Here is a 121866-nt window from a genome sequence, read left to right on the forward strand (position 1 = left end):
CCTTGCCGTGTGTATTGTCTAAGATCCTGGTCTGGTTGTATGAGCTTTAGAGTGGCCATTTGGATTTGCATCACCCCAAAAGGACGACACTCTTTTGCATAGCATTCCATATGCTAGTTTAAATTACAATTGCAAAATTAGGAATACTGTCGATATTTGAAACAGAATTATGGTGCCGTCTTATCCATGGTAGGAATATCATGGCCAGCTGACTAGCATGCTTATTGAGTCTGCTACCTCAGTGCTGCTCCCTTTAGGTGGACAACTTCAGGGCCTCTGATTTTTCTCCTTATCATTAGTTTTAAACCAGACTTATACCGGAGAGCCCCTCAAACAGAAGATACCTTCACAAGGGAGTTTGACAGCCTCCAAAGTGAGGACTGTCCTCCCTAAAAGAGGTCATATGGCTACACCAGATTGGCTTACATACACACTTCCTAGCTACTCACAAAACTCTTCCCTGGACCTATAAGAAACCCTGCAGCAGGCCTGTATTAAGTGTTGAGAGTTTGGTTTGTACTTAAACTCGTGTGAATTCCAGTACAATGCGCAGCAAGAAGTGCCAGCCGGTTCAGGCAGAATTAGCTAGAAGTTCCCTTTTGTACCCGCCCCTCACCAAACACTAGCACTCAAGAAATAACACTCAGGAGGCCTTATTTTGTGTAAAAGAAAGAAAACTATACAGTGGGGTCTTGACTTGAGAACTTAATCCGTATTGGAAGGCGGTTCTCAAGTCAAAAAGTTCTCAGGTCAAATCTGCATTTCCCATAGGAATGCATTGAAAACCATTTGATCCGTATCTGTTCTTTTCCGTCCATAGCAACTAATAGGAAGCTGCTATTCTGCCTTCGACCACTAGAGGGGGATATTTTGTTTCTGTTTTTCTTAGGTCAAGAAAGGTTCAGGGAAGGCAGGGAAAAGACAGTCCAGGCAGTACCAGGCAGTCCGAAGACTGTCTCCCAATCCACTCTCTAAACGCTGGGAGGAGTGAGGAAGCAGACAGGCACCCTTTTCACTGGCCAACAGTTAACTGAAAGTTCAAATTTTGCACTTTCCCTGCCTCCCACGTGGGTTTTTTTTCAGTTCTTATCTCAAATCTAAGTACTTAAGTCAAGTCAATATTTTCCTATGAGAGCGGTTCTTAAGTCAAAATGTTCTTAACTCAAGCCGTTCTTAAGTCAAGACCCCACTGTATTCTACTCACGAAGATAAGCATTTAGAAGGTTTCAGGTAGATACAGGAATAAAAATAGCAAATACAATGTTCTTCTGTTCTGGCCCCACGTGGCTGGAGGGATTTCCAGGCTCAGTGGGCCGGCATGGAGTTCTTACATCTTTCCAGGTGAAAGAGCGTGTGCAAGAATGGTGACCAACAATGGTGGTTCAAACACCTCATGGCCAGGAGGGCCGGCAACAGGGGTGGAGCCTCCCTACCCGGGAACAACAAACTCCCACTAATTGGTCAGCATGCAAACAAACAAGCAAACAAGTTAGTTTGTGTTGCAGGCCCTTCCCCTTTGAAATTTACATCTAGATTGCTTGACCATCCAACATTAAGAGCCCTGTGGAGACGTTGTTTGTATCTATAGTTCATAAATCTGTCAAATCATTACACACCTGTATGGTGCTTAAATAGGCAAGCAGTGTGTAATCTACACATTGGTACTGAAAAGCGTCATCTGGACATTTGTGCACATTAAATGGCTGTCCAGGACACACACCACTTGGGCTCTGCATTTTTCTGGTCCAATGGCAACCTTAAGCTATAGGAACAGGGTGTGACTGGGGTTGTGTTATTTCCTAGACCGTTGGAAGATGCTTGCTTATGTCAGTACTGTCTCTGACTGCCCTGGGTCAATCTGTGCCCATTCACTTGAATCATTATAGAGTGAATTAGATGCTTTTTTTTCAAGGGTGCACATTCAATGGCTAGGTAGTTTTGTATCACACATTCTTCACCCTGGAAAAGGTTAGAGGTGTCATTTTCAGAAAGTAATCCAGGGACATGGGTGTCTGTGGGGTGCATGTGGAGTTCACTTTCACATCCTGAATTTATTATGTATTTTTAGTGTCTAGAGACTGGTTGAAATCCTGCTGCTTAGTGTTGTAAGCTACAAGTGGAGTAGACCCATTGAATCAGTAGGGATTTGATGAGTCAACTCCTTCGTAAGTTCCATTGATCCAATGGGCTAGTGTAAATTGTCTTACTATGTTAAGCAACAGGATTTTAGCCATTGTGTTCTAGTGGTACTACATGCTAGCATACCACTTCAAAGTGTTGCCTTACTCTCTCCACTAGAGAAATTCCTAAGGATATTCCTTGTCGGAAGACCCTCCCTCCGCACCTCCCCATGTATTGCAGTTCACAGAGAATACCTAGCTTTCTAATTAATTCAAGGTCCAGTCACATGCGAAGCAAAATACCTACAGTAGGACTACAGTATCTGTGGGGCACCAATTCCAAGCACCCCACCACATGGATGCTGAAAAAATGTGAAAGTATCAAACGCTGTACATTATGTGGTCTATGACTCCTACTAGTGGTCAGTTCTCCTAATTTCACCCTGGAAACATGTATTTATACATATTTCTGGGGTGTTTAGTACCGTGTTTCCCTAAAAATAAGACAGGTCTTACATTAATTTTTGATCCAAAAAACCCATTAGGGCTTATTTTCAGGGGATGTTTTATTTTCTTCCTGTAAAACCATATACATTTATTCAAATACAGTCATATATTCTTCTGGTTGCTGCACAGTGGTGAAGGGCAGGGTTTCACTTAACTGGGGCTTATTTTTGGGGGGTAGGGCTTATATTACAAGCATCCTGAAAAATTATACTAGGGTTTATTTTAAAGTTAGGTCTTATTTTCGGGAAAATGGTATTTTCAGGCAGTGGATAAGTTAATCAGTGGATACTGATCCTGCAGATGGGGGTGGGTGGGGTCCTACTCTATTTCCTTTTCTTAGGACATGATCCTTCCAAATATGCAAATCTTTCAGTGCTGGGTACCTGAGAAATGAAACATGCAAACGAAGCCATTCTGTCTCCCAGTTAAACCAGTTACAAAGCAAAAGGAAACTAATTTGCCAAATGCACATGGAAGCAAACTCCTGTTAGAAAAAACAGTCTTTTGGTCCCTTAGAAGCACATGGTGGGACTGACATCTTGTTAATTGAGATTTTCAGCTGCTCTACTGTTAAGATAAGTAGTTAAAACAGCTTGTGGGAGAAATATATGCTAAAGACCTGAAGTCCTTTACATTCAAGAGAATAACAATGCTATTCTTACTACTGTATAAATGACAAAAAGAGTTAACTGCAAAAACCGCTCTATAGAAGTGATCATGGGTACCTGCAGGAATTTTTCCAAGCGAGGGAGCTGTGATTTTGATTTGTTGCATGTAGTACACACTACTAAAACACATCTGTGTGTTTTCTGCGTTTGTGTGTGTACAGAAAAATGCACTGCATAGGCATTGCTGCTTAGTATGACATTCCATGACATCTAGTGGCAGAAAATCCTGAAGATGTTACATCTAAAATGCAGTACAGTGTTACATTCAAGCTTTAGAAAAGAGGTTTTGTAAACAAAAATTATTTGTAGTGAGTGGAGTGGTTTTTTTTTAAGAACCCTGAGAATAAAGGTGGAATGCAACAGATGTACAAACACAGTACAAACACAGCACTATATACTGCACATTTTCTGTCATCACCGTCCTTATTACATGCCAGCTTTACCAGTAGTTCCCAACCTTGGGCCTCCCAGAAATCCTGGCCAACAGAAGTGGTGATGAAGGCTTCGTGGAGTTATAGTCCAAGAACATATGGAGGCCCAAGGTTGGAGATCACTGGAATAGACTTAAGCACTTCAACTAGCCAGGACAATATGAGACCAGGAGTCCTAATTATCAAGAGTGACTGTAAGTGTATGTACAACACAAAGCTATATAGTTTGATGTAACTTGTACTGGATTGGAAACCTGTGGTATGAAATACGTTGGATGTGGTGGCACTGTGGGTTAAACCGCAGAAGCCTCTGTGCTGCAAGATCAGAAGACCAGCAGTCATAAGATCGAATCCACGCAACGGAGTGAGCTCCTGTTGCTTCTCCCAGCTCCTGCCAACCTAGCAGTTCGAAAGTAAATGTGAGTAGATAAGTAGGTACCATCATGGTGGGAAGGAAACGGTGTTCTGTGTCTAGTCGTGCTGGTCACGTGACCACGGAAACTGTCTTCGGACAAAATGCCAGCTCTACGGCTTGGAAATGGGGATGAGCACTGCCCCCTAGAGTCAGACATGACTGGACTAAATGTCAAGGGGAACCTTTACCTTATCCCATGCCACCATCTATTTACAAACCTAGGGTTCTAAGAGCAGCTTATCTCATCAAGAGATGACACGTTGACTTAATCAGAGGAGGTGTTTGTGCCTCTCAGGACTTCATAGTTTTGTGGGGGTGGAGGGGTGGGGGTGGGCAGGATCTTGCTCAGCTGGATGAGGGAGGGAAGAGGGCACTTCGGTATCTGAGGGCACACTGTTTGCTTCCTTTTGCTGCATTGTATCATGCTGCTTCAGGATCATTCTTATATACCATATAACTCTTAAGGCCCTGGTGGCTTTCTGTCTACATCAGCACTCAAAGAACAGAAGCTCCCTGGAGTTCTGTTTGGTCCCAAATGGCAAATTAGCACATCCCTTTAGCTGCTTTGCCACTATCCTATGGAATCCTGGCATTTGTAGTTTGGGGGTAGGGACTTAGAAAGAAGGCTGACAGGAAGAAAAAAAAGATTCACATGAAATATGGTGCTGGAAGAGATTTCTGTGGCTATTCTAATCAAGAATAAAGATAAACGAGTGGGTCGTGGAGCAAATCAAGCCTGAACTATGTGTGATGGGGGCAAAATAATGAAATTAAGGTTGTCCCACTTTAGGCACATCATGAGAATGCAAGATTTTCTGGAAAAGACAACGATGCAAGGGACAGTTGAAGGCAGCAGGAACAGAGGAAGACAAAATACAAGATGGCTTGACTCCCTGAGGGAACCCCAAGCTTCAGTTTACAAGAGCTGAGCAGGGCTGTAGAAGACAGGACATTTTGGAGATGGCTCATCCAACAGGGTTGCTGTAAGTCTGAGGTGACTTAATGGCAAATAACAACAACTCAGAAATCTCTGTTGGAAAGCTCTAGTGCTATAATTCAGTGGACTGCACTTCAATTCTCTGCCATAGAATTCTGCCTGAAAAAAAAAGGATAACATTGCACTTCTTCCTTCATTCCATATACAGAAATGACTTATGCTGGATTCTTGATACTAAATGTTACTTCATCAAAGGCCATGTCCTCCATTGTACTGGAAGGCAGCAGTCTGTAGACCGCTTTAGAGTATGCAGGATAGATTGTAGAGCACACACAGATGTACGCCACCCTCTGAAAGGGAAATGGGCAGAGGTCTCAGGATAAATGAACTTGGGGTGTGTGTGGCTGCTGCTGTTCCTTCCACTTCCAGAGTCCCAGCTGCCTGAGGCAGTGGTCTCACTTTGCCTCATGGTAGGGCCTGGCCTTTGATTAGAATTTATTGTAATAAAATTTAAAACATTCATACCAAGGAGCAAACCCAGTTAATCAGTCTCAACTCCACATAAACATACACAGGATTGGACTATTTGTTACACATAAAAACCATCTACCATACTGGGGAGAGACAGAGACATCTTTATCTGCAAGTACGTAGGTCTGCTGGTAGCTATTCCTCTTACCAAAAAAGGAAGAAGAAACTGATTTCAAAGCAAGAAGGAGGAAGGAAACATAAGACTGGCAATCTACAAGTAGATCTAGATGAGAAAACATTCGGGCTACCTGTCTCTCTGCTTTAGATATGGACCACTTGTTCCACGTGTTTGTTCTCTGTGTTGACAAAAATCAGATGCCTCACTGCCTCAGACACCCAGGCCCTGAGACACGCACATTTTTTTTTTGCTTTCAAAAAACTTATATTCTAAATCTCACATTAATTTAAGTTGAAATTGAGTTTGATTCGTCTGTTGGTGTAAAACATCAGACATGCTTAGCCCTTCAGCAGGACTTGCTCGCAGAACAAAAGTGACAGCTTCTCGTTTCCATGTGCAAACAACAGGCCGTAAATTGTATTTGTCAGTCACAACCAGCGTTCATGTTATTGTTGCTTCCACAATTCTTTTGTGCCTCCCCGAGTTGGTTTGGGGACATCCTCCTCCCCTCCACTGCAGCCCTCTCTTTCCCCCCATTTTCCCTCCCCTTGTTCCCCAAGACAACTGGGCAAATTTAGATTCAGGACTGTGCGCTGGGGAAGAGTGTCATTTAATTTGTGCGCTCTGCTCTGATTGAATGACATTCTTTATTGTGACCATGCCGAGATGGATCGTCTCTCAGGGCTTCACAGTCTTTTATCCTCTGGAGTTCAGAGGTTACATCAAAAACTGCCTGCCTGCTGCCTGAGGTGACCTCTGAACCACAGAGGCCAAGAGGTCATGAGGCCACTGAAGAAGGCGAACGCACCGAGGGTGTCATTCCCATTGTTCTCAAAGGAGAGAAGAGTTTAAGGCCGGATCACATGATTCTGCCTAGGTGGAATAAAGGGGATAATATATGGAAGAAAATGGTGCCCACAAGAACACTGCAATTAAGAACCGTTTGTGAACCTTGGGCTCCATCTCACACATCTCATGTGTCTCAGGAAGCATACTTTTTTAGTGAAGGTGTAGCAAATGTTCTGCATGCCACACACACCCAGGCTCTATAATAACTGACTACACAATATTTTAATTTTTGTGAATATCACTCTTATGTAAAGAAAAAAAAAATGCAATTTTCTGCTCTCTTCCCCACCCCCCCACCCCTTTGCTAGTACTGTCTGGAAAAATCACGATGAAGTCAAAAACCAATCATTTTCTGAACTGGATTTCATATTTGCAGGGCATGCAGATAAAAGAGAGAAATTAAACAAAGACAAAGAAGTCATAAGTAGTATGAAAGATACTGTGGCACTTTAAACTCTCTAACCAATGTATGGTAGCAGGAGGTTCTGCAGACCAAAGGATAATGGAGCAGCCTTTGCCGCAGTATTTTTGTGGCTAAGGTACCAGAGGTTCAAGCAACATGTCTTTGCCCTCCCTCTCTTTAAGATGGGTTTCTTCAATTTCTTAGTTATTATACGGTACTTCTCAGCCTTCCCAAGCTGCATTCAAAACCTGCTCAGGGAATGTTACAACCTAATCTGCCTTCCTGCTTGTCAATGACCAACTCCTGCAGAATACAGTGCTGTTGGTTTAATTAAAAGATCTGAAATTGACTTTCACCTTTGCAGATACCAGGGTGATGCACAAATATATTGATAAATAAAATACAGTGCAATACATCATCATGAAGAGGGCTGCGCACACGATAGCAGAGACCAAGTCATTTGATTACAATGCCTGGGTAAATTAAAAAAAAGGTTTTGAGCTGATGCTGAGACATCTGCAATGACAGCGCCAGGGAAGGTATGCCGCAGCCATGGGGCCAAAACTGAGAAGGCTCTCTCCCTTCTGGTCACAGAAGACACCTCAGGTATTTGGAGATGGGCTTCCCACCTCTGGCATTCTTAATATACAGGCAGGCTGATATAAGGAGAAACACTTCTGCAGGTATTTGGGTCCTCCTGAACAATTTAGGCCTGGAAATGACAATGATCACAGGTCCAGGGTACTCATATATACCCCTCACCAAAACTCAGAAGGCAGTCGCAGTAGCGCAATACCTTGATTCAAGAAAAAAACAAAACAAAACAAACTTTAAAAGAATGCTCACATCTTTTATTTAGGGTACATTAAGGAGCCATTTCTCATGAGAAGAGAAGACTCCCTGGAAAGGACCCTGATGTTGGGAAAGTGTGAAGGCAGGAGGAGAAGGGGACGACAGAGGACGAGATGGTTGGACAGTGTCATCGAAGCAACCAACATGAATTTGACCCGACTCCAGTGACAGTGGAAGACAGGAGGGCCTGGCGTGCTCTGGTCCATGGGGTCATGAAGAGTCGGACATGACTTAACTATTAAACAACAACAAGGGGCCATTTAGCCATGCCTTCCCTCCCCCAACCTGTTTTAATCCTGAGAAGGGGCTTTTTCAATAACTGGAAACAGCTGGAAGTTACTTCCAGGATTGAAAGAAGTCGTCACCACCACACATAAATGCCTAAAACAGACCAAGAGGACTGGAAAGATGAAGGTGCCTCTCACTCTCCTCGAAAGGTGCAGTGGCTTTTTTTGAATCTCAGAAGGTTCTGATGGGTTTCATACTTTCCATGGGCACCTTTTCTCCTCCACCCATTTAGCCCCTTGAAGATAAACCCAACCACTATAAACCGGGCAGAGAAGCTGATAGGCAATGAATACAGCTCCTTCAGAATCTGCAATAGTATAGTTCTTGATGCAATATTTTGTACCTCAGACTTCCTTGGTTGCTATTCCCAGGCTCTGGAACTCCGTAGTAGAGGAAGTGAAGCTGTTTGCCTCCTTATGGTCTTTTTGATGTCAGCCAGCAACTGACCTTGCTCACTGCAGAAGAAGCTTTTACCTGTGTGGATTCTGTGTTTTAAAAATTGCATTTTTAATGCTTTTGTTCATTTTATGTCTTAAGTGTCCTTTTCTACGTAGTTTTGAGTCATTCATGGAATAAAGCATATATACCCATATGTGTACTGTATATATTGATTTATATCCAATTAATATAGTTACACACAAGGTTTAGGTATATGACTGCAAAACCAGAGGGTGCAAGTTGATTTCTCACTGTGCCTCCCGGGAGAAGAGCTTCCAGAAGAAGGAAAACTCTGGCTGTGAAACTTTTGGGGGAACGTGCCCCCTCCATCCTTAACCCTCTCTATCTCATTTTTCACAAGTACTATTAATAGCTCTGTAGTGACAGGGGGAATGCTTCAGTTGCTGGCTGGTTCCTGGGATACTATAACAAAATGTGTGGTTTCCTCTTTTCAACATCCCTGAAGCATCATTGTCTGCCTTTTTTCTTTTGAGATTATACTGGTTGAAATCCTGTTGCATAGCTCCACATATGCAATGGTGATGAGATCATAATCAGCGGCAAATTGCTGCTGACTAAAGCCTTCCATTGGTGATTTTGGGGTACACAATGCAAACTTGCATTGCAAACAATGCAAACTTGTTGCATTGTGTATAAATTATGTGCTGATTACATCAGCCATAATCAGGAGCAATTTGCTGCTGTTGCTGACATAATCAACACTGCACATGTGGAGCTGCGCAACAGGATTTCAGCCATGGTCTAGGCTTATCGTATTAACATTAAACCCCTTGTTTTTTGGATTGATTTTTTTCTTTATCATAACACTGTATGAAACTTTTCTTTCTTTTTCATCTTTATTCATGCTGCACCTAAATAAAATCCCTCCCCGATCAAAGAGCTTGTGAGATTATTATTCACTTGTTCTAAGCAGATATTATTGACACTTCTTTTAAGAGGTTCTTTTACTATTAATGGGAATGACAGAGGAATGAAAGAGGGGGAGAAGGGAAGAAAGACATGGCCAGCCCAACCATTGGGCAGAGTCAGACAGTTGCCTCAGGCAGCATATTTTGGGAATCACAAAAGTGTTATAAATGTATAAATGTTATATTTTGTTATTATTGTGTTTGATGGACAGATAGATAGATTGATCAATCAATTGATCGATCAATAGATAGAAAGATAGGAAAGGCAGGAAGGGGTGCTTGTGAGATTTTTTTGCCTCATGTGAAATAGGAACTTGGCTGACGTAGGATGCTGGGAACATGTGACTTGGTTATTTGCTAATTTGCCTCAGGCAGCGAAATGTCTTCAACTACGCCCAAAAAAGGATGGAAAGGAGGGGACCAAAAAGAAAGAAGAAGAAAAATGGAGTGAAGAGAGGAATATCACTAACTATCCAAGCAACAGATTAAATAGCATTTTTTAAAAAAAGTGCTATATTAGCAACTATTGCTGATTTAAAAAATAAGCAAAACAAAGGGATTGGCAGCATTCCAAACCTCAAAGCAGCACAAGATGTCATTAGATTGAAGAACGTCTGCATGGAATAGAGGGAGTACTGTACTTTGTGGCTGGCAAAACAAATAACTATTAGAAAGTGAAGAGATTCGAGCTCTTCAGAGAAGATTTAATGGAGAAGGTGCTTTGAAGGGCCATGCACCCCAGCGCTCCTGGAGACTTTTATGGAAGCGGTGGGCCTGCAATATTTCCCAGCAAGAGAATACAAGAGAAGTGTCTGGTCGTCTCACTAGGAAAAAAAAAGATACATTACAAAAAAATTAACTTCTGTTGATTTATGCCAAGGCTTCAAAGATCTTTTCAAAAATGCACATGGAGGCACATTTGCATTCCCCAGAGGTCCGGAAAACCTTATACAGCAGCAGAAAAGCAAAATACTCAAGTGGAGCTGAGAGCTTAAGAGCAGCAAGTGCACAGCCGTGTCTGAAAAGAGCCATTATAAATAGAAATATCTCCTCAAACAATATCCCCTGACAGTCATGATGGTGCACCTCGCTCTGTGCCAGAAGGGCTTTGTAACACTCTTGCATTCCCTCCCCCCCCCACACCCCCTGGTTTGATGAGCCCAGACACTCCAACATTTCACAAGTGGAAAGAAAAAGAAGACAATTCGTGTATACTTCTGCTACTCTGATCTCCAGGCCAAGGTACTGCTCCCTTTCCCAGTTTCTCCCATTTATTAATTGTCCAACATTGAAGGGCCATTTGGGTTTGCTCTGCATTTGGCTGTGTTTGGTTGCATTGAAATGTCCATTATCCCCACCAGCATGGCTACAGTCTATGCTGTTAGTGGATGGTGAGTGTTGTAGTCTAACACACCCAGAAGACGCTGGGTTGGGAAAGGCCACACTTTTGTACTTCTTTGCAGCATTTTGCACACTAATTGATATTATTAAACGCTGGTGTGTGTTTGTGTGTGCGTGAGTACTTATCATTTTTTAAAATTAAAATTTTTAATTATTTTTAAAAAAATTTTAAATTATCATTTTTAAAGACAAGAAATCAGGCCTTCTCGGTGGTGGCTCCTCACCGTTGGAACAACCTACCTCCTGAGATTCGCGTGGCTCCCTCGCTGGGTATTTTTAAGAATCAATTACAAACTTGGATGTTTCGGCAGGCCTTCCCATCAGATAATTCCTGACGTCCTTCTCTTCCCCCTCCTATTATTTCCTCTTTCTTGGTTAATGTTTTAGTTATGTAAAAATTGTTTTATATGTATTTATTGTATTATTCTATGTTGTTAGCCACCTAGAGTGGTCCTGACCCAACTAGATAGGTGGGATATAAATAAAATAAAATAAATAAATAAAATAAAATCATTTTTAAAAAATAATTTAAAGGGTCCCTTAGAATGGTTGTCCATACATTGGTTCAGTAGCTTAAGCACTCAACCAGGCTTAATAAAATCTGTGTGTTTTGTAAAAGAATGCCAGCAAACACATGGAAATTTTACCGTATTTTTCTATTTATAAGATGCCCTCATTTATAAGACACCCCCCTTTCTAAACCCCAAATTAAGGAAACTTAAGTATATTGTCTCCCTGCTTATTTAACATATGCAGAATACATGATGCAAAAGGCAGGACTGGAGGAATCCCAAGCCATAATTAAGATTGCTGGAAGAAATATGAACAGCCTCTATATTTACTTACTTACTTACTTACTTACTTACTAACTTACTTATTTACTTATTTATTTATTTATTTATTTATTCATTCATTCATTCATTTATTCATTTATTTGTTCGATTTATATCACGCCCATCTGGTATATTCTATATATATTTATAGCCCGCCCATCTGGTATATATCATATGCATATAATACCACTCTGATGGCAGAAAGTGAGGAGGAATTAAAGAAGCTCGTAATGAGGGTGAAAGAGGAGTGCAAAAAAATGGTCTGAAGCTGAACATCAAAAAAACTAAGATTATGGCCATGGTGATCATTATCACCTCCTGGCAAACAAAATGGGAAGATATGGAGGCAGTGACATATTTTACCTTCTTGAGCTCCATGATCACTGCAGATGGTGACAGCAGCCCCGAAATTAAAAGACCCCTGCTTCTTGGGAGGAAAGCGATGACAAACCTAGACAGCATCTTAAAAAGCAGAGACATCACCTTGCCGACAAAGGTTTGCATAGTCAAAGCTGTGGTTTCTCTAGTAGCGATGTAGTGAGAGTAGGACCATAAAGAAGGCTGACCGCTGAAGAATTGATGCTTTTGAATTGTAGTGCTGGATGAGACTCTTGAGAGTCCCCTGGACTGCAAAGAGAACAAACTTATCCAGTCTGAAGGAAATCAACCCTGAGTGCTCACTGGAAGGACAGATCCTGAAGTTGAGGCTCCAAGACTTTGACCATCTCATGCGAAGAGAAGACTCCCTGGAAAAGCCCCTGATGTTGGGAAAGTGTGAAGGCAAGAGGAGAAGGGGACGACAGAGGACGAGATGGTTGGACAGTGTCATCGAAGCTACCAACATGAATTTGACCCGACTCCAGTGGCAGTGGAAGACAGGAGGGCCTGGCGTGCTCTGGTCCATGGGGTCACGAAGAGTCAGACATGACTTAACAACTAAACAACAACAAAAATTCAGGCTCTGTGCTCAGAATGGTTGGACATTAGGAGTCCCTGTTGAATCTGAGCCTGCAGGCGCCACCTCCAATGAGGTATGTTCCACTTGGTTTGTTCAGCATCAGCTGACATCAGTTGCATAAGGCTTGTGATTGGAGGAAGCTAAGCCTCGTGATTGAAGGAAGCCTATTTCTAGATGCAAGGTATGGCCATTTTGTTCTCTCCGTATTCCCAGCTTTCTTTCGTGTATAAGATGCCCCTCAATTTTTAGTGGAATGATTTTAGGAAAAAGTAGTGTCTTATACATGGAAAAATATGGTATTTTTGTATATTTCAACCACAGGCTGGAGAGGATACTGGCTAGGGGATCCTGGAAGTTTTAGTCAAAAATTTTTAATATTTCCAAACTCTAGTGCAGGCATACATTATGTCCTATCAAATTGTTCCTGAATGATGGCAACTATATAAATAATTAACTTCTGTCACTTTATACCTGGAAAATTCTGAGAGTGCCACCATAACTCTGAATAGACTTGACAGCGCATAATAAAAATTGTTAAAAGAAGCTATCATTAATTCCGAGGTCGGTAAAATGAGTACCCAGCTTGCTGGGGGGACAATGTATAGCCTGTATAATTAAAATTGTAAACCGCCCGGAGAGTGCTTGTAGCGCTATGGGGCGGTATATAAGTCCAATAAATAAATAATAAATAAATAAATTAATAACCCAACTCAGCCTTGCAAATGGAAGATTTTTACTGAGTATTCATCCCATATATTCAACCTTCCTCTTTCTCTGTTGCCTTCCTCTTTTCCTTATGACTCTGGTCTTTTCCAGGGAGATGTGGTTTCTCATGATGCCTCTATTTCCCAACAACCTCATTAATGTGGTCCTATGTGTTTGGAAATAAATGAAATGGCCAGCAAGTGAACAGTCTGTACTGGAATGTAGTGTGTTGGTGCCTACAAGCAGCTTTCAAATGGCAGCTTTTTTTAATGGGGAAACTGAGGCAAATCTTGGCATCAAGAAGTGAGCATCTATCATCAGATGGTGTTATTTCTAACGAAGTGCATAGGATGTCAGTCCATGCCTTGAAGCCAATTTGGGGGCAGCCTCGCAGAAATACCGATGGGGGACAGAGGAGTCCATTTCAAAATGCAGCAAAGACCTTCTAGTATGGAATCTTTATATGAGTAAGAAAGAAAACGTTAATAAGTTCAAAGATGGAGCAGACTAATTAACATACAAATGGCAGTGCTAAATGTAGAGTGAAAACAACTAATAGTAGATTTTAATTTAGGATTAAAAAAAACAAAGCAGTATCCACATAAAATTCTGTGCTGAAAAATGCTTTAACAACAAGAACAAGAACAACAATAACAATAACAATAACAATAACAATAACAATAACAATTTATTATTATTATTATTATTATTATTATTATTATTATTATTATTATTATTATTATTATTATTATTATTATTATTATTATTATTATTATTATTATTATTATTATTATTATTATTATTATTATTATTATAGGAGGAAGAGGAAGGCGCCGAAGAAGGAGGAGGAGGAGGCTGAATAAATAAAGATCTTGGCCAATTAAGTTGGGTGGTTTTTAAAATTTATTATTATTATTATTATTATTATTATTATTATTATTATTATTATTATTATTATTATTATTATTATTATTATTATTATTATTATTATTAATAATAATAATAATAATAATAATAATAATAATAATAATAATAATAATAATAATAATAATAATAATAATAATAATAATAATAATAATAATAATAATAATAATAATAATAATAATGCATATATCAAAATAAATTTTGCCACACAGCTGGATTAAGACCTGCCTGCTGTTTTAACACCTCACTAATCCCCATGTCAATAATTTTAAATAAAACTGGATTGGGCTATCATATTTCAGGAAAGGCAGGAAAAATCAATCATCTCTTATACATGGATGACCTAAAACTATATGCAGAAAGTTCCACAAAGATAGAATCACTGCTAAACACAATGCAAATATTTAATGAAGATATCCAAATGACATTTGGAATTGACAAATGTGCAGCTCTGTCAATACACCATGGCAAGATCCAAAAAACTAGATGGAATAAAGTTTAAAAATGGCACTACAGTAGTATAAAATCACTCTCAGGTGATGAAAATTATAAATACCTTGGAATATAATACAGTATATAATACCGGTCAATGTTTTTATCATTTTGACTGTGCCTGGTGTTTTTGAACAAGAACAAGAACAACAAGAACAAGAACAAGAACAACAACAACAACAACAACAACAACAACAACAACACATATATCAAAGTGGATTTTGGTGTTGATAAAGGTGTCATTATCTACATCAAAAGAGGCAAAATTTCAGAAATCAATAACTATGTGCTCATTAATTTACAATTTATACAACACTTAATAATAACAACTGGGTGTCATCAAGTTGATTCTGACTTTTGGCAACTTTTTCCAGGGTTTCCAGGTAAAACAAATACTCAGAAGTGGTTCAGGGGTGCCCTGGGACTGTGCAGGTTGCCCAAAGCCACACAGGCTGGCTCTACTAACAGGATGCCCAGTGAGGACTCAAACTGCCAACCTCTGTCTCCACCTAAACCACTGAGCTATACTTAAAGAAGCAGAAAACTGGCAAGTATCTAGGATCCATGACAATCTCAATATAAACCAGAAGGAACTTAAATTGTTATATAGGAACAAGTATGTTGATAGAGTGAAGGTGCGACTCAAAACAGAATTTGGTGCAAAAGGAAAAAATTAGTGCTATTTCTAGCTTAGCAACCTTTATATTAAAATATGGTCTCTCTGTGTGTGTTTTGGAATTGTAGACTAAAAGTACAGTGATCTTGATGATTTAAACAGGACAAACCGAAGTCTTCCTGTAAAAATACCAGTCCGATCATCCAAAGGCAGATTCTATGAAAACTGAAATTGAGAGTTTTGTCCCTTGGTCAGGGATATCACACTGTTGCCTGGTTGGAAAGTTTTTTAAGAGGACACGTGGAGTAGCTCTGTAGTTTTGAGCTGTGATCTTCCCCATATCAATCTGTTCCCTGTATGTTGAAAGGAAAAATTCAGTGCCTAGAGACACTACTCTTAAAAAGAGAAATCTGTGAAGGAAACACAAGGGCTCATGCACACGTATGTGCACACACAGAGACACATACAAGAAATGGCCATGAAATGCTTTGCACAAGCAAAAAAAAAAAAGGGGGGGGCTTTTGTCCTAAACTGGTAATTCCCCCCCCCACAGAAAGATAATGGAGTGAGGAGCATAATGCACCTTTCAAAGCTCTCTAAGTCATTCATTCCTCCCTCCGATGTCCCTCCCCTGTCATTTTTAAGGATGATCCACAGTGTGTGAACATCACCCGCAATCGAGGCCTAATTACGTTTCTTAAGTGAGCATGCTGCATTTCGGAGGAAGTCTTAAACGAGCACTTATGCAGTAATGCTCTTGAGTATACCGCTGTGGATTTTAAGGCTGGCTATGCATCCTGAAGCCTATGCTGAGCTGGTAGCGGTTTACTCCCACAAGTACTTTTAGCACAGAGTTATTAGACCATTATGGCCTACGATTGTCTTTTACTGCCTTTGATTTTGTCTGTCGTCAGATGTGAGGAAAGTAATCTGATCCAAAGGGCTCTTGTTTGTTTTAATCTACTGTTTTAATATATTATGGCTTCCTGCCATTATGTTTCTTCAAGAGATGGACCCTGGAGTAATTTGGAACAGTTTTATATAGGCCAGAACTCAAAGCCCCCACCCATTCTTTTTCCCCTTTCCCATTGGATCATGTGGTAGCTTTTATGCAAGTCAGGAGACAGAGATGCATGAGGCTGATTCTTGCAATTACTTTGAGAATAATGAAGGGGCCGACACAAACGCCATACTACAATATGGCTACAGGCTTCAAACTGTACCTTAGGTATGATTACAGAGGTATGATTCCTCAAACTTCTTCCAGCTAGGATTTGTGCGTTGTTGTTCATCTTCATGCATGGATGATGATGATGATGATTTTTGCTCACATGTGTACTATTGGGCACAATACTGAAGTAAAAAAAAACTTCACAAGTACTTTCTCCCCAGTAGCACAAATATATTAAATAATTAATAATTTGCTGCCTTTTCATGAAATTGAAAACAAGGTGTCGGCCCCTCAGGGCGTCCATTTTGATTTCCAAGGTTGTTCCAAAGCACACATTAAACTGACAGCTCCAAACTGCATCACATAAGAGTACAATTCTTCAAAAATAAAATAAAATAAAATAAACAAAAAACAAACAAAAAAACAACAAAACAAAAACAAAAAACACACACTCCATTTAATAAATTTGGAATATTGTGCTTCTGTATCCATGATTCAAAATGCAAGGAAACAGTCCAATGTCGCTGCACAGTATCATGCCTGAGGTGCTGATAGAGATTTACATAGCAAAGGGCATCCTAAATGTTGACACCGCCAATGACAGCTGTCAAGATGGTCTAAAGTGGCGGTCCCCAATCTTTTTAGGACTGCGGACCAGCTGAGCCTCTGAGGAAGGCAGGGCACCCCCCCCCCCGCTCACACAGGCACTGGCATGCTCATGGTCAGATGTGCACGCTCATGGGTGCATGCGTGCACTCTCTCGGGTGCACGCACGAAGCCGTGGGGGAGCGCCCATCAGCACCATCATCTTTTGCACAGGTGCTTGGATGCATGCGTGAAAGGGTCTGGCAGTGCTCACACCGGGGCTGGCACACATGTGCATGTGCAAAGCACCTGTGGGGAGGAGTGTGTGTGTGTGGGGAAGAAGTCTGTCTCCGTGGCCCGGTGTGGCTCAGGCGACGGACTGGCACTGGGTTGCGGACTGGAGGTTGACAACCTCTGGTCTAAAGCTGTGGTCCCCAACCCTTTTGGAACCGTGGACCAGTTGAGGGGGGTGGGCTCCATGCGTGGGGAGCCCCCCGTGCTCGCGGGGAGCATGTCACACCCCCCAAGTGTGACATGCATCTGCAAATGCAACATGCCCCCTGTTAGTGCAACACATCCCCCCCCACAAGTGTGACACGTCCACTGTGCAGGCGGGGGGTGGGGGTGGAGATCCACCTCCATGGCCCAGTCCTCGGACTGGGTCACGGACTGTGGGTTGGGGACCCCTGGTCTAAAGGATACCTCTTGTGCTCACTCCCATTCACAAAGAGTTATCAAGCAGGGGAAAATCCCAGAACCTGACTCCTTTTTTCATCATTTAAAATCCTTATCAAAGACGAAGAAATGGCCTGGGCTGTTATTTCAATTTGAGCAAGCTTGACAATGTGGATTTGGAATCTGTTCTAAAAACAAAGCAACCCTCTCCCCTTGCTGAACTAACTCAGTTTCTGAAATTCTGAATGCAAATCAAATTCGGTATCTTTGGTGCCTTTTCAAGGAATCTACAGCCCTACCTTTTGAAGAATGATGTGGTAAATAAATCAATAAAAACAATATTCTAGCACTTTGAAGAAAGCTGATTGCACCTCTGAATGCATATTTTCCCGTTGGTGTTTATCATTCATGTGGTCATTTCCTCTTCCTTCAAGGTCACAATTGTTTTTCATTTCCTTCTAAAAAAATAAAAAAATAAAAAAAGCAGCTACATTTGAAATAATCATGCAAGATCTTGTCAGGCCGAGAAGCAGAGAGACCAGGGCAAGGTCACAGAAATAGACTGATTGCTCAAAGTGAAGTTAATCTGTCTGGTGCTGAATGCAAAATGTTAATGGAGAATGGAGTATAAATGTCATGACCTTAAACTGAGAGAAACAACAATATGACAGAAATGTAATTTTTGTCTTAGAAGCCTTTTTTTTTTTAAAAAAATTGATGTTGGCCAGCCAAGAGGGAAAAGCTTTCCTCGTGTGATGAATGGACACTTTTTGTCCTTGTGATTCCTGGTGAGGTTAGTGAAAATCCTCCTTTTTTTCCTATTGATTGCAGCTCCTGAGGTTGTGTTGCAATGGATTTTCTTTTCAAAAAAGAACCTGAATTCAACAAGAAAACCCTGAAGGAGTCATGCAGTGCGGTATTATTTGCTGCTGAATGTCAGAAGCGTTGAAAGAATACTTGGCAAAATCATATTCGGATGATTTTAGACAAAATTTTGCAGCATGAATGCTGCTGTTTAGGATACTCCATTCAGTCCCCGTGTCCTTCCATTTTCTTCTGTTTTACCTCTTGCAACAGTTAGGTTGTCACGATTTTTTGCGCTGCCTTCACATCTGCTGATACCTCCCTCTTGTGTGTGGATGGTACTGTTTTTGGCCTCAAAATCTCACAACCCTCACAGCCTGCAGATTAGAAACCAAAGGAGGGCTCATGAAGGCCATTGGAGGCAAATGGAAGTAATTCTCTCAGAGGAAGTGTCAGGGATGGTGACTTGAACCCACTGCCAATTCGGACATAAGTTGCACCAGTGACGCAACTTGGACTTGACTCAGTGTGCTTCCCCCCCCATGACTCAGACTCAACTCACAACACGGAAGCCACCTACCCCCTTCCTTTCTTCTGCGGAAAAAAGCTTGTTCTTAATAGAGACTTGGGATGTGGGACTGGGTACCAAAGACTTGAACTCGAACTCAGGACTTGAACCCAAAGACTTGCCAACATCCCTAGGAAGTGTACATCCACATGTGAGATTCTGAGAAAAATGAAGAGGAGAAAGATTTTGCTTTCGTTGTTTGCCCGGATGATGGCAGAAAGGGAATACTGCAGTACATGCCGGTCTTTGGGGGCCACTCAAGAAAAGCCCTTTCTAAGTGCTTCTGGTCCTTCTGTCTTTATTTATTAATTAATTTACCACCCCATTAGTGCAGCACACTATTCTGGGAAGTTTACAACATGATTTCATTCCCCTGCTCGTTATTTTTCTAATTTTTGCCCCGATGAAGACACAGTAACTTTGAAATCTTACACACTTCTTTTTTTTGGATTTTGTTTTCTTGCCCTAAGAAAGATATCACCCTAGTAGATATTTGTGTTTTGTCTGGGTATGCCTGCTGTTATTTCTTTCCTTTGTTATGCAAACTAGACTGACAGCTAAGCTGTCTTGAATGAGGTGAAAAATTGTTGTTGTTACCTTCTGTAGACCCAGTTTATGGTGAGCCTATGAATGAGAGATCTCCTAAATGCCCTGTCCTTATTAGCCTTAATCAAGTTTTATAAATTCAAGCCTGTGGCTTTAGAGAGTTAATTCATCTCATCCTTTTTTTCCTGCTGGCTTCAATATTCCCCTGCTTTATTGTCTATTCCAGAGAATCTTGCCTTCTCATGATTGGCACATCATAAGTAGGCAAGATTCTCTGGAAAAAAACCAAGCAGGAGAACCTTAGTTTAATCATTTTTAACTCCAGAGATAGTTTGGGCTTGATTTGCTCTAAGATCCACTTGTTTATCTTTGTGATAGTCCAGGGTTTCGGCAAAGCTCTCCTCCAGCACCATATCTTTTTTCTTTACAGTCCAGCTTTCACACCCACACGTGGTGATTGACAATACACTAGTGTGAATGATTGTGGCCTTGGTCTCCAGTGACACAACCTTACACTTGATCTTTTCTAATTCTTTCATTGCTGCCTTTCTGAGTCTAAAACTTCTGAATTTTTGGCTGCAGTCTCCATTTGCATTGATGATTGAACCCAAGTAGGAAAAAAAGTTCACTACAGTGGTGCCTCGCTAGACAGTTACCCCGCATCACAGTTTTTTTGCTAGACATTGACTTTTTGCGATCGCTATAGCAATTCGCAAAACAGTGGTTCCTATGGGGGAATTTTGCTGGACAATGTTTCATCCCTTCGCAAACCAATTTTCACTAGATGGCGATTTGCTTTTCGCTAGACGATGATTTCGCTAAACACCGATTTCAGTGGAACGGATTATCATCATCTAGAGAGGCACCACTGTATTTCAATCTCCCTATTGCATAGTTCTTCTGTAGTCATGATTTCAGTCATCTTTACGTTCAACTACAGTTCTGCTTTGGCATCTTCTTTCACTTTCACTAAAAATAATTTCAAATTATTGCTGCTTTCTGCCTTGGTGGATGACTTACGCTGGGAACTGGTCAGGGGGAATTACGTCCCTGTTGGTTCTGCTGGACCTCTCAGTGGCTTCCAGTACCATCAACCATAGTATTCTTCTGGGCCATCTCTCTAGGATGGGACAGGGGGACACTGTCTAGCAGTAGCTCCAGTCCTTCCTGGAGGGGAGGTCCCAGCAGACGGTGCTGGGGGGCTCCTGTTTAAAAACCTTGGTGTTGGTCTGTGGTGTCCCTCAGGAGTCTGTTTTGTCCTGTATACTATTTAACATCTACATGAAACCACTGGGAGAGGTTGTCTGGAGTTTGGGAGTTCAGTGTCACCAGTATGCAAATGACACCCAACTCTTATCTCTCCTTTCCATTTAAATCCATTTCAGTTCTAAATCAGTGTCTAATGTTAGTAATGGACTGAATGAGGGCAAACAAACTGAAACTTAATTCAGACAAGACAGGGGTGCTCCAGGTCAGTTGAAAGGCAACTCCAGAAACACTCCCTCTGAAAACACAAGTGGGCAGCCTGGTGGTGTTCCAGGATTTGTCCTTTGAGTCTGGATGCCCAGGTTTTGGCGGAGGCCAGGAATGCCTTTGCACAGTTAAAACTATGAGAGATCTGATTTGGCCATGGTCACACATGCCTTAGTTATATCTCAGCTGGATTACTGCAACACAATCTATGCGGGGCTGTCTTTGAACATTCCAGTTGGTCCAAAATGCCACTGTCATATTGTTAACTTGTGATGGTTACAGGGAACATATAACTCCCCTGTTACAGCAGCTCCACTGGCTGCTGATCAGTTTCTGGGTACAATTTAAAGTGCTCATAGGCATCCTTCAGTCTCGAGAGACTATGGTAATATGCTTTGTATCAAGAAATGTCCTCTCCAGAGCATGAAGTCTGGGTAAAGTAATATGGAGGATGAGCTGTTACCCAAGCAGCAAATCCCCCCTCTCCACGTTGCTGAAATGGTCCAATGGAAAGGCAAGAGCCAATACAACTGGTTCCAGCAACGTCGCAGTGCTAGGTTTAACCTATAAAGCCCTAAATGGCCTGGGTCCAGGCTATTTCAAAGACTGCACCACCCTCTATGAGATTGCTTGGGTGTTCAGATCATCAGGAGAGCCCTTTTTCTCGGTCCCACCACCTTCACAGGTGCATCTGATGGAGACACAGGAGAGGACCTTCTCTGTTGCTGCTCTCAGACTTTGGAACCTCCTCCACTGGATTCCAGGGTGGACCCAGCTTTGCTATCCATCTGCAAGCAGGCAAAGACCTTTTCCTTCAGTGTGACTTTTTTGTATATCTACTGATCTCTGCCTTAATACTGCCTGTTAATGTTGTAAGATGCCTCCTCATTCATTGTTCATACTTTTAAATGTTGTCCTCTAATGATGTTAACCACCGTTTTCAACTTTAAAGATTGTTTTCATTGTAACACAACGGAACTTACCTGCAAGAGCAGTGATAACCAACCTTTTTTGAGTCCTGCCCCCCCTGCCATGTTTGCATAAAAAGACATATATCTTTTTATGCAAACAGTTTATGCAAAGAGTTTATATCAAGAAACTCAAGTCTGTTTTTTCTTTGATCAGTGGGGTGATGATGTCCTTACAAGTCACTCTTTGCCTACAGTCCTCAGACCCATCATATGGAAAAGTGGACAATCCAGATCCACACAACCTCTGCAATACCTAAAAACATCAAACTTAGACCTAAAACAGACAAGTATACAACAAGTATAAAACAAACAAGTATACAAGCGATTCAACACCCCCCCCATACCAAGACCAGAGTGAAGTATGGGGAAATATCTGAAACTTAAAAATCACCAGAGAACCCAACTACCTTGAATGATATCTTACAATCCCTGTCCGAGAGGAAATACTCAAGTCTAGTTTCCTCCGATCAGCCAGGGATGTTTTCAATCAATGGGGTAATAATCTAATTTCGTGCTTCTGCGTAATGCGGGCAGGGGAAAAACATGTCCTCCATGGACTCGACCTCGCCAAGGGGGTAGGAACACAGCCTCTCAGCAAGTGGGACATTCTTGCACTTCCCTTCGAGCACAGCAGAGGGGCGGGCAGCACACCTTGCCAGCGTAAAAGCTCTCCTAAACCCTTTTTGCTTCCAGCAATGTTAGATAATTAGCTGGTTCTATAACATTTTTAATATAGTGGTGCCTTGACTTACGAATTTAATTGGTTCTGGAACTCTGGTTGTAACTCAAAATGGTCATAAGTCGAAGCACCATTTCCCATAGGAATGCATTGAAATGCAATTAATCCATTCTGGCCGAAGGGGGGAAAAACCAAAAAACCCCACAAAACACTGCAAGACCCATTCTGGCCGAAGGGAAAAAGAAAAGAAAAAGAAAAGCGAAGTAGAAAGTGAACAAACAGTGCAAGACCCTTCGGAAATGCAAAAAAGCAAAGCAAAAAGCAAACAAACCGTGCAAGACCCTTTGGAAATGAAAAAAAAAAAAGCAAAGCAAAAAGCAAGCAAACAAACATAGTGCTTGTCTGTTTCCCCCATTTATGCAAACAGCAGATTTCATAGAAGGGTTAGATTTTGATTCAGAACTCTATGTGGAAGTTTTGGATACAGTACTTCTTTCCCACAGGGTCACACTCATCTGTATCAATTCCTCATCATGCCACAGTTGCTTTCCTAAAAAATGTTTTTTGCAAATAGACGATCGATGGGAATTTTTTAACATGGATCTTCCCTATCTTGTTTAGCTGTGAGCTACGAATTATAAGAGCAAGATAATACAGGCATTTGAAGAGTGCTGTGTTTTCTGTCCTGATCCCACACATTAGATTGTGATGACACTGCTACCTTTCTCCTCTATCATCTCATATATTCACCTGAGAGGCAGCAATTCAAGAGGCAGAGCATTCCCCAATTGCTATAGTTTCACACCTTTCATCTGTACTGGCTGAATATCTGCCCGCCAATATCACTTTGAAATTAATAGCAGATCTGGAAAAAAGAAATGCAGTCAGGGGAAGAAACATTATGATCCTATGGGGGAGAAGAACAAGTGAGATATGCATTTTTTTTCTAAGAGTGAATGACAACATCTGATTTTTCAGGTATGAAGTGATGTGCGCCATCTCCCTGACAAGCAATAAATAGGTTTTCTGTCTTTAAACGGAGTGTGTGTAAATAATCATATGGGAAACCTTTCCCATCAGTTGGCTTTTAAATACATACATTGTGGGGAGACTAATTAGACTCCAAAGTCTTAGTACTAAGTGGTTTATAATGACAACCAATATAAAGAAGCCTATAAACATTCCAGAAAGATTTCCTGTCCAGTCTCTTGTCTCCCTGCTGGCAAAGAAGATATATTTTGTCCAGGGCAGCCACAATTTCTCCCCCGACAAAGGATCTAGAGAACAAAAATACAGCTTCTACAACACGGCACAGATTCTCAGTAAAGGGAAAAAATGACACTCTTTAGGAAGGACTTTTAGCTCATTGGTGAAAAATTGAGTACACAATGTGTCCATCCTCACATTACAATAAGTCATAGTTTGCATTAACCGTGATTTGTTGTTCAAACTAAAATTTGCACAGGAGTTGAGCAGGGTTGTTGAGGACAGAATATTTTGGAGACCACTCGTTCACGGGGTTACCGTTAGTTGGATGAAACATGTCACCACGTAAAACAGCAGTAGCAAATTGCATAGGTAAAGGTAAAGTTAAAGTTAAAGGTTCCCCTTGACATTTAGTCCAGTCGTATCAGACTCTAGGGGGCGGTGCTCACACCCGTTTCCAAGCCATAGAGCCAGCGTATGTCCAAAGACAGTTTCCATGGTCACGTGGCCTGCACGACAAGACACGGAACGCCATTACCTTCCTACTGAGGTGGTACCTATTTATCTATTCGCATTTTTACATGCTTTCAAACTGCTAGATTGGCAGGAGCTGGGACAAGCTATGGGAGCTCACTCCGTCACCTGGATTCGATCTTATGACAGCTGGTCTTCTGGCCTTGCAGCACAGAGGCTTCTGTGGTTTAACCCGCTGCACCACCACGTCCCTGGCAAGGGATGCTTAGGATTAATTGTGCCCCACAGTCCTGGCCGTTTCTCCATTTTAGAAGTCTAACGAGCCTATTCAGACCAGGGGGAAGTGAAACCAACATGGAGGATATATCAGGGATCTCCTGCCAACTCTCAAACTGAAGAAACTACTTGGAAGAGTAGTGAAATGTTTCAACCTAACAAGAAAGAAGTCCAGGTGCCATGACTCAACTTCCAGATGAGTTTGCAATACTGTATAACAGGAAGACCTATCTTCATATGGTGGTTTGTGGATGGCTAATGAATCATGGCTTGTTAGTAGTAGTGGGTTTGCACATCACTACAGCAAGATTTCAGTGAACCACACCACAGCCTGTTATGCTACATGTATGTAGTTGTTATTAGCCTGAAATGGAGTGAGCAACTTATGGCCCTCCAAATGTTGTACTGGAACTCCTGCAAGCCTCGGCCAATGGTTATGAATGATGGAAATTGCAGTCCAACAACATTTGGATGGTCAGACGTAGTCCATCTCTGGTCCAGATGGCTTATGGCTGGACAAAAGAGATTATGCTGCCTGAGATAAATGAAAGGATGATGCCCTCTCCCAGTCTCATGTATAGATGCCCACTAGAAAAACCATTCAGTCTTGCTGCAGGGATGTCTAAGGGAAGGAACTCTGAAAGTCACAACAATGTTCTCCTTGTCTGCATTTGAGTCTGCATGGAGACATTGCTTTTTTAGACTCTGGTTCTCAGAATCCCTGGGTCAATAGAGCCCTTGCTGGCTGGATCATACGGCGAGCTGTCATTTGGTAACAAATGCCTAATTTTGGGGTTCCGTTCCTGCCTGAAATAATTGCATCAGTTACTCACCTTATGGTAGAGCCAGTCCAGAGGTAGATTCGCCCTAAAGTAGAAGGACGGCCTTTTTGTAAAAGGGTTTCTGTAGCTTTAACAGTAACATGGGAGAGAGGCTTTTCCTATGTCATACAATGAGTAAAGATGTGAGATCTTTGTAGGACACCTGCTCAGAGTTTGAAGGTAGTTAAGCTGATTTCAAAGGTGGGCTGTGATCTCAGCAGAAGGGGTCCTTCATTGTGATTCAAGGTATCTCCTTGTTCAGAATATGAGCTACCCATGGATGAGATCCTTTAACACAAGTTGGGAGAACTGATCCTGGGGTCTAATGAATGCCTGTCCATATTCAATTAATCCCAAATCTATTATGAAACAGTTTGATTGCCCCAAATTCTAGAACAGCCCCCCTCAATCTATTGCCATTTATATGCTTTGGACTGCAGCTCCCATACCCAACAAAGGCATTAGATGTGATACCTGCGGTCTTGAGCAGTTGATTCCCCCTTAAATGGTTTCCTCTTTGTGCTTTGTATGCAGAGCTAATCTGATTTCCAATGGAAATGACTATTGGAGTGAAAAGAAATGTTTAGAAAGGATGGTGTCAATCAAGCCTCAAAATGCAGGACAGGATAATTAATATAGTGAATTGTTCCTGTCACTAATGGCCACTTCACCTCCTCTCCATTAGCCATTTGGTTAGATCTAGCTACCCACTTGAGGACAAAAAAAATGGCTTCCTAGGTTTTGTCAAGTGGCTCTCAAGTGACAATTGGCTGCAGCTGGTTGACCTGCCTTCCATGTTTGTTGTTGCTGGAGATCACAAGGTCAAGCAGAATTATGGGTCACCAGATGCAAAATTGGACAGGCCTCTTGTACTAGTAATAGCTGAAGCAGAAGAGGGAACTTCAGCAAATACAGTTTGTTGAAATTCCCTTTTTTTACATAGCTGGCTAAAAGTGCAGGAACCTTGTCACGTTTCACAATCTAGCCTGAGTTTGGAAAAATTATTCATCGAGAGGACAGGTCCTCAAAACCACCATCCATCAGTGTCTGGGCATGCTGGCTCTGGGATTCTGGTTGTAGTCGTCTAAAGAGTAACCCGTTAACCCCTGGGCTGTCCTAGGCTGAAAATGTGCTTGCAGATAAATCAAAGCTGAAGTCACTAATGCAAGGCTGCAATATCACTGTTCGCAGTTGCTAGCCTGGTACAGCTTCCCAAATCCCATCATTATGGATACGTTAAGAATTTGCGTCATTTATTTTGAGTGCATATGCGTAGAAATGTGCTTTGTATACCTGTTGCAAGAGAGAGAGAGAGAGAGAGAAAGAAAGAAAGAAAGAAAGAAAAGATGTGCTAACAGGTGAGAATTACACCTAGTCCCACCAACTGTGCTTTGACCACTCACCAACTGTGCTTTGACCACATGTGCAAAACTGGGAATTTATTTTTTTTAGAATAGCCTAGCTATTGACTTTGTCTGTCAAAATTAATTTTACACCATATGTGGTTAATTCTCAGTAAGGTTTTGGACCAAGGATCATTCACTATGTGTATGTACATCTGCCTTTTATGACTGGCAGACAGATTAATAATAATAATGTGCAATCAAGCCAATTCTGACTTATGGCAGACCTTTTAGGGGTTTCTAGGTAAAGAGTAATCAGAAGTAGTTTACCATTCGCTTCTTCTTGCCCAAGGCCACACAGGTTGCTTTTCTCCCTGGAGGCACAGGTGTGTGTGTGTGTGTGTGTGTGTGTGTAGACACTGAGACTCTATGAGAAGTGTTATGTCTTTGAAGTCACTCTGAGCCCTCTGAAAACCTTGAGTTGCTGTTGTTCTTATATACCAGCAAGCTGCTTCTCAGTTCTGACAACCCCATGAATTAATGATCTCCAGGAGGTGTTAATTGGTGCTTGAACCCACTTGTTTGTCTTCATGGCAGTGCATGGTATCCACCAAGCTCTGTTCCAGCACCACATTTTGAATTTATCAACTTTTTCTTTTGTCAGTTTTCTTCAGAGTTAACAATAAGGCAGTGGTAAACCAATTCTGAACATTTTATACTTTGAAAATCATAGGATGGTTGTATGTAGCTAGTCAGTTCTTACGGCTTACCTTCACAATAGTTTTCAGCTTTTGACCAGCTGGTTGACTTGAGACTTCCTCTCCTGGAGATCCTGGTGATTGGCCAGGCTGGGTAGGGTTCTTGGGAGTCCATTTGCAAGTAAGAATCTGGTGGATACGGCCTGCCGCTTGTATCATCCCCAGCACTGGGACCAAACAGTTGCTTTGAACCAGCACTTCTGGGGGGTGGGCAAACTATACACTACAAAATAGCTTATCATGGGTACTGAAATCTTGTTCGTGTTGAAGGGGCCTGCTTAAAGTAATTTTTTGGTGACAGAAATCAGGTTCAACAGCAGACCATGGTCATGGTCTAAAGACTCATCATGAAACTAGGTCAGATTAGTTTGCAAATCCTAGAAGGTGAGGAAAAAGCTCTTGCCAATCACATACCACCAGCACTTAAGGACTGAGTTAAACTTTTGTCATGGTAGATTATCTGAAAAGTAAAAATTGGCTATTGGACTTGTTAGCTGAAGCAGATTTCACTTGCACCGCTCCTTCTTAATTAAAACTGGGAACACACTTCGAAAGGTTAGTGTGGTGAAGAATCATGCAGAAGAAGGGAGGTGGAAAACATCTTAGCCGGAAGGTTATTTTGGCCTCATGGGAGGCTTCAGTTTTTCCATTAGTTGACTTCTTGTGGCAGGCCAATGTTTCCGGGTACACTGTTTGAGATAGTGGTAACCTCCACTGGTTTAGGGGCACCTGCTTTAAATACTGCTTCAGCTGGTGCTGTGGCCAACAGCCACCATTAGAATAGTACTTTATTTCAGAGAGATTGAGAGAGAGAGAGAGGAATTTAAGAGGGGCTGGGAGCCTGTTATTTTCCACATTCCTCCGAGACAGGAGGAAATGGGTTCTCTTTAAATGCTCTAACTTTAACTTCAGGCAAAGAAGTGGCGATGGTAGGAAAGCGCGGAGCTGAGAGACAAAGGAATAGCTTGCCCCTAAGTGTTCCTCCTTGTTTGCTGAGGCACTTTTCATCTGATGTACTCTGCAAGAAGCCACTTGAGACAATTGCTAAACTTGTCCATGCAAAATAAAAGGAAGGTCAACTCTCAGTAGAACCCTTTATCAGAAGGCCTCTCAGCTCTCTTCCATTGTGAGATTTTTTTTTTTTAAAAAAAAAGGTCTTCAGTGTATAGCATCAGCCAGTTATCAAACTAATATCTGGGTTCTCTGAAGTTATTCTTTTTTTAAAAGCTGGATTTGCAGATTTACTCATTGTTTCTGTTGGAGTTTTATTTGCAACCTCTCATGCTTTCTGTACTGACTGGGGGGGGGGAGTTTTCTGGGCTGGAGTGATTGTCTATCCAACACTATCCACCATTTCTTTCAGCCTTTAATTTCAGAGACTGTAGTCCCCGCTGAGTGCTCTACCCCTCTCTGCCTCTGGCAGCAGGTTGTTTGTTTGCTGGTTATATATTGGTTGCTAAGTATGTGTACAGTAAAGAAAGCAGAATACACACAAGTCTGTAATTTCAAGCAACTGTAAGTAAAGTAAGAAAAATTCTTTCTCCTACAAATGTCTCAGTGTGAGTTACTGAGACTTTAAGTGCCAGTTAATTAGAAAGGAGTGGACTATCTGGGGAACTTGTAGCTAATCTCCTCTGTGAGTCTTTATAGTTCTCCTGTGTAGCAAAAGGAATTTCACCCAAAATTCAAAACCCTGGAATAGTTTCTATAAAATCTTGGAAGTGTGGATTATGAGGAAGACCTCAGTGAGAGTTGTCTAAATGATCATAAGAATTTTGGGAGGGGGCAATTTTGACAATTTTAAAATGAATATAACTTTTGTTAGACTGGTTGTGGCCTCCTAAACTGGCTTGATGCTTGAGGTAATAGAAGACATACAGTTACAAGATGGGGGATACCTGGTTCAGCAATACTACAAGCGAGAAGGATCTTAGAATTGTCATAGACCACAAGCTGAATATGAGCCAACACTGGAGGTGGCTACAAAAAGGCAAAGACTATTTTTGAAATCAACCTCGTGAAGTACTAGTTCCCATCTATTTGGCCTTACCTGGAGTATTGTGACACCACACTTCAGGATGGATGCGAACAAATTGGAGCAAATTCAGAGGAAGGCAACGAGGATGACCAGGGCTATGGAAACCAAGACCACCTCATCCAGAAAAACAAATGCCTTGAGCAACTTATCTGCAACTTCCTACCAACTAGGGAAATGACATGAGACTTTTTGAAATGAATCAGCAAAGAAAGCTGTGTGGTCTTTGAACAATACAAATGAAGGTGATATAGTTATTAGACTACTAAAACAAATAAATAAACAAGTGAAACAATCAAGCTTGAGTCACTTGTTTGATTTTTTTATATAGTGGTATAATAAAGGTGGTATAATCCCTATGAAATATTAGTTCAGTCCAAAGGGGTGGGGCTAAGAAAGAGAGGGGCTATGAGTAAGAGATCTGAATCAGAAAGAGCAGGAGAGCTGAAAAGACCAGAGCTGCTCTTGCCACTTAGATTGCTACGACCCTTGCCAACATGGCCTAGGTATAATTCCTATCTATTTGTGCTGGAAGAGTGAATCCACACAGTGAATTCATGTATGTGCAATTGAATTGATATTTTATTCTCAGGTTTTTGAAGATTCTGCATGTAGAGCGGCTTCTTCTGTTTCATGGACGCCCAATTAAGGAAGATACTTTGGCTTTTTTTTTGTCTGAATTTGAATTCAAAAGGACACTGGAACTTTGCAATTTCTGTAAGCAAATTCTGTATTGCTGCTGTTGCTGAGGACGGGTGTACAAGTTGTAGCATTTTGTTAATGTAATAATTGATAATATTGTCTGTTCTATAGCCATGAATAAGAAGAGGCTTATTTTGTGAAGTTATGTTTGCAAGATTCATCAATAGATATCTAAGCAAACAACTAGCCCCATAGAACTTTAAAATGTTACAGTAGCATCTTCTCCTGCATTTTTAAAGCAACACTTTCAGGAAAAACAATATGATGCTTCTCTTTGGTGAGGCTGATGTTGTGTGCCTCCATTTTCTAGGTTCCCAGGTTCTTCATACTTAAAACAACAAACGCTCATGTGCCCATTTCTATTTGTACAACCAACTCTGACCCCTAGTTCAAGCTCAGTAACATCTTCTACATGAGTAGAAGGGAATCTCCTGAGTTTCATAGAAGGCTCTTCCTCAGCCTGAAAAATAAAAGTAAGGGACTGAATTTGGGACTTCCTGCATAAGACAAATGTGTTCTATCTCTGAGCTACAGACCCTCCGATGAGCAAACAATACATTATGGAAAGAAAGAGCAAACTCTTGGTCTACTTTGAAGGCCTAATGAAATCAATGTCTGCTTCCAGAAAAGTTTTTGTTGTGCAATTGTCTTTTCCTCAGACGCCAACTTTATGGTGAGGGAGTGTGATCCAGACCCTAATAGTTTCATTACAACAGCTTGGTTGTGCTGGGCGAGAGGGATGAGCATTGTAATTCCAGCGTGTCTGAAGAGCACTCGTTTCGGAAAGACGGCTGTACTGTCAGTGTGTTGTGCTCCACTGACAAAATGTTTCTGTCAGCAGAACGTGAAGGGTGTGTGTGTTGTTTCTTCCCTCTCCTGAATCCTCTCGTGGCCTCTCAAAACCTGCTCTGGGGGACTTCGAAAAGCTTAGTTGTCACAGAGCGCAGCTGCAGGGACAAACTATAGCCATGGCCCCCATTAACACTGTAGTGGGGCTTATCTCTTTCTGCCCCTGGCACATCGTGCAAATCTGCTTCTAACTCGAAAAGCATGTGTGGCAGGACCTCTCCCCTGTACAAGGATGAAGGGGGGAAAAAAAGAGAGATACAATTCCCCTCATTTATTCAACTCTGACAAACTGTATGTGTTTTTTTCTTTATTTTCACATCAAGAACTATAAATTAAGACTTTGACACATATACAGTAATTTGTTATTAAGGTAAAGGATGTCTGTTGGCACAAATAATTGAGTAAAAACCATTTAATAATAAAATAACATTCATTCTGTAGCTACTTTATTTGTCTGGAACACTCGATTTAACATATCACCTTCACAAAATAAAATAAAATAAAACAAAAAACCCAAAAACCCGAGACATATAATGGCATTATAAAATATACCTTAAATTACAAGTTTTCTTGGCAAAATTTAGTAAGGTGGACCACCTGCTATTTATTTAAATGGGAGCAGGCATTGCCATTCTCTCACATACCCCTTATTTCCTTTGGATCGAAACAAAAAGAATGCATTTGAACATTATGCTAACATCACGACAATTGCGTTGGGTTTAAGTACGGTTTGTGACTCTTTTAGCATGACTGGATTTTACTTGAAACAAATATTTGGTTCGGCTTATTGCGGAAGAACATATAAAGCTTTTTGTGAAGTTTTAACACTATTACAATCATTAACTGTCTTACAAAAAGAAACCAAAACCCTATTTAAAATCCTTGTATCCATTACCGTCTTTGGCAGATAAATAGGAAAAACAAAAATAAACAGACTATAGTACAAAGCTTTCATTTATCACAATCTACTATTATAAGGCCAAAGAAAAATATGCTCTTTTGAACTATGTAAGCACATGTCCAGTTATATTCTTAATGACAAACGACATATAAACACGCTACCGATGTTCATGTTGGATGTCGTCTTGTATAGCAGACTGCTGTTTTCCACACACCCCTAGTCCTAAGTTGCACTCTCTTAAACAAAGTAAAGTGGACTTAGCAGTTGATTTGGCTTTATGGTGCTGTTGTGGCTACATGGGTTTCGGCAGAAGGTTTGCAAATGAGATCAGCAAAGGGTAGCCAATATGCCACCGCCATGTTGTTCTGCCAAAGAACACGTTCTTTGTCAAGGCTGGCTTAAGTATTCTTTACCACCCTTGGTAGGAATAGCACAGTGTCAGAGTGGGCCAAGGCCCTTCCCTCATAAAATGAAAGTGGACCCCATAACGTGGTGCTAAATGGCAACAATTCTGGGGCACACTGTCCGTCAAGGGCTGGCCATGTCAGCAACAGTGCAGATGTCAGCAGCACTCACCTGACACGGAGGGCCCTACTCTGTCCATGAGGTTGAGCCAGCCTTGCACGTTGATTCCGGGATTGTGGAATCAAAAAAAGGTTGCTCTCAACAAAGAAACTATTCTGTGGTCTGCTAGGACCACTTAGGCAGAACTGCTTTGTGAAAGCACTTGAGTTTGAATACAGTTCGCCTGCTTTGACCTGTCTCCAAAATAAACGTTCATTAATATCCGTTTCTAGGCCATGACTCCTCACTTTGCTCCGTGAAGGCCCTCAAAAGATTGCCTCCATTTTCTTCTTTGGTTGAAAAATACAAAACGAGAACTGAGAACTGAAGTAGAGTTGCATAGGCAAGTTGCTGAGTAGCAATTATAATTGGCTCCCCCCCCTCCCCTTTCACTCTGAACTACCCAAACAGCCTGTTGTCTATGTGATCACTCAACAGTACTGTAACAGACCCTGCTAATTCCAGTGGGGCTTAGTTTGTCCCAAAAGTTGATCACTTTGTTGCAAAACACCCCAAAAGGGCCAATGCTTAAACAAAAACAAGCAGCCCCCCCCAATTTATTCATTTACTAGGAAAATGTTGTTGCTTCTTCTTCTCAGAATCAAGGTATACATCTGCAATAAAATGACACTTATTGCTGGTTTTTTTAAACCATAAAGCCAAAGGAACTCCTTTTGTTATTGGAAAAAAAATGCACAGCTGACTCATGTTTCCAATAAGAGGTGCCTTTTCAAACTACTCACTCATAAATGACATTTGTCCTAGGAATAGGGAACTACTGATTGGCCAATCTTGGTTTGCAGTATTGGTTTTAAATATTTTAGAATTGGAATCTAATTTGGATTGGGTGTACGTATCTTTTCTAGATGTGCACTGATCAAAACGCATATTTGAACAGAAATGTCTTCTCTTTGCAAATCGATATTTCTTATGAGGACAGAACTGTGCACATTTCCACAGCCTAAATGCATGTATACACAAACTGTTCCACAACCGCTAACGGATAACAGGCTTCCATGCATAAACAAATTTCATTAAATGAAAGGGAAAACATCTATTTCCAAATGAGAAAAAGTTGCTATTAAGAACCACAATGCATTTACACTGCTAAGTTTTTTTTTCTTTTGCCTCATGCATCAAAATGATAGCACTGAAATCATAGCAGTTGCTAATAATAATACTACACCGTTAACACAGAACAATTAATCGTTTAGACCAAGTAGCACAAATGTAGAAAATAACCATACTTTTTTTTTCAACAGAGCAAATTAACACAGATTGTTTCTTCAGCAAAATATGAAAACTGTAAACTTTGGGCTCATTCTGCAACTTTCCCCAATCCAGAATAAATAAAAATCCAAAGGGAAGAAAGACGGACATACATCTTTAAGCGCACCTTTTTTTCCTGTCTATTACAAAAGCACAACCTAAAACGTATAAAGCTTTTAAAATTTCTTTTAAATCACAGTTACCAAAATGAAACAAGTGAATAATTTATTACATACGCTATAATAACATTACTCTAAACACTATTATCTATGAGGTATATCTGAGAAAATTCGGTAAGGAATTGAGCGGTCTGCGTTGCCAACATGCCCAAGTTTATATTTTAAAGCTTTGGAACCATGAAGAAAGAGAGAGGAGGAGAGAGAGATGAGGAGAGAGGGGAAAGAAGGAAAGGAGCTTTGGTATTATTATTACAAATCATGTTCTTTGCAGGGTTCCATTGCAAAGCACCACAGTACAATAAGCCCACCAGTTACAATATGGCGGCCCAGTTGACGCTGAGGTATTCACAGGAAGAATTAAAAAAAAAGCACAGAGAGGTCTAGACTGGCAAAATCGTTGCTTTGGTTCAAGCAAGGCACTCGTCCTGTGGTAAATTCACACTTTGCACATGAAGCATGAGTCTGATAGAAAAAATGCAATTGGCCGTCAAAGGGTCCTGCCAATTTTGATTGTTTTCTGTGTCAAGCTTTTTAACCCTCCTTGACAGAAAATGTACAGAGGGCTCTGCTGGGAAGAGGGGAGGGTTAACACAAAGGATCTATCATTATCTTCCACACATGGAAGACATCCTGAGAATCATTATAGCTCCATGTTGGAAGCATATTCACCATAAAATGTATGCAATAGGATCCAAAAGGGCAAAATATGCTGTCAAAGAAGGGAGAAGAGAGGAGGAAGAAAAAAAAAGACACACACACAAAAATGATTTTTTTTGTTATTGTGTTGAACTGAGGAAGCAAAGTTTAAAACAAGCGGTGCTCAGCTGCTAACACTTTATTGTAAAGAAACTGGGGGATTACTACTCTAGTGGGAGACAATTGTGGATCAAATTAGATGTGACAGCAGCTTCATGTTTATAAATGGAACTCCCTTAAATAGTAAAAGATATCTGTTTATTACAGCAGTAATTTTTTTCATTTCCTCCCTCCTGCAAACTAACCTGTTTTCTTTCTTTCTTTCTTTTGATTGATCATTAGGAGGCAAACAGGGATTTTAATTTGCAAACTTGACCCCTCAATCATATAGCTATCAGGACATGTCATCAGTGAATTTGTGTTCAGTTTCTAAATGCAAATATGCTTCCTGTTTAGTTCAACCGTCCATTTCCTAATATACAGATTTTGCTTTCCTGAATCCTGCTTGCCTGCCTTAAAATTGTAGCTAGCTATTATCTTTCTTTGGGACTTCCAGTAAGTGGAAAAGATTTCCATCTAGTAGTCTCTGGCACTTGCTGTTAATTGATAAAAAGCTCAAGGAAATGCATTATTTTATTTTATTTTTTTTCAGAGATTTTGCAGGGCAAGATTTATTATATTTAAATTATATGTATTGCCGTGCTGTTGTTTAAAATTGATTTTATTGCAGTCGATCTTAAGAACTTTGTGAAAGCCATAACCTCGCAAAGAAATAACTAAAGAAGGGAAGACAGACTTCAGCTATAAGATTGCATTATCTTTGGGTTTTTTTTGTTTTTGTTTCCTTTGAACAGACTTTTATCAATGGCTTGAACTTTTCTTAGCATGCCAATGCTAAACCTAATCTTGTGTATTATAATTTATATCTATGGATGCAAATTTAGAAATTATTCCCTGAAGTCAGTGGTTACACCCAACTAGAGTAACTTCCATTGAACTGATGGGGCATTAAGAAAGCTAACTGTCACATGAATTCCATTGATTTCATAGGTCTGCTCCAGCTGGAAATAACAAACAGGTTGAGATTAACTATAGATAGACAAAAAGCAAAAAAACAGGGCAAATGCTTCTTTAGGTTGCATTAACAGAAGCACTAGTTTTCGGCTCTGGTTAGGTCTCATCTTGAGTACTGTGTGCAGTTCTGGATATCTACTTTTAAAAGTACCGTAAGCTGATAAACTAGAACACGTTCACAGGAAGGCAACAAGGATGATTAAAGAAATGGGGGGGGGGGGGGGGAAGCCTTATGAGGAAAGACTGAAAGAACTGGGCATGTTTAGTCTTGAGAAAATAAGACTGAGGGGATATATGATGGCATTTTTCAAATACTGGAAAGATTGTCATACAGAGGAGAGGCAGGATCTTTTATTGATCATCCCAGAGTGCAAGACACATAATAACGAGCACAAGTTACAGGAAGCCAGATTTTGTCTGAATATCAGGAAAAACTTCTTAACTATTAGAGCAGTGCAACAAAGGAACTATTTCCTCAGGAAATGATGAGTGCGCCAATGCTGGAGGCATTTAAGAGAAAATTAGACAGCTATCTATCAGATCTGCGTTGATTTTGGATTCCTGCATTGAGCAGGGGGTTGGACCCGATAGGCCCCTTCCAACTCAATTATTTATTCTATAATTCTGTGACATACATTAAGTATACCTCACCATAAAGGAGACCTATTGTGGGCCTATTGTTCTATTTGCAGTCTTGCTACTACCTGATGATGGGCCACTTCTGGGACTTGCTGGAACCAGACATGTAGCAGACAGCCTATGAAGCCAAGGACTGTTTTCTATCAAGGAGAACAGAGCCAACCTACGGATGCATCTCCTGCAAACAGATTGTGAAGACCACCATCATGGGCAAGAACAGAGACGGGAAAACATAGCTTTTCTGGAGTAGAAGGTCCAGAATTAATGGACAGAGATTGGCTGGGGAATTCTGAGAGTTGCATCATCAACAAGATTAAAAAGATACAACTTTTTCTGTCTCTGATCAGACTATCTCAGAGAGAAGCAGCAACATTTCCCTTCTTCATTTTTAAATGTTGACTGCTCTACATAGCAAAAGCTAGATCTCATATGAAATCCCCCAGAAACGTCCAACAAATATTTAGCAGCTGGCAGATAAAAGAAATAAACAACTCAAAATCATTTTCTTGGAACAGGAAGAACAAAAGAATAATAAAATAGAACTCATGTTCAACACAATTGCATTCTTTGTTTTCTAGGTCCCCAAGTCTTGATCTCAAACACATATACCCAGATCCATCAGTTCCATGTACAGAAGGTGTAAGGTACACTGCATGCATGCTGTTCAAATTAACGAAAATATCTCTTATTCACTTCAGTGCAGTGGAGTCTTAAGTGGTCTTAAGTGGATCTATTCCAAATAAATGTATAGTCCTTAAGGGTATTATTAACAAAATCGACACCCTTTCTTTGACCCTCATCCTAAACACATCTACTTAGAAGTTATGTTGATTTTGTGGAGCTCGCACTATATATTTGAATTTGTGGTTATAGGCTTAAGTACAGTTAGGTTCCTCTAGATTATACCTCTTGAGCTGATGTACATCCTATTAAAACCTGTTTGTTTACTGCCTCGGCCTTGTTTTGTGATGAATTAAGGAAGCAACCGTCTATGAGTAAGACCATTGGTCTATTTGAATTGTTATCTCGGATGGAGGACAGTTTTCCGTGGTCCTCTTCAGAAGTCTTTGCAGTCTTTTGCTACATGGACAAGCTAGAGACAGGACACAAGTTCTTTTTGTAGGTAAAGGACATGCCTCCACCTTTCATCTACCATCCTGATAAACTGCTGCTCTTCCTGGCTAGTTCCTTGCATCCCAGCGAAGAGCCCCCACCCGGTGGTAGTCATGGGCAACTAGTTTTGCATATCAACTAGCAACTAACTTCTAGAAGAAGATGACAGTATGTGCTCCTTATCCATCCAGTGCATGCCACTCAAAGGGACACCTGTCCCTGCCAACTGGCTCAAGTTGCTTCAGAAAACGATGGGCCTCCTTCTCCATTTTGCTCCGGTTACTTGAGATGGGGATACACATCCTTACCCATCCATTTCGGGCTAGATGGAGATCAGGGTCTTCAGTCACACCCATCCAGTTCACTGTGGTCTGAAGTGGGAAACCCCCATGCCTCTGTCACTCTGTCCAAACCTCCTTCTGTACATGGAACTCCCTTTCTGTATCAAAGTCAACTGTGCTTGAAATCAAGCAGCTAAAACATTTTCTTCTTCTTCTCCAAGGCAGGGGGAGGGAGGGTAGGATGATGGCAGAAAAGATAAACACAGAAAAGGATTTCTTCAGAATTAGCATTTCCCTCTAACGGTGTTTCTTGGGGTGGGATGGGGGGGTTATCTGAGTTGCAGCTGTACATACAGGATGTAAAATATCAAAACTTAAAACTCTAAAGAGCAGAAGGAAAATGCAGACCGCACAGGGAAAGAAATCTTTGGTATCTTTGGTATCATCAACACGATTAAAATTACAAATGGAAAAAAGTCAGTGAGGTAGCCTCTTTGGTTCTCACTAGAAATAGAAAGTTTTTTTTCTTTTTTTTCCTGTTTTTTTTTAATCCTTTTATTTTTTTTATTTTTACACACACACAAAGTTCATTCTTGGAAGCAGCTACTTTTAAGGGTTTCTCTCTTTTTTTAAAAATTATTTATTTCTTCTTTTTTTTTTTTGCTTGTTGTTATTTTATAGTATTTTTCCCCCCCAGCTTAGGTTTATGTTTTTAAAAAGCCACAAAGTTCAGGCAAAGTGTTGTAGTGTCTTGGTTTTTATTTTTTTTATTTTTAAAATCCCCTGTTGTTCCTGAATGTATGGTTTTAGACAAAATATTCCTTGCTTGTCCAAAAAATTTAAAAAAAAAATCACTCTGTTGTTCTGGCAGCAAATAAATTGTAGTGCTTTAAGTTGATTTCATATATAAAAACAACAACAACAACTATACAATGGCACCTTTAGTAGATGCTGAATAAGTTAAATAAATAAGTTATATTACGAAGGCTTTTATGTGCCATAATAATTAAAAGGTATGCCTCACTTTTTTCTGTGTTTTTTTTAAAGTGAGGTGAGGAGGAATTAACTTAAATAACTTAAGGGCCGATCATTTTATAACCCACTGAAATTGATTATAATATATAAAACATACCCCTATTTGGGGAGAGGGGATAGGTTACCAAAATAATTTTTTCGTAGCTCATCATCTTTTTTTTCCCTGTATCTGTAACAGAATCTTTACTAGTATCCCCCCTCCCCCAATATTAAATTTACGTGCTAACCTCGGATTTGCATCTAGGATGCACTAAGATTCTAGGATTGATAAATAAGCAAAAATTAACGCTAGCAAACAAAGGCCCAAACCAGGGGGAGATGCTCTTGTACGCATCCCATTGAAATCCATGACAGTAGCGCATGCCTATGCTCTTGTGCAAGCTCCATTCACTTCAATGGGATGCGTTTGGGAGCAAATCCAGATGGATTGCAACCAAAATAATCAGAAATGTCATTAAAATAATCACAAAAGGTAATCAGTAGACACCTGGCCATGTAGTTTTAGCTCCAGCTGAAATCATGTTCAGAGGCCATTGGAACCAACAGAAGGTTCACTTAGATCTGGGGCTCTATCTAATGACAATATATCTTATGACTGCTAACCAGGATAGTGGATTAGAGCCCAAAACATATAAGGAAAGAAGTAAAGGCTTTGACGATGACTGGCATACGTTTTAAACAGTAACAGAGAAAAATACTCCTTATAATAAATATAGAGTAGGCCAAGCATAATCTATAAAGACCACAAAATACTTAAATATGGTGACAAGCAAGAAAAACATCAGAAATTTTGTTTCCCCCATAGCTATGTCATTGCCACATCTCCTCTTTTTTTTGGTATTTTTTTGTGTTTTTTCTGGGTTTTAAAAAAAGGAGGTTGCTATTCCCATAAGTCGGTCTGAGCTTTACGTTTTGCTGGTTTTTGTCCTTCGTAGGTCTTTGGATTTAGCTTTAGTTAAGAGAGATCCAGAATAAAGCTATTCAACCGAAGTAATCAAGCACATTCTTTGTTCCTCCACAGATGATTAAACAATATCCAAGGTTTCTTGAAAGTTGAATTCATCTTGGATGTGCCCATGAAAAATTACTCCAAGTATAAAGCTAAGAAAGATGTTGGGATACTATTCCACTCTGATTTCGTGTGGAACGGAATATACAGAACAGAAAACACCCAATGCAAATAGACACGTAGGCCAAACACATGTATAAAACACTCTTTGAAATGGATCCCGGACACCCCTTTGTGCCTTGCCATGTGCTGAGTTAGCTAATGGGAAGGAAACAGCTAAATAAGATTTACGAACAGGGAAGCTAAAAACAAAGGGGCAAGAGAAAACAACATCAGACAACATGAGAGGCAGAAGTGGCTCTTTGGAGTTGTCTGTTCTGGGAACGGTGGAGAAACTGAGTAACCAGGGGACCTGGAGGAAGGCTGGATCTTATTGCATTGACTAGAAATAACTGGCAAAATTGTGGCTGCCCATTAGCCCTTTGGTACAATGATAGTAGCTTGTCAAATGTTTATGCTTCCTTTCATATTCATGTCATTAGTACAGAATATGCTTCTTAAGTGTGCCTAGATGTCAGCATTTGACGGGGCACAATTTGTGATCATCCCTGTTCTCCAATACGAAAACAGATGTTTTGGGGACATTAGCAGAGCCTGGTGTTGTGACCTCTAGGAAATCTGTGGTATGTGCTTGCATATGTCCACGCACAACAGACATCCATCTATAAATGGAAATATACATTTCTGCACACAGCATATCCTGTAGTACTAATACTTGAGCATTTCTATCCTAGCAAATTTCAGAGCTGTTGTAATCAAATGACCTGATGGCAACAGCTCTGTAAACAGGTTCTAAGAGCCCCAGAACCTATTAGAACCGGTACCACTACAGGTGCTAGTACTGGTAGGGGCTGTCTTCATTTCGAGGCAAATGTGGATGACCTTCTCTCTGTGTAAATGCATATTGCCAACACTGAGCACAAGGTCATGGCTCAGCGCTGGTGAAGGGAACCGAGCCTGCATGTTTGGTGATGTAAAGACATCCTGTACTTGCCATATGTTAGGACACAAATTGCAGTAGGACTTGTGTGTTCTCTGTAGTTCTGCCCTGCACTGTAGGCAAAAGAATATTAAAGTAAAAAAGAGGAAATTGATAGACCTAAAGGTGATCTTAAACAAATCTTGTCACAAAGGCGAATTCGCATTTTACTCATGCATTAGAGAAATTCCATGCATGTCAGAGAAATGTGTCTAGGTTCCTCTTAGCATACATTACACATGTCCCTTCTGACCTTCAAGAAACAGGTGAAAGCCAAGCGTTTAAAACAGGCCTTTAGTCTCATTTCCCCACTTTAATATTTTCACAGACTTACTTTTTAAATTTTTAAAATTTGTTTTATTTGCTGTTGCCCCTGGAGTTTTTTAAATCATTTAAAAATTGAGTGCATCTGTTGGTGAGGGGGGGTGTCATATAATTTCTTTTATCGCTGTTAGGCTCTGTCACTAGATGGGTGGGATAAAAAAATTCAATAAATAAATAAATAAATAAATAATTTCTATTTCTATACTGCCCCATTAGTGCTATGTGTATGTGATAGTAATAAATAGACCTCATCCGCATTTTTGTGGACAGGTTACACAAGAGAAATCCCAGAGAATTACAAGGCGTGTTCTGTTACGATGTCTTTTGGTGATTCAATACAGAGGGGAACATTCGGTTATCTGAGTTTTGGCAATGCATAGTTCTTTTGTGAAGATCCAACTTGGGTAGTGTAGTGATGTGGGGAACTTGTACAAACTCAGCCCCTTTGCCCAAGCCTTTCCCAAACCAGTGCAACAATCTCTTGGGCCAGTGAAAGACATCTGCAGTGTAATGAGTCTCTCTTATTCTCCCTGCAGCCAATCAAGTGGATGCAAAGTCTTTGTGGCTGTCCAACTAGCTCATATTTACAGACCCATATGTCCCATAATAAATGGCACAAAAACATGTCTTCCTGAAATCAATAGTGTGTCTAACATTGGAGGCTGATACATAGATAAACTACTGAATACTTCTGAATATTAAAAGGATGAAAATAGGTTCTAGATTTGTGGTGTTCAGCCTGAGCTCCGGAGAACTCCAAGTTTCCTTAGAATTTTGTCTGGGGCATCCTGAATACAGTAAGCTCACAAGTTGTCCAAGAAGAACAACATGTTTATTACCACTAATGTTTCCTTACAACATGACAACAAAAGAAACCACTCTTCTAGTATGATAAATGTCTGATTGCCCTTCTGCTAGCATCATGATCACTGATTCTGGCCTAGGTGGATGGGCAGATGGTACTTGTCTATCCCACACAAACAAAGCAGAAATAGCATTGAAAAGGGAAGAAGTAGCACTTTGGTCTTAAATGGAAGCACCATGTTCAACACTATAAAGGGTCAGGAAAGGTCAGGAAAGGAAAAACCAACACTTAGCAACAGCATTGCAGAAGTGAACACTGTAAGACCGGGAAATGGCCCCAAATAGCCAAGATATAAAAGATGCATGCAGCGTTGGCCCACAAATACAGACGTAAGTGTCTGACCATACTTTAAATTTACACTGCAGTCTTATCCATTTGCTGTGGGCAACTCTCTGCAAGGCCTTCTATGTAATCTTGGCCAAACTTGTGCCATCTTAGGTTTTAGGATGGGTTACTCCAGTAGGCTGACCTCAAACAGAATGGAATTCCTGCCATGGACATTCTTGGTGGGGGATGTAGTTTTTTGGCTAAAAAAACATGACCTGTTTTGATAAGAAGCAAAATCCACCTTTCACTCCAAGCTCCTTAATAATTCAGGAACTCTTGTTTTGTCCCTTCAGCTTAAGAGTTTGCAATCCATTTTTCCCTCCCATTGAACTCCTACTTTCTACGGTGCAATCATATTTGTTTTGTCAGCCCTCGAGTGCCAATTTTTTTCCCCCACAAAGAAATTGATCTTAAACCACCCCTTGTATTTTACTTTTTTAATGTCTTTGATTTTAGCAGCCCGTAAGGGGGAAAAGCTCTCAAGTAATTGATTTCACTCGAGAGTATAGTCCAAAACTGTTCAAACCATCAGAAAACTGGGTCTGATGACAATACTGTAATCATATTGGTTTAATGGATCTGGATTATACAGGTATGTCAGTGTTTTGCACCACATATTCATTAATTCCCAAATGGCAAATTCAAACCCCTGAGAGGGTCTGCAAGTGCCTTGTTCAGCAGAAGTGGTGGTGACTATGGTGGATTTTGCATAAAATGATTAAACATTAGTGGTTCCTAGGGTAGAATTTGACAGAAGGCATGTTCTGAATGAAGGCAGAATTCCATTGATGTTACTTCATTATAAAAAGAGGCAACACATTTGGTATATTCTTATTCACTGGTAATAGGTCAGTGAATGGCCAGGCTTTGAACGTCCCAGAGCAAGGATTCTAACTGCTTTAGAATCTTTGGCAAAGAAGGGAAGTCATGCATCTTTGTCTGCTGTAGGCCTTGTTCCTGAGGTCAAAGAGGTGATGTGCCAATGAAAACAGATATATAAGAGCCATAAGGAAGAACTAGGGTAGTGATGGTGGTAGTACATTTAAGACCTAAGCAAATGCAGTGAAGCAGTATGGGGGTATCAGCCTGCTGTAGGGAGAAAGGAAACACAGAAGATCTAATTGTTTAGATGGATTATGTGATTTCCCAGTGCAAAAAGCACTGATCTAGGGGACAGATCTGAACTTTGGCAATCATGAAATAAACAGGTCAAACTGACTGAGGATTTGATGAAGAACTAATTACTCATTGTGTAGTTAAATTAGGCTTTGTACCGAGAATTATGAAATTACTTTAGTACCAATGAATAAAATGCCACTTCCTTTTCATTCACAAAATGTTTTCTCCAACCCCTGTGGCTTAGATTATCATTCAAAAAACATGAAATACAGATAAGCTCTTTCATCCAAAATTAACATTTGACTGGTAAGCTCTCTCCTGGTTAGCTTAGTATCCCAACATCTTATTCTTGGAGTACATGGAATCCTTTAGTGAGATTCCATGTGGGAGCAGAAATGGGGAAAAGAAAGAGAAAATAACTATTTTTTTTAAAAAAAATCATCCTTTTTCTGTGTTTGTTTGTTGTTGCTGAAAAGAAACAGAATCAATTTACCTTTACACAGATCAATGGTGTCATAAGCATATTAGCTGTGCAAGGGGAGATAATGAACTGAAGTAAAAAGTCGTGCGAAATCCTCATTCTTTGGTATTGTAGCTGTTGAGGTCTCGGTTGCTCTGTTCCTTGTTCTTTTGAAAAAACTGCATAGGCACAAATTAAAGACAATCTTCAACTTTAAGATTACTGAGTTGTCAAATGAAGCAGCAATCCCGTTGGCTTTTCCATTCGTTTACTTTCTTGTCAACCCTTTCTTTGAACTCTGCTTCCTAAAAATGTCCCAAGATGTCTGTCAAAACACAGTGTGTTCACATTGGTTTGTTTCCTGACGTGCTTCCTTGTTTTGGTTTGTTTTTTTATTTATTATTCATTTCTCTTTTTTTTTCCTAAATGGAACAGTTTGTTGCAGAAGTAGGTGCAGAAAAAAGTTTCTTTGGTTTCGATTAAGTAGTACATAAAAGAGTCTCAAGTGTCTTTAAAGGATCGTTACAGCATTTTGGCTTGCTATTGAACACTCAAGTGGTGTCCCAAGGATGGGGGCTATTCACTGGTAAATATGCACATTATGTGACCAGAGCAATTCTGATAACAAAGATGGTGTCTATATGTGAACACTGTGCCCTAGCATGGTTACAAGTTAGCATTGTGACTTCACTTTGAAAACACAGCCTCTTTCAGCTTGCTTGAAGTGTGAACTGAAAGAGAGCTGTCCTTTGACCAATGTTGATTCCTAGCATATTCAAAATCTGACTACATTGACAAATGAGGATGACAGACAACAACAACAATGATGTTAGAAAATGGGAAGTTAATAATGGTCTTTGGCTTGCAGGATTCTGCATCTTTGGTGTGTTGCATTCTTACATGAAGTGGAAGGTGGTGATGGTTTTATCCATGGGACAGACGTGGAGAGCATATTTATAACTAAATACTCCAGTGGTCACTGACAGCTTGAAGGCATTTGCTGTATTTTCCTGTCTGAAAACACGAACTAACTCGAATATAGAATTGAGGTGGCAAAAAGGTTGTTCTTAGGGTAACAATGACATGATGAAATTAGATGCCTAGTAACTAAGAAAATATCTAGAGCTTTAGAACGTTGCATTTGCTCTATGTGTGGTAGCATTTAAACTGGTTTCCTGAGTGTGTGTCTGTACTATGTACAAATAGAAATTGTGACCTGCAAAAGTGTGCTTGAAACCAACATGTTCACTAACACCCTCTAACTCCGAGCACGTCTTGTAAGAACAGGCGAAGAGTCCAGAGCTGCTCCTGTTTTCTACATCTATTGACTTTGTGCTTGATAGTTTGGGTTCAAGGGAACCAAATTTTACTGATCCAAGACCATATGTTCCTAAACACTTTTAAAAAAAAGCCAAATGCATTGTTAGATTATACTGAAAAGATCTAATGTAACAATGCCTAAGTTCCTAAAATAAAAACCCAATGTTCTTAGGTCTAGTTAAAGTTTGTGCTCAGTACCTGTTCGTTTCAATGTGTGTGAGCTTTGGTATAGTAGACTGGAGAATCTAAGTATTCTGAAAATAAATTAGGTCAAACACAGTTTTATTTTGTTTTGTTGCGTGAGTGATCAGCTACGTTGGGTGCCATTTTGTTGGCAGCTCCCTTTGACCTCAAAGCAAATGAATATTTTAAGTTCTGATTGACTTTGTCATAATGGCCCTAGATTAATTTGAGTAATGAATGACCTACTTTTTTTCAGATATGCTTAGTCTGCCTTGAGTGTATATTTGACCTGCACATTAAAAGAACCCCTCCCCACGAAAACCTAACCTTCATATAAATTAAACTCAATGTCCCATGTTGTAAATCAGCATTACTGTTCAATTTGTGCTTTCAAATCACCAGTGAAGGGCCCCATTAAGAATCTGTTCCTTTTAATATATATATAGGTTGAGTTGTGCCCAATTTGGATTCTGTTCTTTGATCATGCTTTGGTACAAGTGCTGGAGGTTGTGGAAGATCCCCCGGTGCTCAAATCATCCTGCCATTTCTCCAGACTCCGCCTCCTAGCATTCATGAAGAAGTTACTGACAGTGGTAAGTTCCAAGCCCAGCTGCTGAGAGATCGTGATCTGCATTTCTTTGGATGGACGTTTGTTCTCTTTGAAGATGGCAAAAAGTGTTCTGCGTTGGAGATCGGTGAAAACCAGACGAGATTTCTTCTGGGAGTTGTTCCTATCTTTGTTTGGTTCTTGTTCTTTGCGTTTGCACGCTTGCGAGGCAGAGACAGACAGAGAGAGAGAGAGAAAAGAGAGAAAAAGAATCAATGCATGCATAAGTACCAATCAGCTGAGCAGGTGATACATTCAAAACATTGATGAGGCTGTAGAGTAGATGTAAACTGTTTAAACTTTATTGTGCAAATTGCAGGAATGTCAATATCTAACCTGCTCAAGTCTGTCTCCCCTGGCTGGGAGTGACTAATGTAGATGGCGTTCACAGTAAAAAAACAAAACAAACCCCAGTTAATGCAAATTAGTTGATACAAACAGTATAAGGGTTGACATTATTGTGCAATACAACTAGGGAGCTACGCAGATGACAAAATTCAAGGGGTAACTGCCATGTTGGACATGGCATCCAAACGTCTGGCATGGCTAATGTCCTGCTAGAACAGTGGTTCCCAACATTGGGTCCTCAGACACTCTTGGATTAAAACTCCCAGAAGCCTTCACCACTAGCTGTGCTGGCCAGGATTTCTGGGAACTGTAGTTCAAGAACATTTGGGAACCCAATCTTGGGAACCACTGTGCTAGAGAACAGAAAAGATTCTGAGACACATCCCCAAGTTCCATAGGGATGCCCTACCTCTATCCCAATATAATGTGGCAAATAAATCCTTGGCCAGAATCTTGTCGCTTAGCATAATCCAAATTGTCACTCTTTGGTCAATTTCCCCCCAATAATTAAACTATCCCTACTGCAGTTCTCATGGGCTTGCACATATGCTGTCTTGATGCAAGCATGCCAGCGCCATGAGATTCACAGTGGGGAGGCTTTGCTTACCAGGAGGAATGGATTGAAAGTAATGATTTGGCTTCTGGTAGCCAAACAGGCTTTGAACCCTTGAGTGAGGCATGCTAATAAGCCCGACTGCAGTCTTTTGAGCTGATGTGCCAGTGAAGAAATGTGTAGGACTGCGCCCAGTCATAAAACTGTTTGGTTCATGGTGATGTACTATGCTGCATCTGTAGAAAAGTGAATCCAATTTTGTTAGGATCTTCTACTAGATCTTGTTCTGATCATGTTATCATTGCCTTCTGCATCAGCCTTGCTTCCTGAGTGCTTCCTGTCACATACAGCACTGATGGTACCTGTCTGTCATGGGTTTGGAGGGAAAGTTCCATCCTATGGGGAGTGGAAGGCGGGACATCAGGGGGGAGGAGCTGTACTGTATATATTTGGGGGAAGTCCTTCGTAAGGGAGCTGACGTGGAGAAGTGGAGTTGGAGTCTGTGGGTCAGACTGGGTACAACTGTTCGTCAGATAGTACATACCTGATAGGTTCAGGTTTCTATCTAGGTAGCCAGAACGGATAGGTTCAGGGTCTGTGCGTTACCTTAAAGTGTTCCGTGGGAACCAATCTGTTGTATGTGTATGATTGGGACTATACCAAGTTCCAGTATCCTATTTACCTGATCCTTTTATTTACCCTGTTTGTTTTTTCAATAAACCTTGTTCTCTTGTTTATTAAAATCCATTCCTGGTCTGGGTGACTTGGTAGAGCGAATGGTTGGTGGCAGCATAACTACAGTAGACCTACTCCAGTAGGTCTGGGGTTGCTACACTTCCCAATGGCTTTTTCCCCCAATTTGCTACCTTCCAGATGTGCTGGATAACAACTCCCATAACTCTTCAATTCTAGGGATTATAATCCAACAATTCTAGAGTGTACTAGACTGAAGACGTCTGCGTACTGGCTCTCTTTTTGTTGGCTCTCTGTAAGTCCTCCTGCGTCAACGTGTATCTGTCCATGACCTTTGCTTTTCCAATTTGACCATTCTCAGCCTCTCCAGTACAATTATAATGTAAGGTCAAAGAGAGGCGCTTACTTTGGATTTTGAAGAAAGGTTATTTCAGTCTTAGAATGGGTAGACCTTCAGTACCCCTACAACGCTTCTAGGGACGTGATTGTAAAGCTGAATTTGGGGGAGGGGTTGAGGGCCCGAGGGTGGTTTTAGGATGGTCTTAGGGTTGTATAGAGGGCTTTAATGTCCGCATGCAACTTGATGGCTACCCATTTCCCCACTCTTTGCTACATCATTTCAGGCATTAATCTCTTTGCATAGCTGTATAGGATGCTGCCTTATATGAATCAGACCAGAAGTCTGTCTAAGCAAGCAATTCTGACTGGCAGCATGTCTCCAAGATTTCAGGCAAGTTCTATTCCTGCCTGGAGATACTGAGAATTGAACTTGGGACCTTCTGCAGGCGAAGCATATGTTCCACCCCTGAGCTGTAATTTCTCCCCAGTACAGGGTTCTGTCAGGCTCCCACCCATGTACTAAGTCAGGCTCATCCTGCTTAGCTTCTGAATTGGAACAAAACTGAACATATTCACTCATATATAACTGGGCCAAAAGGGAAGGTTTTCATGCTTTGTTCTGTGGGGGTTTTATCAGGTCATCTCCCCTCTCCTGCAATTGAAGGCAAAGATAGGCTGCAGATCTATTCGATGCTAAAATATGATGGCCAGTATTCTGCTGGAGCCTTCCAACATGTACCACTAACATCACACAAGTCGTTGCTCTATTTGATAAGGGATTTGCTGCATGTCTGGTTGAGCAATGGGCCATGTGGCCAGTCATGCAATGGATATCTCACCAAAGTAGTACAACTGTATGAACAGTATTATTTGCACGCATTGAAATCCCTAACAGTATACAGACCTCAGGAAATTAGTATATGCACAAAGTGGATCCTATAATGCTCCACTAGCAAAGCACATGTTTCAGTGTTCAGAGACAAGATGAAGGAGATGAACTAGGAGCCTTATGGCAGTGACCTCAGCAAGGACTGATCTACATACTACTCACCGTCCTTATTTAAAGAATGAGCTGAATTTTCAGTATAGTTGTTGAGAAAGCAATGTGCAAAGCAAAGTAGGCAGGCCGTATCATAGATTATATTAAGCCCCCCAGGAAAGACTGTGTATGCAGCATCTACTCAAATGCTTTGAAATGATGAGTTAAGGAAGGGCATGTCATCATTTTAAATTTCTCACAGTGCCCTAGAATGTTGCTGGATGAGGACTATTGTGGGAAATTTAAGATGTCAGCTCAGCAACTGGAGGTCCTACTGAAGTAGCAGACACCCAGATGTCATTTTATCATGGGCTTATTCAGACCAGCAGATGGCCTTTCCTTAGTCTGTCATCATTTAATTTTGATCTGCATTCCTTGTCACATGCCAAGTCCAAAGACTGGTGCACAACAAGGAATACAAGCAGCGACTTGTTAGCTAGGGACAATTCATTGCTATGATTTATGCCCTCCACTTCCATTGGTTTGATTAGTCAATTGGATTCTAGCCACACGTCTTACAAATGTTTATGCTGATAAAAATATATTTTCTTTAGGAAAATCTCATAGTTTCATGCCCCCTCTGGAATTTATTCATGCCCCCTGAGCGGCAAACCTCCTAGTTTGGGAACCTATGATTTAAAAAATGTTAAACTAAGTATATCCAAGTGATTAGAAATTAAAACAACACAGACATTAATTCAGAAGAGTTACCTCTGTTAGCAGAGCAGGTCAAGACATTTCTGACCTAATATTTTATATCTACCCCATGAACACTACAGTGTAGTATTTCCTCCTCGGCTCTGCTGTACTAAGCTGAGTAAATGCAACATTAATCTGCTAAGTTAATGCACACGGTTGGAGACAAAGCTGAGACAACATAATTTTTCCCATTCTGCCTGTCTCTCCTTGTTCTGAGCACTGAAAATCCTCGCCAAATACACATTTACAAATCTGAGGTTCCCTGGATGGAAACAAAGAAGGATAGAATGGAGCATCATCCTTTTACAAGCCCGTTATATGCCTCCAGTAAAAAAACCATTACCCTTAAAAATTCCAGAAACTGCTGTAACTGAGGTTTGACTCAACCTTTTAATGGGTTCTGTGCAGTCGCTGAAGAAGCATGTGGGTTGCCAATGGGCTTGTGGAGTTTTATCATGCAGTATGATTAAAAACAAAAAGAAATATTCACAGAGTGGGTCCATGACATTTAAGTTTAGAGTAGGGGTTGTGGTTAGGATATATGTGCACTTCTTGCATTTCCTGATCCCATGAGAATCTCACTGTCCTTCAGTATGGGAATTACATATTGATAACCAGAGTACAAGGGACGTGGTAGCACTGTGGGTTAAACCGCAGAAGCCTTTGTGTGCTGCAGGGTTAGAAGACCAGCAGTCGTAAGATCGAATCCACGCGACGGAGGGAGCTCCCGTCGCTTGTCCCAGCTCCGGCCAACCTAGCAGTTTGAAAGCATGTAAACGCAAGTAGATAAATAGGTACCACCATGGTGGGAAGGTAACGGTGTTCCATGTCTAGTCATGCTGGCCATGTGACCACGGGAACTGCCTATGGACAAACACTGGCTCTACGGCTTGGAGATGGGGATGAGCACCGCCCCCTAGAGTTGGACACAACTGGACCACAAATGTCAACCTTTAACCAGAGTACATCACACCTGCTGCAGCAATCATGTTTTGTTTACAAGAATCCCTGGATGGGACATCTTTTCTCTGAATGTATTACACTGCCTGGGACAAAAATTGCCTCCATGGCATAATGCAATCATTTTCTTGGGATGTTTTTGTCCCCAGCTGTTTTTTGTTTGTAAAAAAACAAGCAGCCAGCCTGTATATGACAAGTGGCTAAAACATAGGGATACAGGTTGCTTGTCTGGGAACCCAGTGCTACAAAATGCCTATATTGTTTGTTTTTGTGAGTTCTTTGTGGGTTCTGCAACAGGAGGAGACTCAGGGGACCTAAACATTCTATTCTGGTGCTCAAGGGACATATGGGATCATGAGCTGATGACTTTAGTTCTTCAGCCTTCTTTCCGGCTCATTGAAGGGACACTGAAAAATCAGATTGTGAGGTGGGTTCTGAACTTACATCTACTACTGAGCATTGTGTATCTAGCATAATGATACCCTAGAGAAATTGTTTAGTAGGCTCAAGACATTTTGGAAAATTATGTGAGGTTCTTAATAAGGAGGGGAAAAGAGAGGAGGCTCATACCTAAGATCTGTCTGGAACAAAATTCTGTTCATACAATGGCCGACCAGTTATCCATAGGAATTTCAAAAGCAGGATATAAGTGTGGTTGTGCACCCCAACAAATAATATACAGAAGCAAACAACCTCTTGTAAGGAATACCTGAACGCCAGTGTAGTGTAATGGTTACAATGTTGGACCACAACCCATGAGAACTGGGTTCATATCCATGCTTGGATGAGGTGGGTGACCTTGAGTGAGTCATAATCTCTCGGTCTGACTTCTCTCGTTGTGTCGATGTTAAGATAAAACAGAAGGAGAGAAACATGTGAACTACTTTGTGCTCACTGAAAAGTATATATCCACCTTGATTGATAGCCTAATAGTAATACCATACTTCATGAAATAGTTGAATCTCCTTTTAAAGGTATCCAGGTGAGTAGTGCCATGACTACCTTTTATGATAGTTCCACATTTTAACTACATGCTGGGTAAGGGATTTATTTATTTATTTATTTATTTATTTATTTATTTATTTATTTATTTATTTATTTATTTATTTATTTATTCGTTCATTCGTTCGTTCGTTCGTTCGTTCGTTCGTTCGTTCGTTCGTTCGTTCGTTCGTTCGTTCGTTCATTCATTCATTCTATTTATACCCTGCCTTTCTGGTCATTGCGACCACTCTAGGCGGCTTACAACATAAAATACATAACAAATATAAAAGAAAATTATTACCCAATTAAAGAATTCAGCAAGATGGAGAACATACAAAAATAAATCAAATAAAGAGAAAAGGGGAGAGGATCAGAAGTCCTTCCTTCTTGAATTTTTCATCCTTTAGTTTCACTGACTGACCCTGTGTTGTAGCATGATGAAAGAGTGGAGCATTACCCACACCACACATTCTGTTACATACACTTTAATGCTATACCTGCAAGTCTCCTGGCAAAGGATGCTTTAGCTGTAGGTTGGGACTAGAAGACCTCTGAGTCATTTCCAACTCTGTAATTCAATTAATTTATGGTTCCTTACACTAACAACCATGTGAACATTCTTCTACACGTGGTATCCGTAATCCATGCTCATCTCTGTGCAGCAGCAGCAGCAGCTGGAGCTGACGTCCTGCTAAGTGTGTATTCTACTAAGATAATTTCAATACTGCAAATAAATTATTCAGCAGGGAGAACATTGCAGGATAGGGGCTAAAAGCTGCCATTCTAAATACACGTCTTAGGTTATAAGATTCCCTTTATCATAGTGGGATTTACCGGAATTGTGAGGCCAAGTTCACACACTTGCACATGATTTGTCTTTAGTGTATCTAGCATCTTAAAGTGACTTTGGCTGGCTGGCTGGCTCAGTGAGTTAGGTATCTGACTGCAGAGGCTGAGGTTAGGATTTAATTTCCCCGCTGTGCCTCCTGGAAGAAGAACCAGCCTGTGTGACCTTGGGTGAGCTGCACATTCCCAGGTCATCCCCCCGCCCCCAGAAAAAGGGAATGGTAAACCACATCTGAGCAATCTATACCTAGAATACTGGACTGATTGCAGAAATAGTTCTCCAGCCCCCTAGGGTTGGATACAAGACAGTTGGTTTCTGCATACGTACACGTTGCTTCTTTGCTACATTGGAGAAGAACTTGGAATTGAATGCTTTGTGCTCACCAGTGTTGATTCTGTGTTAACAAAAGCCATCAAGTGCATCTAAAGAATGATTTAAAAGTTTAACGTTTTAGCATTTTACTTTTAAAACCTTTGGTTAAATCCATTCCCCAAAGTAATGGTTGTAGTGTTAATATGCTAAATCTAACTCACTATTTCTAAGCTCTCAATTTGTAAATGGAATTGTAGAGAATGGGAACATGGGGTTTTAAAAATTCTGCTAATTCCTAAATTCCTAAAAAACAAATAAAAACTTTAACATTTTGTCAAGGTGTAGATTCCAGTGTGTTAAAGGCATTTGGCACACTCCTGACACTGTGCTGTAGTGGTTTTTTTAGTATTGGATTAGGATACAGGCAAACTTGGAGCTCCAGGTAGAAGCCGGAGTGCTCAATTATCAGTCTGAAATCTTGCATGGCTACTTCCACTCAGTGTAAACAAAACTGAGTTGGATGAACGGATGGCAGCTTTCTGTGTTAGTCTTCTAGGGTTTGTGTCTAATTAAGACAACAGCAGCAAGAACCACCATGGCTGGCTGGGCATTACAGAATGAACAACCCTAAAACAAATGCACATGTAATATATTTGGTGTAGGCAGAAGAAGGAGAAGCTACTTGGCTACTACTTATATTACAACAAATCCACCAAGGCTATACACAATCTCACTTTACCTAGCAGAAAAAAACAGCAAGAAACAAAGCTTCTCCATGTGCAAGAAGTAATGCTGATTTAATTATAAACTGTATAGCACCCTCCATAGCTCCACAAATGCATATGGGGCTTGGAGGGATAGTATGAGAAAAGAAAAAGAGGAAGGGACGATGCTGCTTGCAGATGCTAACAATCGAAATGTTAACAAGAAGTGAGGGTGATTTCAGAGTAAGAAGCTGAATGTGGGCAAGAGATAGACTTAGGTACAGTGTGAACTGAGTGTGATAACCAAGGGGTGATGGTAAAGAGGGGCCTGAAAGGAGAGAGGGAGGGGGATATAGGATCAAATTAAACTTTGAAGCAAATGTGTTTATTTTCCATCCACTGATAGCCTCTGCTTAGAGATGCATATTTCTGCAATCAGGCTTGTAAAGTATGTTTACCTTCCAGTGACCAACCAAACAAATAAAGCACAATGAAATGCAAGATACGGAGGTGAGGAAAACTACATGCTGTGAAACAAAAGTCTTTCTGAATCCATCATATTTTGACCACAGAGAGAGAGAGAGAGAGAGAGTGAGAGTGAGTGTGTGTGTGTGTGTGTGTGTGTGTGAGAGAGAGAGAGAGTGAGAGAGTGAGAGAGTGAGAGTGAAGTAGCACCAAAACTCTAGGGGAGAGTTCCTAGATTAAAAATGGCAAAGGAAGAGAAGCCAAAGTCATTTGGGTGCTTGAGGGTCAATTCCAAAATCCCTCATGGGTAGTGGAAGTCATAGGTCGGAAAAGTACTTTGCTAATAGTTGGGCAATCCTTGTTAATTTAGGGCAAAATGAACATTGACTGTTCACTTAATAATGTTGATCACGTTTTACAAGCTGTTTGGATGTGTGGCATAGGTAACAATTTATCCAATGATAAATTGGACATCTGGTACCTTGACATACTTTAGTGAGTGTGAGTCATTGAAAAACCACTACAAATTTAAATGCTGGATATTTTATACTGGTTGAATTTTAAGAAGATGAACAATAATGGATCAGTATTTCCTAATACTTGCTTTACGCAAAGCTCTGTATCATTCTTAATCTCCCTTTCATTTTTAATGTCTTGTTGCCCTTGCTAAGGGCATCCGCAATGTTGTTAAGCCTGGTATAGCTTGATTACATGTGGTGCTATAATCACTGCAGCTGTTAAACACCCAATAAAATAGTTTTCTGCATTGTTCAATTAAAAATATAAGAAAAATACAAGAAAATAACAATAAGCAATAAAATCTGGCACAATACAAAACCAATAAAAATGTATCGACATAGTATAAAATATAATAAGGATACAAAAAACAAACAAACCCTAAAACTACCTTCAGGGATGTTAGCTAAAGCCACACTGTAGGGCCTACAATAAGAGATCGTAAATATTGGAAGCGCTGCAGTTGCTGCAGTTGCTTTTACTTAGAAAGTTGCTTTCAAGAAAATTAATATAACAATGTGCTGAAGGCATCCATAACCAAGCAGTGGTTTCGCTATGTTCCATGATGAACTGCTTTATAGCTTAGTGTTTTAAGTATCTGGCTGCAAAGGCCAGAGGTTGGGGGTTCAATTCCCCACTGTGCCTCCTTGACAGGGCTAGACTTGATGATCCATAGGGTCCCTTCCAGCTCTGCAGTTCTAAGATGATCCTCATAAGAACCCTGTGAGGCAGGGCAGACTAAGACAAATGCGACTGGCCCCACTGAGTTTCATGGCTGAATCAGCAGGAGAATCAAGAATCACCCAAGTCCTAGTCCAAAGCAAAAACAAAACAAAGGAAACGTCTCTAATATAATAATTTATACTAACATATTATTAATTTCTAGCTATGGCCACCTACTACGGAAAGGCATATGTGCTGCAAACTCCCACGTGCCTGCTAATATATAGCTGAAAAGAAATTAGATATGACATCATACATTCCTTTTTACACCACTTCCCGGAATAGAGAGGAATGCCAGAATAATGATACATCTACATCTCCTTTACACCAACTGCAGGTGATGCCGAATGCCTGGGGACCATACTGGAGTGGATGCAGGAGAACGGGCTGAGGCTGAATCCGGACAAGACGGAGGTCTTGAGGGTGGGTGCCCCCACTGTTGGCGGCTTGGGCGACTCCCTCTCGCTTGGGGGGGTGACCCTTGCCGCAAAGAGTGGGGTTCGCAGTCTGGGGATCCATCTAGACCCGGCGCTCTCCATGGAGACTCAGGTGGCGTCGGTGGTCCGCACTGCCTTTTTTCATCTCTGGCGGATAGCCCGGCTGCGACCCTATCTCGATGTGGGGGCGCTCACCACCTTGGTCCATGCGCTCGTAATCTCAAGATTAGACCACTGTAACGCGCTCTACGTGGGGCTACCTTTGAGGCTGACACGGAAACTCCAAGTGGTGCAGAATGCAGTGGCCAGACTCCTAAGTGGAGCGCGAAGATACCATCACCTTTCTCCTATTCTGGCTGCGCTGCATTGGCTGCCCATTCGGTTCCACGTTGACTTCAAAGTTCTGACGCTTACGTTTAAAGCCCTAAACGGTTTAGGGCCTCGATACTTGGCGGAACGCTTACTCCCACCTAGTTCTACCCGTGTCACCCGTGCGAGTCAGGAGGTGAGGCTGAGGAGCCTGATGCCGAGGGAGACCCGGAAGGAAAAAACAAGAAACCAGGCCTTCTCGGTGGTGGCTCCTCACCTCTGGAACAACTTACCTCCTCACATTCATGCAGCTCCCTCATTGGGTATTTTAAAGAAACAACTGAAAACATGGATGTTCAGGCAGGCCATCCCCCTTTCCACCTAATACCTAATTATTCTTTTTTCTTTCTGCTATAATATACCCTGTTTCTCTCCATCTTTGGGAAAAATTTCATTCTATCTTTTAATTATGCAAATTATGTTGTGTTATGTGATATTTTATATGTTTTTTAGTGTATGTTGTAAGCCGCCTAGAGTGGTCACAATTGACTAGATAGGTGGGGTATAAATAAATAAATAAATAAATAAATAAATAAATAAATAAATAAATAAATAAATAAATAAATAAATAAATAAATAAATAAACATCACATCCCACTTGTTTCCAATGACATGTTCTTAAGAGAAGGGATAATGGAGGTGAGGGTTTGCATTGCTCATCTCTCCCCCTTTATGTGTAATCTGGGCACCAAGGTTCACAGTTTACATGTACAACAACAATCATCAACATCAAATGCTGTCAAATCAATTCGAACTTATGGTGAACCTTTTCGGGGATTTCTAGGTAGAGAGTCCTCAGAAATGGTTCACCCTTTCTTTCTCTTGGGGGAATCCTGAGACTGTGCAGCTGGCCCAAGGCTACACAGGCTGGCTCTTCTTGCAGGAGACACAATGGGGAATTTCATGCCCAACTTCTGCTTTTGCAGCCAGATGCCTAACACACTGACCTATACAGCCAGCTAGAAAAATTCTGGCTTATGGTAATCCTTTTTAGGGCTTTCCACGTTAAAAAAAAGTATGCTAAGTGCATTTTAAGAAAAGAGAGAGCAAGACAGAACTTCTATGTTCTTCATTGTGGCTACTTTGAATGTGTATGGATTCCCCTGATTTCTGCAACTACCCAGAAAATGCAAATAAGTTATGTGAAGAATAGGAAGAAGTACAAAGTTGAGTCAAATAGATGCTGAGCCTTATTTTGGGGACAGAGTTCAGCACGGGGACTGTTGTTTTACAAGCCTAAACTAAAATCAAGACCAGATTCTCTGCCCCTGTGAAACTGGAGTCATCAACCTCTGTTGGGCCATATTTTCAGATCTGATGGTCAAAATCCTCTTGGGTAACTTTTGGAAGCAAATTGTCCCACGTTAAGAAAGTGCCATAGCATTATTGGCTGCATGCTTAGTCACACAACTCAATATGCAACTGATAGGTAAAGTCTATGGTGATTTCTTAATTTGGAGCAATTTTCCTTCAAATGTTACACCATTTGTGCTATGCGATTGCAACTAAATAAGAGGATCTGAACCACTGTTTATCTTCCAGAACATGAGTTTTCTTTCTTTGCTTGGTCACCATACCAAACTACTAACCCATCAATCCCCATGAACTTAAGTATGATGAGAAAATAATAGACTACCTTGCCTGTTATGTTTCATCATGATCTCTGAAACCAAGGATTTCCCTCCAGTAATACTGTTGGTTAGAATGACAGGTGCCCATTATGGTTGCCTCATTTATTTACATATCCATCCATCCATAGCCCCCTAGAGTGCTTGTTCTGAGCAGATAGGCGGGGTATAAAATAAATAAATAAATAAATAAATAAATAAATAAATAAATAAATAAATAAATAAATAAATAAATAAATAAATAAATAAATAAATAAATAAATAAATAAATAAATAAATAAATAAATAAAATCCATCCATCCATCCATCCATCCATCCATCCATTTTATTTATCATTTCTCTAGCTGCCAGGGCTCCCAAAGACATATACAATAAATAGTAAACATTTCCTTTAAAAACTATTTTAAAATAATTTTAAGAAAGTCAGTTTTTAAAATGCCAACCTTCTTTATGAACAGGTTAGAAACAATTTTAAAACCTAGCTTAAAAATCAGTGCAAATGACTGGAAGGCCATACAAAAGCATGGAGATCCAATTGCCCACGGAAAGCTCAGAAGTGATGGAGCCAGCCGTTCTCCTTGGTTGCGCTATAGTGAAAACCTTATCTCGTGCACTCGCCAGCCTAGCCTCCTGGGGTATGGAAATAAGCTATGGAAATCTCTTCCCCCAGAGACATACTAAAACCTGAGAGTCCTTTTTCCAAGTGAATGTATTTGGCATTGTGATGTATCACACACTTAGAGGCCCTTAGCAGTTATGATGAATTACAAAACCAGCTATCCAGTTTTCATCCATCTGTTGCTGGAGGGCATGGGTTATGTTAGTCTGTGAAGAGTATTTCTTGCAAATAGTTTTGGAATTTGCAGATGCCTTCCTGTGAAGTTTGTAGCAATTTTGAGAAAAACCCTAAGGGGAAAAATTAGTTTCTTTCACCCCCTTTCACTCTCCAGTCTTGCTTTCCATAAGTGTTGTTTCAATAAAGCAGAGGCTGGGAGGAATCTCTGGTTGGTTTCTAGCAAAAAATTTGCTCTCTTATATTGGGTGTCTGTGGAATTATTATATGTTTAATTGGTTCACATGGGAATTTTCACCCACCCACATACACAATTCTCCTTATTTCACTTAGGTTTTTTATTTATTTATGATGCTTCTTTCCGAACCAGTTCTGTAAAAAGCCAAGTGGAGTTATGGAATAGAATCAGGAGCTCTTACCTATTTGCTGTAGTTCCTAAAAGGTTTTTTGGGAGTTTATTTTATAGCATCACTAATTCATGGCTTGAGGCATCCTGCATCTTATACTTATCAGTAGCTAATAATAAATAATGCAAAGGCAGCAGGCTTCTCAGTGCAATTCGGTAAATACTTTCCTCCAACTGTGAAGTTTGCTCTGGAAGAGAAGTGGTAGAGGTCTTACTCTTTATCTCACCCCCCCAGCCCCCATGCCTGAGATGTGCATCTCTCTAAAAGGGAAAAATGGAAAGCATTCCACATGGGGAGACATTTGATGGTGGAAAAAGCAGAGCTAGTGGTGGTGATTTTGATACTGCAGCTTCCTGTTCTTCTCCGAATCAACTCTCAACCATGAACCCAAGATCAACCCATTTTTCAGTCAGACCTTGAGGCTGCTGCAAATGATTCATTTTAAAATCACAAACACGTTTCCTCAAATGTGCAAAATTTGCACAAGGAGACATTTCTCAGCAACATACAGAACTTGTCGATGTTATCAGAGTCGAGCAAAACTGGGCAACTTCCTAGTGATAAAAGAGAAGAACATTTCAGCGTAACTCCTGCAAAAATTCAGTGGCAGTTGTGGTAGCAACCTATGATACAGGGCAGTGGTTCCCAAAATTGGATCCCCAGATGTTCTTGGACTAAGGCTCCCAGAAACCTTCACCACTAGCTTTGCTGGCCATGATTTCTGGGAATTGTAGGCCAAGAACATCTCGGGACTCAAGCTTGGGAACCACAGATATAGGGGCATGCCAGAATAACCTCCAACATCCCAGAGCTCTGCAGACTGGCAAGCCTGCCTACCTCCTTTTTTTTCTGGAGTAGAAATCTGAAAATACATCCACTTCTTGGAAGCCAAATTTTGGGGTGTGGTCCAGGCAGTTGAGCTATTAATTTTGGAGGTACTATGGCAGTAAATGGACATGCTATTTATTAAGACAACTAAGAGGCTGAATGCAGGGAATCAGTTCTTGGACAGTAACCTTAACAACTAGGAATGGGAGAAAAGGAGTCTATCTAGTCACTGTTAGTTTTGCAATCATTCATTCATCAGTCCATTTCACTGCATCTCTGTGTTGGTTTTTTTAAAAATCCATATTGAATATTATATTTAAGTAAGTATTTAGATACAGTGGTGCCTCGCTTTACGATTGCCCCACATTATGACGAAACCGCATTACGATGACATTTTTGTGATTGCTTTTGCGATCGCAAAATGATGGTCTGAATAGGGTTTTTTCGCTTTACGATGATCAGTTCCCTGCTTTGGGAACCGATTCTTCGCAAAATGACGATTTTCCAACAGCTGATTGGCGGTTTCAAAATGGCCACCGGGTAAATAAAATGGCTCCCCGATGTTTTCTGGGACGGATTCCTCGCAAGACAGCCACCGAAAATGGCCACCCTATGGAGGATCTTCGCTGGATGGTGAGTTTCCAGCCCATTGGAATGCATTGAAGGGGTTTCAATGCGTTTCAATGGGCTTTTTATTTTCGCATTACGTTTTTGTTCTACAGTGATTTCGCCGGAACGAATTAACATCGTAATGCGAGGCACCACTGTAATTTTTAATGAATTATTTCCTCTCAAAAGGCCACCATGGAACCAATGTGGCAGAGTGCTTAGAGCGTTGAACTGGGAGCTGCTCATCCAGATTGAAAACGCTACTGAACCATTAAAGTCTCTGGATGCCAAACTGTTTTTTTAAACCTCCCATTCCTACTCCCACCCTCAGTTTTGGCAGCATTAAATTCAGAACAAAAGGCTTGTTTTAAAGTGATTTTGCAGATTGCCGCTGCAATTGAGTTTTGCAGTTTTCTGCTGAACTTTAGCAGCAGGACAAGGAAGGGTGTTGTTCTCAGCAGGTTATTTGGAGGGGCAGGAAGGATAGCTTCTCCTGCTGTGCTCCTGCTACATGGAGTAACATAGATAATTGTCTTCAACAGTCTACCTGCCTCTTCTTACTGCACAACAGGCTAATACAGATACAAAACCGAGTAACACAGGGAGCCAACTGCCAGTAGGTTTTCTTTCTTCTACTTGGTTGTCTGTTTGAGGTCAGAATAGAAGGATTAACGAATACAGGGGCAGTGAATCAAAATTGCCAGGCCAGAGGGAATGAAGGCAATGTATTTGGGAGATGGAACATCTCACCCTCTAAGCAGTATAACCGCCCCCCCTTGAGTTTCTGAGTTTTTGAAGCATGTGTCGGATGTTTTGACACAAACAACACAGCTCAAGCTTGGCTTGTATTATTACTATTATTTTTTTAAAGTGGGGGAAAACTGCATCCTACCTCAGGCCTGGATGCCGTTTGAGTACCAGAAAGAGCCAGGCAAGAAAGGAGACCTTGAAGGAAATCAGCACCCTGGACAGTTCCCTGAGGAGCAGGCTTTTAGCCTTTGAAAAACTTACTACTACCTGCTGGGAAGCCAAATCTGACTAATTGCAAACCTTTCTAGGGTTTTCTAGGTAGAGAATATTCAGAAGTGATTTATTATTCCTTTCTTCTCTGGGTGCCCTGAGATTGTGCAGCTTCCCCAAGGCTACAGGCCAGTTCTTCTCTTGAGATGCACAGTAAGAAATCAAATTCCCAACCTCTGGCTCCACGGGCAGATACCTATCTTACTGAGCTATGCAGCCATCTACCTCTTTTTATCCAGGCAGTTATCCGGAGCCAGCTTTAATAGCTTTTAATAGTTTTGTTACAAGATTGGGCAAAGTGTTGTCTTTCAGATGTCTGAGGTTTGCCGCCTCCATCTACCGTAGTCAGAAGGATCCTCGGAAGTTGTGGTCCGAAAATGTCTGAAGGCAACACCTTGCACACCTCTGAATCACCAGGATGTTCTTTATAGCTCTCCCCTTTCTGAGGGAAGCTGTTCGTCGCTGTGTTGGGTCTGATGTACCTTCTCTGGCTATTGGACGGCAGGTCATCTGCTTTCTCCTGCATCATAGATGCCTCTGAGGGAAAATGCAATGGTGCCAGAAAAGGAGGAGGACTTGGCCACTTCGCCAGGTAAAGCCATGTTGATTGGGGGAAGTCTCCTTGTTTGAATTTCTCTGACAAGGCAGGTCTTTCTCCTCTTTCTAGGTGTATTTCCTGCCTCTTCTCTTTTCCATCCTCTTAGTCAAAATCTGAGTCAAATTCTTCTCATTATCTAGGCGAGTTGGGAGTTCATGAATTCAGTGAACTTCAGATGCTTAACCATGTGTTTTAGTGACCTTACTCCCTGGGGATCTTTTCTGTGCTCTGTGGCCTAATCACTGCCATGCAGTTTCAAACCTTTGCTTGCCTTCAGATTATACTTCAATGTTCCCTCTTGCCGCCTGCTTAGATCATGATCATTTAACCAACCCCCATGGTAAAAAAACAACTCTGCTGGGTCATTCATTTAACCCATCAACCTATTTCTTGTAGCATCCAGCTGATTTAACTAGCACAGATCCTAGGTTTCTGGGAATGGATATCTGTTCCTGTTGGAATAAAGAGGGTGAGTGGGAAAGGCAATGTGGAAGATCTACCAGAACAATAAGGAAGATGACACTGTAGGATGCAGGGGGAATTTAGGGGAAAATAACCTCCCCTTCTACCCATGGGCCTTTTCTTAGATTACAGTCTGTTCTGTCCTCTCTGAGTTATAAGGACATCTCAGGATCCAAGCCTATGCATTTTCTAAAATATATGTCCTGCCATACTCAAGATGGCTAAGAATAGTATAGAAAAACAAACATTCTAACCTCTCCTGCCCATAGATAAAGTAGATGAAAGCAAGAATAGAAGTAGGCAAGAAGAATTGCCAGGGGAAAAGAAGCCAAAACCATAAAAGCAATTAAATTGCTATTAAAAGCTTGTGAGAATCAAATGGCCTTTGCCAAGCGTCTGAAAGGTACCAGTGGGGGGGTGTCAGGAGAACAAAAGTATTTCTAAGTGTATTCAGAGGTACGTCCCTTGGAGTCTGCTGATGTTTACCCCAAAGTAATTGGGTACAGGGCTGCATCCTAAAAATATACACAATCACTTGCTGTGAAACCATCCATATTGTATTTATATTATCAAACTATATGGATAAGTGCCCAACAGTAGGTACAACTGGCAGAAATCCTTAGATCCAATCAGCTGCTGCTGATAACCATGGCTTTCTGAGATCAATTCAATGCTTTGAATTATTAGCAAGCTGGAGGATTTTTAATAGAGGGATCTCTGAGCTGGGGAGCAAATCCTTGGTGGCAGTTGTGCCATATTCAGAGTCTGCATGATGGGGGAATGTCTTCCCTTTTGTGCGTTTTCAACATTTTCATTTCTCTCCCATGGAATCTAATGAAAGGTCTGCATCAGCTCAAGGGAGGATGTCACACCAGGTCTGTTTTATGGGTTTATCAGTGGAAAGAGAGGGGTTAGGATCCTGATGGTTAATACAGAAATAAATAGATTGGCTAGAATCCTGTTGTGCAACTCAAGCTGATGATGTTATCAGCCATGGACTTTGATATTTAGTTTAAACTTTTCTATCTCCCCAGCCTCAGGTTCCAAGACTCCCTAGTGAATCCTTTTGATCTGAGGAAGACTTTGGGAGCCACAGGATGGTGGTTGTGGGGGAGAGAACCTTCAACATCTGGAATTTACTGCTGCTGGTCCTGCCAACTCCCTTATCTCCACTCACCCTTCCTCTCAACAACCTAGTGAGGTAGATTAGCCTGAAAGATCAGGACTGGCTGGAAGTCACACAGAAAGCTTGATGATGAATGGGGATTTGAACTGATGGGCTAAATCCAATGATTAGTCCCAAGGAAAGTAGACCAACTGAATCAATAGGAATTCCATGAATGTTGACTTCACAAATGTCATTCATTCAGTAGGTCTGCTCACTGCGACTATCATTTGGATTTAGCCTTATATTTTCCCAGCTCCATGTCCCACACTCCATGGGCCTCTCAAATCCATGGCCTCTCTTGATTGCCTCCTAGGTCCTTCCAGTTAACCAGAGAACAGCCAGTTTCTGGCTCCTCAGCTGGCTGAAGATTGGCAATGCTACAGAATTCTGGCAACACTAGCTGAAAAGTACTTTTCCTATTCTTTGCAACAAATGCAGGTGAACACCAAGCTTTCTGATGAAATGTCCTCTAGAACAGTGGTCCCCAACCTTGGGACTCCAGATGTATTTGGAATACAACTCCCAGAAGCCTTCACCACCACCTCTGTTTGCCAGGATTTCTGGGAGTTGGAGTCCAAGAACATCTGGAGGCCCAAGGTTGGGGACCACTGCTCTAGAAGGATGAGATTATGCCTTCATTTCTGTAATTAGCCTTTTATTTTTTGGAAGATGCAGGTAATGCTGTCTTTCATTCCTATAGCTTTTCACATCTCCTCAATTTATAGATAGATATTTTAAAAGGTTTGATCAACGGTTTGTTGCTGTCTTTATTTTCTTTTACATTGTCTGTATGATTATGAAAGCCATGACTGGCATAGCTTAAAAGCTGGTTTCACTCAGGCATGTTTGGAAAGTTCTCTCTTTTTTCACTAGAGTGCATACAGTTATGATAAGCAATCATGCATTATATAATTGTTATCTTCTTACTCAAACTATTATTTCTCCCCCTTATTTTGTTCTTTCCTTCGGCCTAAAAAAAACTTCCACTTGGGTGAAACGCACAATTTGCTGTTTGATTAAATTTCCCAGGTTGGACAGACTTAGAGCTTTTTTAAAATTTAAACCTGAGAGCAGCTAAACAAAACCAAGTACAAGCAGAGCTTGGATATCTTACTTTGGGGGATTAAATCTCTCAGAAACCCATGGCCAGCATTGCTACATCATCCAAGTGCTCCATCTTTTTAGAATCTTTCCTTCTACTATGCATTTATTGAGCTGCTTTGGCAAACCCAAGCCTCTCCTGTGAGGGTGGCATTGTTTTGACTACTCAGAGAATGGCACCTTTACTCTGCGGTTTGGAAATGGCAGCCGGGGGGGGGGGGGGGACAGGCTGGCGTTGTTCAGGAAGAGAAGGAACTAAAAAGCTGACAGGCTTGAATGGAAACCCTGGTGAGAGGTTTTGCAACATCATTAGCATTCAGAGCCAGAGAAGGAAACTGCCATAGCATCAGGTGATTTCTCAGCAACAAAAGCCTCCAGAGATGAAAAAAAAAGAGGAAACGTCATGTCAAACAAGACAATGTTTAGTTCTTACCAGATGTTTCACAACACAGACACTGGTAACTAGAGGATGATGGCTGGCTGAAAATATGAATGACAAACCCAAGATAGTCAGGAGAATCGAGATTAGAATCCTTCTATGAAAGGTTCCTTGAATTTTCAACAAGACCATTCACATTTTGAGATATTTAGCCATGTATGCCATCAGAGGGAAACTGCCACACCATTGATCTGCTTTGCACACCCTATTTTCATAACCACCTTCTTATTCTTCTACCAACAGACAAAAACATTCCTTTTTCAGCAAGTATATGGCATTTAAAGCTGGGTAGCTCTGGGGTTTAGATAATCTGGTCTGTGGAGCCAGTGGTTGGGAGTTTCATTCCACACTGTGCCTCCTACAAGCAGAGCCAGCCTGTGTAGCCTTGAGGAAGCTGCACAGTCCCAAGATGCCCTCAGAAGAAGGGCATGGTGAACCCCCTCTGAGTATTTGCTACTCGAAAACCTCCAGAAAGGGTTGCTATAAGTCAGAACTGCCTTGACAACCCATGATGATGACAACGATGATGACATTTAAATTCCAATAATTTATGGGATGGAGGATGGTAAGTCGTATTTAAACATTTATATTTGTTTTAATAATGTTTTGACGGGTTTTAACTCTTGTTCGCTAAATCATTTTGATGATGAATATGCTGGTTTTTAAATGTTGTAAACAGCCTTGAATCCCTTATATAAGGGGAAAGGTTGTATATAAAAAACAAACAAGCAAACAAATGCTACTACAATTTTGTGAAGACGAAAGAGAAACAGGAGGGCTTTTTATAGAAATTGTGTGATGATCTACAACGCCTCTCATCCAGTCACTGTAAAGCTTATTTTCAGAAGGGGCTGGCAGGTTGCCCACCTCTCCAAGCTGGAGCCATTTTCGACATGTAAATATTTCGTTCATGAGTAAACACCTGCTCTATAGCAGAGCCACAGAGTCACAGCGTCTGGTTTGGGTCAGCATCCTGTATGGCAAGGCCACCTGTGGCCTCCAAGTGCACAGTCAAGAAATGGAGATGCTTCTGTAGTCAGGTTAACCTTCTCCACCTCCTTTGCCCTGTTCCTGCTCAGTCGGTCAGAGGATCTCGCTGCAGATTCAGGAGCTCCATGTCTTACAGGGAAACAGCTAGCCCGTGTGGCCTTGGGCAAGCTGCACAGTCCCAGAGCACCCCCAGAAGAAGGGAACAGTTAACTACTTCTGAGTACTCTGATCCTTAGAAACCCTGGGAAGGGTTGCCACAAAACAGAATTGACTTGACTTCATGCAATTAATTTTAAGTCTCAGTACCGGAGGGGGATTACCTCCAATCCACCAGAGCCCTTGTGTTAGACATTAAGGAAAAGTTGACAGTAGAAAATATGTTAAAATGAGAGAGAGAGAGAGAGAGGTTCTCTGACAGGTTCTTACAGCCTAGGTAAAGGTAAAGGTAAAGGTTCCCCTTGACAATTTTTGTCCAGTCGTGTTCGACTCTAGGGGGCGGTGCTCATCCCCGTTTCCAAGCCACAGAGCCAGCATTTTGTCCGAAGACAATCTTCCATGGTCACATGGCCAATGCGACTTAGACACCAAACGCTGTTACCTTCCCACCGAGGTGGTCCCTATTTATCTACTCTCATTTGTATGCTTTCGAACTGCTAGGTTGGCGGGAGCTGGGACAAGTGACAGGCGCTCACTCCGTCACATGGATTTGATCTTACGACTGCTGGTCTTCTGACCCTGCAGCACAGGCTTCTGCGGTTTAGCCCACAGCGCCACCATGTCTTACAGCGTACAACCCCTTATTTGTGGTCCCCAAAAATAAGACTTGTTCTTGAATAGCAGGCCTCTAAAAGCACACTATTTATAGTCTTGCATCTACGGAGGATGATGGAGAAAGCCATGACAGCAAATCTGCCTGAGACACTTGAAGAAACACTTGTGTATCTCTTTGAAATGATCAGGGTGACTGTCTCCAGCTAATTTTACAACCCATCCCTTAACTATGGGCAACACATCGTAATGTCTCCCTCGGATGCATTATGGAGAAGTGATCAGAAGTGTAATGAGGACGAGTGATTAATGCATCACTCTATATGTATGAACTGGGGAGCTAGTTCAATTAGCGTGAGCTCTTAAATGAAACAGGCTCGTGAGCCCAGCCATGGCAGAATACTAAAGAAAAAAAATCACACTTATTGCTGACATTAAAAGTGTTAGTGTATTAGCTGATCCTGTTGTGAGATTAATGGAGGGCAAGGAAGTTCATAGCTCCTTAAGCTATCTTTCTGAGCTGCCCAAAGTTGCTGTGTTTGCACATGCAGTTCCTCCCATCCAGTGAAAGACAATCCCTCTAAAGAGACCACAGCACCCTTTAAGGGAGGCAGCATCTTCTTTTCTTTGTGTTTCAGACTTACTGTGATTGTTCCTGTGCAGTAGTGACAGTATTTCCTCTTTCGTTGGGGGCGAGGGGGGGGTTTCGTCAAGCGGCTCAAGGTGGCATATATGACTTTTCCTTTCTTCACGTTATCCTTGCAACACTTCAGCTCTAAAGCCTTGCCGGTTTATCTTGGCCAATGACTTCAGTAGGATTTTATGATGGCCATTCTATGCATGGTAGGTTTGGCTGTGAATTGTCCCTCTCTGGTTTCTAGCACTGTAATTTTTTTTAAAAAAACTATATTTCATGGGTTTTTACACTTCTCTTGTGTGCCACTACTGTAAGAATGGTTTCTCCAGCCTTCCCCAAACTTTTGCCCTCTCAGATGTTTTCCACTACAGGTCCCATCACTTCCATCTAAAATGGCCACTAGAGATGATAAGAACTGTAATCCATGATATCTGTAGAGGGCGATGGGTTGAGGAAAGCTGATTCAGTCTTAAAGGTGACTTGTAAATCTTTGGAATAATATTTTTAAAACATATACCGAAACCTTTTCAACCAATTCTTACAAAGCGTTAGAAAGGAAACACAGTGACATGGCATGAAGAGACACCAATTTCTGTTGCACACAGAGTCACGTGACTTGTTGTGCAAAAAGCACATGCCTACACTCCTTAAGTTGTAGCAGTTCACCACCAAGGTTTACGTTGATTGGGTTATGCCAGTGGGAGTAACTAACAGGATTTGGGCCAAACAGGTCTTTGATGGTTTTGTCAGTCTCTGCTACCTGATGCCATGTAACTGGAGCGTACTGAGGAAACGAATGTGGAATCTTCTGCATATAAAACATTGGCTCCATCACTGACCTACAATGTTTCTTATAATGTATTCCACCACCCTGCCCCAAATTTGGAATGATAACAGGCATGGAAAGAGGCTTCAACATCTGCATCATCCCTAAGGTATGCACAAGAGGGTTCTATGAAAGCAGAGAAGGAAAAATCCTCTGGGCTGCATCCAGCTTCTAGGCTTCTGCGCCTCTTCTGCATGCCTGGTAATGTTGCCTTCTCTTCTCTCCTTCCCCATTCCAGACAGTGTCTCTCTTGACAATCACTTCTGGCTTCTTGTTCAGCAGCAAGAGGAGGAGGGATTGCCTGCTAGTTGAGGGTGCTCGTTTTTCTGACCTTGGGTGCTTGTATGCTGTAAAGAATTCAGTACTGCTTCTGTGCACACACCCCTTCCCCAAGAAATGGCCAAAGTGCCCTAAGAATTTCTATATGTTCGGACAATTAGCCAGATGCTACCCTATACACAACAAATCATGTGTGGACTCTTAAGGAAGGACATCCACACTTAGAGGGAAAGGCTTACTCAAGGTCAACCAGCAAATTGTTATTCCTGAACAGGGATTGCAATCCACTTCCAAGAATCACTCTAGGGTGTACTACAGATGTAATGTACAGATTATAGTCATATACACTGAAGTGGAGCAACAGATATTTCTGCACCTGCTTGGCTGACAGGTGCCATTGGTTTATCCTCTCCCCGAACTGCCTCCATTTCTATCATCATTAAGCAATGGTCATTAAAAACTTCAAGATCTGGTGGCTAAATGTGCTTGTTTTCTTCTTCCCTCCCCATCTTACCCCCCCCCCCTTTTGAGTCATGTTCTTCTAGACTGTATGCCTCAAGGCAAGGAGTATCTAGCTTTTAATCTGTTCAAGCCTTTAAGGAGTTTTTATAATGGATGAGGAAACACACTGGTAAGCAATAATAAGCAAATATTCTGTAATGTGTGAAGCGGATGCTTCTTACATGTGGAGTGAAGACTGGACTGATAACAGAATTTTTCTCATATTGGCTTTGCTGCCACAGAAACCTTGCACATTACAGATGGGGTGTGGTAAAGAGTCCACTTACTCAGTTCACATTGCCTAGACTTTTCTGTTACTCCAATTTAGACAGTGTGCCTGTGGCTTTGCATTAGAGGGATAACTCAAGAACTTACCCCAGAATATAAATAAATAATATAATATGTGCCATTAAGTCAATTCTGACTTATGGCAACCATTTTCAGATTTTTCCAGGTAGAGATATCTGAGAAGTGATCTACCCTTCCCTTCTTCTAGGGGCATCCTGGGACTGTGCAGTTTGCCCAAGGCCACACAGGCTGGCTGTATTCAAAGGAGGCACAGTGGGGAATCGAACTCCCAACTTCTGGCTCCGCAGCCAGAATACAGTTTGGAAATCCTTTCTGCACTAGGAAGCAAAGAAATGCCCAAGCCCATAGCTGAAAAATGAACAGAGGGCTGATTGACAAGAGAGGAGTAAAGTGGAACGGTGCGCGGACTTAAAAGGAGTGATGGAGCAATATATAGGATGAAAGTATACGTTTCAAATAGCCCATCATTAGAATCTGAAATCCACTCATGTTCCAGAAATGCCATTCAGGCAGACCTTCATGGCTAAGTAATCATACTTGCAAGCAAACCCTGTGCTTATCTCCCATAAAGGACCAGTCTGGCCATAAGTGGAACTATGTAGTCACTACAGACAGAGGACTGGTAGGAGTGGCTGCTGAGCTACCACTGCCATTGCTACCAACACCCAAGTGCCAACACCGCCAGCTGACTCTTTCTCCCTGCTGCCGTCAACCCCACAACAGGGAGAGGGAGGGAAGAGAAAGGACAGAAAAAAACTGGCCATGGAGCTTTCCTTTCCCCCTGCCTGTACCCCAGCCGACCCTCAGCTGGCTCTGGGAATAATGCGCCATCCTTGGGGCTGAGCCAAGGGGTGGTGGGTGGGGGTGGCCAAAGAATTGGCATTATTCCCAGGCCTTGGACTCTCACTGCTCTTGCAACCCAGTCACAAAACAACACAAGGCCATTTGCAAACTACGAGGGGTGTGGAAATCTCCTGCAGGGGCAACCAAACATTTCCAACCTGTCTCCATGAGATGAGAGACCTGGAGACAGAGATGGTAGTGGGTTCAGTGAGAAAAGCGTTGGGGAGAAGAGGTTTTTTTTTTTTTAAACAAATGAACACTTCTAGAAAGGTGTGAAACTGGATAGTGAAACAAGCTGGGAACAAAGAGGAATCCATTCGAAACATGGTGTTGGAAGAAAGCTTTATGGATTCCATACCATAAAAACAAATAGGTGGGTCTTGGACCAAATCCAGCCTGCTCGCTCTCTCTAGAAGACAAATCAACTCAGCTGAGGTTATCACACTTTGGGCATATTAGGAGAAGACAAGACTTACAGGGAAAAGAAAACAGTGGTAGTGGGAAAAGTAGAAGGAAAGAGGAAGGCTGAACATGAGATGGATTAACTCAGGAAAGGAATCCCCAGCTTTGAGTTTTCAAATTCTGAGCAGGGCTGTTAGGAGAGTTTAGAGGCCACTCATTCCTACGTTTCCCGTAAATTAGAAGTTAACAACTCCCAGAACCCCCTCACCAACATTGTTGAGAGATTGTGGGGATTACAGGGAAAAAAAACACCTCCACAACTTTTCCAAGTCCTGCTTAGGATATCTATTATATTGACTTAAGAACATAGAAAGGCCGACTCAGACTCTCAGTCCATCAAGCACAGACTGGCAGCTGTGATTCTCTCAGGTCTTGGGCATGTGTTTTCCTAGCCCTGCCTGGAGGTACAAGACCACACTTAATGGCACCCCTGGCCACAAAACTAATCATGTTTATAAATCTGAGGAATTCTACATTTAGTGAGAAGGCCAGAGCTGAACATTTCTCTGTCTCTTTTTTTGACACCCTTCTCTTTATCTCCATAAACTGTTCTTTTTAAATAATTTTTTAAAAAATAATTTTATTTATATCCCGCCTATCTGGTCGGTTAAGACCACTCTAGGCGGCTAACAGCATAAAATAGAACAGTAAATAAATATAAAACAGTTTTACAAAGAAATAGACATAATAGAATAGCCAAGTAGAAGGGAGAAAGAGGGTATCAGGGATTGACTGGAGGGAAGGCCTGCCGAAACATCCATGTTTCAAGTTGATTTTTAAAGATACCCAGCGAGGGAGGGAGGTTGTTCCGGATCTCAGGAGGTAGGTTGTTCCAGAGGCGAGGAGCCACCGCTGAGAAGGCCTGATTTCTTGTCTTTTCCTTCCGGACCTCCCTCGGCGTTAGGCTCCTCAGCCTCACCTCCTGGCTCGCACGAGTGACACGGGTAGATCTTGGTGGGAGTAGGCATTCCACCAGGTATCGAGGCCCTAAACCGTTTAGGACTTTGTACATAAGCATCAACACTTTGAAGTCGATGCAGAACCGGATGGGCAGCCAATGCAATGCGGCCAGAGTGGGGGAAATATGCTGGTATTTTTTCACTCCACTGAGTAGTCTAGCCGCCGCATTCTGCACCACTTGAAGTTTCCACAGCAGCCTCAAAGGCAACCCCACGTAGAGCGCATTACAGTAGTCTAATCTTGAGATTACGAGCGCATGCACCACGGTAGTGAGGGCCCCAACACCGCAGCCTAAGATGAAAAAAGGTGGTACGGACCACCGACGCCACCTGAGTTTCCATAGTGAGTGCCGGGTCCAGATGGATCCCCAAGCTGCGGACCCCATCCTTGGTGGCAAGAGTCACCCCCCCCAAAAGAGAGGGAGTTTCCCAGTCCCCCAGCTGTGGGGGTGCCCACCCTCAGTACCTCCGTCTTGTCCGGGTTCAGCCTCAGCCCGTTCTCCTGCATCCACTGCAGTACAGTCCCCAGGCAGCGCTGAAGGGACAGAACGGCATCTCCTTTTCTCTAGCAGGTAAACCCCACTGAACTTACTCTCATTCTTCAGTGTCTCAGGAAACATATCCTTAGGCATTGCATTTATTGCTCACCAGTTTTGTTTTTTTTGTTTCGAAGGAAGAAGCTTGCATATTGATTTATTATACGCTGTTTCATATGTGTGCTGAGTGAATCCAGCCCAATGGAACTCAAAAGAAAAACCCACCCAGTTCCTCAATTTGATTTCAAACAGACCTCAATGCGAAGGCAAATTCAATTATGTCAGTAATGTTGAGCACAATGAAATGACTGTCAAAAAAGGACTTCCAAAGGTTTAAAATGTTTTCCTTTTCCCTCTAATTTAGTTACAGCAACCTTTTGTATATCTGTGTTAGTACAATCTCTTAAAAAGTAGGCCCCAGAAATCAATTTGATTACCTCTCTGAATTAAGTATGCACAAATGAGAGGGACTGAGATCGATATAAATTAGTTTAAGTACTCCGCTGTGTACAGAACCATTATGTAACAAGAAGCAATTGGAATGAAGACACAAATAAACATAGCGTAAAGGGGAGGTTAGGACGGTAAACATATTTATCTGCTTATTTCCGTCATCTTGTTGCACATTAAGCGGGTCTGTTATTTTTAACCTTAGGAATACCCTCCGAAGGTGCTTTACATATTGCTGTAAAAGAGGCAGCCACAACCTTTCCAGCTAGATTGACTCCTGCCTACTGACAAGGCTGCCCCGGGACATTCTGCTGCTTGAGGCCGGTCAGTAAATTATACTTCTGCCTCCCCCAATTCAAAAGTGCATAGTGTCTCAGACCAGTTAGCAGCGATTGGTACTCAAGTTGTGGGACTTGCTGTCAAGTCAGACTTAAGTCATGCTGGGGACTCAACTCCGTGTTTTTTCTTTCGATTATTCTGATTTGACTTGTAACTCTGAAGCCACTCACCCTCCCCCCCCTTTTCCCCCTGGGGAAAACAGCTTGTTTTTATAGGGACTTGGATTTGGGGCTTGGTACTGAAGTGGGAAGCGGTGGCACTGCAGGGTAAACTGCAAAGCCTCTGGGCTGCAAGGTCGAAAGATCAGCAGTTCGAATCCACACGGCGGAGTGAGCTCCCGTCGCTTGTCCCAGCTCCTGCCAACCTAGCAATTCAAAAACATGTAAAAATGCAACTAGATAAATAGATATCACCTCAGTGGGAGGATCACGGCATTCCGTGTCTAGTTGTGCTGGCCACATGACCATGGAAATTGTCTACGGACAAGCGCTGGCTCTACGGCTTGGAAACGGGGATGAGCACCGTGCCCTAGAATTGGACACAACTGGACAATTTGTCAAGGGGAACCTTTAGCAATCTGTACTTGATACTGGGTACTAAAGACATGGACTTGGAAATGGGACTAGAACCTAAGGCAGAAAATCTCACACAAGCTTCTCAAGCTTCCTGGAAGTAAAGCCTCCCAATTATAATTAGTTTCATGATTAAGAATTTGCTGCCCAGGCATGATCCTCAAAACCTGCTATCTGAGATGACAGACATGCTCACAATGCTTAACATTACAGCCAGATGAAGGTCACTGAGAAACCAAGCAGAAGAGCTTGGGTGCAAAATGAAATTTGCAAAAATTAAATGTATATCCTTTTCTTACACGTTGTCAAGTTACTTCTTGAGGCCTGCGAGACCTTCAAGCTTATCAATGCCACTGCCCTGGGAGTTTTTGTGGCCAAGAGAAGGATTTGAAGCCAGATCGTCTGTGTTCTAGTCCAGTCCTATCTGCTATAATGTTGGATTCTAGCCAATGTGTTTTAAAGTCATAAAAATGGCAATGTGGGGTAAAAACAAATAAAACTGGAAAATATGGAGTAAAAACAAATTACAAATCCCACAATTCTATTAGTCACTGTTGTAGAATTACAACACACACACTCGTAGAAGCAGAATGGTATGCTGTAACAGAAGCTGAGGACTCCAGTGATGCTAACAGATTTGGGCATATTGTGAGAAGACAAGAGAAATTGAAGGCAGCAGGAAAAGTGGAAGATTGAACATGAGATGAACTGACTCAATAAAGGCCCATAGCTTGCAAGGCCTGAGAAGGGCTGTTACTGACAGGACCTTTTAGAAGCCCTTAATTCATACCGTTGCCATAGATCAGAAGTGACTTGATGACACATAGCAACAGTGGAAAATTGTACATTTTTTAAGGTAAAGCGTTCATAGAGAAGGGACAATGCATGATCCTTGTCAGGACGTGAGTCACCAATGACACTCGCTGTTGGGCAAGATGGAATGGTTGTTAGAAGATGACAGTTAGAAGACGTGAGCACCCTGGGTCACTACTAGCCTGCCAAAAGGCCACAGACGGACAATCTGTGACAGGTAGGGTCAGCTGGACAAAGCAAATCACACTTGGTGGAAGACATGAGGACTGAAGAAGAGTGAATTCGTTGACATTGTGATTAACATCTGCATCTCACACAGATGGCTTGTGTACCAACTGTGATAGATAACACCACTGGCTGAAAACCCCATCAAGTGTTTCACGAGGAACCCCAGGTAGATTCTGCTTCCAACTCTGTTTCCTCTTTGGAATGCTCAAAGTGGTTCTTAACGTGGCCTGCAGGTCTTTGCAATACCCCAAATTTGGAGAAGCTACCTTTTTTTGGCCATGCTAGCCAGGGGAGCTCTAGGCATTGTTGTCCAAGAATGTAAAATTTCTAAACTCTTGGGAGTAACTTAAGGTAAAGGTTCCCCTTGACATTTAGTCCAGTCGTGTCTGACTCTTGGGTGCGGTGCTCATCCACATTTCCAAGCCGCAAAGCTAGTGCTTGTCCGTAGACAATTTCTGTGGTCATGCAGCCAGCATGACTAGACACAGAATGCTGTGACCTTCCCACCAAGGTGGTACCTATTTATCCACTCACATTTGCATGCTTTTGAACTGCTAGATTGGCAGGAGCTGGGACAAGCAACGGGAGCTCACTCCGATGTGTGGATTCGATCTTACAACTGCAGGTCTTCTGACCTTGCAGCACAGAGGCAGCACAGAGGAGTAACTTAGGTTGCTCCTCAACCTGATCCACCAAATTCATCTCCTGTTCCCCACCCCCGTCTATGCATGTCTTCAAAATGTCCCTATTGAGGCTGGTCTGATGAGTTTGCAATCTGATATTTTCACAGCCTAGCAGCTTGGTTCGGTATCTCTCACTTTCTACCAGCCCACCAGCCATCCTTCTTCTTACAGTTGAAATCAATGAAAGTCTGGTTGACTATTGAATATTTTGCCTTATTGCTGGAGCTATTTGAGATAAGAGAGCAATCCCAGACACTCTTCACATGCAAATCTTTGCCAGAAATCAATGAGAGCGAGGAGGAAAAAAAAACCTTGACAAGAACAGCTTTAGACAAAGGATCCTTCACTTCACAGCATGAGGAGAGTGTTTTGTTCTCTGGACTTGAATGATGCTTCCTTTTATCAGGGGAAAGCTTTCTGGCCAGAAAAGGTAAGCAGACATGGGTATGAAAACCAAGTCTCAACCAAGATACTTTGCTGCACAGGGTAGCAAAAGAACAAGATGTATACGATTCCCTTCCATGTGTAAGAGGTGTCTGAACTAGGTTATGGTGAAATTTTAACTTACCACTGGCTCCAAAATTAAATAGGGGATCTCCACCACACAAGGTGACCACTTACACTTCTTCAAAAAGGAGGACAAAAAAAGTCACTGACCGGTACAGAATTGCATATGTTAATTTATTTGCACAGAAGCAAAATTAGAAAATGTCTTTCCCAGTAACTGCTGCCCAAAGGAATTGCCTTACTGACTAATGGTAGGGCTGGCCTGTTGTAGAATCACAGACACTGTCCAAAGGGCATCACGCTCAAACCTTGTTCATTTACTAAAGCAGTTGTGGCATCTACACATTGACTTTTTTCTTGGAAATGCAATGGTCTGAAGAGGAGGAAAGCTGTTTTACATGATTGATTGATTGATTGATTGATTGATTGATTGATTGATTGATTGATTGATTGATTGATTGATTGATTGATTGATTTACTACAGTGGGGTCTTGACTTGAGAACTTAATCTGTATTGGAAGGCGGTTCTCAAATCAAAAAGTCTGTAAGTCAAGTCTCCATTGACCTACAGTGCATTGAAAACCGATTAATCCCGTAACAGGCTGTTTTTGTTCCATTTTGGTTTTTTTCTGGTCTGTAAGTCAAATCTCAGTCTGCAAGTCAAACCTAAATTTTGCGGTCAGAGAAGTCTGTAACTCAAAAAGTCTGTAAGTCAAGCCGTCTGTAAGTCAAGGGTCCACTGTACCTTGTATCACAGTCTCTCACAGCAGGTTATAAAGCCGTATAAAACAATTTTTAAAACATAGGATGTTTAAAACAATTAAAATCAAATAGTTTAAAACACAACATTAAAGCACAGAATCACAGCATCATAAAAAAGTGAAGCTGGAAGGGGCCTACAGGGGTCTTGGAAATCATAGTTTGGTAAGAATGTGAAAAAAATAAATCTTACTTCAGGCCAGCTTTTAATGGCTAAGGTATAAGGCAAAGTGCAAATAAGTCAATGTTTCTTGTTAGCCCAGAGAAGGTTCCTGGGTCTTTCCAGCAACCTATGCCCATGTTCATCATTTGTGATTAGAGGTGGACATGAACCACTGGTTTGGTGGTTTGAAGCCAGTTCCTTCCCCTACTCTATTTGTGACACATGATCAAATGTGGAAAAGAGGGGACTCTTGCCCCCCCCTCAACTTCACATATATATCTTCCAGCTCCTTATACATCATCATGGGTGGCAGTGAAGAAAACAGTCTTCTGGCATGCACCCTTTTCATTAGCCTCCCCATCTACTAATTTTGAGGAAGAAGCTAAAGTGGTGAGAACTGTAGGTCAGTGGGGCAACAGAGGCTTTTCAAGCAGAGGTTTCTGGGTTCAATCCCCATTGTCTCCAGACACAGTGGGGGAAACCCTTGTCTAAAACCTCTTGTCAATAGGAATCAAAACTTAGGAAATTACACCTAGAATTCTCTATCCTGCATTCTGGGAACTGTAGAAAGAAAAGCACCCCAAAAATATCAGTTTCCAACCTCAGGACAGAATAAACCGGTGGTTCCCAAGTTTTGTTCCTCAGATGTTCTTGGACTAAATCTCCCAGAAGCCTTCACCACTAGCTGTGCTGGCCAGGATTTTTGGGAGTTGTAGCCCAAGAACATCTGGGGACTTAAGGTTGGGAACCAGTGGAATAAGCAAGGCTGCTCTGACTGGATAAAAAAGCAGCTTCATTTCTTCCCACACCACTATTCCATTTTTTTAAAAGGCTGCTGCTGCTGTTTCTTGATGGTTCCCATTGATTATTTTATTTGCAGTTTTTTAAAAGGTTTTATTGTGATCTTATATTTTATATTGGCTAAGTGTCTCATTAATTCCTGCAATTTAAGGAGTTGGGGGTAGTATCACTGTTTTAAGCAAGCCAACAAACAGCTCTGCCCCTGGTGGACCTAAGCTACCAGTTTGGCTGGGCAGGATTTTCATTTGCTACCCCCTGGCCGTACAGGCTGCTTACAAGGAGGTTGACAGGTTTTGCCTGATTATGGCAATTATATTAGCTGTTTACATATTATTAATAGATTTCTATTAGCAGAACACATGTTTTCAGGTTAGCTTCTGGGATTAAAAGCAATGCAACAACAGGAGGGAGCATTTATTTATGAAATTAAGAGTGGAACAGCAATTAAAATTCCAGCATGAAAGCCAGATCTGAAAAATATGTGCGGGTGATGAAAGATAATAGTCCAGATGGTCGGCCGGCAAGGCTTCTCAGGGAGAGAGTTCCAGAAAAGGGGTGCCACACATCTGATGATGATGCTGGTAATGATGATGATTGCTTTGACTTATATACTGCCCCATAGTGCTAGGACACTCTCTGGGTAGTTTACAACATAAGGAACGCTTAGCATAATTTGGACAGAGGCCATCCCTCCAGTTCAGCGTCAGCTCCCGATTTGAGAGGATCCTGGGTGAGAATCATGCCATGGACTCGGCAAGATGACCTGGGGGTGGATGACAGCCAATGGCAGCAGGGCATTGACGAGTGGCTCTAATTCTCCACAAACAGCTATTACGCCAAGGGCCCTGTGCAACAGCAAAGGGCATCTTGAGAGAGCAAGACACCATGTGGCCTTAGACCAGTCCCTCTCTTTCAGCCCGACCGACTAGCTTTTTGTGAAGATCTAGGGGGGAGTCAGAAATCCATGTTCACTGCCTTGAGCTCATGGGAGGAAAAGAAGATTATGAATGAAACCAAGATGTTTGTAGCAAGACATTAAGAGATAGAAACCAGTGGAGTAATTATACCTGTATTAATAAGCATCATGTGTTGTCAAGACAATTCGGACTTATGGTGATCCTTTTCAAGATTTCTTAGGTAGAGAGTACTCAGAAGTGGTTTACCATCCCTTTCTTCTGGGGGTACCCTGGGACCATGCCAGGCTTGCTATTCTCCCTGGAGGCACAGTAGGGAATCAAACTCCCAGCCTCCGACTCTGCAGCCAGATAGATACCAAACCCACTGACCTATCCAACCAACACTTGTATTACTAAGGGCAAAAACTAGTGACTAAGGGCAAAAACTAGTGATAGTCTTATCAGCCCTTTTTAGTCATTACCTCATTTGATAGCATTAAAATGGTTAAAGAGGGGTGACGAATTCCATCTTTGCCCTCCTCACTTTGCTCATGATTTCAGAGGAGAGTCTGAAGAGAAGGGATGGCTGCTTGCGTGTAGGCTGTATGCAGGTCTCAGAACCCAGGTATTCACAGTTGCTGCCTGTGAGCAGAGTCTAGGCATGAAACTCTCCTCCTCAGATTCATCCCTGTTCTTATGAAGGAAGTAAAGAGGAAGGGCAACAAGACTAGCTGCCCCCTCTGTCCATGGGGATCGTGTGCGACCGGGCTGGAGTGTCACAGCAGGACGCAAAGACACCACCCCCAGGTCTTTGTCATTTACACAAAAAATGTCTACCCTCGTTTTTTTCTTCGAGAAGCAAAGCACATCGATGCAGGAAGCAGAGAAGGACTTGCTGGCTTTTAGAGGAGACAGAAACAATCCACTGAGTGCTTCATATTCTCAAAGACAGCAGCAGGCATTGCAGTTCTGAGCAGTTGTGCATTTTGAGGACCTGGGAGGCGTCGGAGGCACCACATTCTTGCCTTGGCAAGAACAGCTTTTAGGGGATTTACCCACAAAACACCCTAGAGACAATGAGCAAGGAGAAGAAGGTTGCAATTCATTGTCTTTCCATGTAAAGATGGAACAAACAAGCACCTCTTTGCCTGTCCACAAGTTAGTTTCCTGGTTAACTCAGCCCCTTTCTCACAGCATCCAGGCTGTCGTGAAAAAAAGCAATGCTGTTTAGATTCTCTCTGTGAGAAGAATTCATGATCCATGCTGCTCTAGTGGAACAAGACAGGCAGTGGAAGAGGAGGCTCAGTCTTTTCAAAATCAAGTAAAAGTTACAAGTCTTTGCACTTGCGATTTTCCTTAGTTGATTCTTGGACAATAATCGGCAGAGTAATCACCAGGATGCTTCATGCTGGGGATTGGGAGCCTCAGACATGATCCTTGCTGCTGCCACAAGACTCTTCTTTATTTTAAATACATTTAAATGTTGCATGCAGTTGTTATAGGTCAACAAGCCTTCTTAAATCTCTGGCCCCCTTTCCCCCCATTAACCTGCTCTGTCGCCATGAATGCATACATCTGATGAAATAATAAGCTATATTCCATGAAAGCTTATGTCCCAATACATGTTAACCTTGAAAGTCCCCACCAGGCTCTGCTATTTTAACCCCAGGCGTATCTCTGCTTTGACCACTGAATCAACATAATGTTGGTCAATTCGAACAGCATATCAACCATGGTGTAAGCCCTGGTTTCTATTTCTAGTGTATTGTGGGAAAACCATGGCATAGAACTGCTTGCTTTTGTTTTCCACTTAGTGGGCATTCAGCTAGTTGCATTCATTGTCATATCTGGGTGGCAACATTCTCCTGAAACAGAACAAAGCCAAAACTTCTGCTTATTAATAGCTTATCTGTGTCTCCTGGAAGAAGAACCAGCCTGTGTAGCCTTGGGCAAGCTACAAAGCCCCAGAGTATCACCAGAAGAAGGGAATGGTAAATCACTTCTCCATACCTAGAAAACCCTGAAAAAATGTCACTGTAAGTCAGAATTGACTTGGCAGCACACAAATATTATTATACATTCAGATAGCACTTCATAAACTGCTTTGCCAGACTCTCACTAACCATGGTTTGCAGGACGTAGGTTCAGGTGGAAAAATAAACCATGATTAGGAGGGCTGACTCCACAGAGTAGAAGGAGATACCAAGTTCTACCCTAAAATATTCCACATCCTCCTATGCAGTCTCTAATTTTCAACTGCAATACATTAAGGTCCTTAAGGTGACAGCCAAGGTGGTGCAGTGGTTAAGCGTGTTGGGCTAGGACCCAGGAGACCTGGGCTTAAATCTCTACCTAGCCAGTGACAGATGGCAATAGAGAAGGACTCACTGAACATCCCACATAGATTGAACTTTCCGTTAGAGTTGCCAGAAGTGGGAAATAAATTGGTAGTACATAGCAACAAATACTGTAATAAGGTCCCATAGTACATGTTAAATTCTTGCCTTCCTAAAAATGCTGTCTTGACAAAATATGATGTGACACGAATGCAGCCATAGAGTGACCATTCAAAATAAGTGCATCAGCCTGTATACAGTACTTGCCATGTGTACCAAAGACACAGATCCCATTGCTCACAAAGCAACAACAATGCAAAAGCAACAGGACCAGTTCTGATAACATCACCATTGTTAGCATGAACACAAAGCACTTGCATTCTCAAAAACAGTCTCTCTTTTTTCATGCAGTTTAACCTCAGCTGCAAAGCTTGGCAGTGCTACCTTCTCCTTTTTTGGATGGCCATTTCAAGAATCCCCTAGTTGTGGTGCTTGTGGGACTCTGGTAGTAATAGTTTTAAAAAGTAACTTTTCCAAGCTCTGCCCATTGTCTGCCAGAATCTAGATTTTCCTAAATCTCAACCCATTTTATTCACAACCAGAACCAGCTCTATCATTGGGCAGAGAGAGAGGCAGCCACCTTTCTCAGCAGTGTCAATTGGCAGCTAATTGTTCATAATTTACTTTGTTGTGATGTTCATGTCAGAGACGAGAAGAGGCACTTGTGAGATTTGATACATTGGCAGGCTTTGGAGAGCATGCATCTCAACCTGGAGGAATAACCTGGTGCCATTTGGCACTTGGCATCATGCCGCAAAGCAGCTCGGGTTGACCTTCCCAAGAACAGCAACAAGAAATATTCTTGGCTTCCAGTCTGTTCCTGAAATCTAGAATGCTCATGTTCTTAGCTGTTATGCTGCATTAGTGGTCAGAGCTGGCACCGATGGAGATGTTCCTCAGACATGATTCAGCAATCAGGATATGCAAACAAATTACACAAGCATTTTGCCCATCAACCTTGAAAAACACAACCTGAAAGATGGCTATGTTTGTAGATTGCAGCAGAAGACCTCAGTGTCTTTGGCTGTTCCAACGGACTATCTTGTTGTTTATGCAGTCAGCCTATGGGACTCTTGACCTTTGGTTTCTGTAAAGTGACCAACCAATGGGGGACTGGGTTAATTGCACTTGCTGGAACCCTTGCTTGTATAAACAAAAGGCAAACTTCATTTCAAGATCATCCTTCATCAGCCATTTTATTTCATTTCCCCCCCTTTCACCTTTCTATTTTCTGTTTCTGTCGTGTAGGCTGGTGGCACTAGAAAAGTAATTATCCAGGGGGAACAGTCAAACCCTGTGTTTTATATGAGGATACCCTCAAAACAAAACAAAAGCATCATGCCAGAAAAACAAAACATGGATTGTATAACTAAGCAGAATAAGTCTGGTTTGCCAGTTGATCCACAGAAACAAAGAGCCTACAAAAAAAAAAAAAAAATAAAGGCTAAATAAACTTTGCCAGATGCCACAAGATCATCATTTTTTTGGAGCATCAGACTAATGCAGCTAGTCACCTCTCAAATTCTATTTTCCAATTTCACAATGCAGATCACAGTCGAGAGAATTTATTACAGCTTTGCCCAACCCTGGAAATGTTTGCTCAGCCTGGATTTGGGGCTGCGCCCACAACAAAACAGGGCTTTCTCCTTGGCAGACACGGCACTGAAACTTCAGAACATGATTTTCTGTGTAATTAACCTTAACTATGGATGAACCTTGGCCTCTGAACTCTTTAGAAAGATCCAGTTGCTGCACCAACCAATGCAGAGGAGCATCCATATTTTTCCTTACTCAGCCCCCATGAAATAAAATGAAATTAAAATAAACATAACGTAACATGGAATAAACTCATTTATGCCAAATAGGATGGAAGTAGCATTGTCTGCAAGGGAGCTGCAATAGAGGATGAAAGAACATGGAACATTGCAAAAGGATAAAGGAAAGTAAGGATCCAGAAAATGAGCCCAAGAAGAGAAGAAACAAGAATGGAGGACATTATATACATGGCAAGTAATTATAAAGAACAGGAAAGCTGAAGTCCAAATATTGATGGAAAATATGGCCAAAACTATGGTAGCAAACCTGAATGCTAGTCACGTATTTATGTAAAGCAATGCATTGCCTTGTCCTGAGGATATGCAGTGTGTTATAGTGGATACAACGATGGATTAAGATTCAGAGGACTTGGGTTCAAATCCCTACTTGGCGATGGAGACTCATTGGGGGAGGGGATGGTTGCTATAGGTTGGTTCTGATTTGACAGCATATAGCACATGCATAACACCACTTTGTTCCATGATTAGGGAGGCTTACAATTTTACGTAGCTAATTTTTTTTTTTGCTCCCAAGAAGGCATGGGCCATGTGTTTAGGCAAATATGGGGGAAAAGTAAAGAAAACTTATTTGTGCAATTGTTGAGCATCTACAGGCTGGAGAAAGAACTCACTGTTCAGTTTGAGGTAGAAAGAACACAACAGGCCCTTTGTATTCCAATTCAGCATTTTATGGGCTAAAACAATGGCCAACAATTTGAATAGTTGGAGCCAAAGGAGAAGGCGAGTGATAGCTCAACTTCCCAGTAAAGCTCAAGGTTTTCCCTGGATTTGTCAATCTGTTGAAGAACTGGGGGGGGGGGGGGGCTCAGACTGAAGCCTCTGTGGAGTGCTTAATGGCAACCCTTCCACTAGCCATTTTGCAGTGCTGGAAGATGATGAGAATCTCTCCCCCCCCCTCCCCGCCGCAATTCTGAAATACTTTTCTTTTTCTTGTTCTCTCATCTCAGCTTTCAAACCTAACTGAAGTTTGTCATGTTTGCTCTGATGAACAGCAACTGTAAGAGAGTTTTCAATGCAGCAGCCAGGCTCCTTAGTGGGGTGAGAAAACACCAGCATATCTCCCCCACCCTGGCTGCTTTGCACTGGTTGCCCATCCGTTTCCGCGTTGACTTCAAAGTGCTAATGATCACTTATAAAGCCCTAAACGGTTTGGGACCTCAATATTTGGCAGATCGTCTTCTCCCACCCAGATCTACCCGGATCACCCAATATAGCCAGCAGGGGCGGCTGAGGGGTCTGACGCCGAGAGAGGCCCGGAAGGAAAAAACAAGAAACCGGGCCTTCTCGGCGGTGGCCCCTCGGCTGTGGAATGCCCTCCCAACAGCAATTCGGCTGGCACCCTCGCTGGGTGTTTTTAAAAGCCAGTTAAAAACTTGGTTATTCAAGAAGGCCTTCCCTCCAGTCAATTAAGTCTTTCTCTCTCTCTCTCTCTCTCTCTTTTTTTTGGCTCTTCCATCTTGGTAATCCTCTCTTTAAATTAATTGTTTTAAATTGAAATTTAATTGAAATTGAAATTGTTTTAAATTGAAGACGTCAAGAAGAGGTGGCAAGAATACACAGAGGAATTATATCAGAAAGATTTGGATATCCCGGACAACCCAGACAATGTAGTTGCTGACCTTGAGCCAGACATCCTGGAGAGCGAAGTCAAGTGGGCCTTAGAAAGCCTGGCTAACAACAAGGCCAGTGGAGGTGATGGCATTCCAGTTGAACTATTTAAAATCTTGAAAGATGATGCTGTTAAGGTGCTACATTCAATATGCCAGCAAGTTTGGAAAACTCAACAGTGGCCAGAGGATTGGAAAAGATCAGTCTACATCCCAATCCCAAAGAAAGGCAGTGCCAAAGAATGCTCCAACTACCGTACAATTGCACTCATTTCACACGCTAGCAAGGTTATGCTCAAAATCTTACAAGGTAGGCTTCAGCAGTATGTGGACCGAGAACTCCCAGAAGTACAAGCTGGATTCCGAAGAGGCAGAGGAACTCGAGACCAAATTGCTAACTTGCGCTGGATTATGGAGAAAGCCAGAGAGTTCCAGAAAAATATCTACTTCTGCTTCATTGACTATGCGAAAGCCTTTGACTGTGTGGACCACAGCAAACTATGGCAAGTTCTTAAAGAAATGGGAGTGCCTGACCACTTTATCTGTCTCCTGAGAAACCTATATGTGGGACAGGAAGCAACAGTTAGAACTGGTCATGGAACAACTGAGTGGTTCAAAATTGGGAAAGGAGTACGGCAAGGCTGTATATTGTCCCCCAGCTTATTTAACTTATATGCAGAATACATCATGCGGAAGGCTGGACTGGAAGAAACCCAAGCCGGAATTAAGATTGCCGGAAGAAATATCAACAACCTCCGATATGCAGATGATACCACTCTGATGGCAGAAAGTGAGGAGGAATTAAAGAACCTTGTAATGAGAGTGAAAGAGGAGAGTGCAAAAAACGGTCTGAAACTCAACATCAAAAAAACTAAGATCATGGCCACTGGTCCCATCACCTCCTGGGAAATAGAAGGGGAAGATATGGAGGCAGTGTCAAATTTTATCTTCCTGGGCTCCATGATCACTGCAGATGGAGACAGCAGCCCTGAAATTAAAAGGCGCCTTCTTCTTGGGAGGAAAGCGATGACAAATCTTGACAGCATCTTGAAAAGCAGAGACATCACCTTGCCAACAAAAGTCCGAATAGTCAAAGCTATGGTTTTTCCTGTCATGATGTATGGAAGTGAGAGCTGGACCATAAAGAAAGCCGACCGCCGAAGAATTGATGCCTTTGAATTGTGGTGCTGGAGGAGGCTCTTGAGAATCCCCTGGACTGCAAGGAGAACAAACCTATCAGTTCTAAAGGAAATCAACCCTGAATGCTCACTTGAAGGACAGATCCTGAAGCTGAGGCTCCAGTACTTTGGCCATCTCATGAGAAGAAAAGAGTCCTTGGAAAAAACCTTGATGTTAGGAAGGTGTGATGGCAAGAGGAGAAGGGGACGACCGAGGATGAGATGGCTGGACAGTGTCTGCGAAGCAACCAACATGAACCTGTCACAACTCCGGGAGGCAGTAGAAGACAGGAGGGCCTGGCGTGCTCTGGTCCATGGGGTCACGAAGAGTCGGACACGACTAAACGACTAAACACACAAATTGAAATTTGTAATTTTATGATTTTATATATTTTTATACTGTTTTGTTTTATTTTGTAAGCCGCCTCGAGTAGACATGGTCTAGAGGGGCGGGGTAAAAATCAAATAAATAAATAAATAAATAAATAAATAAATAAATAAATAAATAAATAAATAAATAAATAAATAAATAAATAAATGTGAGGTATTTAATGAGTAGTTTTATCATTATAACCCCCCCCTCAGGTGGGGATCTGAACCCAGATTTTCTAAACCCGTCTATCACTACCACCAGAAAGGTGAACAAATGGGTCCTAGAGCAAAACAAGCCTGAACTTATCTCTGGAAGCAAAAACGAGAAAACTGAGGCTGTCCTATTTGGGACACATCAGAAGAAGGAAAGACCATAAGGCTAAGAAAAGTTGGAGGTTGCAGGAAAAGAGGAAATCCAAATATGAGATGGATTCACTCCCTAGTCACTCTAGCCACTAGGGTTGTGGAAGGATGATTCCTTTATGCCATATGAATGCATAGGTCATGCAGTTCGGGAGTTCTCCCAGATCACAGCCATTTGCATTGCTCCCCCAATTCATAAGATTAAAAAAAAACAAATATGAAAATTCAGAGATATATCATACATTTAGAGACAGAATTGGTTGGAATGCCTGTTAAAGACCACAGGACAGGTCAGCCTTGATCTATTTCAGTAGAGAGCATCAGGAGGGCTTCTGCACAATCTTATCTAAGACCTTTTGGTCTAGATTATGCTTTCTCCACCCATTGCTGTGACCTCCCTCTTGGCCCCATTCACAGTAGTCTGATATGATTTGAGACTGCTTGAACGATCACCTCCCCAACTAGGTGCTCATTGGCGATGCTACCTGGAGGTGAAAGGAGTTGTAGACCAACATATCTGGAGAGCACCAGGTTGAGGAAGATCAACCTAAACATTCCTTTTAAAATGTATGAAATTAGTCATGTGATGAACAGCCCACCAAAGATGGATAACTGCTTGTATGAATACCACTGCATATGCACTTTCCTCGAGCAGGATTCTGGCCTGACTTCACTTTCAATTTATCTCTCATCTTCCTGAAAGTCACAGCAATAAAATTTATTCCCAATACTACTCCTACAACTATTTATTTAAGATCTTTATGTTTTAAAATTACTGGAACAATGAAATTTATGCTCAACAGTTTCATTCTAATTTTCAGCTGCTAAATGATTTATTATTGTTCTGGTTTCCTCCTGAAACAACATGACTTCTGTTTTTCATTGCTGTTAAAAATTACCCTAAATGATGAATGTAGTCACAGAATACTGTACAAATGTCATTCTTTGAAAAAGTGGGTGCTTTTGTGTCTATCGTGGTGGGATGCAGATTCTTTCATAAGTTAATAAGTGGGATGTAAGCAGGGGTGGGCACTACACTTCAAGAAGGATGCTGACAGATTGGAACAAGTTCAGAGGAGAGCAACAAAGATGATCAGGGGAAAGACTAAAAGAACTGGGCAGGTTTAGCTCTGAGAAAAGAAGACTGAGGGGAGATAGGGTAGCAATTTTCAAATACTAGAAAAGCTTTCATACTGAGAAGGGGCAGGATCTGTTTTCAGTCATCACAGAATGCAGGATACGCAACCTTGGGCTCAAGTTACAGGAAGCCAGATTTTGGTTAACTACCAGGAAAAACTTCCTAACTGTTAGAGTAGTATGACAATGGAATCCATGACCTCGAGAGGTGGTGAGTGCCCCAAGACGGGAGGCTTTCAAGAGAAATTTAGACAATCACTTGGCAGATATCCTTTGATTTGCATTTCTACATGGAGCAAGGGGTTTGGCTGAATAGCCTTATAGGCCCCTTCCGGCTTCATTAGTCTATGATTCCATGATTCTATGATACTACCTTGAGTTTATTGATGTCATGTGCGAGTGAGACCCAATGAAATACATACATGGCAACTTCACAGAAGATATTTACCAGACTGTGTGGTAGGATAATATAGAATCAAAACCAGAATGTTATGTCCAAATCTTTTTCCAACACCTTTCTGCCCTTTTGAAAATGGCAGGAGAATACACCCGTGTTTTGAGAAACGTCCTCCGAATAATTCCAAGACCTTTTTCTTTGGCAGAAGGAGCTGGCTTGCAGATTGGTTCACTTGTTTAAATACCATCTGTTGTTACCCAGACGAAACCACTTAAACGAATATTGCAGGCACGAAGGATAAATCTATCGAATGGGTGTGTGGTGGAGGCCGTGGGGGGAAGGGTGCCTTTTAACTATGCGGTTTCCTTAAAGGGAAAGATTGGATCAATAAGATCAATAGGAAAGGTTTCCCTGGCTCTGCATAAAAAGCAAGAGGGAGGCAGAGGCCTTGTTTTCTGGCTGGTGTTAACGTCTCTCACCCCCGCCGACAAATGCAAATCAATGGATGTGTATTTATAACAGGTCCCAGTAATAATTTGGAGAATGCCTTCTCTTAAACCACTGGTTGTAAGGTGAAAAAGGGAGGGAAGAGGCAGCAAAGATAATCGTGCAGTACAGCTTGAAAGAAGCCTTGATTGTCAGATCCTGTTGTTTTCTTAAAAGGAAAAGTATGCAACCCACCCTTGGACAGAATCCTGTTGCACACACAACTGAGTAAAGGCAAATCATGTCCTCCATGTGCCCTATCATCCTCTGGTCATGACAGAGGATGATAGGGCCCGTGACAGAGCTGGAAATGTGACAGATAGCTGGTGAAGTATGAACGCCACTAACAGGATTGCCTTTATGCATGTGGATTTATGGAGCAGAGTTTTGGCTTCTATGTTTAGTTTAAAGCAAAGATTCAGGTCCCCAGGTGTTCTTGGACTACAACTCCCAGGAATCCTGGCCAAGACAGCTCTTGGTGAAGGCTTCTGGGAGTTTTAGTCCAAGAACGCCTGGGGACCCAAAATCAGGAGCCACTGGTCTACAGGAGTGGGTTTTGAGATGCATGGAGAGGTCTCTGGAGAGGTAGAACATCCATGATCTCCCTCAAATCCTGAAATTATGTGTTCTTGTAATGTACACAGACATGGCATCATACAGCAGTAATCTGCACCATGTGGGCAAATGGTGTTAAAATGCAGCTTCCCGGAAAAACATTCCTGCAAACTTGCCGGGAAACCTTCAAAGGTTTCAGGGCAAACCAGCTGGAAGGCAATGGGGGTCAAATCAGAACTTTATTTGTGGATTATGAAACAGGGCAGGAAAGGGGGGAATTTTGAGTGGGGTAGGGACCATTCTCCACTGGCTTGAATGAGCCCATAGAACAATATTCTCTCTGAGACTAAAAAAAACCTTAAAATTCTGTTTCTGAGCATGTATACCTCTGTTAATACCAAAGGAAATTATATTGTTTGTACTGGAAGTATCAGAGTCAAACCGTTACAGTACTCATTTTAAAATATTTTAATTAAAATTTTTAGGTTTAAATTTAACATCTTGCAAATGTAGTAATTTAAAATTAGCATACACATCGGTAAAGAACTAATTAATAGCACAACATTTAATGGCAGCATTTTTTCCTGTTCTTAGAGGCATCCAGTGGTAGCACCAGGGAGAGGATTTCATGGAGGTTTCATCCCAGACCTTAGAACACTTCCTCTTTTGCTTTCCCCCAGTTTTTGGCCATTTTGGATCATTTCAGGTTCTGGTGTTGTCCACAACTAGAAAATGTAATTTGCTAGACGGGGAATGAAACCAGTAAGATGCAAGTGGTAAGCACTTGCCAGTGTAGTTTAGTTGTCTTGTGATAACAATGCCAATTGGTTTTTACAAAAGGGGTTCCCAAATATTAATGGACCTGTTGCCTAGTGGATTAAGCCGGACAAGATTCCCAAGATTTCCTTTTATTTTTCATTATTCTTTTATTTTCATTATATAACAAACAAACAACAATCAAAGGAATACAAATACGGGGGGGGGGGGGGACAAAACAAAGGCACGGGGAAGTGTTTACAATAATGCAATATCTAAAATCCGTAACATAGGCTATATTCTCTACTCGTCTTTGTTTCTAGGGCCAATCATAAAACATTTTCCAGCTTTCTTTAACACATATTCTTCTCAGGTTCTCACATGATGCCTCTGACAGACTACCCATTTCTGCAATACTCAATAATTTTTTAAACAGCTCCTCCACTTTCAGATTTTCCTGATTTTTCCATTTTGGGGCCCAGATCAACCTTGCAGCTGTAAATATGTTCAACAACATATATTTTATTTTATTTTTATCAACAATTGCTGGCATTATATTCAGCAGAGACATTTCCGGTTTAAAAGCTATTTTTTTGTTGTTGTTGTTGTACAATTTCTTGTGTAATATCTTTTATCTGTCTCCAAAATCTTTTTACTCTATCGCATGTCCACCATGTATGAAAAAAAAAAGTCCCAGGTTGCTGATGACACCTCCAAGATTTCCAATAGAAGGGTGTCTTACCACAGGTCCATGTGCTTACAATGTGTTCCACACATTTCTCATCTCATGCTTAATTAAAAGTTGAGCGACAACCCATTCCGAACCTCCCTGCTTCACAGAGCCAGCGGCCATACTCTTTAAAGGATTCTGGGATTTGTAGTTCAAAATCACAGACATTTCCAAATGGACTGAAATGTGTATTACAAGTGCAAAGGTGCTTCGCTTTTTAAAAAAAATCCATTGGTTCAAGGTCTTTTTAAGACTATGCTGTCATGAAATTTTATGAGACAATTTATTAGCAAGTAAACACATTCTTCAACAAGATGTTTCCGGGACTTGATTCTCTTCCTGAAGGAGCATCTCTCCTTTCAGCCAACTAAACAACTGAGAATGGTGATACATCATGGGACATTTCCCCTAATATCTGAATAATGTAAGGAAGGAGTTATTTGCAATTATTTATATAACCCTATACAAAAATTCATCGCTTAGCATAGGTTGGACAGGTCTTGGAGAACTTTCAAACCCCAGAACTTTCCAAAAATAGCACCTCTTTAAAAACAACATTGACACTTTGAAAAAAGGTTTAAAACAGATATGTTAGGAATACACCAAAGGTGAAACATGTCCCCTAGCATTGTGATTCACCTGGTGTGTGTGTTTTTAATTGCAATAATATTTAGCTCCAGATCTTGCAAACATGGGCTGCTTCATTCCCACATCCGGTCTAACCACCCTGATGGACAGACACAAGGTTCATCACATTTCCAGGAGGACTTACAGTGTCCATAGGGTCCCTTCCAGCTCTGCAGTTGTTAGGTTAAGGTTAAGACCTCCGAGCACCGGCCAGAACTCTGCACTGTAGCCAGCATTTTTGTTTCTATAAAAGATCTTCCCTCCAGCATGTGCTGCACACTTACGAATTACTCATTCCATTTGCAGTCTTGGTCTTGGGGTTGAGTTTAACTGCAAAAACAAACGACGGTGACCCTTGCCCTAATTTTGGGTTTTTATTTTCATTCCCCATCTTTTTTTCTCTCTCTTTTGGAACCACCTAGGCTGATAAAATGTTTTGCAGAACTGGAAAGCTTGAGCAATCTTGTAGTATTTAGGGTACTCCTAATGAAGAAATTTCCCAGTTGCGGAATATTCCTACCCTCTTCATGTCCCTTTCACTCTCATCTCCACATTTCCAGCTTTTTCTTTGGCTTTCTGTTTGCCTGGACTGCCTCCTACTCCGGCCTAAAGAGAACATTAACGAAGATAATAGTCTTGGAACTGCAGGGCCCAGTGGGTTATCCAGTTCAGCCCCTACCAAGAAGAACTGAATTCCCAACCATACCTAAACCACTGAGCCATCCAACCAGCTAAAAAACATAAGGACTGTGCAGCTTGCCCAAGGCCACACGGACTGGCTCTACTCTGAGGAGGCACAGTGGGAAATCGAACTCCCAACCTTTGGATCCACAGCCAGATACCTAAACCACTTGAGCGATTCAACAGTTCATAATAATATCACTTGTGCCTTCTTGGGCCATCATAGCTTCCACTGAGATACACCAGCTGATGTTTACTGGTTGTCAACAAGCCTTTGTTGGCTTAAATCATGTAACAGCTCTATTCGCAAAAACCTTACAGTCAAGATTCACAGAGTTTGCATGGATTCTGGGACCGCACAGGACCATCCAGACCTCCCTCTACACAGATATTGCATATTCTGCTTTCTTTCATTGTCATCATTTATTCGGCCGTGTTAGTTATGGGTAACCGTAAAAACAGCAACAGGTTTTAGGAGACTTTACCATCTATCCTGATGAAGTGTGCTGCGACACCTGAAAGCTTGCACTGAATGATGAAGTTATCTCCCCAAAGCAGACCCCCCCCCCATCCATTCCATCCTGTGGATTGTGGATTAAACTTTATATAGCATCAGATGCAATCTGGGGAAATTTATTTATTTATTTATTTATTTTATTTTATTTATATCCCGCCTATCTGGTCGTGTCAAGACCACTTTAGGCGGCGAACAACATAAAAAAATGATACAATAAATATACATATAAAACAGTTTTACATAACAAAAAATACTAAACAAAGTGGGAGAGCTGTAGGAGAGGGGAAAAAAGGGCGTCAGGAATTATCTGATGGGAAGGAAAGAGGTAGAATCCATGAAACCTTATGCCAAATTTAAAAAACGCTTTTTTAAAAACGCTACAAGGCACTTTGTTGTAGTTTAGCTGCAGATGAAGGCATGTCTCCTGCAGGCTGGAAGCAGAGACTGGCTTGAATCAAGGAAAGGAACATTTGAAACAGGAGCGGGGAGCAGCTAGCAGCAGACACAAGATGTGTGTGTGTGTAGAATCCATCCGTCCTCTATAAAATGTCTTCAATTATTCTTTCCTTTGAATGTCTGAATGTTACTTTGTTCCATCTTGATTTCATATGATTAGTACTTACGACATGCTCCAAAGTCAATACTGGCTATATACATTTAAATTATTCTCTTCCTGAAGGAGAATGTGTATGTATATTCGATTACTGGAGCCAAAGTCCAAATGTGATTAAATTATAGCAGAGGTATGCCTATAACCCTGACAAAGCCTGCCTGTTTCCATGAGAATAATTCATCTTAAAAAATGATATAGTGCACCCAGGCATGAATGCTAATCTTTCCTTCCCTCTACATTAATATTTTGGCCACAGCCTCTGATGCCTGGGGGGGAAACATTGCTCTCGAGTACAATAGCATTTGGCTCCAGTTTTGCATGATATCTTTTATAAATCAAATCTCTCCCAGCCTGGGATTGTGTTGTATTCCCATCAGCCACAGATAGGATGGGATGATGGAGATTGGAGTCCAACATATCTGGAAAGTGTCCGATTGAGGTAGGCCCCTTTGTAAAGCATTAGAAGTATTGCTAGACGTCCAACGGATGTTCATTTTGAATCTTTTCCCCTAAGCTGCTCACAATTATGGAAACAGTGCTGTATAAGAACCCAAACAGAGCTACACTGTTTCAGACCAAGGGCTTACCTGGTCTAGCATCTTTCTCTACCTAGAAAACCTCTGAAAGTGTTGCCATAAATTGGAATTAGCTTGACAGCATGGAATTACAGTGGTGCCTCACTTAACGATTACCTTGTCAAATGACGAATCTGCTTGACGATGAGGTTTTTGTGATCGCTTTTGCGATCGCAAAACGATGTTTTAATGGGCAAGATTCGCTTCCCGACGATCGGTTCCCTGCTTCGGGAACCGATTCTTCGCATTACGACGATCAAAACAGCCCACTCTATGGAGGATCTTTGCTGGACGCTGAGGTATTTAGCCCATTGGAACGCATTGAGCGGTTTTCAATGCATTTCAGTTGGCTTTTTTATTTCGCTTGACGAGGATTTCGCTCTACAGCGATTTCGCTGGAACGGATTATCCTCTTCAAATGAGGCACCACTGTATTATTCAGGTCACCCAGTCAGTTTCATGGCCAAATGGAGGTTTGAACCCAGAGCGCCACACTCTTACTCTCTAGTGCTCTAACTGCTATACCACAAAGGTTGGCAGTGATCACTTAATTTAGCAATCATGGACAGTGACTATGACAAATAGCCACAGGCAGATACAGTAGATACTGGGAAGAACCTGGACAAGCTGCTTTTGGGACTTTCACTCCCTATGTGGTATAGCCATGCTTGGATGGCTATACCACATGGTAACTGGAAGTTTCCTCCCCAAGTCCTGATCTAGGTTGCATCCAACAATGTTGTCTCCTTGAGAAGAGTTTTTGATCCAGCCCAGGTTTCCATCACTGAGACCACAGGAGGGATTTTTATGAATTCCTTTTGCCCTTGTGCTCCTATCCTGAACCAGAAGGGCGAGGGACCTTTAGAACAGTATGGGAGGTGGCTCCGAGGACTGCAGTAAGGAGAAGAACCTGCATAAATAATCTTCCCCTTTTCTTATTGGGAAGCTTTGCTGGATCAAACAGTGCTCTGTCTGCAGAGGAGTACCATTTAGAAAGGGGAAGGAGATCATTCGGGGAGGAAAGCAAAAGGCAAAAATAATTCTGATGACTCTACTCTGGCTCAGTCTTGCTGAACATTTGCTGAGCTGTTTTTAAGACCCAGACAATTACAAAGCTACTGTAAGATTCTGCATGCTTTCAGAAACACTACCTATAGCATTCCTCTGGGATGGGCAAATTCTGATACACACTCACACTTTGGCAAACAAAATGTCTTTGGAAGCAGTATTTTGTTTGGGGACTCTTGGCCAAATTTGGGTCCGCCCAGTGGAGAACCTACCATTACCAGCCAACAGCAAATCTGGGACCAGCTCATGGCGAGCGGGCCCTTCTGGGTGAGTTGTCAGTTATTAAAACCAGGTAAGGAAATATCTGGATGGTGATGTTTCTTAATGCTATCTATGCAGCAGGACATTGATGAGGTGGTGGAACATGGGACTGGATTGGAAGTGACAAATGGTGAAGGTCACTCCTTTCTTCCACAGTGGTGGTATTGTGGCTATTTCCCCCAATACTGTTTGTCCACCACGTTCTCAAGGCTAATGGGGGCCCACTGCATTCTCCTCTGCAGATCACTGGCGTTCTTCATTTGTATCCAAAACAGCTTTCAATATCTATGGTACTATCCTCTGCTATAGGATGGAGATCATACAATCCAAGGCCATTTGGGGAGGCACCTCAAGTGAAAACACCATGACTCCCTCTGACTCTACTTTTGCTCAGAAATGAGAACAGATGCTCTTGGAAGCTTCTAGAGTAGCCATTCCCAATGGGAGGCATAATGAGAATGGATCATCCTTGGCACATGTGAAGGGACCCATAGACTGGAAACAATTATTTACCTTATAAGGTTCATGATGCAACCTATACAATCCTGATTTGGCCTGTGTTTCTCTCATAGTGTGTTCATGGCCATGACTATAAAAAGGTTGAGACTGGTTGTTCCCAAGATCCCCCATCTGCAGAGATCCTAGTCAGTGGTTAGGCTGGCTGGGGGATTCTGGGAGATGTAGTCCAAAAAAGTAACTTTTCAAAGCTCAGCGTTTCTCCATTTATTCATTTCAATCAAACTTACTCATAATTAAGTGTATACAAATTATAGACTTAAATGTCCTGTCTCTCACATACATATTATCCGCAGGTATTCTAGCCCAGCAAAAGAGGAATGGGGTCAGAATATTTTTTTCTTGAAATGCTAGACTTCTGTTTGCAGGGAGGCCTCCTAAAACACATACATTGGGAGCACTGGTGCATCACCCTTACACCGCAATCTGAATTGATATGATTCTGAATTGCCAGCTGGATTGTTCCTCTTCTGATGCTGCAGTTGCTGTCATTCTTGTTTACATTTCCTCCTGTGAGCTCAGAGATAGTACAGATCACTCTCCTCTTCTCCATTTCATCTCACAACTACATTAAGCTCCATGTAATAGTAGGGGTTGCAGCCTAGACCTCTAAGCTCTCAGTCCAGCCCCCTAATCATCATTCCTCTACTGTAGAAAATAACCAACAACCCAACCACAGGCACCACGCATAAATAGGAAGTCCCAAGGAAATGAGTGACACTTGCATATCCAAATAGATGATGATGACGACAACGATCATCATTATCATAATCAGGTAGTGAAGGTGTCAGAAAATAAGGAAATCAAGATCTGGTGGGATTTCTGGATCCAAAGTGACAGACCCCTTGAATATAACACACCAGACACAGTAGTAATAGAATGAATAAATGTCCGGAACTTTGACATTGCAATTCCAGGGGATGCCAGAGTTGAAAAGAAAAAATTGGAAAAACTAACAAAGTACAGAGACCTGGCCATTGAAACATCTCATCTCTGGAAGAAACACACTTCAGCGGTCCCCATAGTCATTGGGGCTTTGGGAACAATATCAAGAAATTTCACGCAGTACTATAAGCAGTTGCAGATCTCAGAAATCACACCATCAGAGCTACAAAAACCGGCAATATTAGGAACAGCATATATTCTGCACTTTAACAGATGCTTAGGTTTTTGCTTAAGACTTGTATCTGTTATATAATACCAGTCAATGTTTTTATAATGTTGACTGTGTTTGGTGTTTCTGAAGGAGGAGGAGGAGGAGGAGGAGGAGGAGGAGGAGGAGGGAAGAACTGAAGGGATCCTATGGATCCTAGTCCAGCACCTGTCAAGAAGCTGCCATAGATCATCAAGTCTGCCAAGGAGGTCCAGTGGGGAATCGAACTCCCCACCTCAAAACCCACTGAGCTATGCAGCAGTTCCAAGCCCCATCTGTGACTTCCTCCTGGGCTATAGCCACAACAGACAGAATCCAACGGGTGATTTGCACTTGGATCAGGTGGATTGCAGAAGCCAAGGTAGCAGATTGTATCATTTGGCAGGATGCTTTGTTGCGCTCCTGGGCTTGAGGACACCCAGGAATGCAACACGGCACCTCGTTAATGAGCATCGTTGCCACCATAACCACCACTTACTCAATTTCACTTTTGCAAGTATAAAACTGGTCACCAGATTTATCAACAGCCGAATGTTCATTATGGAATTGTTACTACTAGTATTTTCAAATGTTAATCATCAGTCATCTGGCCACAAGCATCATCCCTACACATGGATGTTTGCAGGTGGTGAAGGGAGTCCTTGCCTTCCATCTCTTCTGCTCATATTCAGATTTATCTAATGGGTTGTGATGTGCACTATGAACAGAAATTACACAAATTAGCCACCATCCACCCCACCCCAAATTCCTGTGGATCCTCTTAGCACACACATATATGCTAAGCTGAATTTCTGTGTAACTTGGGTTTTCCATGGGGCTTAACTCCCACTTTACATAGGGCTGGAGCCTTGGAAATGTGATTTCATTCCACATGTAAGCCCATCAGTTTAATCTGGTCATGGAACAGGCTGGGGAAGGAAGAAAACGCCTTGATTTGAATACTCAACCGGATTGGGACATACCACGTGATAGAAATCAATTTCTAAGGGCAGACTGAAATTTACAAAAGCTATCCCCTTCTCATTCTTCGGTTCTTTCTCAACCCACTTGACCTTCTAAAGGTTTGTGGGAGGTGGGGTGGGGAGAGAAAGAGAGTGAGAGAGTGTGTGTGTTTGGGGAAGGGGAAGAGTGCGACCATCTTCTTTAAAGCCATGCACATCAATTCTGAAGAACTGAAATGCTCGGTTTGCAATTACTGAGGACAATATTTTAGGTAGGTATGAAAATTAGTGGGGGGTATATCTGAGTAGGAAGTTAGTGTCATGGGTTTTCCTAATTCTCGTTCAACAGCCCCCCTGCCATTCTAGCTCTATTAGATAGCCTTAATTAAGCAATTTAAGGATTTAGCACTTAAGGCTGTACAAAGACTGGCGAGCGGTCAATTTTTATTTGACGAAAGGAGATCAGATTAAGTATGTCCAGAAAACCACGTCCTTGGCTGCCTGCTGCAGGGGTCACAGCGATGCAGTTATAAATGGCAGACACTCTGTACATGCTCTGTGCAGGATGCTTTCCCTTCTGGAGAGTCTATGGAAATGAGTGGGATGCTAAGGCAAAATTAGGGGAAACAAGTTGCCTTGGGTCCTTTTAAGGAGAAAGGCGGGGTTAAAATATTTTAAATAAAGAATAAATAAATACTATTAGGGATAATACCGAGGCAACTTGGGAAAGTATGGCTAATGGTAGTCCAAGGAGGGGTGCCCTCCCCCTGACCCGGACACACTGGGACCAGGGACACACATGTCATGGGAAGAAAGTCAGAGAAGAAACTTTATAACTCATATTTGGGGATCAGAGGCAGTAAGAGAGATCTGCTGTCAAATTGGAATCATTGACAAACAGGTTACAAGACAGCCTGTCCCTAAGCAAAATCTAATCCAAATTGCCAGCTCTGGGGGGGGGGGGGGTTGGAATAAAAATCAATTTGAATCATGATTTAAATCATGTTTTAAATTTTTTAAAATCATTTTTAATTTAAGTCATCAAAAACTCCCAGTTTAAACCAAATACACATTAGGCAACACTCTGGATTAAAAAGGGATCCTGTGCCTGGATTAGGGTTGTGCTGCTGGCGTTTGTTGATGAATCTTTTGAGACGAAACCTCGTTCTCTTCCCAAACAGAGTCAACCCATAAAATTAAAGGACTTTCTAAATTAACATCTATTTGATTGATTCCATGGGGCAACCCTGGTTGCAACTAACAATTGGACTGGCCTTTTCTTGTTAACAGCACAAAAAACCCAAAGCAGACATATACTGTGACATCTGAAAAGACTATCAGATAGGTTTCCACCAAAAGTTTTCCGGACTCAGACAATGGTCTCTTTGCAAACTGTCTTTTAGGCTGCAATTTTAGGTTTGCCTACTTGGGGAGTAAGTCCCACTGAATGCAAATGGTTTCTACCAAGGTAAAACTGTGCAGAGGACTGCTGTCTCTCTTCCCCACCCATTCTCGTCAGCTCAAGCCTGTGGCTTCCTTTAGGGCATGGATCCATCTCATATTTGGCCTTCCTCTTTTCCTGCTGCCTCTCAGCTTTCTCAGCATTACAGTATTGCCTTTTCCAGAGAATCCTGCTTTCTCATGATGTGCCCCAAATAGCCTCTGTTTCATCATTTTTTGCCACCAGCTATAGTTCAGGCTTGATTCGACCCATTCCTTTGTCTTTACGGCAGTCCCGGTGTATCCTCAAAGCTCTCCCCCAGTGCCACATTTCAAATGAATGCTATTTCTTTTCCTGTCAGTTTTCTTTCCTGATTTTCCTGACCATTTCTCGCACGTCGCTATTTCATTTCTGCTTCCCAATGTCTGGAGTCGGAAAGGGCGGTAGATGAAATAAGGGCTAAAGATTTCCCGACTCCGCTGAGAATTTCGGCTTCGGTCACTGCTCTGGAACCACTAACAACCCAGCCCTGTGTATATTTTATTTGGAAGGCAGCTCTACTCCATCGTGAAGCGGGAAACATCTCGCAGTAAAACTAATTAGTTTTATTTCCAAGGAAATTTGTGTCAGGGTTAGATTTAAAAAGAAAAGACCAGCAGTCCCACATAGTTCAATCCCATCGATTGCTATACCATTTGCTTCCAAGTAATTGCCGCGATTGAGATGACACCGAAAGAATAAGCAGGGCCATTTAAAAAAGCCCTGCTTAAAGAGACCTCAACGGGACTAGCAGCTTAATTCACACATTAAAGAGGAAAGTAATCGGGGCACCTACGAAACGTTCAGGCATCCGCTCGGAAATCATATAGCCGCCCATTTATTGGCAAGTCATTTACGGTTGGTTGCCCACCCTCCTCCCCCCCCCCCGTGGGGCTTACTTCTGAGTAAGTCGCTCTCAACCCGTTCGGGGGCTTTCCGAGAGGTGCAGATTCTAAGGAAAAGAGCAGCGGAGGATCGCAGCCTCAAGCTGACCGGATCGAGGAAGAGCTGGGGGTGCGGGCTAATTGGGATCCGAATTCCCTGGGTGTGAACGGCAAAAGAGGTCGATGCGGAGGATTCGCATACAAGCCCCCCCCCCCCCGCTTCCCTTTTCCAGACCCAGACTTCGGGGAAAGCGTCTGCGCCGGGATCCCCAGAGAGGAGAAGCCGGGGGTGGGGGAGAGGGGAGCCGGCAAGCCAGACGAGCCACCCGCCCAGACTAGAGAGCGATGCCGGGGGTCTTGAGGGATTGGGGGGGGTCTGGCGGGGGGAGGGAGGGGGGGAGGGAGGGAGAGACGGCCCTTTGCTGGGAAAGGCGCGCGCCGCCCGCTCGCGTTTTCCTGGAAAGGCGCCGGCTCTCGGGTTCCTCTCCCGGGCGATCAATGCCTGCTCGGGCCCGCCCGCCCCGCTCTGTTGTTGCCAGCATTAATGCGCTTTTAATCTTCGCAACATTATCAGCATCGATCCGGCTCCATATACACATCGGCTTGAGAAAGTGACACAACCGCAGGGGCGCGCGCGGGCGGGGGGATGGTGGGGGGGGCGGCTGGGCGGGCGGGGGAGAGACGGGAATAAATAGAAACAAATAGAGGCAAGGTGGGGGGAGGGAGAGGAGGAAGAGGAAGGCGCCGAAGAAGGAGGAGGAGGAGGCTGAATAAATAAAGATCTTGGCCAATTAAGTTGGGTGGTTTTTAAAAATTATTATTATTATTATTATTATTATTATTATTATTATTATTATTATTATTATTATTATTATTATTATTATTATTATTATTATTATTATTATTATTATTATTATTATTATTATTATTATTACCAGTAGTAGTAGTAGTAGTCGTCGTCGTCGTCGTCGTCATCATCATAATCATCACCCTAGACCTGCCCGGCTGGAAGGGACCCTATGGATAATCAGGTCCAGTCCCTGTTAAGGAGGCTCAGGGAGGAATCGAACCCCCATTATCTAGCTTCGTAACGGGAGACCCAAACCACTAGATACTGTACTGTAACTGGACAAAACCTTCAGGCCAGCAGATCCCGGGGGGGGGGGAGGAGCACCTGCTACCTTCCATGCGGCACCCATTTCTGGGGAGCTGGATCCCGCCCGGCTCCTCCCGAGGCCGCTTTCTCAAGTCCGACTCCTTCCTTATTCCAACCCAGACCATTGCTTTCGTCCGCCGAGAGGTCTGGGCTGAGCGGATCGGGGCTGCTCCTTGGCCAGGCCAGTTTTCCAGAAGAGGCAAGAAAGACGCCGCCTGCAGAATCCGGCCAGACGGTTTGGCGGGTTAGTCCCAGGGCGACCGACTCGACGGATGCATCGAAGGGATGGCGGCTGCCAGAGGCCGGGTGGTGTAGTGGGTAGAGTCTCCGGCAGGTGCGGGCTTCAGTATACAGAGCTTCTTCCAGGCCCTACATAGTTGCCCTTGGCTAGCTTGCCCAGCATCATTATCACAACCATCATCCCGGAGGCATGATGTGGCTGAAGGTAAGCCATCTAGTCCACTGGTTTCCAATTTTGGGTAATCTAGGTGTTCTTGGACTGCAATTCCCAGAAACCCCGGACAGCACAGCTGGTGGTGAAGGCTTCTGGGAATTGCAGTCCAAAGCTGGGTAGGAACCACTGATTTAGCCTCTTGTATCTACATAGGAAATTAAACATGCATGGCTCAAACAAATTAAAACTGCGAGAGAATCCTGTGCATATTTACTTCTATTAATTATTGAAGTAAGTGCTTTCTAAACTCCTCCATTTTGGCTAGTTCCTGTCTTTACTTTTTGTAGTAAAGGTAAAGGTAAAGGTTCCCCTTGACAATTTTTGTCCAGTCGTGTTCGACTCTAGGGGGCGGTGCTCATCCCCGTTTCCAAGCCATAGAGCCAGCGTTTTTGTCTGAAGACAATCTTCCATGGTCACATGGCCAGTGCGACTTAGACACGGAACGCTGTTACCTTCCCACCGAGGTGGTCCCTATTTATCTGCTCTCATTTGCATGCTTTCGAACTGCTAGGTTGGCGGGAGCTGGGACAAGCGACGGGCGCTCCCTCCCTCGCGTGGATTCGATCTTACGACTGCTTGGTCTTCTGACCGTGCAGCACAGGCTTCTGCGGTTTAGCCCGCAGCACCACCACGTCCCTTTTACTTTTTGTAGTAGCTTTAGCTAAACTACTCTTTCAGGGCTTGAGTCCTAGTCCAACATTCTAACCCTTCCACCTCTAAAATGTGGCTCCATTAAGGTTGGCTAAGAGGTCAGCCTGGATCACAGACATAAAAGGAGATCAATCATGCAAAACTCACCCACAGCATGAGAACCTTTGCTGAATCAGGACCATTATATGAAAGCAAAGTGTCACCGAAAACAGCTGAACACTTCCAAATGACATATATTAAAATTGGGACAATCATTTTACTTTTCCTATGAATAATAGTATATTTAAAACATTTGAATGGCTGAGGAGAGAAAACGGATTCCGCTAAGGCTGCCTTAGAGTTTCCGTCTTTCCTGCCCACTGAAGCTTATTTTGTCAGACTGCTCTTCTGAGCTGTTTTATCAGTTCCACACTCTCAGTGAGCTTTCATGGCTGAGTGGGGGGATTTGAACCCAGGTCTCCTGAGTCCTAGCTCATCACTCTACCCACTACAATGCACTAAGCATCTCACTTGGGCTGGCAGGTGTTCTCAAAAGGACCAACCAGATCTTTCAAGTTCTTGGAAATGTTACTTTTTTTCTACCCCAAACTTGGAAAAGTAGCTGTGCTGGGAGAGGACATACTGGAAACTGCAGTCCGAAAACAACTGTTTCAAGGTCTCCTCCTTCCCAGCTGGGTTTGTGGCTCCCTGAATTCGTTTCCCTGCCCCCATTGTTGTTTATAAAGCAACTTCTGCATACACATGTTCTACCTCTGACCTATTCCCCCAATTCAAACAACGGTGTTTTCCTGGAACCAGGTATCAAACAGTTTAGTGAGGCCTCATTTTTCAGATTTCACAATTCCAAAGCCTGCTGTTGGCATGGAATGACAGTCAAGCCAAAGAAGGATGAAACTCACATGAGAAAAGCAAACAAGCCAATCCACCCATGGCTGCAGCTACACTTTAAAGCAAAATAGTCATGCAAGGTTGCAGAGAAATCTCTCTCTTTCATAAGGAGGCATGTGGATCTGGTCCATCAGAATGGAAGAGGGACAGAATCAAATAGCTTGGAAGTCTTAACTTTCTTATTAAGATGAAGATCAGTAACTGGCAGCCTTTGGACCAATCCAGGTCTCCCCACCAAAGCATCTGAATCTGGTTTTCCAGCTCCAACCCAAAGAAAAGGAGGATAGATGGAAGGAATGGTGCTTATGGCAAGGAGACCTCCAGTAACCTACCATATTTTTCGCACCATAAGACACACTTTTTTCCCACAAAACAGGGGGGTGGAAAGTCTGTGCATCTTATGGAGTGAAGAAAACAGATTATATTTTCCTGTTTTCTTCTCCTAAAAAATTGGTGCGTCTTATAGAAAGGTGCGTCTTATGGAGCGAAAAAAGTACTTCCGGGAGTGATGTGCTTCCCTTCAGCTAGTAACCCCTGTGCACTAGGAACCACAATATGCCATCTCAGAAGTTCAGCAAGACAATGGCAGCAGCAAAAAGAGATGCATTCTTCTTCAAAAACTCTGGTACCCTCCCAAAGTTCAGTGGAATTGAAGCAGTAAAAAATAAGCTATTTCCCCCCTCTGAATACAAGGTGCATGCTTCTCCCACATCTTGCTTTAAAATAACCATACACCTTTTTTTTTCTTGGCCTCCAAGCGAAAACAAACTGCCAAAAATTAAGTAGCACAATGGCAATGTAAAATGAAGCAGGGGTTCACATGAGGTTCACAGGCTGTGTATGTACTACCCCAACTAGAAAGGAGTCCATCTATTCCATCAGACTTTGGGGGTTGACTGGGAACATCTTCATGACAGGAGATGGATGCTCTGCCATAAGAAAGTGCAATAACAAATTCTCAGAAATAATGGGAAAGAAGTATCTTTACAAAATATTACTCCCCATGTTATTCTTCTGTGCTCTGCTAATCCTCTGATCTATGCACATTTATCTATCACTAGAATAAGAGCAGGAAGGGAGATAATATACAAAGTTGCCTCGTACCAAGTCAGAACAGTGGTTCATCTAGCTCAGCATTGCCAATTCTGGCTGGCAGTGGGATCAGCTTCATCATCTTAGAACTGCAGAGCTGGAAGGGACCCTATGGATCATCAACTCCAGCGCTTGTCAAAGATGCACAATGGGGAATCGAACTCCCAGCCTCTAGGTCTGCAGTTAGATACCTAAACCACCAAGCTATCCAACAGGTCTCCAAGCATTTCAGACAGAAGAAGTGGCCCAGGCTACTTCTAACCACCTCAATCCTGCCTGCCTTACATATACCAGAGGATATATGTAAGTCTGGATGTGTGAATTATCCCTAACCTGAAGATGCCACAGGCTGAATTCCGAGAGCATGTGCTATACCACTGGGCCACAGATGTTCCCCTTATTCCAGAATGCAAAGGATAACTTTAAAATTACTTTAAATAACAGTTGACCCTGTGATTAAGGTCAAAGTAGAAACAAATTGACTAGAGACATGTCTCAGTGTGTTTGCACTCTTGCTTTTCTAAAGTATGTAACAGCCTAACAAAAGATTATGATGCTGAGATTGTATGTGCACAAGCACAGGGAACCAAGTTCAATTAAAAACAATACAATTTCAATTCTTCTTCTCCAGGATCAAAGGCTGATGTGGAAAACACCTTTAAGTCTTTTTATTCCTAACAGATGAGCTGTATGATCCAGCACATGTTTACTCAGTTGAAAGCTCCAGAGAATACAGTGGGACTTGCTTTGTGAAAAATTTGGTGTTAAGGTCATTCCATACTTCTGTATCAGAAGCTACATGTATCTTACTATATCTAGGTTATTATGTCCTATGTTCAACGTACGTCAAAATTGCATTGTGTACATATGTGTCTTGCATACTTAAAGCAATGGAGGCTTAAATGTGCTTAAGTTTGGCTCCACCAGAGGAAGACATTCAAGGATGAAAGCAAGGACTCACTGTAGAAATTTGGTGCTTCTTTTCCCAGTTCTTTAGGACAAGTGAAAGTCTCTAGTTCAGATAAAACTGGACACAAAGATGACTTATTGATCCACAGAACAACACTCTCATAGCTAGATCATTATAATTCCCATTTTACAGATGGACAAATCTGCCCAATCCTGACTAATAAATCTTTGCAACAGGATTTATATTTAGAATTTCCATGATCCTCTAAAGCCCTCTCCCTTATCCACAGAAAGGTGAATATAATGAAGGTAAATATGCAGTGCTATGGTTGATGATTATGTTAGAGTCTGGAAAAGTTGCTCTTTTTTCTTCCGATCAGCGTGGCTAGTAAACATGCTGGACAGCGACTCTGGGAACAGCAGTTCACCGAAAGTAGCTTTCTCAAATTCTGGATAATATAGACCTATGCAAAACTGTCTAGATAGCTCTGTGGTTTAGGTATCTGGCTGTAGAGCCAGAGAACAGGAGTTGAATTCCCTACTTTGCCTCCTGTAAGTAAAGCCAGCCTGTGTGGCCTTGGGCAAATGGCACTGTCCAGGATGTACACTTCTGAGTATTCGCTACCTGGAAAACTCTGAAAAAGGTCACCATTGGAATTGACTCGCTGGCTGGATAGTTCAGTGAGTTAGGTACAGAGGTTGGGAGTTTGTTGCCCACTGTGCATCCCAGAAGAGCCACCTTTTGTGGCTCTGGACAAACTGCACTGTCCCGGGATGCTCTCAGAAGAAGGGAATGGTAAACCACTTCTGAGTACTGTATTCTCTACCTGGAAAACCCTGAACAGGTGCGCCACAAGTCAGAATGGACTTGATGGATCATGATGATTATTATAGTATACAAAGCAAGGCTGGTTGCTCTCAGCATTCCAGATGTTTTTAAAGCAGAACTTCCAGGTTTTTTTAACCATTTACTAAGCTAGCTGAGATTTCCTGGGAGTGGACTCCAAATATCCAGAACGTCAAAGGTCCTCCTTCCGACCCCCAATGTGAAGCTTCTTTATACCAAATGAGATGATTGGTCCTCCAGGGATCACTCCCATGATTGTCTACAGTGGCTCTCCAATGAGTCAGGCAAGGATGGTTCCCCACAGTATCACTTGAGGTAATGAAAACGTGGGGGACCATGCCTTGGATTTCCTTCAGGCAAGCCATCTGCTCTGACTGCTGAGCTATGTCCCCTTTCCAGCCCTTGCACATTTTATAACACAGCCTCCAGCACAGACTGGTGCAGGAATATATAAATGATGGAGGGACCAGTGTTAAAGGCAAGAAGGAATAGACACACTCAAATTATTGAATTATAATCCCCAGTAAATCAAAAATATTTTCAATTAGCTTTCAATTAGCTAAAAGCTCCCTCTCTGCCGCAAATGGTAAGCAGTTGGACCACTGGATTGATCAACAAAATCACCCCCCTCCTTCCCATCCAGTTTGCCTGGAATGGAGCCCGAAGTTGATTAATTGAAGGTGGGTTAGTTTTTGAAGCTGTATGATGGAGACAGTTAAGGGCAAATGCTTGCTTCGGCAGCACAGATACTAAAAGCATTAAGGGTATACTTGTTTATTATTACTATTTTTTTCCAGGATTTCCCCCCCTTCTGCAATAGGTAATGAAAAAGAAAATCTTAAACATGCACTACTCAGGGAACAGATAGAGGAGCAGAAAGCAATGATGGTTGATCACTACTTTCTTTGGAGCAACAGGAAAGTGGAGTAACAACCATGAAAAGGACAAACACAAATTGCTGTACTTCACAGATGCCTCTACCAGGCATTTGTGATGGATGAACTGATGCTTCCTGCAGAATTCTCCAGTACTCAGTGCTATGGCATTGCAGGCTAGCTTATAGGGCAAATATCTGTGAAGCACAGTGAAGACATGGACAGACTTCAGCATGAATAGATGTCCTGAGAACAATGCTTCCATTATATCTCCATTGCTTATATTTCATGTTGTATGGATAGCTAATGGCATGATTAACAGGTAGAGCAGTGCTTCCCAACGTTGGGTCCCCAGATGTTCATGAACTACAACTCCCAGGAAATCCTGGCCAGCACAGTTAGTGGTGAAAGTTTCTGGAAGTTTTAGTCCAAGAACATTTTGGGACCCAAGATTAGGAACCATCAAGATAGAGGGTGATGCATACTCATACCCAGGCAAATTTTGGAATTCACTCCCAGCAGTGACTTAAAGAAGAGAGAGACGAGAAAATATACACATAAAAGATCATACATATCCAAAGCAACACAGAGATCTTGCATGTACATATGATTGCAGTTGAGGAACTCTCTGCGACATAGATTGCCATAACTGTTCATATGGACACTTTTGATCACTGTTTGGATCAAGTGGAGGAAATTGGTTGGTGAGAAACACACTGAGTCTCTGTATGGCATATACTGTGCAGTGGAAGAACCAAGGCATTTTTAACGTGCATAATCCTACCTGAAACAGAGTCCTGTTTCCAGATGTGCATTACTCTGGTTAGAGAAAGATGATATGTGAATGTGGAGATATAGATATGTATAGCCTTAAGTAAATCCACTTTAAGATATTACTCAACGGGTGTTATTCTCTTAATAAACTTCTTATTATTCTTAATTAGTATTTGTAGAGTGTTTCTTTCTCTGAAGATCCTGAAGTGTGTGTGTGTGTGTGTGTGTGTGTGTGTGTGTGTGTATGTATATATATACACACACACAAAATCTAGTATCATTTTATTCTCTATTGATATTACAATAGAATTTTGCTTCTAATTGCTCTGCACCACAGCAAGACTTTCTGTTAAGTATCTATACATAGTAATCTTAACTAAGAGTGAGCTCTACAATATATTTATGTAGTATGTGTGACAGTCCACTTCATACAAAGCAGCAGTCTCAGATTTGCAAAAACGTATGCCTAAGGAAAGAAATTAGTTTTTAAGATACCAAGAGATTTTTGATGATGATGATGATGATGATGAGAGAGTGTGTATTTGTGAACTGACACTGACTTTAATGGTGTGTAAAATGCAGTTTGAATGTGATTAAAATCCAGACCCAGATTCTTGCTAGGGCAATCAGATAGGCAGGTACCAGTGTAAGCCTATTTTGTGAATATTATCCAGAAATATAGGGTCAAGTGGATTCTCCAGGAAAAGCTGCAAAGTAATATTTGTAAGGACATGTCTCAATTCCTGTCAATGATAATGCCTTAGAACTGGCTTACACAATGCTACGCTAAAAGACCTTGCCTTTTCATGATGCTTCATTTTGCTTTGTTTGGGGGACAATCACCAAGTGGTCCACACAGAAGACAGTGTTTGTGCAAGTTGTGCCTGAAGCACTTCCCTGCTTATGCTCTGTATGTTCAGGGTCTTAGGACCCTTGGAGCCAGCTAATGATATAAAAATCCCAGTGAAACGCAAATATTGCAATAAAAACCAAAAAGAAAAAAAGAAAAACAAATAGCAGCGATCTATACGCCGACGTTTATTCAATGAAACAAATACTCTATGCAAACACGGGTGCTACTCAGTTACTGTTTAAACATTTCCAAGTCCTATTGATTCCAATGGGAGAGACTAAAGTGCAGCTTTAAATCTTCCCATTGAAATCAATGGAGCTTAAAGGGGCTTAATTGTGGCTCTAATTGTGACATATATTATTGCACGGCCTGCTCTGTACAGTGCCTCATGATTAATTTTTATTGTCTCCTTTTCTTATTCCTTGGACGATTTTTAACATCTGGAGCCTAAACTATTTTCTACAGAAGTCATCCCCCCACCCTCCAATTTCTACTGAAACAACTTTGTACACAAGTAAGAACCTTAGCTGGACCTCCAGACTCTTAATGGAGGGTCTTTAGGATCACAGAAAGAGACAGCTAACAAAAAATCAGTCGGTATATAAATTATCTCCATGTCTCAGCGTTAAAGGGGGAAAATGGGGAAGAGCTGTCTAATGGGGCTGGGAAGAGAAGTGGGGAGGAAACCGGGCTCCTGTTCGCAGGCTATCTATTTGCATGGCCCAAGTGGGAAGCCGGCCGCCGTGTCTCTCTGTTCTTGTGGCCAATTAAGCGCCCATCTGATGCTCCGGAATTGCACATCTCTCCTTTGCGCAGTTCAACGCTGGCCAGAACAAGAGAGGGGAAATGTCACCTTCTGGGCTGAAGGTCTTCCTTATCCCCAGCCCCCATCCTCCCTAGAGGGAGATGGGGAGGCCAATGGAGGGGGTGGTCATTAAGGAGCGCCGGGTGTTAATCGAAACTGGGGCGTCCTAATACCGCTAATATCCGCCGATGTGTGTGTGTGTGTGTGTTTGTGTGTATCTGGGGAGGGGGAAACTGCGGGGCTAAAACGTTGCCACTCCTTCACGATCAAGCGCAGCGCAGCCGAGGCGCGGAGAAGACGGAGCCCCTTCTCTCTGCGGGTTTGGGGCCACTGACAAGCATCAGCCGAGGAAGGGAAGGGTCGGGGTGTGCGTTGATAATCTGCGCATACTTTGCCGTGGTTATCTGGCTCGCATCTCCAACCCCCCCCCCTCGCCCGCCCTTCCCTCTTGTGATGTTTCTCCCTCTAATTGAAAATCGTTAAATTTAGGGATGGGGAGGGAGGGCTGCTCTGAGGAACTGGCTCGGGGGGGGGGGGAGAGAGCGAGAGAAGGGAGAGCGGCGGGGGCGAGTTTTGCATAAGTGATATTTATCGCAAAGGTGAAAACAATTAACTGCCGCGTTCTCCCAGAGAGAGCAGCGAGATCGGGGGAACGCTAACGTGGCTGAAAAGAGAGAGAGAGACTTAGGGACGATCCAAACGAAGCGGGCTTCCAAATTCCCTGTCCCCCCCCCCGCGGGTTTCACTTTATTTTATTTAATATCTGTCTATGTGGGGGTGGCCTATCCGCAGGACACCCACATATTCTCTTTCCTTCTCCTCTCGCCCCTTTCGTTGCTGGTAAACAGCCCAAACAGACATTAAATATGTAAAGAAATCAGCCCGGCACAGCGGCCCATGTCGCCCTGTGGGGGTTGAACATGAATTTTTAATAGCTCCGGGAGGGGAAAAATGAAGGGGAGGAAATAAAAGAAGAAGAAGAAGAAAGGGAGAGGGGAAAAATTATGTATTTTAAGTTCCCTCATTTTCCATCAGGCCAAAGCGGCGGCTGAAATTGACGAGGTCCGTTCCCTTTACGAGACAAAGTCGAGGCGGTGAAATTGACTAGAACACAAGGTGGACTTCCTCGGCCAGGTCGAAAGATAACGGAGATCTCAATGACAGATTTAGTCAAAACCTCCCTCAGCCCTCAGGCTGGTCTTATGTTTATTTCCTTGTTGCCAAGGTCTAATTTGGTGCAAACCCAACGTAAATCAGAGTGCTTCTCTGGCACACACACACGGTCCCAGTTACTGTATTCCCCAGTCTCCTAGCTCTCCCTTGTCAACGAGTTCATTTTTTTTAAAGAGAGGGCTTTTGTTCTCTCTCCCTCCTCCCCCTCCCCCTCCCCCTCCCCCTTCTTTCCTGATGTTTGCACCTCCGCTATAGGGTCCACGCTGTTTTCTCCCCAAATCAGGTCCGCCTGGAGGGCCCTCCAATTTCATTCCACAAATTGCAAAGGTGAAATTCATAAAAAGAGCTCTCTCGAACGCAGAAAGAAGCAACAAGTGAGCTGGAGTTAATTCGAAGGAAACGCCGGATCCAGGAGCCAAACCCAGACCAAAGATTTGGGTTTCTTAAGCCGAAGCAGAGCTTCACCCTCTCTTCCGTGCGGGTTTTAGGGCGCAAACCGCGCACGGGTGAAAACAACGGAGAAAGTTGAACGGCCCTGTGGGTATGTTAGGTATTTGCTCAAAGAAACACCTTTGTCGGCATAAACTTCCTTCAAGGTACTTCCTTCATGGGAAGGAAACCTCATTGACTTCTAGGGGTCCTACTTTCGTGTAATGAATGTATATGCGACATGCAGGACAGCAGCCCAGCAATACAACCTTATGCAGGTTTACTCAGAAGTAAGCGCAACTGTGTTCACAGGGGCTTACTTCCAGGTGCGTGCGCCTAAAATTGCAACGCAAATCAAGTTTATGATGACATTATCTTGATCTGAAGCCGTGTCTTAGACATCATTAATTTCTCCACGATCGTCACCTTCTTCTTTCTTAGTTTGACGATAAGACAGCTGTGAAGGTCAGCTGTTCTCTCTCCCCCCTCCCCGCCAATTGAAATAAAGTGAAATAAAAACATCAGTTGGTGAATATAGTGGGTGGAAGCATTTCCACCGAAAGTCTGGGATTTATTTCCAAACCTACAGAGCACCAGACGATCTGTGCCCCTTCCCCCAGGTCAAAACACCTTTTCCCCTGCTTACATCCAAGTCACACCAGGATCTGCGCCCCCCCTTTCAAGAAGGACGCGCCAATAAACCCAGGGAAAACACCAACGTAAGCCGCACCGAAGAATCTCCCCGACGCTTTGTTTTTATTAGTGCAAACAACCTTGCTATTAAAAAGGGGAACACCATGCAAAAGCCGGGTCGATAGACCAATTCAGACGATTCTCACGTTAATTACCAGCGCTAAGACCGAATGAGAAGAGAGGAAGGGGGGGGGGGTCAAGAGAGGTAGCAAGGGGGTGGGGAGAGCCGAGTTCATCTTGAGATCCGCGGTGTTTCCGAACTGTCTCGTTAGGAAAAAGGGTGACAAGTGCATTTCCACATACACACGCGGGCGCGCCTGCGCGCGCGCGCGGACGAACAAAGGATACGCAGCCACACACCCTTCCACCCTGACGCCTGGCAAGGCATAGCAAAATGCCGTCCATTCCTCTTTCCATCAGCAGCAGCGCCGGTCTTCCCACAAGCTAGTCGCCCTGGCTCATAATTAAGCGAGCAGGAATGCTAATTAATAATAAATCACCGTAGACGTGCCGGAGAAACCACCCTTCCCCCCCTTTTCCTCCCTCCGGGCTATTTATTTATTTATGCCCAGAGAAGACCAATTCTTGGTACATGCAAATGGCAAGGGGAAGGATGATGGAGGGGGGGGGAGGGGAGGATTTGGAAGTTAAAAGTCATACCCCACGAAGGGTATTTCTGTGTAGTTTCTCCCCTCTGCTGATCAATACCAGCCAACGATTAATTGCTACAGACCCGAATCAATCAAACCACAGGTGCGGCGGGCGACGGTCAGCAAAGGGGCGCGATTCGTTCTCTTAAAATGCGTGTGTGAACATTGCAGGACGGCGGGATCGCCGCGCGCGTCCCGAAGGGGAGCCTCGGTCTGAAAAATGTCTATTGCTCAGAATAAGTGTGAGACAAAAGATCGCCATGGATCCGAAACCGGCGCTCTCCGGTGAGACCGCCACGGACCTCTAACGACTGAACGATGAAAGATGTACAGATGTCTCCGTGCGAACTCCGTTACCCACGCGTTCTCTCATACCTGACAACAGTCAAATGCACAGTCAGTTTCTCTTTGCAAACAGGCATACGTAATAGATCTCTTTTAAAAGCGCGCTCAAGCACACAACCCCTTTTCCTACTCCCGTCTCTAAACTTTACACCATTAAGCCCAATTATATTAGACAAGCTATGCTGAACGCAGAACACATATTTATTTCCGGATCTGTTTTGTCAACAATCCGTACTCAAATGCTTTCTTGGAAAAAAAAAAATCACGCACGTAGTAAAGCCTTAATGGACGAACTACTGTATCTGGCCATCTTTAGAACAATAGAGGCTTCCTCTCGCTGTCACTAGAGGGCGCCCGCAAACAACTCGGCACACATCAAAAGAACAATATACAAAAATAAAAAGAGGTGATTGTTCTCTCGCCCTCCACCCCCTTCAAATGTATCCAATCTGTTCTGCAGAAAACAGCGCCCATCCCTCCTCCTTTCCATCCAAAAGAATCCCCAATCTTCCCAATGGTAGCTTAAATTCTCGGGTTTATATAGGGGGGTTTGCGTAACCGAAATATGGCTGGCTTTCAGTTTTCTGTTGTCGCTGATAGTGACTTTGAAACCGTACACACCTACCTGGGACAAAGGGGGCGGGAAAAGGGGAGGGGGGAGGAGAACCACATATCTCCACCTTCAAACAATCATATGCGTCTCCCCTCGCGCACTGTTCTCGCAAAACCTCCTAAATTCGCAGCGGTGTTTTGAAGTTTACATTTCAGGTGTAAAGAATTTAAGAACTCACAGATACGATTCTCAGTCGGAAACGCAACCTCCTTCTCAAACACAGGCGCGCGTACACACACACACAGAGGTACACACGATGCGAATACATTCCCTCTCTTTTCCTGAAACCTCAGGAGGAGAACCAACTTCTTCTCCCGCAGGGAAGTTTATTGACAAGGAAAGAACGGAACAACCCCCCCCCCTTGCTCACAAGCCGTCCAAGGCAGGGGTTTCGTTGGAATCATTCCCACCCGAAGGTTTAAACCTTGGGGACGGCGGGGACAGTGTGGTAGCTCTTTGCCATCAAAACCCCAGACCTGAACTGAGATCAGCAGCGGGGGTGGGGGCGGGGCGGGAGAGAGAAAATGAGGGAACGGGGAAGCTCGCCAGGCATTGTCCTGTTAGCACCACCATCAGAAGAAAAGCAAGAGGTCTGGTTCCCACAGTCAAGTTCAAAAACCTGCACGGCCGACAGCACCCAAGTTGCCTGTTAGGAAAGACCCCCCCCCCCCAGAAATCACACACGTCCCAGGAAATTAAAGTCAAACACACCCTGCTTTCTCAGTGCCAGGGCCAGGGGTCGGTGAACCTCCGCGGAGGGCTTCTCCATTTTGGAGGCGCCCGGGAGTCCCAAGTTGCGGGGATGGGGGGGCAGCGAGGGAAGGCGAGAGGGAAAGGGTTGGGAACTTACCGGCAAGTCTTAAGGCTGACATTCTCTGGAACTCAGGTTCCTGCAGCCATTTCCACATTCTCCTGAAGGTCTCCCTGCCCGATTTCAGTTTACTCCAAGGTTTAGGGTTCCTTAGAAGGTCTGAAAGGGTCCCCTGAGAGCGGCACAGCACCCTCTGGGCAAAAATCGCCTGCGGGATGCTGTAGCGCTTCAGCTCGGCCGTGATTCTCTGGGCCACTTCTTTGGTGTTGATCTCTTCCAGCTGTCCCGAGTTGTTGACCTGGGTGCCCGAGGAAGACGAAGGCGGTCTCTCTCCGCGGCCGGAGGCCAGGACCGGGCCGTGGGCTTGCGGGTGGCCGCCTCCTCCCCCGCCGCCGCCGCCGCCGCCTCCCGCTCCCCCTCCTCCGCCCCCGGCGCCCCCGGGATGGCCGGGATGGTGCATCCCGTTGAGGTGGGCCATCATGGGGGCCGGCGGGGTGCCCAGGCCCCGCGAGAGGTGCTGCTCGCCGCCCCGGCCGGCCAGCATGGCGGTGTGGGCGTCGAAGTTGGGGCTGAGCATCTTCTCGTGGCCCGGGGGGCCGTAGTTGTGGAGGCCCTGCTGCGCGGGGTTGTGGAGGGAGCCCAGGCCGTTGCCCAGAGGGGTGCCGGCCAAGGGGGAGAGGCTCTGCCCCATGCCGGGCATCTCCTTGTAGGGGCTGTAGAGGTTGTTCATGGCCGGCAGCCCGCGGTCGTCGCGCATGAGGGTGAAGCTCCCGCTGACGTTCCCGGAGAGGCGCTGGTGGTGGTGGTGGTGGTGATGGTGGTGGGCGTGCGGGTGGTGGTGGTGGTGGTGGTGGTGGGCGTGCGGGTGGTGGAACTTGTCCGAGACGGTGGAGATGGGCGGCAAGGGCTGGAGTGGCGTCAGGGTGGTGTAGGTGCTGGTCATGCCCATCCCCGGCGGCGAGGAGTCGCAGGGCATGCTCATGGCGTGGTGCAAGGGGATGGACAGCTCCGGCCGGTAGTCCCCTGCCCCGTCCAGCAGCGAGGCCATGCTGGTCACCATGGCCGAGCGCGACGACGCCGAGGCCAGCTCTTGATGGGAAGGCGGCGGCAGCGGCGGCGGCGGAGGGCCTGGAGGCGGCGGCGGCGGCGGCGGGTGGACCCGTAGGGACCCGGCGCTCCGGCTGGCCGGGTGGTGGTGCGGGCTGGGGCTGCCCAGCAGCTCTTGCTCATGGCCGGAGGGCCCGTGCAAGGGCGCCAGCGTCTCCAGACTCAGCTCCGGGTTCATCGCGCAGCTGTCCAGCTCTTTGGTTAGGCATCGATAGGAGGTGCAGGCGGTCTTCATTCAGTCCATGGAGGAGGAGGAAGAGGAGGAGGAGGAAGAGGAGGAGGGCGGCGGCGGCGGCGGCAGCAGCAGCGATGGTGAGGAGGAGCAGGGTGAGGGTGGTTATGATGATGATGATGAGCACTCGGAATCGGGCGGCGGCGGCGGTGCTGATGGGAGGCGGACGCGGCTTCTTTCGCCCTGCTGATGCTGATGCTGCTGCTGCTGCCGAGGCGGCGGCGGCTGCGGCTGATGCTTCGCCCGCGCCGCGCCGTCCTCTTTCGGGGGGCGGGAGGGAGGGAGGGAGAAGGGGGGGTGTCCGGAGATAATAAGGCCTCTCAGTTCTATGCGTGCGGGTGGGAGATGCGTGGTGGGTGCGTGTGGGGGGGAGGGGGGGGCAGAGAGAGAGATCGGGGGTGCCGAGAGAGATAGAGGGGGGGAAGAAGGGGCGCCACCAGCCTCGCCGTCAGCCTGGCCAGCGCCGCGGCTGCCTCCTCGCCATGTCCGAGCCCTCGCCCGCTCTTACGTCTTCTGTTTGGGTCGCGGGAGCTGTCCAGAGTTGCGAGCGCGGCGCTCGCCTCCCATCAACCTAGCCCAGCCCCGGGAAAAGGGGCAGGCCTTCCGACCCGACGGACGGGGCCCTCGCCCACTCCGGAGGGCGCCTTCCACCAGCCGGCGCGGGGGCTGCGGGAGTTGGGCCAATGGCGAGGCCGAGGAGGAGGAGCCCCAGCCCGGAGGCTTCAAGCTTGCCTGAAGATTCCCAGGCACTGGAATCAAACGCCAAGGAGAGCAAGAGCAGCAGCAGCAGCAGCAGCAGCAGCGGGGGGGGGGGGGGAGAGGAGGAGAGAAGGGGGGGCGGCGGCGAGCGAGGGGCAGGCAGGCAGACAGAGCGAGCATTTAAAGACGCAGAGGCCTTCTGTCTTGGACTCGCAACTTGGCGTAAAGGAGAGCGCACTCAAAACACAAAAGGAGGGCCCTGGAGACGAGAGAGAGGGGGGGGGTCGTCAAGATGGGGGGGGGTCAGAACCGAGCCTGGAAGGCTGGAAAGGAAAAGCATGGTCAATCACACGGAAAAGACCTGGGTTCCTGTAGACGACCCGCTCAGATCCCAATCAGAAGCGCAAGGGGAGCTCAACAGCCAAAGTGGGTTGTGGGGGGAGGACAGCCACTGGGGGGTTTTTCATCTCTCCTCCCCCCCCCTCGCACGGGATCGTGCGAACGCTCACGCGGGCACGCCCCAGATCGCCGAGGGTGGCCCACACGCGGCCTCGTGGCTTCTGCTCCGGCTCTGAAAGCCGCAGGCTCCGTGGGAGAGAGCTTTCCCCCCTCCACACACACACACCCGGCTGCAGGGGGAATCTCTTGATCAGCCCCCGAAACCCAGGCGGCAAGGCTGCACCGTCCGAGTAAATACCCTCAGAAGATTAGATACCCGCAGGCGTGGCTTCTTCGGCCCGATCCAAGTCCACCCAGATTCTCCCCTCTGGGTCTGGTGGGCTTGGGGTGTCTCCCTGCGTGTATCAAAGCCAGGAGGTCTGTTTGGGCTTTGGTTCGTTTCGTGAATTTTTAGGAAAGGGAAGGTCACACAGCCTTTCGGGACAGGGTGGGGTGTGGGGTGGGGAAGAGGAGATAGAATGGAGCAGGCGGCCCAGCGAGGCCCCATGGGTCCTGATCCGGATCCCTTCCCTCCCATCGAATGGAGAGGGATTTTCGGCGGCGAACCCGGCGCCTTCCCTCGGCCCCGCGGGAAAGGACGCGCCGCCGAACTTCGCAAAAGTTCGTTTTCGTTTCTGCAGCCGCCGCGCTCATCCGGAGCGGCCGCCGTGCTAACCGCCGCGGATCGTGAGCCTGCAGCGCCCTGCCAGGGAGACGGCGGGGCTTGCCCGCTTAAAACAACAACCGCGACCGCAAACAGATCACTGAGGAAGCGGACGGGGGGGGGGGGTTAGGCGGAGAGAGAGAGAGAGAGAAGGGAGAGAGGTGAGTGTGCATAATGTATGCGCTATTTACGGAGAGGGATGTCCCTTCATGGCGACGTGACTTGCACACCAGAAAGCCAGCAGCTCCACGACAGAACGCCGAGCAGGATCGAAATGCCGGCCCATGCCTTTCCCACCTCCTCCTCCCCTTTCCCACGTGAAGCGAGGTTTCCCTGGAAGTCAGCCGGATGGGCGATCTCGGGAGAAGCACTGGCGTCCTGCGCAATGTTCATCTCGGAACCGACGCTGATCGTGATGCTTGCGCGAGATCCCACAATCCGGGAGGGACCCTGCCCCGGAGAACACGCAAAGCAGAAAAGAAGGTGCTTCAGGGTCGTGTGCATAGATACGTTCACGTGATTCTCCACCGAACCCCGTGCGAGGTGCGAGTCTAGGCGTCCTTGATGGAAAGCAGCCTCGGGGGACTTGAACGTTCCCAATCCCCGTTAAATTCCCATTGCTTTCCATGGGAGAGTTCAGCGCCTCCTTTCGATCTGTCAATAGGACCGAAAAGCGCTTACCTGCGGCCGGATGGTGCCCACTCAACTGAGACGTACAGTACTTGGAACGGCCTGCTTCTCTCAAAGGTGGACGAGGATCTCGGGGTTACAATCACCCCGGTTCTAAATAGGTTTTCTCGGAAGTAAGTCTCGGAAGTAGGACGACATCCAGGCCAGTGGGACTCGGCCGTGTGGAAGGAAATCTCGCTGCAACCCAACTGGTTCATTAGCAAGCCATGCGGTTAGGGGAATCGGCTTAACGAGCTTGCGGATCGGACTGTGATCAAAAAACAACCCTTCAGATGGTTACGAGGTTGGGGTGTGTGTGTGTAGGAGTTTGCTGTCACTTAAGTTTCTTAAAGCATTCAGGAAGCCCCAAAAGATTTGAAGAGAGGGGTGGATCCAGCAAAAATCTAAGGCCAGTTTTTGAAAACCTTAAAGGTTGAACACGGTGACGAAAATAGTTTTAAAAAAATACATGCTTTGGGGGGAAAAAACCTTATGGTTACTTTTTCAATAGCCACAAATACAAGAAATCCAGAGGATTAATCCCATACGATCTGGATAGGCCGGAGACGAAGACGAGACGCCCTCCCTTTCTCCCTCAGTTCTGAAGCAAAGGAGCCCATTTCCAGCAAGTTTACGTAGAAGTAAATTCACGTACAGAGTCACAGGATTTCCTCCCTAACCACTGGATCTAGAATTGCAGCGGGAGTCCACTTTGGGCCGCTTCTCCGTTCGGTGTTCAATCCCTTATATACTTCCTCGGAAGAAAGTGAGCGTTACTTCTGAGTAAACCCGCCTGGGCTCAGCCTGAACGTTTTGCGTGTACATCTGTTTGGCTTTCTCGGTAGCAGTCTTTTAAACATTAACTAGGGTACATTCCTCGGAAAATAGCGCAGTTTACTTCTGAGTAAACAGGCATGATTTGCGATGTTAAACAGGCTTAGTGGGAGGGGGATGTTGACTCAGAAGGAAACTCCACCGAGCTGGGTGACTGTCACTCTCGAGGGTCCTGATCCTATGCCTCGTTCGCTCCGAGCGAAGCCCCACTGACTGAGTGTAAACTTACTCTATAGCAAATTGCTGTCAGTTCGCGATTATACGCCGATTTACTCGAAAGCCAGTCCCTCTGGTTTAAATCTAATCATTACCGTCACCTAAAGAAGACCGCCTGCCTCCACGGCCCCTTGGGAGGTGAACTCTTCCGCAAATCCCAATAGGTCTACTCTAACCGGAAACAGACGAGTGGATTGAGGCCGCTGAAGGCATGGGGACCTCCAATCCCGGTTTAGGGCGCATCGAATTGCGACCGAGAAGCCTTCTCGTTCCCTCCCTCCCCTCCGAATCGATTACACCGATTCCTTAAGAGCAGGGTGTCGCCCCTCCGCCCCGGCCCGCCCCGCGAGAACCGGCTTGACTCGGCGGCTGGAACCGCCGCGCAGCCCAAGGAGCAGCTTTGCCGTCGAGGGCGGGGAGGGGAGGAGAGGGGGGGCGGAAGGAAGGAGGGAGGGAGGCGAGCAGGTTGCTCTCTGAAGGGCCGAAACCGGCTGAGGTTGCGCAGATGTTGCCTTTGTTTAAAGAGACAGTAATTAAGGGCAGGAGGGGGACATAAGTTTGAAAAGCGTGACCTATTTTCTTTTGATCAGCTGTCAAAGGAAGAGTGGGGGGTCTCCTTAAGACAGCCCCCTTCTCAACCACTTCCAGCTGTTAGAGAAAACTTGGCTCAGAAAACAATGTTGGGGCGGGGGGGGGGAAAGAGGGAGAGAGAAAAGGACACACACACACACACCCCGCGCGCTCCGTCTCTCCTCCTTCGACTGGGCCAGCCAAGTAGTTTGCAAAATAAACCGAGCCAGGAAGACCCCTCCTTAACCTTGGAAGAAACGCCAACACCCCCTCCCCGTATTTCTCCTCACTTTCCACCCCGATCCACCGGAAGAGGAATCGACGGGGGCGAGTTGTTTTACTCGGAAGTAAGCCGCGCCGAATTGGATCAGCAAAAGATGTCTCCCAGCGTAGCCTGGCAGGACAGTGATCGGAAAGGGCCTTGCTTCCATTTCACAATGGGGGAGAAATGGGTGTTACTCAGAAGTAACGCCGATGAATTTCAATGGACCTTATTTCCAAGTTGAAACAGTTAGAGCCTTATCTCCAATACGCTTTCTGAGAATTAGCCGCCTTTACATGGAATGAGATTCCCCCTCCTCCTCGCAAAAGGTGTTTTAAAAATGGCTGTGATCCTGGCGCACACTTTCTTGGGTGTAACCGGCCTTGAACTCAGACGAACTTTCAAGTCAATATGCGTCGTATGAAACAAGGATCGCAGCCTTACATCTAGAAATGATCTAGAAAGGTAGTCAGGTAGCTGTCAAGCGGTGACAAGCCATTTACCTCTTAGGCAGTCCTACTGATTGGGCGGAGGGGGCCGGCGTTCGTAGGATCGAAACCTGACTCAGAAGAAAACCTCACCGTCTAATGTTTTGCTCCGACTGTCCCAAAATTAGGACCATCCGCCTTAACAGAATGTGTTCCGCCCGTTGCTGTTTCTCAACGGAGGCTGCATTAAATTATGGAATCAAACCAGAATGGCTGAATTGTGCGAAACACTGTTGACAAAGCTCACAATATCCTGGGTTCTCCTGCATCTTCGTTGGAATGCTCTACCACTTAAAAACAAAAAAAGAGTGGCAAAACAAATTTCAGACCTTAAATCCTGGCCCCGTTACTTTTGGGGGCTTTAACTCCCCCCAAATTCCACAGCCAGCTGCTGTCCATGCTGGCTTTGGAATTCTGGGACGTGTGTCCCCAAAAGGTACCTTTTCTAAGCTTTGTATACAATTGATAGAAGCCATTTTGAGGCGCAATGGGAGGCTATAGGATCCAGATCAAAGAAACGCGACTGGAAATCCATATCTGTAAAAATATAGTTCCTTTTATTCTCCTTGGCAGTCTTTTAGCACAGCCTACCTCACAGGGTCCTTAGAAAGGTTTGAGAAGTGGGATTGCAGCGTCTCCTCTGTGCTTGAAGGAGGAGTCGAGTGGAAATGTAAACAAATTCCTATATTTAGGCAATGAATGGCCATTTTGATTCTAGCCAAACCCATTCAAAAAAAGAGAGAGAGAGAAAGAAAAAAGGCTGCGTCTTATCACCTATTAAAAATTGACTTGCCCTGTCCTTGCCATGATCTTTAAAAAATTAACATTCAAATCTTATTAAAATTAAACTCAAAACGTTTTTCAGACGAACAATTTGGTTCAAGATTTTCCAGCACGTTGAGGGAAAACGCTTGGGTTCGAGCCTTGGCGAATCCCTACGCCAGTTCAGGGCCGGAGGTCAATGCTAGTACAGTTTCCTTCTATTACAGGCAAGGGAAACCGACTCACGCCTGAACTGAAGCTGCAGCAACTTGGTTTAGCTGGAAGGGGCTACGCCCCCCCCCCCATCAGATTGAAACGATTAACTAGGATTAGCGGCACTCGTCTATTTTAAACCCGTTTCCTGGAAAGTAAGCCCCGCTGATCTTTAAGACTTACTTCCGAGGAAGGGCATTTTCACAGGTGACGCTCCCTTCTGCGCCACCTGAAACGCGCTGTTGGGGGGGGTCCAGGTAGCAAATCCAGGGGCTCCCCAGCAACCCACCCCTGAGTCGCTTCAAACAAGCAAATAAAGCCATTTTAGCCTCGAAACAGCACGCTGCCGCAGCCTGTGCCTCAGAAAGAAAACCAGGGAACAGCGCCCTTGTCTCCTCCCGGCAGAAGAGGGTCCAAGGGAGAGGAGGAGATGGCGATGCGGATACTGCCGGCTTGGAGGAGGAGGATTGGGGAGGGGGCGAGTAGTGGAAGAGAGAGAAATCCAGCCTTAAAAATAAGAAACCTGTTTTCTCTCGGAGCTCCGCAATCACGTGGGCGAGAGTTTAAAGGTGAGGCGTTGTGTGTTCCCACCTCCAGATCAATAAGCCGGTTTCTAGGAGGAAAAACCAGGCCGCGTCTCTTTGTTGCGAGGACTCGGGGCTGGAAATTGGAGCATTCAATAAAAATAAGGAAAGGAATTGGGGGGGGGGGAGAAAGAAGGCACCCCTCCACGTTTCTCGGCCCCCAAAGAGAGCGCGATGTCGTGTTGTTTTTTTCCATTCAAAATCTCCCCCACACACCCCTTTTTGTCAGCAAGGCACCCCCGTCTAGGCGATGCAGAATCTGAGG

General features: G+C 43.3%; 1 protein-coding gene and 1 long non-coding RNA gene across 2 annotated transcripts; one reads left to right on the forward strand and one right to left on the reverse strand.

The window, feature by feature from the left end:
• Positions 1–31645: 31645 nt before the first annotated feature.
• On the reverse strand, positions 31646–115871 carry ONECUT2 (one cut homeobox 2). The gene is made up of 2 exons (XM_072992894.2): positions 113903–115871; positions 31646–46516 (listed from the first exon to the last, which is right to left on the reverse strand). Exons 1-2 carry the CDS (start codon positions 115203–115205, stop codon positions 46230–46232), a joined length of 1590 nt encoding a protein of 529 aa, XP_072848995.2. The 5' UTR covers positions 115206–115871; the 3' UTR covers positions 31646–46229.
• Positions 48157–58263, forward strand: LOC144586657 (uncharacterized). Its single transcript, XR_013541588.1, has 2 exons — positions 48157–56840; positions 58133–58263. It is a non-coding gene; the product is annotated as an uncharacterized LOC144586657 (long non-coding RNA).
• Positions 115872–121866: the final 5995 nt, after the last annotated feature.

This window comes from Pogona vitticeps, chromosome 2 (assembly GCF_051106095.1).
Source record: "Pogona vitticeps strain Pit_001003342236 chromosome 2, PviZW2.1, whole genome shotgun sequence".
Taxonomy (NCBI): Eukaryota; Metazoa; Chordata; class Lepidosauria; order Squamata; family Agamidae; genus Pogona; species Pogona vitticeps.

Coding starts and splice junctions, on each gene's coding strand:
- ONECUT2 (XM_072992894.2), bottom strand. CDS start 115,205: ATGAAGACCGCCTGCACCTCCTATCGATGCCTAACCAAAGAGCTGGAC. Junction 46,517..113,902: donor GTCAGCCTTAAGACTTGCCG/GTAAGTTCCCAA, acceptor CTGCCTCGCAAG/CGTGCAAACGCAAAGAACAA.